Source organism: Alnus glutinosa, chromosome 9 (assembly GCF_958979055.1).
Source record: "Alnus glutinosa chromosome 9, dhAlnGlut1.1, whole genome shotgun sequence".
NCBI classification, from domain to species: domain Eukaryota; kingdom Viridiplantae; phylum Streptophyta; class Magnoliopsida; order Fagales; family Betulaceae; genus Alnus; species Alnus glutinosa.
The window spans coordinates 23,292,661-23,404,364 of NC_084894.1; the positions used below are offsets into that span (position 1 = coordinate 23,292,661).

Consider the following 111,704-nt stretch of genomic DNA (forward strand, 5'->3'; position numbering starts at 1 on the left):
GGTAATAGTGGGGGGTGACTCAGATCAACTCAAACCAAATCAAATCAACAACAATTGTGCTTTCAACGTGTTATTTCTGTGTTGCAACGTCAACAACCATAGTTGTTTGGAAATCAGCCTATCAACTCAGGTACGCAAACTAATCATTATTCAATATATATACATCTGTTCTAACAAATTTCAGGGGTTCTACTCCGGCACATACCATACGGGGAGAAAACCCTTACAACAAACCCCGATCATGTCCCTCGGTAACACGGGGGGTGACTCGGTTCAACTCAAACCAGATCAACTCAAAGTGTTGTCTCCCTTGGTTTGAAACACAACCGGCTCGGAACACACACTCGATCATGTCCCTCGGTAACACGGGGGGTGACTCGGTTCAACTCAAACCAGATTAACTCAAAGTGTTGTCTCCCTCGGTTTGAAACACAACCGGCTCGGAACACACACTCGATCATGTCCCTCGGTAACACCGGGGGTTACTCGATTCAACTCAAACCAGATCAACTCAAAGTGCTGTCTCCCTCGGTTTGAAACACAACCGCCTCGGAACACACACCCGGTCATGTCCCTCGGTAACACGAGGGGTGACTCGGTTCAACTCAAACCAGATCAACTCAAAGTTTTGTCTCCCTCGGTTTGAAACACAACCGGCTCGAAACACACACCCGATCATGTCCCTCGGTAACACCGGGGGTTACTCGATTCAACTCAAACCAGATCAACTCAAAGTGCTGTTTCCCTCAGTTTGAAACACAACCGGCTCGGAACACACACCCGATCATGTCCCTTGGTAACACGTGGGGTGACTCGGTTCAACTCATAGTTCTGTCTCCCTCGATTTGAAATACAACTGGTTCGGGAAGACAACCAAGTCACTTTGATTATTTTCCTCGGTAATGATTCAAATACAACCGGTTTGAAATACAACTTGGTCACATATACGAGCTACCTTATTCGGATTGTACGGTACACAGTCAAATAATCAACACCCTCGGGAATAACTCAGACAACACAGTCAAATGTCGGCCTTGCAATTTTACTCGCTGTTTTCAACTAACCTTGAGCTCCCGATCCCAAGTCTCTCAGTCAAACCGGAACACTCAGTTCTTGGTCCCGAGCCTGGACATCCTTCTTCAGATGCTCTACCTCGGGTGCGAACCTGCATCTCGGCCACTTAAGCCTCCGGCGAAGGATTAACATTTATGAACTTTCAAGATCCCCCACAACACACCCAACTTGACAACGAACAAAAAGACTGAGAAAACAAAGATTTCATCTCGGCATCAAACAAAGATTCTTCTTGGACATGCTTGACACTAAGAGCATCCCTTGTGGATATATGCTCCTCCGGAAATTCATACTCCTGATGGCTGAATACACTCTTTGCTTGGCCTATAAAACCAAGCACAAGCTTCCCCCTGGCGGGCCGAGGACTCTTTGCAGCCTCACTGGTAATGACACTCTCCTTGTCAGCATTCTCGGGCTTTTGTGCGGCAATTTTCACTCGACGAGAAGCAATCGATTGATGAACAACCCATCAACCTCCCGAGGAGAGTTAAAGTTCTCTCCCCCCCCGGACACATGTTCCTCAGCAGTTTCTTCTGCTATACAGAAATTGGGCAAAATCATCATTGGGCTCAAATCTAGCATAGCCTTGGGAGAGCCCTCAGTATGAACTTCAAGAACGGTTTCTCGAGCTATGGCCTCGGTCGGTTGCTTGGCAATCCTCATTTGAAGCACACGCCTCAGAAGAGACGCAACCAAAGGAAGGGGGATAGGAAAAGTTATTCAAAGTTTACCAAAATTCGAAAACAAAAATTACAAAAGGGAACTCCCAGGTGAGTCTCCATCCGCGGACGCATGCTCGGACTCTACTGTACCAGATGCACGCTCGGATTCCGCGGCCGGAAGAACTGCTTTCTTCCCAGTTATGCCCTGTTCCTTTTCCAGATCGGCTTCCTCTCAAGCAGTCTTAACAGCAGCTAGAATACATCAGAGAGAAATATTCACTTTACAAGTTGTCCAATTCTTCTTCACAATTGCTCCCAATACTATCAGTTGGGGGCCTAGAAGTCGGGAACGAATTTACCACGCCAAGAGTTAGGGGCCTGCTCGCCCCAACACTGGAATGTCCAAGAAGAACCCTCGACCCAGTTGGTGAGTTCAGATGCCACCTCATCAGGAATACTGACCAGGAAGGAACTCCTTCGAAATCTTTTATGTTGGTCTTTAACACTTTATAGCAGCTTGATTACATCTTGCTTCCCAGCCACAGTTTGTTCTTTCTCAGCCTTAGCGGCATGCAGTTATGCAGCCAACATTATCTCCTGTGCCTGAGATAGATTAAGCTCCGTAAAAGAAGCTCTTTGCCTTTTTGGAAATTAGTCAGTTCAGTCAACACCCATCAAGTCACCTGTTGTCGGCATGCACCCGAGACTATGCGGGCCCGTGGCCGAATCGGAAGCTTATTCTGGTTGACCGAAACCCGAGATTTTGAATGTGAGAGCAAATTTGAAATTTAGAATTTGAAAAAGTGCGGGATTTTTCCAAAGATGACTTCCAAAAGCCTCTGGACCGACACTCTTCGGGTGAAGTAACGACTGAAAAATTGGAACCTTCCCGGTAACATGCACCGACTTAATTTTGGAATCCGCAGTAAGTTAAGGCCGCTTAATTGTTCATAAATTTCCTTACGCACAAAATTTGCATAAGAGAATTGAGGGGTAACTGTTAGGGAAAATATTAGTTTATCAAAGCCCATCAAAATCATTTGGGCCCAACCGGTTCAACCGACCCGACCACCCCGACTCGGGCAGTCGACTCGGATACCTTGTAACACCCGAGTACGTGAGATACCATCCAGAGCCAAGGGTGCATTCCGAGCTGATGATCCATCCGAGTCGAGGATCTCATCCGAGCCACAGATCACCCCGAGCTGAGGGTCCATCTGAGCCGAGGATCCCACCCGACTCGGGTAGTTGACCCGGATACCTTGTAATACCCGAGTCCGCGAGATTGAAGGGATACGATGCACGATACATAACTAGATTGTGCGCCCGAAATTTCTCCAACAACATGTCACCCATAAAGGATCATGCGCCCGAAATAGGCGGTCATGGAACCCGAAATATCCGTGCGCCCGAGGCCACGTCTTCCTCAACTACTGATCCCCTCACAAACCGGGAACAATCCTAATTGCTCTTCAATCTCTATAAATACCAGAATCTCTTCAGATATAGAGGTACATTCTATACTTCTAAAAATTACTCTGCTCATATTCAAACTATCATCTAACTTAGGCATCAGAGGGGGATCGTCGACACCCAAGACGAATCTTCAGGCGAATCATCATCCGACACATCACCATGCTGGAAACTGTATCAACAGAACTGTTATCTGCGTAGGATGACATTTTATTTTATTTTATGTTTATTCGGTAAAAAAAGTCTGCATATCTAAATCAACAAATGATTAAAATTTTAATTACTTTTTATAAAATAATTCAATTATTTATAATATTACAATCGATATACTCGACCCGAATAAACCCGACTCCATAATGCTCAGAACACGAAATGTCCTTAACAAATAGTGAGTGTGCCTAAAAGTCAAACTAGAGCCTACCCATAGCCTACAGATAATGAAGAAAAGACTTATCAGCTGAGACTCATTATCTTACAAGAAAAAGGCCCGTCAACCGAGCCTAATTCAAGTCAAGCCACGTTTCATAAAACAGCTTCCAATCCAGACGTGGATGCACACGTTTCGGATTAATAGAAAGCATGCGTCCCGCAACATGCAATAATCCACAGTCCATGATTAGAGAGATGTTCTTTCTCATTTTAAAGGATTAACCGTCTCAACCCTTCATTATACATACAGAACAACCTCTAGGTATTCAGAGGTTGAAAATATTGTTATTAAGGTCATACCCTTATTATACTAGAAAATTGACTTAAGCTCGAAGTGAGAGTAGTTGGCATTCTCAGCAAGCATTCTTATTTCTTTTTTGATTTTGAAGGAGATTTTCGTCAATTTCTAAAGCTTATGTCGCAAAATCAGAAACTGTTTTAACATCTATTTTTATTTTAAGTAACTAAGATAAATATATATATATATATATTTTTTTTTAAAAAAAAAGACGTGAAATTAGTGTTTAGAAAGGGAGAAAATGTTTGATTAAGCCATGGGCCTTATTGAGGCCGGATCAAGTTCAGAAGCTCAGCTCACTAGCTGCGACTGCAAACATGCCATGCAGCATCGAGAACAGCACAGCACAGCACAGCACAGCACACAAACGCCGAAACCCCACATGCCCATTTTAAAACATTTCCTGCCGAAACCCGCTCTTTTAAGTAGCGTGTGTTGCATTGAGAGTTGAGAGACTCGAACGCACGGCTAAAACAGCCAGCGAATTCCACCTTCCGTCCTCGCTGTTCTCTGAAATCACAGATCCTATATTTTTAGCTCTTCCTCACCACTCTCTTTCTCTCTTCGTCCGATCCTCTGTAGGCCTTTTCGGATCTTCGAATTAGAGCTTGGATTGGAGAGAGATGGGTAGCCCTAAGAAGAACCAGAGTAAGGGCCTCTTCGCCGCCATGACTTCTGGCTTGTCCATGTTCGGCAACGCCATGCACCGATCCGTCAACGGGTACTTACATTTCTTCGTAATTATGTTCAATTATAATACTATATATATATATATATTTGCATATCTACAACTCATCTCTGTTTCGGTTTGTATGTTGTGAGTGTGCTTCTAAGATTTGTGTCCTATATTGATGAATTATAAAGAAAGAGTCTAAGAGTGTGATTAATAACTTAATATATATATTGGTGGACCTAAGCTCATTAGCTTAGGCTTTTGGCTAGAAGTGTCTCCGTAATTGGTATGAAAGCCATGGTTAGCTTCTGCGGCTGATACGGGTGTCTTGGTTTGACGCATTTGGTTTGACTCCGAAAAAAGAGTTTGGCTCTGCTCTTGGAGTACGTGTGACACTCGTGTAAAGAACTCACACGAGGGGAGAGTTGCGTCAATGTAAAAGAGACTCACAAGTGAGTGGGAGATTTGTTGTGACTGCACTTGTGAGGTTTGTGTTCCGCACTGGTAAAGTATAAAGAAAGAGAGTAGTTAATATACATTAGTGGACTCAGGCCCATTAGCTTAGGCTTTTGAGCTAGAAGTGGTGTCCTAATATGTATATTAACTTACTCTTATTGGTCTCCCTTGGTGATTCTCTCCCTAACAGTATGCTTGTGAGGCAATTGAAGGCCATGATCTTTTACTTGATTTTGGCAAGTAAGCTGAATGTGGGTGTAAAGTTAGAGTTACTTCTGTTGTTCATCAAAAAAATGGTTTGGGGTTTGGCAAATTTAGTGTTGAAACAGACATGAATTTTGAGATGAGTCCCATGAAGCTGAATCTGGGCATTTGTTAAATTTAGGGTTGGAATAGAGAAATGGGTTTGGCATGAGTCCCACTTTGGTTATCATGTTGTTTTCATGTGAGGGCTTGTGGCCTATTGATTATGAGTACTGCTACTTCATTAAGGTGGTATTATGAACGAAAATTATGTGCCGGATCTTTCATTATATGCTTATTTAGGAGTGAGCATTTCAAGAACCTGGCTCATTTGTATTTATCTGCTTTTGCTTTTAGGTTGCTTGGTTATGAAGGGGTGGAAGTGATAAATCCAGACGGAGGCAAAGAAGATGCAGTGGAAGAAGCTCAGAGAGGAAGATGGAAACAGGAGGTGTTCTTTTTCTCTTGTCTACTCCAACTTTCTGTTCTCTCATGTTAAGTGGGTTCCTTTGGTGGATTTGTTTCCCTGCATTTTTTTTTTTTAAAACTTTTTTATGGCTGTCGGTTTCCAGTTACGTTGACATTCAGACTGCTAGTAAGAATAAGAATGTATTTCTTTTGCTGGGTGGTAGCATTTGTTTCTATTACGATCGATTAATATCTTTTGATCAAGCAAATTTGTCTATATTGCGCAATTATTTATCAGAGATATTTAATGTTTGACGTTTTTGGCAAAGGTTTTGCTCACTGATTTTTTCTTATCTTTTGTGTTATTTATACTAAGTTGAGATGTGAAACTATTTTCTTTTGTTGGCATAGTTATTCTGTGTCTCTTATAATGTTGATATTTTGAGTTGGTTGTTTTGCTTCAAAGGAAAGAGACGGTTACTGGAAAATGATGCACAAATATATAGGCTCGGACGTCACATCAATGGTCACACTTCCTGTTCTTATCTTTGAGCCAATGACTATGCTTCAGAAAATGGCAGAGGTTTGTGCTGTTTCCAGAATGCTTCTGTTAGTTTTTATACTTCTTATATTGTGTAATTTTATGGATTGTGCAATGGCTGTGATAGTTAATGGAGTACTCCTACTTGTTGGATTGGGCAGACAAATGCGAGGATCCTTATATGCGGTTGGTCTATGCCAGTGAGTATTCTTTCACACTGAATTTTCACATGGTGTGTGCAAAGTATTGCCTGATGATGGACAGAGTGTATGCCTCTGATTGCAGCATCATGGGCTATATCTGTCTACTATGCCTATCAACGAACCTGGAAGCCTTTTAATCCTATTCTTGGGGAGACTTATGAAATGAGCAATCATGGAGGGATTACATTTATAGCAGAGCAGGTGAGTTGTAAGAAACATTATTGTTCAAGTTTTCTCTCTTTCTTTTTCATCTAGTTTCTTAACACCTCCCCCCACATTGTCTGACATGTCGTCTAATTAATTAAAGGAAAAAAGGACCATGGAGGACCTCCACAGCATGGTGTCCATGGAGGTCCTTGGCCTCTATGGCCACAACTAGCAATGGCCCTCCATGGACCTCAATGGTTGTGGCCTTTCATGACTCTGGCCATGGACCTCCATCGCCACGACCGTGGAAGGTCACAGTCGTGGTCTTCAGGGCCAGACCTCCACGGTCATGCCAATGGGCCTCTGTGGCTGTGGAAGCCATGGACCTCCACTGCCAATTGTGGCCATGGAGGTCTTCCATGGTTTGGTTTTTTTTTTTCTGTAATTAATCAGATGATGCTTCAGACAATGTGGGGTCCACATAAGCAGCCTTCCATCAATAATTTGTCAGAAAATCTAATAGAGGTCTCAATTTATAAATGTACAAAGCACAGGTATCAAATTTATTAAATTGAAAAGTAGGGTCTCAATGACAAAAAGTGATAAAGCACGAGAGGGCCATGAAATAATTTCCCAAAAAAATCTTGTTCTCCAGTTTGCTATGTTATGTTGTCCATATTATGAATGTTTGACCATATATTTTCCATTTCAGGTGAGTCATCATCCCCCAATGAGTGCTGGGCATGCTGAAAACGAGCATTTTACTTATGATGTGACGTCAAAGTTGAAAACTAAATTTTTAGGAAATTCTGTCGATGTTTACCCTGTTGGAAGGTAATACTTGTTTTGATGTTCTCCAGTTATATTTTGTTCTAAATTCTTTATGTCATTTAATTTTGCAGTCACCATTATTGTTTATATCAGCTGGTTACTGCATTTAGTTATTATCACCTGTTGCTTTTTTGTTTGTTTGCTTTTCCCATGCTAGTCCCTTCTTATCTAACACATGGCTTGAATATCTTCCTCTATGGTAGATTGAGGCTATGTACAACACTATTTTTCTCCAACCTAATCTATTATGCCCTGCTCTGAAAAAAAAAAAAAAAAACTGACTGTAGGTTGCTGTAGTCTTTTTTAAAGATTAGACAATCTCTCCAGAGTCTTTATATATTTGGGCCTTCGTATTTCAATGGTTCTATATGGTTGGCTTTCTCCCAAAAATCTGTTTATCATATTTACCCAAAAACAAGAAAAATAGATTCTGTTTACCATTATTTTATTATTCATTTTGCTCAGGATGACAACCCTTTATATGTTAATGCACCTATATTGTTTGCAGAACACGTGTGTCTCTTAAAAGAGATGGTGTGGTCTTAGATTTGGTGCCACCTCCTACAAAGGTTAATAACCTGATTTTTGGCCGTACTTGGGTAGATTCACCAGGGGAGATGATTATGACAAATTTGACTACAGGAGACAAAGCCGTTCTATACTTTCAGCCATGTGGCTGGTTTGGGTACTCCACTGTCTCCACATATCTCTTTTGATTTTTATATTTTTTGAATTGCACATATATTCGTATATTTGATTTTTGAGTGTTCTAATTGATCTATAATTCAGTCAAGTTGGTGGCCAATGGAACCTTTGACTTGGGATTAATTGAGATGAAGATGGTCTTATTGGAAATGTGTTTGGATTTCTCTGGTTCTTGTTTTCTCTTAATTTTGTTACTTGTTACATTCTGTTAAATCTATACAAGGTAGAGTACAGTAGCAGATCCCTACAATAAATTGAATTGTTCCACTCACTCAATTTAACACCCCCCCACCCCACGCGCCTGGCAGGCTGCCGAATTAGTTGTAGCAACCATTACAACAAATGTTTTTAATCATTAGAGTAGGTCTCCTTTTGTTTTGTTCCCCAGGTCCTGGGCTGTATTGGAGTGTATAGTTTTTGGTTGGATTGCTGGGACGTATCCTAAGCTTTTGGCGATGTAGTTTCCGTTAGTCCCGTAGTTTGTGTCTAGGATCTGCTGCTTGCGATTAGTCTTCTAGTCAACTAGATTTTTTTTTTTTTTTTGGGGGGGGGGGGGGGGGGGGGGTGAGGTTATACTCCTTTATTGTTGTTCTGGTTTTCCTTGTTTTTAGTACATATCCAAAAAGAAAATCATCACAGCAATTGTGTTATGTCTAGTTGTACTCCCCTTGCTTCCTTCTAGTCCTGTCCAATTAAAAGTTGTCTATGTTGCAGAGCTGGTCGCTATGAAGTGGATGGATACGTGTATAATGCTGCTGAGGAACCTAAAATATTGATGACTGGGAAATGGAATGAGTCAATAAGTTATCAACCGTGTGACATGGAAGGGGAGCCTCTTCCAGGCACAGAACTGAAAGAGGTTATTTTTCTTGGATTCTGCTTTTATTATGTCTACTTTCAGTTTGTGAAATGCTTTAGATATTGACTTAATGGTGGGATAGACGCACATAAAGTATAAGTAGCTGAACAATGCTAACATTAGGATATTAGAGCATTGAGCAAGAGTGAAAGTGGGAGTGGAAGCAAGAGCTTAAATTTCTGCAGATGTTATGATCCAAAGTTCCCACACGCACACATATATTTATGGTAAGAATAATTTTTAATGTTCTCTGGACATCAATTGGCTCAGTTGCTCACTGTGTGGAACGTGTGCTTTCATGCTAATGCTGCAAAAGGACAGTCTAATTTGTTATGTAGCTTATAAAGACTGAAATGCAAGATTTATTACTTAACTATAAGATAAATCCAACTGAGAAAGAGCTTACGAGTTCTTTCTGACTCATAAACTTATTTAGGAAGTCTTGTTCTTTTAGACTTCTGCCTCTTCCTTTGATACGGACAAATGCTACAAGAGGATGATGATTACTCTACTTTCAATGCCTTGAATATTTTATTCTTGTTTCTTGTTTACTTATCAAATTTTTTTTTTTTTTATTCTGGTAATGTTTTAGCTGGAAATCTTCTAGTCTGAATGATTTGAGTAGTGTTGGGACGAATCCAAGTTATATTAGCTTGGAAAGTTATTGAATAATCATCTTAGGAAAAGTTTTTTTTTGGGTGCACTTTAAACATGCATCCAGCAATCATTTCAGTGAGGGATGGTCTTTGTTACAGGCATCTGCTCGTGGCTCATGACAAAATAAAGATGTTTACGCTCTGTCCTATAATGGGTGTCTAGTTTACAAACACACAACACACACACACACATTTAAGTACGGGGATTTAATGCTTTGAAGTTTCTAAGTTTTGTTATGTTTTTTCAAGTTTGCCCATATATCATTTATGCTTTGCCCTTATATCATTCATGCTTTTGAAGTTTTCCTAGAATTCACAAATTTTAAGGCAGGGATAAAAGAAAACTTAGATTTTTGAATATTTGATTTTTTGTAGTGGGCTCCACCATTAAGGGACAGAAGTCAGTGGCAATTTTGCAACTTATTATTGGGCGAAAGGAGCATTGATTGCTTAATACCTAAAAAGTGTTGAAAGAAGTCAACTGCTGAAAAAAATTGAACTAACTCCACAGAATAGGGGGGAGCCTCTCTCATCTTAAGTCTGAAAAAAATTGTACATTTTGGTAAAATGGGATTTAATCCCAGGTCTCCTTGTAAAACTCCGTGTGACTTTACAAATTGAACTAGCTGGCACCTTTGATGAAGTTGACTTTAGATAATGAGGACTGTGAATTGGTTGCGGGTGCTCATATAAATCTGCATTGGTTATATACGTTCTTCTAAATGACTGGTTAGTTTCTTATTTGGGCTCTGCTGATATTAGAGCTGGTTAAAAACCTTTAGTTCCCAGACTTCTTATCATTGGCAGTTGCCCTGTTGCTTTTCTCTCTGCAGGTTTGGCATCTCGCTGATGTTCCAGAGAAAGACAAATTTCAATGCACATATTTTGCACATAAAATAAACAGCTTTGACACTGCTCCTAGGAAGTTATTGGCATCAGATTCTCGCTTGCGCCCTGATAGATATGCACTTGAGAGGGGCGACCTATCCAAAGCTGGTGCAGAAAAGAGCAGGTCTCTCTCTCTCTCCAAAAAAAAAAAACACAAATCTATTTGTTATTGCTTTAAGTTTCCTGGAGGAAATAAAATCAGTAATAGATATTTTCTAATTGATTCTTACATAAATTCATTTCTTTTGTTAAATTTCATTTTTTTTTTTTTTTTTTTTTTTTTTTTTTTTTTTTTTTAAATTTTAAAATTATGAGTTTTTTGGGTTTTCATTGTGATTCAAGTAATATTGTACCACATCAGAATAAACCTGTCTCCAATTAATGTTGTTATTTACAAGATTATATCCAAGGTCCTTGCGAATAGATTTAAATATGTTTTGGGCAAGATTATCTCCAACTCTCAGAATGCGTTTATTTGCGGTAATTCTGTGCTTATTGCTAATGAGTGTGTGGATAGTGAGATTCGATCGGGGGACCCAGGACTCCAGTGCAAGCTAGATCTGGAGAAGGCATATGATCATGTGAACTGGGATTTCTTGCTTTATTTGTTGCAGAGATGTGGATTGGGGAAAAAATGGAGGGATTGGATACGTTTTTGTATTTCTACGGTGAGATTCTCTATTCTTGTAAATGGAACCCCGTCGGGTTTTTTTAATAGTTCTCGTGGGTTGCAACAAGGAGATCCTCTTTCTCCTTTGTTGTTTGTGGTGGTTATGGAGGCTTTGAGTCAGATGTTGACTGCCGCATTGGATCAAGGCAATTTGACAAGGTTTTCAGTGGGCTCCAGGGATTCCGAGGCCTTAGTTGTGAATCACCTTCTGTTTGCTGATGACACATTGATCTTTTGTGGTGCTCAAGAAGAACAAATTCGACATTTGAGATGTATCTTCTTATGCTTTGAGGCAGCTTCTGGCTTGAGAATTAACTTAGGAAAATCAGAAATTGTTCCTATTGGTGAAATAAAGGATGTCGAGGGGTTGGCTAATCTTCTTGGATGTCGGGTTGCGTCTTTGACTATGACTTACTTGGGTTTGCCTTTGGGTGCCTCTTACAAGTCCACCTCTATTTGGAATGGTGTTATTGAAAAAATGGAAAGGAGGTTGGCGGGATGGAAGCGAATGTATTTGTCGAAGGGGGCCTGGTTGACTCTTATTAATAGTACGCTCTCCAATATTCCTACGTATTACTTATCTTTGTTTCCTATTCCAATGAAGGTGGCTAATCATCTTGGTAAAATTCAAAAGGATTTTCTTTGGGGTGGCATTGGTGATGAGGCCAAATTTCATCTAGTAAATTGGAACAAGATTTGTACTCTTTTGCATGCAGGAGGATTGGGAGCTCACAATTTCATCCAGTTCAATCGAGCACTTCTGGGAAAGTGGTTATGGAGATATGGTAGGGAGAGAGAGGCTTTATGGCGATTGGTGATTGATGCCAAATTTGAGAGCCTAAAGGGTGGGTGGTACTCGAAAGAGGTGTCGGGTTTTTTTGGAGTGGGTGTATGGAAACATATTAAGAGGGGGTGGGAGAAGTTTCGCAATTTTGTTCGTTTTGAAGTGGGGAATAGATCACACATTAGTTTTTGGCATGATTGGTGGTGTGGGGATAGACCATTGAAACAATGGTTTCCAGCTCTTTTTAGTATAGTGAGGAACAAAGATGCGAGGGTGGTGGATAATTTGGCTGTTCATAATGGTGTAATTCAGTGGGATGTTCTTTTTGCGCGTCAAATCCAGGATTGGGAGATGGATATGGTCATTTCTTTCTTCGATCGTCTATACTCCGTTTCGGCTCGACATGGAGAGGGCGACAGGTTAGTGTGGAATCTCTCTAAAAAAGGTTTATTTGAGGTGAGATTCTTCTATAGAGAGCTTATTAGGAAAGATGACCCATCTTTTCCCTCTTTTCCCTGGAAGAATATATGGCGTGTTAAGGCTTCAACAATGGTGGCTTTCTTCGTTTAGTCAGCTGCTTTGGGCAAAATATTGATACATGATAACTTGCGTAAGAGAAATGTTATAGTGATTGAATGGTGTTGTTTGTACAAGAAGAGTGGGGAGTCTATTGATCATTTGTTGCTTTACTGCGAAATCACACGGGATCTTTGGAGCTACATTTTTACTTCATTTGGGGTAGAGTGGGTTATGCCACGATCGGTATTGGAGTTGTTGAATAGTTGGGGGCCGGCGATAGGGTATGGTCGTACTAAAGAAGCTTGGCGGTTAGCTCCTCTGTGCTTATTGTGGTATATTTGGAGGGAGCGAAATGCGCGGCTTTTTGAAGATGTAGAGACATCTATGATGGAGCTATGGAAGCGGTTGCTCAATACGTAATATATTTGGATAGCATCCCATCATAGTTTGAATGTTTTTACTTATGTAGATTTTTTAAAAGTATTATCTGTTCGTCTCTTTTAAGGGTTCTCTTGTATACTTCCCGTGTATAAGGGTTGCGCCCCTCTGCGCTTTTTATAAATCGCAATTACTTATCAAAAAGAAAGAAAGAATGATTACAAGTATACAACAGTTCTTGCAATATACTTAAATAGAAATTTCCGTTACTTCTCACAAAATTTCTATCAGAAAAAGTAGATTTCATGAGGTTGATTCTTCAACTTAAGGTGTTTACATTGTAAGTTTGTCTCTTCTTTCAGTTTGGAGGAGAGGCAGCGAGCTGAAAAGAGAAACCGAGAGGCAAAGGGACATAACTTTGCACCAAGATGGTTTGATTTAACTGGTGAAGTTACACCTACACCTTGGGACGATTTGGAAGTCTATCAATACAATGGTAAATACACAGTACACCGGGCTGCTTTAGATAGCTCAAATAGCGTCGATGAGGTTGATGTTAGATCAATTGAATTCCACCCATGGCACTATGGTAACTTGTCTGCCGAATGAGGTATTCTCATTCTATGTTTGCTTGTTGAGTTCTGCAGTTAATTGATGGAGCGTTTTTTTTGGTGTGATATTGGAATCTCTGTTGTTTGTTGACATGTTTATGTTGTGTCACCATCTCATAATCCTTACCAATTGATAAGTTCAGTTTCTGTCCACCTTTCCAAGGAACCCTTCTTTTCCCAGTGCATGAATTGTTACCATACTATGGGCTCATTTGTCTGAACAGGTGGATTATGTCCGAGATTTGTTTGGATAGGTGGACTCTAGAAATACTTTTTCACACTTATTGTCCGAATTACTAATAATCCGAATTTTGCTCTATTCAATAATGTTATTCATCGAGCAGGAAGATTCAACAAGGGTATAGTCGATGAAGGTGGGATCCTCTATCCCAATAGCACTAGACAAAGCGACTTTATGAGCTGAAGATAGTTGGCACCTTTGCTTGTATAAAATTCTGTCATTCAAAAACTTGAGCATAATTGTTGGGTTACAGTTAAAGCTCAAACGGTTAAAAAAATAAAAATTCCTTGTGCTGCTGTTACGATGGGTAGCTAAGTTTACTGATGCAACTTTGACTTTGTTAGCTCTCCTTAAAATATAATATTCTTATTGCATGTGTGTGCACGGTGAAAATACACTTTAGCCTCCATACTATTACTTGTTTTTCAATTACGCCTCTAAATTTTAAGAAGTGGCATTGAAACCTCGCATACTACTATCGTGTGTTAAATTAGGCATCAGGATCCTTTCCAGTTGATTTTTAACTGGAGAGGAACCGGTCCTTTATACACAGGGGCATCTGCCCCGCCCCGCCCCTCCCGTACCCGCACCCGCAAATTCACGGATATTGTGTGAATTAAAAGTATGCGGATTGAAGGATTACTAATCCGTGCCTTACAGGGTGGATTGCGAAAATGGAGTTTTTCCAATCCGTAAACTCTCCCCCGCCCCGAGGTCAATTTTAAGCAAGGCACAACCACATCCTGCATGGCCCACATCCCGCATATTAGCACCAGATGATTCAGAATCTCATTTTTTTCCCCCAATTCCCAAAAGGCCAAAACCATGATTCATGAAACCCTAACCTAACGCTACGACTCTTTCTTAAAACACCAGATGACGCATCCCCACCTAAGATCAGACTTTCAAATGGCTTTCAAATACAGGTATTTCAGACTTTCAATCTTTATCTCTCTCTCAAATGGTAATATGATGTTACTTTTTTATGGGTCGTTGACTTGATGTTTCTGAAATCCATGTATTGCTAAGATTCTGAGAAGATATATGTGCCCTCTGCCTCTAACGCACTCAAATAATTGATATTTGCTGAGAAGTTATATTTCCAATTGTATGTTGCGAGTTGTGATATATGATTGTATGTGTTAGAATGTAAATCCAACTGCCAAGGGAAGTACCCAACTCAACCCAAAATAAAGGCTTCGAGTCGCACCCGACCTGGTTTTGGGCCAGTTTTTTTTTTTTTTTTTTTTTTTTTTTTTTTTTTTTTAAATTTATTTATATAAAAAAAAGGAATACCCAAACCTGTAGAACCCACCCCCAATATGTGCTACCCGTGGCCCAACGAATTGACCATTCAGACATTCACTACATGGGTTGCGGATCCCCATTTTCAAACCCGTTCAATGCGGGGCGGGTTGTAAAAAACATGTAAATCCAATCTAATCCGGCCCGTGCCCACCTCTACTCTCTGGTTCCTCTCAACTGGAGAGGATCTGGTCCGTTAAATTAGACACTTTTACAATTTTTTTTCAAAATACTTTTGAAGTTATTAAAAAAATAACCAAATGTGTTGCTTCGCATCTCACTCATGTTAGGGATTTCTAGGCCCATACTTTTTGAATATTCGTGATAGACGAGATGAATGAGGGTGAGTCCGACGAAAATCCCTTTCTATTTTCCTCCTATTCTAATAACTGGACTACTCTTAAAAAATTTTTTTTTAAAAAAAAGGAAGAAGAAGAATAACTTCTATGGTGTGTTTGGGTATTGAATTTTGAGAATTAGAATTGAATTTTAATTCTATTTACAAATATCGAGGTAAAAAATTGTGTTTGGATGTTGAATTTTGAGATTGAAAAATATTATATTTTAATGGTAAAAAATGATTGGAAGTTTAAAAAGTTGTGTATAATGATTGGTATTTTGAAAAGTTGTGTAAAATAATAATTTAAATAATAATAATTTATTATATATTGATTATTTAATTAAAAAATAAATAAATAATTTTTTTTTTAAAAAAATTAAAATTAAAAAAAAAAATGATGCAGGGGTGGCTACCGGTTGGCAGCCACCCCCAGAGGTGACCGGGGGTGGCGCGCGGCCACCCCCAGTGGCCGGGGGAGGCCGCGCGGCCACCCCGGTTGGCAGCCACCCCTTGTGTTTTTAATTAATTTCTTTTATTTTTTTTTTATTTAAATTTGTATTATTTTATTATTTATATGTGGGACCCACACGCTTTTTGGGAGACAGCTTGTCCTGCGCGTGGGGCCCAGCCATTACTCAAAATGTCAACTTAAAATTCAAACGAAATTCGGGTCAAATTCGAGTATTCGGGCGGGTGAGCGAGTTTTAGAAAAAATCCGAGTGGAATAATTATTCCACTCGGTTGCCAAACACACCTCTTTTAATCTGTCACCTCTTTAATCTACTCTAATTTTGGAAACCGCACCTCTTTTAATCTGTCACCCGAGTAATGCTAAATGTAAGATTTAAATCCTTTTGAAACTGATGTTGTTTTTAAAATTATTTCTGAATTTGTGATAGATTATTATTGAATTTTGAACAAAATTCAATAATAATTTTAAAAGTCATATCAATTTTTGAGGATACAAAAGAGACATGAGAATGACATTTAGCATTACTCTTTTATCTTAAAAGAACATTTTTATTATTTTCTGTCGTAGAAGAGGAACATTGCAACGAGTAATGCTAGAAGGAAGCCCATGTTTTCCCTGTATCTGTTCAAATTTTATGTGACTTTTAAAATCATAATTTATTTGTGATAAACCACTATTTTAGATTTTGATCCGATGATAATTTTAAAAGTCACATCAATTTTGAAATGGTACAAAAGAGACATAAATCTTCCTTATAGCATTACACATTTACATTCCTAATGAAAGATTTGCGGGGATATTAGGAAGATATTATAAAAGTGTAATAAATATCTTTTATTTCAAGCCAATGGACTAAGCAATCGATGGTAGTGGGTTTCGTTCCTTAAACTTCCACAGACCTCTGTTGTAACGACCCAAGGAAAAGCGCTAGCCACATCTGCGCTATCACCTCAAAAGGACTAGTCGATTTGAAGCTTCCTTAGAATCCATTATAAAGCCCAGTTTCACCTAGTAACTAGGCAATGTAGGACTTAGCACCCATGAGTATCTTTATAAACTACCTACTCTGTGAACTATTCATCTCTTCCCAATATGGGACCGGGGTGTTACAAACTCCCCCCCTTAAACCCCTGACGTCCCCGTCAGGGCCATGTCATGCGGTGCTCCAGTACCACATGACCTGGCGTTACTAGGTGGCTCTGATACCATTTGTAACGACCCAAGGAAAAGCGCTAGCCACATCTGCGCTATCACCTCAAAAGGACTAGTCGATTTGAAGCTTCCTTAGAATCCATTATAAAGCCCAGTTTCACCTAGTAACTAGGCAATGTAGGATTTAGCACCCATGAGTATTTTTATAAACTACCTACTCTGTGAACTATTCATCTCTTCCCAATATGAGACCGAGGTGTTACATCTGTATTGTCGAAGTCGCCGTTGCTCGGCTTCCAACCCCTTAAAAGGGACTTTTCCAGAAGTATATCCCTTGTCCGTAGCTTTGTTTAAAATCAGAAGCCCCCAGAAACAAAACCCAACTGGCTTCTCTTCTGTTCTGTTCTGGTAGGCGTTCTACTTTGAACGTTATCACAAAAAAAGATATTTGTTCAGTAACGTGAGCCGCTTTGATCACGTTAAGTCCTTTTTTTGTTTGTTTTTAGAAAGTCATTTGATTAGCACTGACATGTGAGAAAAATATTTGTGAGATCGATGAAATAAATGCTGAGGAAATGTGTGTGAAGAGTACTGATCAACATTGAAGGGTGGACAACACTGGCACATTATTGAGTCATATTTAGGTAGTTGTTGGACTTTTTAATTCGTTTTGATGCGATATTTGTTGTAACAAAACTAATTTTAAGGATCATAAAAAATGAATAAAAAATAATACAATTATACAAGACATCAAAATTTAAGTGATACATTTGGCTTAATAAATCTACATCTATTAGCGAAAACAACCCAGAGAATATTCACTAACAAAAGGTGGAGTACAAAGAGTAGTCTAGAGAAAAATAACTCAAACCCAAAAACACCAATACACTTAAATCTCATTCTCACTCAAAAGAGAATTATACAAAAGAGATAATAATACATGACAAAAGAGTCTTCTATGTCCTGAATATTGCCTCTTTTGCTCTTCTTTTATAAATAACCGAAAGTGTCAAGTCTTCTAAATAAGTGAGTCGGGCAAAATACTTCACAGTGAAGTAAAATCTCAAAACTTAACTAAGAAACAAACTTCACCCAAAAGTAAAACAAGAAAAAGACAAAATGTGTGGCTAAGAAAGCAATGGGGCCACGCGGAAATCAATTTGCTCAGCAAAACCAAAATCCAACGAAGTCGGTGTGCCGGAAGAAATTGGATACCATGCTGAAATCACCAATTAATCTGAGCCACTAAAATCTTTGAGAAAATCCCAAAGTCTCTATCCACCTCATGTTTCGTGGGGCTTTATGTGACGTCCTACATCGCCTGGGAATGAGGATGTGCTTATATGTATAAATGCACCCTTTATGACATAACGCGTTCTAAAGCCGTGATGGTCATGAACCTATCAGAACTCTGCAGTTAAGCGTGCTTCTGCGAGAGTAATCCCAGAATGGGTGACCTCCTGGGAAGTCTGGTATGGGGAGTCAAAAGCGAACAATATTGTGTCATTGGGGGTGGGTCGTTACACTTTATCCATTCCTCTTTATCCCAAAGTTTTTTTTTTAATAGAAGCAAATATTTGCCGCGCCCTTGTAAATGGCTTTCAAGTTTTATTGTGGTCTGTAAAAAAGAGGCAAGCCAGTCCGTAGAACAGGGCCAACCAGTGAATTAGGATGGCGTCGGTCCAATCAGGGTAGGGGTAGGGGCCAAGTCAAACTTTGTTTCATTTATGGCGTATTATATTGACCAACGGAACCAGTGAATTAGGATGGCGTCGGTCCAATCAGGGTAGGCGTAGGGGCCAAGTCAAACTTTGTTTCATTTATGGCGTATTATATTGACCAACGGACAGGTGGAGGTGGGGTTGTACATTAATCAGGCCTTTTTCCTTATTTAGGGTAGATACAGCCTTCAAAATTTTAACCAAAAATAAAATATTCATTAAATTCCATATAATGTGTGGCTAAGAAAGCAATGGGGCCACGCGGAAATCAATTTGCTCAGCAAAACCAAAATCCAACGAAGTTGGTGTGCCGGAAGAAATTGGATACCATGCTGAAATCACCAATTAATCTGAGCCACTAAAATCTTTGAGAAAATCCCAAAGTCTCTATCCACCTCATGTTTCGTGGGGCTTTATGTGACGTCCTACATCGCCTGGGAATGAGGATGTGCTTATATGTATAAATGCACCCTTTATGACATAACGCGTTCTAAAGCCGTGATGGTTATGAACCTATCAGAACTCTGCAGTTAAGCGTGCTTCTGCGAGAGTAATCCCAGAATGGGTGACCTCCTGGGAAGTCTGGTATGGGGAGTCAAAAGCGAACAATATTGTGTCATTGGGAGTGGGTCGTTACACTTTATCCATTCCTCTTTATCCCAAAGTTTTTTTTTTAATAGAAGCAAATATTTGCCGCGCCCTTGTAAATGGCTTTCAAGTTTTATTGTGGTCTGTAAAAAAGAGGCAAGCCAGTCCGTAGAACAGGGCCAACCAGTGAATTAGGATGGCGTCGGTCCAATCAGGGTAGGGGTAGGGGCCAAGTCAAACTTTGTTTCATTTATGGCGTATTATATTGACCAACGGAACCAGTGAATTAGGATGGCGTCGGTCCAATCAGGGTAGGGATAGGGGCCAAGTCAAACTTTGTTTCATTTATGGCGTATTATATTGACCAACGGACAGGTGGAGGTGGGGTTGTACATTAATCAGGCCTTTTTCCTTATTTAGGGTAGATGCAACCTTCAAAATTTTAACCAAAAATAAAATATTCATTAAATTCCATATAATTGTATGCATATCATATCAATCTTAAGATATATATTAAAATTTCTTGTAGTAATGGGGGCGGTCCTATTGTACATACGAAAGATCAACCATAGCACCGTTCATTTTATTTTCCCTGTTTGAAATTCTTTTTTTCCACTCGTTTCTTTATTTTCACATTTTTAAAAAAGTATCAATTTTAAAATATTTTTAACTTTTTATATCACATCAATACTTATTTTTTATTATTATTTAAGTAAAAAAAATGTACTACAATTAATACAATTTTTTTTTTCTTCTCTTTTTTCATATAAATTGTTTCAACTTTATAATACATCAATCATATTATACAATCATTCAAAAAAATTTCTCCCCAAAATAAGGGGAGGGAAAATTTCAAACATGGCCTTAAATAACCTGTTTAAATTTTGGGTATACTTTATCAATGAAATAAATGCCGAGAAAATGTGTGTGAAGAGTATTGATCAACATTGAAGGGTGGACAACACGGGCACATTGTTGAGTCATATTTAGGTAGTTGTTGGACTTTCTAATTCATTTTGATGCGATATTTGTTGTAACAAAACTAATTTTAGGGATCATCCAAAAGGACAGAAAATAACAGTCACACAAGATATTAAAATTTAAGTAATTCGGCTTAATAAGCCTACATCTACTAGCGAAGATGACCCGGAAAATATTCACTAATAAAAGGTGTAGTATAAAGAGTAGTACAAAAAAAACCACTCAAACCCAAAAGCTTCAATACACCCAAATCTCACTCTCACTCAAAAGAGAATTATACAAAAGAGTCTTTTCTAAATTCTTTAAGTGTTGCGTCGCACCACAAATTTGATTGCGTTCAATGTTTAATGAAATATTTTGTTTTATTTTTTATTTATAAAAAAATAAGAAAAAATACAATTTAGCCCCTCAAACTATCACCCCTTCTCCAGATGGCCCCCTAAATTAATAAGGCTTGGACTTTGGCCCCCCAAACTACCAAAACGTTTGAAAAATGCCAATTTTGGCGAAATAAGCCCATAATGCCCCTTTTTAATTTTTTAAATTTGTTTTTGAAATTTTAATTATTTTTACTTGGAAAAGGACACGTGGCAGGGGCATTACGAACATAATTCGCCAAAATGGACATTTTTCAAACGTTTTGGTAGTTTGGAGTGCCAAAGTCCAAGCTTTTGTAGTTTACTAGTTTAGGGGGCCGTCCGAAGAAATGGTGATAGTTTGAGGAGCTAAATTGTATTTTTTCAAAAAAAATATTTTATTTAGTTTGTTCAGTGTTTTTTTTAAATGTTTAGAATTGCATGAGTTTATTTTTATTTAGATATAATAGGTATCACATTAACAATATTATAGATTCCTGTTAATTTTTTAATAATGCTTTGATAATTAGATTAAACCATGCCCTCTTCTTACTATTTTTTTTTTCTTCTTTGTACTTTTTTTTTTTGTTATAAACTATTCATATGAGCATAAAGATTTTAACATGTTTCAATTTATAATAATTAAACTAAAATTAAGAGTCTTATTTTTTTAATTCATTTGAATGTTTATTGATATATTTTTTTTTCTTTTTTAACATGATACACTCAAATATTTTTTGGTAGTATTTTTTATGCTTTTGAAAATAAAATAAGACAAAAATTTATTCGAGTAATTTTGCACAACGCTGGTTATAAGCTCGTTACCAGTAATTTTGACACCTTTAATGCAGACAATCCCGATCTCTCCCTGCCTCCTCTTTTGACCGATTGATTAAGACAGTACTGTGTCATTGGTCATGACTCATGAGTAGCCTAGTTTTAATGATCCGTGTCAGGCTATATATATCATTGAACTCTTTTCCTCAATGGATTTTATGGCTAAAAAGTAAAAAAAAAAAACCTGTTTTGGGATTCAACCCTTTATCTATTCATATTCTTTTAAAACAATTTTGGGACAAAGAATCCATGGCTCGACCTTTACCCCCAAAAAACCTAATTTATTTCCCCATCAGAAAACAAAAGGAAAATACTCTCTTGGCCGGTAATTTGTTTTATGTGTAGGAATTGTTGTTTTGCAATGAAAATACCACGCCGCACACTAATAATGCCAATTCTAAAAGTGAAATGCTACCCTAACGATCACAGAGGCTGCTTTTCATCTTGATCGGGACACAACGATTACTCCCTGAAGAAACCCAGGAAAAAAAATCACAAACCCCACAACAATCTTCTCTCACCTACACAGTTAAATACAACAACATTTTAATGTAAAATTATTTGTTTATTGAATATGATTTTAAGTGTCTATATGGGAGATATGATTGTATCATGAAACATGAAATTTTTAGACCATATAAAATTTGGTAAACTTTTTTGGGGCATCATGTATATTTAACTATAAAATTAGTCCTTGACTGTCAAACAACCTAAAGAACATGGATGGCCCTGCCAGGCTATAAATATCTCCACCGAGCGCTAGGGATAGCATTCGATTGAGCTATATATTATCATCATATAATTTGGTAGTATTCGTGGTGGTAATTAATTGAAGTGATATGGCTCAGGTAGATAATCGTGGCAAAGATAGTAGATGGTCTCTCGAGGGAACGACAGCTCTTGTCACTTGTGGAACCAAAGGAATCGGGTTCTTTTATTTCTGCTCTCTCTTTTGCTGGCTTTCATTTTCAGATTAGGAAAAGGATAAAAGATGTTTGATAATTGAAGATTTGGTTGAGTGAGATGATCATGAGAAGTGGGTGTATTTACACGATTTCACTGTCGACGTAAATTTCATTAATTGTTCATCTGTCTTTTGTTTGGGCTTTCTATTGGCTCTTGTTGTATCCAGCCTATGGCTAAGAACCCGTTGCTTTATGCTGTGTGGTACAAAATTCTGCTTTTATATTTGCTCTGCTAAGTTTTATATATGTTTGTTGTGATTAGGTATGCTATTGTGGAGGAATTGGTTGGGCTTTTAAAAACTAGGTGGTTAATAGTAGCACTACAATTTTTTTTTTTTTTGCCACTTGCAGCTAGCCACGTGAATGAGGTTATCCCCGTAGCTAACAGCTAGCCACGTGTCAGTGGCGACGTGGGCTTGGCGTGGCAGATCAGGGTGTTGCGCAATGTGGCCACGATGTCCACGTCGCCAATGGGCCACGTGACGTACTGGCCACGTCGCGACACGTGGACGACGTGGATTAACCACGACGCTTACGTGTCAACGACATGGCCAGAAACCACGTGGCCCAGTGACAACGTGGATTCCCTTCCACGTGGCCAACTTCGGCCATGTGGCTCGAGACACGTGGCTGACTTTGGCCACAAAATTGTGGTGCGTCTGACTGACACGCCACTAAATTTCATAGAACTGCGCACACCCGTGCGATTCTCCCTATTTTCTCCTGTAACAGAATTTTCCCTCTCACTCTACTCTCTCTCTCTCTCTCTCAACTACGCCAGCCGCTGCATCAACTCCATCGACCACCACACGGTATGCATCTCCTCTCTCTCTCTGTCTCTGTCTCTGTCTCTCTCCCTCTCAATATCTCTGTTTAGCTCTCTCTCTCTCTCTCTCTCTCTCTCTCTCATCTCTCGCTCTCCCGCCCAGCTCAGACGCCGGCAACCCACGACCGCCGAAGACCACCGACGCCGTCCACCCCCAGCCGCCCAAGACCTCCGAGGCCATCCATCCGTAAGGTGGTTAGTGACTTCGTTTTTTTTTCTCTTTAGCAAAAAAATTAACAAAATATTTAAATTTATTATCACCTCACGTCAGATTAAAAAAAAAAAGTACCAAATTTTGCTAAACCTCTTGGTTCTGCTACATTAACAAGTGCCATAAATTTTTCTAAATTTATTATCACATGATAAATGATAATTATCATGCAATTGAGTAGATATGATGTTCTAATAAAAATTTTGATTCATTCATGCAAGTTTGTCCAAGTCCCATTATTTTTTTTTGAAGGAAACAAATTACAATTAACTAGAGAAACATTGAAGACTCCCTCTACGGGTGCCCTAATCCCTTAGAAAATTCAAATTTGTACAAGTAAATACACTCGCTGTAAAGATAGAAAATTAGTTAATTATATATTTTCCTTTTTTAGGAATTAAAGTATGCCAAGTTACGACTTACAAAAAGTAAAACGGGATGTGTTTCGGGATATGGGCATAAAGCTCAAGAATTAGAGACACAACACAAAAGTTAAACTAGGCATTCAGCGGGGCGATATTGTCACACGAAGAAGTATGTCCACCAATTTATCCCGTACATATAAATGTAAACATTTTATATATATAAACATGTGCTATAATGTTTTATTCTTTTGGCATGCTGTCAATGATGACACTCCTCCTATGCAAGCACAATCGTACATAAAAACTTACACAAGGAAGGATGAAAGCTATCTAAATGATATAGTAAAAGAGAGATGTTGTAACGACCCAAGGAAAAGCACTAGCCACATCTGCGCTATCACCCCAAAAGGACTAGTCAATTTGAAACTTTCCCTAGAATCACTTATAAAGCCCAGTTTCACCTAGTAACTAGGCAATGTGGGACTTAGCACCCATGAGTATCTTTATAAACTACTAACTCTATGTAAACTATTCATCTCTTCCCAATATGGGACCGGGGTGTTACAAACTCCCCCCCTTAAACCCCTGACGTCCCCGTCAGGGTCTTGTCATGCAGTGCTCCAGTATCACATGACCTGGCGTTACAACCTGGCTCTGATACCATTTGTAACGACCCAAGGAAAAGCGCTAGTCACATCTGCGCTATCACCCCAAAAGGACTAGTCAATTTGAAGCTTTCCCTATAATCACTTATAAAGCCCAGTTTCACCTAGTAACTAGGCAATGTGGGACTTAGCACCCATGAGTATCTTTATAAACTACTAACTCTATGTAAACTATTCATCTCTTCCCAATATGGGACCGGGGTGTTACAGATGTGTATGCTACTCACCTTTCATATATTATTTTACTTATATGTGTGATAACTTATTTACGATGCACATTAGTTTGACGCACCAACATTTAATACAACATGCAGGAGAGGATGTTGATACTAATGCCAACCGACTCTGCCAAATCATCAAGCATAATACAGGGAACGGTACGCTGGAGACATGACGACGCGTACGCCCAGGGTCTCGGCAATAAGCTGGAGTATGCCGGCAGAGTTCGGCAGGTTGGGCCAAATATTTGGCTTGTGCGGGTGTCCATACGCTCATACCAAACACCATTACAGCCATGATCACAAAATCAAGGTCACACTGTCTTCCCGCAAGAAATGTTTGCTTTTGAGATGGAGAGAGCACTTGAGGCTAAGCGGGCACGACAAGCTTCTGAAATCGAGAGAGCACTCGAGGTTGAGCGGGCACGATATAAGTTACAAATGGATGAGGTGTTGGCAGCACAATCTCAGATTATGTCCCGTTTTAGCCAAATAGAGCCATTGTGGCGTCAATCAGTATCGGTGCCGGGAGTCTCTAATGATAATGCAGTGCCAGACAAAAATTATGCACATCATATGAATGTATCATCTGTTGATAGCAGATCAGGTAATAATTAATGGCTTTTTTTTTCGTGGTATGATTACGTTTGTTTAAATTCACACGTTGCTCAATGCTTAGGACTTGATATGATTCGATCATATTGTTTGCTAATTGTATTTGTTTTATCATTCGCAGATCTTACAAAAAATGCTCTGCAGTTACCCAATTATGAAAATCTTGCTGACGACTGATATTGGGTAACATTTAAGTTTATTTTAGTTGGCGAATACGTACTTACATTTTTTGTTCCGATTTTGTTATCAATCTATGACAAAGATTGATTGTACATTTTGTCTGTTGAAACCTTTAGGGCTGGCAAAACGGGTACCCGACGCGACTCGTTTACGACCCGCGACCCGTTTAGACTAGACCCAAACACGACCCGTTTATGTTAACGGGTCGGGGCTCCAGACACGACACGACACGGCTATTTCACCGGTCACCAGACACGACCCGTAAAACCCGTTTAGCATATCGGGTCGACACAACCCGTTTATCATAACGGGTCGACACGACCCGTTTATCATAACGGGTCGACACGACCCGTTTAGCTCATCCTGACTCTAAAACTATATGCAGTATGCACGAATTAGTCTAAAGACCTCAAATTCCAACACAAGTTAAGGCTTAAGCATTAGCAAAATCAGTGTAGCACCCATTTTAGTTCAGTCAAATCCATGGTTGGGTGAAAAGTAAGAGCGTTGATACTTCTACAAGAAGCTGAAGGCTTCAGCTTACCACGGCAAAACACAATACTCATAACATTATATTTCTTAAATACTTTCACCTGCTTCTTGTAAAACCCAATCATAACTTTCTCCCCCTAACAAGCAAAGCAACACCCAATTCCACACACAAACACGACCAAACAGAGGAATTCACACTTTCACAGAGAGATTGAGAGTTTTGTGTGTGTATAAAAAGAATGCCTACCTTGCAGAAATTCAAGGTCCTAGTGACGCAGGGCGCCCTGGTGGCCGCAAGTCCGACGGCGAGCCCGGTCATCTAGCTCCGCCTGCCGCAAGACTCTCCGCATGCTCCTCAACCGCATCGACCGCCGAGGCCGGTTCTCCTGCCGGGACGAATCGTCGGAGGTCCGCGGCATGGACACCGATCCCAATCGCACGCCTCCAGAGAAGGCGAAGAGAAGAAGAAAGAAAATGGAAGAAGAAGAAGAAGGGGGGCGGCGTTGAAGACTTGAACGAAAAAGAAAAGAAGAAGTTAGGGTTTTTGTCTTTTGTGTTTTTACTTTTTATTGTTTAGCTAATAATAATAATAAATTAAAAAAAAAAACCATAATCGTGTCTAACGGGTCACCCACAGGTGACCCGTGACACGACCCGCCAAGCCAATATAAACGGGTCATAAACGGGTCGACCCGTTTATGACCAAAACCCGTTTAAGGTAAACCCAAACCCGCTAATTTCATGTCGTGTTCGTGTCAGATTATCGGGTCGTGTCAAAATTGCCAGCCCTAGAAACCTTTGCTTTGATTGTTATGAATCTATGACATTTGTTTATTGAAACTTTTGGAATGATTTTTTGGTATAAATTTATGACAAAGATTGATTGTATATTTTGTTTGTTGTAAGTTCTAGTTTGATTGTTATGAATCTATGTCATATGTTTAGTGAAACTTTTGGAATGATTTTTTTGGTGTTTGTGATTGTTGATTATTGATAAAAATTAAAATTGTTGCAATTGTATTGATTATGGATTGATAGAATTATAGTAAAATTGTTGTTAAGATTGCAGAGTTTTGGATTGCGGATTTTTTTTTTTTTTTTAAAAAAATATGCCTAAATTAGTGGCATGTCCATATTGACACGCCACAATATATGTAGTGGCGTGTCATTCTGGCACACTACTAATTATATATTGTGGCATGTTGTTTTGACACACCACAAATTAGGAGCGTGTCAGAACAACACATCATTACATATAATAGTGGCATGCCGAAAAGACACGCCACTTTTTAATTATTTGCTCTCACATATTATTTATATTCCGTGGTTGATATATTTTCATAGTTCATTATCTAACACAACCTTTGAAAATCAAAACACTAGTTATAATAACAAAAATTATTCAAACACAACCTTAAAATCAAAACACTAGCTACAATAACAAAAAGCAATCAACCTCAAGTTAATAAAAGTTACTTTCTAATAAAGTTATGAAATTATGAATACAACTATTCAAAAGGTGTGGATTTGCTAGGACTATCGATCTATTTCGGTTGTTGTCGTTTGATCCGGATGGGCAGCTCCATGGTCTTGATCAACCGTATCAACCTGAACTGCAACACCTACAAATGATAAAACAAACAAAGTTAGCAAACAAACCACCCCAATTTTGTTTTCTTTTTATAAAATTAGTTTTTTAGTAATTAATAATATATATATTTTTTTAATATATTTTTCCCAATAAAATTCAATTCAATTCACACTCCCAAACATCTATTTCAAATTTTGTTTTAGATTCTCTAAAACATTTAAACATAATTTTAAAAAGCAAATTTTCTCGGTATTCACAATTTTGAATATAGTATAATATAATAATAATAAAAAAATTCGAACACCCAAACGAGCCCAATTTTTTGACCTCAGAGTGCAAGTCTTGGTAGTTTGGTAAGTCATTCAGAGAAAATGTTGTAGTTTGAGGAGCTAAATTGTATTTTTTTTTTTTCCCATACTCTAATTGCAAAAGTGATGAAAGATTAGAGATTATAAGTGAAGTTCTCCCTTAAAAAAACAAAAAAGTTGAGTGGTTGGGTCAGTATTTATTTGGGTGGCCAAACCACCCCATACGATAGTGGCTAGCCGGGGTGGGCTGACCACCTGATCACTCTCTCTCTCTCTCTCTCTTAAAAAAAAGTTTGTTGTAATTTTTTATTTGAAGGACGAATGGGAAATTTTAAATCCTAAAATTGGAATATTTTCGGTATTTCTTCAAACAATAAAAATAAAAAAAGACTTGCAAGCTCACATGCATCGTTTTTCGTTCATTTATTTTAAAAAAAAAAATTGGAGAAAACATGGTGACTCCCCAAGCCACCATGTTGTTTTGCCCCTGCACAAACGGTAGTTTGCAACAAATGTAAATGAGGTGTCAATTCCAGGGGGTTGAGAGTTTTTTTTTTTTTTTTTTTTTTCTTGATTCCTTTAAAAATAAAATAAAATATGGGCTTCTAAAAATGTTGCGCTTATTCCAATTAAAAGTTTTTGATAGACGACAAAGGCGGCTATCGAGATGGACGAAATTGATCAACCTAGAAGTTTCAATCAATCACATGACAAAAATGGGTGCCAAACTGAATATAAGTATCTCCGCAGAGAACTAGGGACAGCATCCGAGCTATTATCATCATAGAACGTACCTGTTTGAAAAGCTAAAACATTAGTGATAATATTGTTTGAGGTGGTCGTTGCAGTGATATGGCTCAGGTTGATAATCGTGGCAAAGATGGTAGATGGTCTCTTGAGGGAACGACAGCTCTTGTCACTGGTGGAACCAAAGGAATCGGGTTCTTTTCTTTCTGCTCTCTCTTTTACTGGCTCTTATTTTCAGATTAGGAAAGGAAAAAGATGTTTGCTAATTGAAGATTTGATTGAGTGATCAGATCATGAGAAATGGGTCTATTTACACGACTTCACTGTCGTAAATTTCATTAATTGTTCATCTATCTTTTGTTTGGGCTTTCTATTGGCTCTTGCTGTATGCAGCCTATATATGGCTTAGAACCCGTTGCTTGATGCTGTGCGATACAAAGTTCTGCTTTAATATTTGCTCTGCCAAGTTTTATATATATGTGTTGTGATTAGGTATGCTATTGTGGAGGAATTGGCTGGGCTTGGGGCTACCGTGCACATATGCTCTCGGAATGAAGCTGATATTAATAAGTGTGTGCGCGAGTGGGAGGGGAAGGGCTTCCGGGTCACTGGTTCAGTCTGTGACATTTCTTCTCGGCCCCAAAGAGAAGAGCTCATAAATACAGTTTCTCATCAATTTCATGGCAAACTCAATATTCTTGTAAGTCTTTGGTGCTCTCCTTTACTCATTAAGAAGAAAGTGTGTTTGATTAAAAAAACACTGAATTAATTAATTATTTCTAACAAGTACTTAACTTTATAGATAAATAGTGTGGGAACAAGTATTTATAAACCAGCCCAAGAGGTGACAGCTCAAGATTTCTCATTCATCATGACTACCAACTTTGAATCTGCTTATCACCTGAGCCAACTTGCACATCCTCTTTTGAAAGGATCGGGAGCAGGAAGTATTGTTTTCCTTTCTTCCATGGCTGGGTTGTTGTCAGTTGGTGGTTTATCCGTTTATGGAGCAAGTAAAGGTAATATATATACTTATGCAATTTTATTTTCTTTCACAGGTCATGGATTGTCAATTTACGAATTATGTGTGTGAATTTTCATGTCTTGTGCAGGAGCAATAAACCAACTTACTAGAAGTTTGGCATGTGAGTGGGCACGAGACAATATCAGGACCAACTGTGTTGTACCTGCGGCCACAATGACTGCTTTACTGGAGAATGTAAGCACATTTTTCTTGTTTTTTAGAATATTAATTAAATTTACTATTTTTTATAAACTTAATGATGATTTCACATTTTATTTAATCGAGTCAAAGATTTCGAATCTTGTCTCTATCAATTCATTTCTCCTTTTGTTTTGGTTCTTTTTATTATTTTGTTCTCTTTTAAATCCTTGCGCTTACTTCCTATGACTATTATAGGCACTCAAAGAGAATCCTAAAGCCATGGAACTTTCAAATTCGCGGACTCCTCTTGGACGACCTGCGCAGCCAGAGGAGGTTTCATCCATGGTAGCGTTTCTCTGCCTACCTTCAGCCTCTTACATAACTGGACAGATAATCTGCGTTGATGGAGGGATGTCTGCATATGGATTGGATCCCTAGAACAATTACAGATATTCAGATATAATAAAACCAAGTTTTGAATAAATTTCCCAACTCCAATTGTTCCTTCAATTCGAATTATATGTCTTTTTTATATTTGTTTTCTTATATCTCATAATATAAGCTTCAACAGAGCTTGTCTTTGGTTTTATCACTTCTAAATTGTTCCACCTATACTACAGGGATAACTTCACTTAAGGATACCGAATTATCGACTTATTTGACTTAAAAATATTGAACTTCAAAACGTATCAAAGTAGGATATTTAATTTTTTAAATGTCTCAATTACAGGTACTCCATTTAAATTTGCTGTTAAATTCTGTCAAAACTTTTCAAATCTAAAGTACAAAATTTGGAGACAAGTTTCTATCATAAAATATGATACAATATCTTCTCAACTGTTTATACCCAATAGATGAAATCTACAGTACTAACGATGGAGATAATATAATCAATTACCTCTCTAGAAATTACATTGCAATTTGCTCAGCAAAACCAAATCCAACGAAGTCGGTGTGCCGGAAGAAGTTGGATACCAAAATCACCAATTAATCTGAGCCACGAAAATCTTAGAGAAAATCCCAAAGTCTCCATCGACCTCATGTTTCGTGGGGCTTTATCCAATCCTCTTGGTTTTTTTTAAACATTGCAATAACACTGTCGGAAAGCCGCCAACCTAAGTGCACAATTCTCTGGCATGGGTGGAGTTGTTCAAACTGAATTGAAACAGCTTTTTTAAACTATTTTGATGCTCTTTTTCAAGCTGAGTGTCTCTCGGGTTTGACTCCAAAAGTTACAGAGGACATGAATGTTTCTCTGTTGAAGCCGTGCACGGTGGAGGAGGTTTGTTCTGCTTTAATGTCTATGGGCCCTCATAAAGCTTGGAGACCCGATGAATTTTCTACAGTTTTTTACCAACAAAACTGGTCTAATGTGGGTGAAGAGGTTTGTACTGCAACTACTAATTTCATGCTGAAGGGTGGTATGGTTGAGAAAATAAATTATACATATATTGTTCTCATTCCAAAAAAACCCAACCCTATTCAATATCGGATTTTAGGCCTATTAGTTTGTGCAATGTTTTATACAAACTAACCTCAAAAGTTTTGGCCAATCGTCTCAAAGCTGTTCTCCCTGTTATAATCTCTCCTAACCAGAGTGCGTTTATACCAGGGAAGTTGATTTCTGATAATATTTTAGCAGCTTATGAGACTTTACATTATATGCATACTCGCCATTGGGGTAAAACAGGTTATGTAGCAGTGAAACTGGATATGAGTGTGACGACCCGTTTTTTTTTTTTTTTTTTTTACAAATGCAAAACGAGTCATCGCAGTGGCACGACTTCGTGTCGCTCAGCCAACATATGGCACATGCCCCATAATATATATCTGATACACAGAGTTATATATACAACGGAATGCATCATGATACCATCAAACATAGCGGAAAATCTTAACCATAAATAAACTTGTTGTCTATACAAAAGTGAGCCATAACACAAGTCTATCTGTTTAAGGCCTAACTACATATAACTATTACAAAAGAATAGCCTATACAAAAGAATACGTGACACATGCGTCACAAGCCATAAACTAAAGTTCACAAAATAAGGACACCATAGTAGTAACCCAAATAGAACGCTACCGGATCATCATCCGCCACATGAGTACCTGCAATCATAGGAATATCATCTACACGGTTGTGGTGGTATCCACATCCGTATAGGTGAAAGAATGAGTTCACCGTCTTTGTATAAAACATACTAAGACCTCAATGATATTAAACTAACTGAGTTTTCACAAAGAACCAATCTTTATTTTATTTTTAGTCATGCGAGCACTATATCAGCCACAACTTACCAATAGTTAATACAGTAAACATTGACTATTCAGAAAACATTTAAAACATACTATATAGCTGCGAACATATATAGAGTTCCAGTCTATCGCTCAGAAGACTCTACATATAAACCCCTCTATAATAATATTTTTCAATGGTGCCTCAAAAATATGCGCACACGATCACTCCATTATAGATATCTCGTCTACACATAAGTCTTAAGCAATAAAATATGGCATCTTACTCTTCCATACTAGGATATCATCCTTCAACATAATACTCGCAACACCATCTCTAATCGTATTTCAGCTTCATGCTTTGTACGTCAGTAGATCATGTGAGCACTAAAGTTAAACTCAATTATGCTAACACATCTTTCCTGAAAAACAATAACAATCAACCTTCTTACTCATAGACATGCCATTACTCGTACTTAGGCAATCATAAATCCATGTACATTCAAGTTCGATGTTTCTTAAACACATGCACCCATCCGATAGAAATATATATATATAAGCGTTTTTCATTTAAGACACTTATGCATACAAACACGTCTGGTAAAAATTACTCATAACATAAAAACATCACTCATAACAATGCTATATATGATATGCTTGAAACTCTGGGTTTACTGGAGTTTAGGTCCCCCATGATGCTGAGAACTGCTGTTTAATTGTGTTTACTGGTGTTTTACTGCGTTCTGTTACTGTTGTACTGCTGTTGTATGTATGCTCTATACTACATGCTCTATGCTCTGTGCATGACCAGTATATGTTTCACTACTGTATCATGCTGTAAAATCGTGTAGTTGCTAAATCATGTTTCTTTCAAACTAAACAAATCCAACATTTTTTCAAATACTTCGAAATCATTCAATTCGTAGTTTTTTCATAAAACATAAACAGTTTCAACATGACATGTTCTCAAACAATTTGTATAATTTAAAACAATTCAACACTCTTCACTCATGCATCAATTCTTAGACATCATTGATATAATTTGAACATAATCGAAACTAATCAAATTGTCCAAAACATATATTTCATCATATGGCTGGTTCGGTTTCATAAACAATATATATATTTTTCTCAATTTATTACATATAAAAAATACATATTTTCTCAGTGAGTAGAATACTCACCTTAGATCGTTTGTACTCCCAATTTCCAAATGACTCTAAGCTCAACCGTAAAGTGCTGCTAAAAATACAATACATTGCATTAATTAGCATTCTAACTAATAATCACACTATGTAGCATTTTGAATCACTCAAAAAGCCACTTTGCTAATTTATCCATTAAACTCTAAAACTTTTAAATATTTATCCAAAATCTCTAATCACTTTAATAAACCCACTATTGCTAACCCATAAGCATTACTTAGGGTTAATCACAATAATATAACATTTTAACAAAATACCCAAAAACTAATGTATATGGAAAACTTACCAAAAATTCGCTAAGCAAAGATCAAATGCTCGGGAAGCTCCTAACAACTCCAAACCACACCAAACCTAGAGAAAACGCCAAGTTAAACTCATTTCTACAAGATTTATTAAAAATCTCCAAAATTGCGAGTTTAACGATTTACCTCAAAACGTTCCGTCAATACATAGAATGGGCTTCGAGAATTACGTTATCGAAGTCGAATTTAAAATTGGATGGCTGGATTTCAAGATATCACGGTTTTTAGGTGGAAAAACCGAGAGAAATTTGGAAGAAAACGGAGCTGCCGAGAAGAAAATGGCGTTTTGCCCTCTTTAACATCAGACCCGTCCGGACGGGCATCATAAGCCGCCCAGATGTGCGCTGTTTAAGAAGGCGTGCGCCATCCGTTATAAGCCGTCCTGACGCATTAAGTCAAGCGTCCAAACGTGCGTGAAATGAGGCGTCTGCCTTGTGTTGATAAGGTACTGTCCGGACGCGCCACATTAATTTCACATATTTAACTCGTTTTTCTCATTTTTTTTTTTTTTTCCATTTCCAATTCATTCTCTCTTATTTTCCTCTCATATAATTTATTTCTTTGGACTATGAAACATTCTCTGCGCGTCCCATTGTATTTTCCAGTTGTCGAATTAATTTTAGTTGTTTATCCCATTAAATTTATTCTTAAAATGACAAATAATATTCGGGACATCACAATGAGTAAGGCATATGACAGGGTGGAGTGGGGGTTTCTTGATGAAGTTATGCGAAGAATGGGTTTTCATTATAAATGGCGTAGATTTATCATGAAGTGTTTTTCTACGTACTGTCAGTTTTTCGGTTACTGTGAATGGCCAACCATCAGGTATTTTTAAGCCTTCTAGAGGAAATTGTTAAGGAGATCGGCTATCACCATATTTATTTATTATTTGTGCTAAAGCATTGAGTTCTCTTATTTTCCAAGCTGAGTTATCCGGATGTCTTACGGGTATTCCTACTTCACCAAGGGGACCTCGGTTAAGTCACTTATTTTTTGCAGATGATAGCTTGTTGTTTTGTAGGGCACTTGCAAGTGACTGGTGGCGGCTATCTCAGCTTCTTGAGTGTTATGAAAGGCTTCTGGGCAGCAACTGAACAAAGAAAAATCCTCCATTTTTTCAGTCATTATACTAGTCCAGAGGCAAGAGATTGTATTATCAGGTTATCTAGAATTCCTAGTACACAAAAGTTTGATAAATACTTGGGCCTACCAGCTTTGGTTGGAAAATCTCGCATCCAGGAGTTTAAAAGTATAAAGGATAGAGTATGGAAGAGATTACATGACTAGAAGACTAAATTTCTTTCACAAGTTGGGAAGGAAATTTTTCTGAAAGCAGTGATTCAGGCCATCCCAACATATAATATGAGTGTATTTTTACTTCCAAAAGGTTTGTGCTGTGATATTAATTCTATGATGCAGAAGTTTTGGTGGGGTTATAAAGAAAATGAATCTAAAATTCATTGGATGATAGAGTTTGGCTTAATGTTATGTAATGAACTTTCTTGATTTTGGATTGTTTTTGTGGAATTGATAGGAAATGAATAGAAATGGTTGATGAAAACGTAGGATAGTATATTGAGGATAGAATAGGCTGATTCGAGCCCAGCTGATTCGAGCTCAGCCAAAGCTCCAAGAATGGATGATTCGAGCTCACCCACCAAGGATCCAAGATTACACAATTCTGGAAACACACTAATGATCTTCGATAACTATCTCTACCCTCTCCTTAGCTTTTATACCTCATATATCTCTTAACTAACTAACAAAAGCTCAACTATTACAGTTATATCCCTCATACTATCATACCCTTACACCATCCACTCCTTCAAAGCACCTTCGGATAAAAAGAAAAAAAAAAATCGACTTACTCCACTAATACAAAACAGCCCAGAATAAAACTCAAGGTCTACAATGTAAAACGCACTCTACTAAACTCAAAATACACATAAAATGCATTAAGAGCAACTCGAAGCCTATAGTGCGTTGAGAGCTATCCTCCAACGTTTGTTCCAGCTGCTTCTCATACCAGCTGTCCAAATGTTTAGTCCCCTCACGCACTGCCCCAGGTACAAGATGTATCACAGTTGTGCCATTGGTATTTCTCATACTGCAAATTGTCTTTCCAATGCCATCTTACTGAACTCAACCTACACGTCACTGTCTCACGCATCGAACCCAACTCTCTTCTTGCAAGGTCTTGTTCCTGATTCACTGGAACTTCTCTTTGCTTTTGGACTATTTTCTCTACATGTCTGAAAATTTCCAACGCCATCGATGCTTAAAAACCACAAAATTCTTCCGAACATCACCACACCAAAAACCTATTGAATCCTTCTCTTCTTCTGAACCCGACCAAAAGAAATTCTGCCGCATCTTCAATGGCTGGGTTGAAGGAGGAGTTGATGTCGGCAAACGATTCCTGATTCCTGGATCAAAACTCCATTTGCCACATCAAAAGAAAAGGATTCCATCAAATTTGACATAAAAGCCTTTCCCATGAATCCCATGAGCGAAATTCTTAACAATCTGAATGCCGGAATCACCAACCAAGAAACTATTGTCCAATGCACCCAATGCCAAGCTCTGTATTCCGCCATTGGCTGCCTCCTCGAACTCCTCGTGCAAGTCTTGGCTCGCTCTCACCGGCGTCTTTGAATAGGCTTTGACCCTAATCATGGAATTAACTTTCCGAAACCACCAAGAATCTCCGTCTGTAATGGGCTTGTCTGCATCTTTCTCTAACATATCTTCATTCTTAATTTCTTGATGTTTCGCGTCGTATGGGTTCAAGGCCTCGTTTGGGTTCAAATCGCCTAAGCTGTTAAACATTAGATCATCGACACCCCCTAACGGCTTACGTATGTTCTTGATCTGCTTATTCTTTTCCAAGAAACTCTGATCTTTGCTTTCTGGAATTTCATCTTCAACTGATTCCACTTGAGGATCGGAAGCCACATATGCGTTCTCTTCAGGTTCTTGAAGATATTTTGGAACACCGGAAACTTCTAACTTTTCAATTGTCTTTCTTTCTTTAGATAATACATTTATGCCCTCTTCCAAAATTTCAGGTTCTTGAAAATCCTTGATTTTTCTTTGTTCCACTGAAATTTCATGTTGATTCTGATAATTCTGCAACTTATGTTCTGCTTCACGATGATGCCCAAATCTACTTTGTATTAGACTATTAGTCTCACAAAATTATTCCAATCGGTATCAATTGTAAAGACTCCCTTACGTTCCATTTCTACCAACCAAGTTAGAGCCTTACCTTCCATACGATACGAGGCAAACATATATCTGTGATAATCGTGTGGAGTACCATAATAGTTGAAACATTGGTGAATTTGGAACATCCAAGCCGAAAGATTCTGACCATCAAACTTGTGAAGACCCATCTGGGGATTGTAAAAAATTTATGAGGGAAAATGGAAGATTGGGAAGCAATGGATGAAGAATCGTCAGCTCTGATACCACTTGTAATAAACTTTCTTGATTTTGGATTGTTTTTGTGGAATTGAATGGAAATATTGATAGGAAATGAATAGAAATGGTTGATGAAAACGTAGGATAGTATATTGAGGATAGAATAGGCTGATTCGAGCTCAGCTAAAGCTCCAAGAATGGATGATTCGAGCTCACCCACCAAGGCTCCAAGATTACACAATTCTGGAAACACACTAATGATCTTCGATAACTATCTCTACCCTCTCCTTAGTTTTTATACCTCATACATCTCCTAACTAACTAACAAAAGCTCAACTATTACAGTTATATCCCTTATACTATTATACCCTTACATGTTATTCCTGATTTTCTTATTTCTGTTTTGAATTCAAAGCTTCATGCTTTGGTTATTTATGGCTTTTTAGGCTCTAGTTTGTAATCTTAATTATGCAATGAAATATCAATGATATTTTCTTAAAAAAAAAAAAGTGTGCAAGTTTTCTAAATCAAAAAAAAAAAAAAAATCATTTTTAGAAACTAAGACAATAAACTAATAATTAAAAAGATTCACAAAATCTCAAATGTAATGAAATCAATCACGTAAAAGAAAAAGCTATTCAGCAAAGATAACATTAATTTTTCCTTCTGTTTTCGTGTGCGTTTGGGACGGCAATTTCGTAAATAAAAAGTGTAATTTTAAACTAAATTACAGAAAATGAATTGTTTGAAAATTACATTTTTAAAAATTTAAAAAATTTGAAAATACAGAAAACTGCGTTTTCAAATCGCAGGCAAATGTGTGCTTTTTTGAAAACGCATAACTTTTAAAAGTGGGTTACGGGTAGATGGAAAAGGTGATTAAAAGTGGGATGAACAACCTAGGCTCACTAATAATCTGTTATCTGAATTACCCGACCGGCTAATTACTGAATTACCCGACTATTTCGGGTAGAAACTCGAAAACCCTATTTTCCGACACAAACCTTACCCGATATCCAGGCCTACCCAGAAAGTGGGACCACCCACTGCCTCCATTATAGAGGGTTTATCTCAAAAAAGAACATATGATTTTGGGGGGCAGTACCTTGTGTGTAGTTCCGCCCCTTACTTCACCTAAATGGAAAATATTCCATCATATAAGAGTCCCAAAGTCCATCAAATGTATGAAAGAGTAAACCTCCAATATTTGCGCAGAGGTTCAGCAAAAAGTGACAGCCAAACTGCACAGCTTCAAGAAGATCAGGACATTTCAGAAACATGGGGCCTCATTATACCATCATTGGTTCCAGATTTTCACCATAGCCCCTTCACTTCAGTTCACTTCACTTCAAATGTAACATTCTCATACATATAACCTACCTCGAGTTTGACTATTCAAATACTGCGTCCATAAAAATACCATGCAGCTTCTTTTTATCACTGTATTTTGCAGCAGTCACCTTCCTCACAGCTTCACAATCTAAAAGCTAAGTTCCAAGTCACTTGCCAAAAGAGGTCCTGTTGACAGCAAAAATTGAACAGAGTCGCAAACCCAATTCGCATTTTACGCAAATTTTAACCCAATTCACTAAATAAATAGCTAAATCTGCATCCTTGCTGTCCAATATGTAAATTATAATTCGCCTAGAAAGTCCCTCTAAAACCTTTCTGTTTTACGCAATATGAAGGAAAGAAAGTAGATTGGCAGAAAGTGAACTTCTTACCAAAAATGGTCTAGCACCCTCCAAGATCTCTCACACAGATGTTGCATTGATCAAAGCTCATGGAGGCAAACCAACAATGAAGAGGGAAAACCACCCACTCCACAACCAACACAGGCAACCCAGATACTATCAATCCTAGCCCCAAACAGCCAATCTAGGACATTATTAATTCAATTTCAAGAATGCTCAAATCCTTCACCTTCAAGTTTATCTCAAGATATCTTTATGCATACCAGGTTCACATGAATCCCATGCATCTGCTAACACACTTCACTTATTGCTAATGCCAACTTTATAAATCTACCCACTGAAAAGCACAGTTTTGTTAGATCATAAATACCTCTAATTAATTTTGCTTGTAATGTATCCATTATGATCTCTGAGAAACCCTATTGAATTTTAAGTGTCCATGCAACACTTTCAACAAGAAAAATATCAGAACTTAGAAAATCAAGAAGTTTCTCTTCACACATGACCTAACAAAAGCACTGAGCTTAAATTTGATGAACCAAATTCTGTAGATTTGAAAACATAATTCCTGTAACTACTTCTTAAACAGCAGAACTCCTGCCTATAAACATGAACAAGGGTTCTCAGCAGTTGACCCCCCCCAGCGACCCGAGCAGTGCCCAAAGAGTGAAATGTGGCTCAATATTCATCTTAGTCAACTTTTCTATGTGCAGCTTCTCCACCACAGGATGCCAGAACTCTATCCTGCGTTCTTAAAAATTGGACTCATCCACTGCATGACAACTGAGCATTAAATACCAAAGATGCAACCAAGACTGGTGACAAAAATTATACCAACAATATATCTCCAAAACCAAGATGATACTTTCAGGCCTCCCGCATAATGAACCAGGCTGGTATAAAATCCTCCTATCTCTCATCAAGGTTCAATGTGATAACATATAGTTACAAACTCTACAATAATATTCAGTATATGTCATTCACAAAAAACTTACTCTTCACAACCAACAAACTATATATTCAAGTAAAATCCTAACACCAAAACTCTGCCATTGGGTCTTTTTACTCTTTTAAAATTGATAGCTATGTTACTTATCAAAAAAAAATTGATAGCTATAACAAAAGCATGAAACGTAATTTCCATTTACACAAATGCATGATATCAAAGCTTCATCTACATGTACTAATTAGCTAAAACGAAAAACCAAGAGAGAGAACTGCGATAGACACAAATTAAGAGGCAACTGAATATATCCACTTTGTCCAATAAATAAAACAGCTTAAGAAAGTGCAGGAGCATCAACTTACAGGACCAGCCATATACCCCCAACCAAAGGTATAGCACCCCATAGCAACCCACATACAAGGGCCACCATTTGTCGAATCCAGTGCAACACATCTCCCAATTGATCCTGTGACAAATGAAGTGTAAAAAGCTAAATCATCGAATTATAAAATTCAAAGCAATTAGATGCTTATGACCAGCGCAACCATAAATCCATTAGCAAATAGTAATATATGTTTGAATCTGAAAGTGGATTAGTTAGATGGGTATCCCCTTAAGCAAGCTGAAGATACATATAAAGCTTTGCTAGCAGTTTCTGCTCAATCCATTCAGTAACTTCCACTATAAGAAATCCCGTTGACCGTTTCACACTTCCATTTCCATAATTCCAGCACCCCCACACGTGCTTTTACATAGAATCAAATTAAATTGAAAACCCAAATTCAAAAACCAAAAACGAAAGAATCATACAACTCGGAATCTCACACCAAAAACGCAAGATTCAAACTTTCCTTCCATTTCCAGCATTTTGTAATGGTTATGATTAGGGAAGGAGAAAAGAGCAATCAAAACAGAGAAAATTGGAGAAGATGAGGATAGTTCACTAGCTGAGGGCACTTTGAGAGGCCCAATCTCTCTGGAAAATCAACAAGCTTCAGTATTTTCTTTTCTTCCCCCTCTCTAGCCGTTGCTATTCCTCTTAAATAAGCAATTCTGTTAGAAAATATTCTAACAGAATTGGGACAGCTCATACGATACCCTACAGCTCACTAGATACCAAAAGCTTCTAGAATGCAAATTACAAGAGCAAATTTAACATGGACGCATGCTATACAGGATATCAAAACGCCCAAGTATAAAGCATAAAACGCAGGAACTTAAAAGAAAACCCAATTGCTGCTATTCTTCTGGAACATTCACTGCAAAAGGTGGGCTGGGCTGCTACTCCTCTGCTGGGCCCATAACAGGTCCTCCCCCTTTAGAGCACCTTGCCCACAAGGTGGGGAAACTGCTGTTGAAGCATCCATAGAGACTCCCACGAATCTTCTTCTGCTGATGTGCCAGCCCAGTGAATGAGGACTTCAGTAATGGCACGACCCCTCTGTTTGGTTGAACGACGATCCTTTATAAGTTCAGGTTCAGGCAGAATTTCGCCCTTGTCATCAACAGGAGGGAGAGTGGCTAAGGGAGTGATTTTGTGGCCAAGCTTCTTTTTCAAGCATGAAACATGGAAAATAGGATGCACCCGAGCAGAAGAAGGGAGGTCGAGTTTATAGGCAACCTGGCCGATGCGTTGGACCACCTGGAAAGGGCCAAAAAATCGTGGTGATAACTTCAAATTCTTCCGAACAGCCATGGTCTTTTGTCGATACGGCTGTAAACGGAGGTACACCCAATCTCCAACTTCAAATTCCCTCTCCGAACGATTCTTATCCGCATAAACCTTCATGCGATTTTGGGCTAGCTGCAAATTCTCCTTAAGTGTGTTGATAACAGCATTGCGATCCTGAAGCTGAGTGTCCACAGCCAGGTTAGCTGAGGTTCCAAGTACATAGGAGAGCAAAGAAGGAGGAGAGTAGCCATAAATAGCTTGGAAAGAAGTTAGGCCTGTAGAAGAGTGATGGTTAGTGTTATACCACCACTCAGCCATTGGTAACTAGATGCTCCAGGATTTGGGTTTGGTGCCCGCATAACAGCGGAGGTAAGTTTCAATGCACTTGTTGAGGGATTCGGTCTGGCCATCAGATTGAGGGTGATATGCTGAACTGAATGCAAGAGAAATACCCTGTAGATGAAATAATTCCCGCCAAAAAGTACTTGTAAAAACTGGATCACGGTCTAATACAATGGTATTGGGCATACCATGAAGTTTGAAAATGTTGGCAAGGAAGGTGTGGGCAACTGAGGAGGCTGTATAGGGGTGGGATAAGGGAATGAAATGGGCATATTTGGAGAATCGATCTATGACAGCTAGAATGATTGAAAATCCATGGGAAAGGGGCAAACCTTCAATGAAATCCATAGAAATATCGGACCATATGCGAGTGGGAATTGGGAGGGGTTGTAGAAGCCCTGGAGGATGGATTGTTTCAGGTTTGTTGGCCTGGCAGATTTCACATTCACGAACATAACGCTTGATGTCGCGACGCATACCACTCCAATAGAAGTCTTTTTTCGCCTGATGGACGGTCTTGTGATAGCCGGAGTGGCCAGCACTGGGGTTGGCATGGATAAACTCCAATAATTGTTGCTGAAAGGGTGAACCTTTGACAACCCAGATACGACCTTTCATAAGGATGAGACCTTGCTGCAGCGTGAAACCTTTCGGTGTGGGAAGGCATTGTTGAAGAGAGAGCAATAGGTGATGTGCGGCGGGATCATGGAGGTAAGAGGCCTTTAGGTCAATAATCCAATCTGGAGTAGAGAAGGAAATCAAAGAAATGGAATAACTGGCCCTGAAATTCAGATCAATATCCAACTGAAAAATAGTGGCTGCAACAGCTTGAAAATCTTGGGGTTCATTCAACCGGGATAGAGCATCTGCAACCATGTTTTCCTTACCCTTTTTGTACTCAATAACAAAGTTGTAGCCTAACAACTTGGAAATCCACCGCTGCTGGAAAACCGTAGCTGTGCGTTGCTCCAACAGAAACTTGAGCGCTTGCTGGTCGGTTTTGACAGTAAAAGAACTACTCAGCAAATAGGGGCACCATTTTTGAACGGCAGTCACCAAGGAAAGGAGTTCCTTTTCGTATGTAGAGAGGTTCAAAGCTTGCCCTTTGAGAGCTTGGCTGAGGAAGGCAATTGGATGTCCCTCTTGCATTAACACCGCCCCAATCCCTTTACCACATGCATCACATTCGATGGTGAAGGGTAGAGAAAAATCTGGAAGCCGTAAAACAGGTGGAGAAGTAATGGCTTGTTTGAGCTTGAGAAAGGCATTTGTGGCTATAGGAGACCAAAGAAATGAATTCTTTTTTAGGAGAGCTGTTAATGGAGCAGCCAGCAAACCATATCCTTGGATAAATTTACGATAATATCCGGTAAGACCCAAAAATCCGCGGAGAGATTCGATTGTAGTAGGGACCGGCCACTGTAGCATAGCTTGGAGTTTAGAAGGATCAGCCCGAACTCCCTGGCTAGAAATAAGATGCCCAAGATATTCAATCTCAGAGACTCCAAACCTGCATTTAGAAGCCTTCGCAAAAAGACTGTTAGAGTGCAAAACTGTCAAAACAGTGTGTAAATGATGCAAATGAGCATCCAAGGAACGACTATACACCAGGATGTCGTAAAAAAAAACCAAAACAAATTTGCAAAGGAATGGCCGAAAAATGTCATTCATCAAGCCTTGGAAGGTGGACGGCGCATTTGTCAAACCGAAGGGCATTACGAGAAATTCGTAATGACCTTCATGGGTTCGGAAAGCCGTTTTATGAACATCATCAGGGTGCACGGGAATTTGATGATAGCCTGAGCGGAGGTCCAGCTTTGAAAAAATGATGGCGCCATGGAGTTCATCCAAAAGTTCATCGATCACCGGAATGGGAAACTTATCCTTGACGGTATCGTGATTAAGAGCACGATAGTCAACACACATACGCCAACTCCCATCGGCTTTGCGAACCAACAGCACTGGGGAGGAAAATGGACTTTGACTAGGTTGAATGACCCCAGAGGTGAGCAATTCCTGAACAATATGCTCGATTTCAGCCTTCTGAAAATATGGGTAACGATACGGTCGTACTGATACCGGCTTGTCTTCTTTTAGTAAAATCTTATGATCACGACTTCTTGGTGGAGGAAGCCCCTGAGGTTCAGCAAAAACTTGCTGAAATTGGTGCAACAACTGCTGAATAGAGTCAGGAACAGAAGAAAAATCTAAATCGGGCCCCAGAGAAGTAATATGTAAGAAGAATCCCTTGATAAAAGACAATGAGCATTTAGCAAATTGAGCACTATCCGCTAAAGAGAATTCTGTAGGGCTAAGACCTTGTAAGCAGACCTTGTGACCAGCCAGTGTATATTGTAAGGTAAGTTTGGAAAAATCCCAAAGGACTGGCCCTAATGTGCGCAACCATTCAATACCAAGCACCACATCACACCCGCCCAATGACAGAAGATAAAAATCAGTAGTGATAGCAGTGCCTTGAACATGTAATGTGACTGCGTTGCATTTCCCCGAACTAGAAACCATGTCTCCATTAGCAACACGAACCCTAAGATGCAAGGGTATGATGTCACCCAATGGAAGTTTTGTAAAACCAGAGGGGTCGATGAAGTTATGGGTGCTACCCGAGTCTATTAAAATGACTACACGTTTATGACGAATAAACCCAACCAAACGCATAGTCTTAGGGGCAATAGAGCCAGAGAGAGCATGAAGGGATATTTCAGGTTCAACAACCTCCTGAATAATAGGCTCTAATGGATCACATTTATCAAAAGGCTCAACAAACTCCTCAACCACAGTATCATCAATGATAGGTTCAGTAGCATGTAACAAATAAAGAGTCGGGGACTTACACTTATGGGAAGGAATCCACTTCTCATCGCAGTTGTAACAGAGTCCCTTTTCCCAACGTTCGCGCATCTGAGCCGATGAAATGCGCTGGATCGGAACAGTCGGAGATGTTTGAGGAGAGAATTGTGAAGAAGAACCACTGGACGGAGAAGAGACTCCGATGGATTGTCCCCAAGATGATTGGCGTGAAGAATAAGAGCCCCGAAAAGGTTTCCTGGAGGTAGTAAGGAATTCTTCTTGCAGCTTGGCCAACCCAAAAGCCGACACCAAATCTCAGGGAGCAAGCATTTGAAGAGGCAGCCGAATATCATCCTTAAGGCCACTAAGGAAACAACTGAGTTTGTTTTTGTCTGAGAGGCCACGGAGCCGGTTAGAGAGAGACTCAAACTGAGAAGTGTATTCGGCGACTGTAGAAGTGTGACGCAACTTCATCAACGATTCCATGGGATCATCATAGGCTGGATCGAAACGAACCAGCAGAGCTTGAATAAAAGAATCCCAAGTGGGAAATTGTCCAGCTTCATTAGCGTCCTGGAACCAGACCAAAGCTTCCCCTTCCATGTGAAACGATGCCATGCGAATCCTTTGATACAAAGGTGTTTGATAGTAGTCGAAGAATTGATTTACCTTATATGTCCAACCCGATGGATTTTCACCATCAAAGCGGGGAAAATCAAGACGCAGGGACCGAGTACGGATGTGGCGTTCCTCGCGGAAGTTGTCATTGAAGTCATCGTCATCCCGACCGTCATACCGGTGGTCCCGACCTGGACGACGGTCCTGGTCATAGTGGTCCTGGCGGGGACGTGGAGGAAGAAAGTCGTCCCTGTCCTCCCGATCATCATGGCATTCAAACCCAGGTGGATGACGGTCATGTCGACCCTGGTAGTAAGGAGGAGGAGGACCACGACCGTCTACTGGGCGGTCCTCTAGAGGTGGGCGAGTCTGATTCTGGAGGACCGTACGGATAAGGTCACTGAGATCATTGAGTTTCTGGTCGACAATGGCGTTGAAGGTCTGCTGCTGTGTATTCACTGTTTGTTGTTGAACCAAACCGTCATGACAATCTCGGAGAGATTCCTGAAGCTGAGCAAGGCGGGTACCGTCAGCCATAATAACAGAGTAAAAAAAAATTTGTGGGTCAAAAGAAGCGAAAACAGGGGAAGAATCGCCGGCTCTGATACCAAATGTAATGGTTATGATTAGGGAAGGAGAAAAGAGCAATCAAAACAGAGAAAATTGGAGAAGATGAGGATAGTTCACTAGCTGAGGGCACTTTGAGAGGCCCAATCTCTCTGGAAAATCAACAAGCTTCAGTATTTTCTTTTCTTCCCCCTCTCTAGCCGTTGCTATTCCTCTTAAATAAGCAATTCTGTTAGAAAATATTCTAACAGAATTGGGACAGCTCATACGATACCCTACAGCTCACTAGATACCAAAAGCTTCTAGAATGCAAATTACAAGAGCAAATTTAACATGGACGCATGCTATACAGGATATCAAAACGCCCAAGTATAAAGCATAAAACGCAGGAACTTAAAAGAAAACCCAATTGCTGCTATTCTTCTGGAACATTCACTGCAAAAGGTGGGCTGGGCTGCTACTCCTCTGCTGGGCCCATAACACATTTTCTCAGCTACCAAACGGAGTCAAATACCTTGTCCCAGGAGGCCTCCGGATCCAACAACTTGGTTAATTTGAATGGAGACAAGTGACCGTTCTGGTGTTGCTGCTGAAGATTGAACTTCACCGATTTCGCTTCTTTCATTCCGACAAATCAATTGGAACAATATTCAAAGAAAAGAAGAAAAAAAGACAGAAAAAGTACTAAAATCTCAAAACTCAAAAGGCTTCGACACGGATTATGAGGAAAATCGCTCCTTTTGTAGCTCTTGTTGCTGAGTACGTCGATAGCGAGGATCAGACCACTTTAGGGTTTTGGATTTGGCGGAGAAAGAGAGAGAACACTGTGGGAATCGAATAATTAATTGAAAAACAAAAAACAAAAAAGAATTGAGAAATGCTTTGGCTGTAGCCTGGAGATCTGAACTGATTGGTTGTGAGGGTGGAGATTACTCTTTTGTATAATGTTCCTGCTCCACTGGACGGCACGTCAGCACGTGATCGTGATCTGAGTGCTGTTCCATATACTGGCAACTCTCGTTGCGCCCATTATTAAATTTTCAGAAAAGAATTATTAAACAAGGATTAATTACGAGTTTTGGTCAGGACGGAACCTGTTAGGAAAAATATTAGTTTATCAAAACCCATCAAAATCATTTGGGCCCAACCGGTTCAACCGACCCGACCACCCCGACCACCTAACTCGGGCAGTCGACCCGGATACCTTGTAACACCCGAGTACGCGAGATACCATCCCAAGCCAAGGGTGCATTCCGAGCCGAGGGTCCATCCGAGCCGAGGATCCCATCCGAGCCGAGGGTGCATTCCGAACCGATGATCCATCCGAGTCGAGGATCTCATCCGAGTTGATGATCTCATCCGAGCCACAGATCACTCCGAGCTGAGAGTCCATCCGAGCCGAGGATCCCACACGACTCGGGTAGTTGACCCAGATACCTTGTAATACTCGAGTCCGCGAGATTTAAGGGACACGATGCATGATACATAACTAGATCGTGCGCCCGAAGTTTCTCCAACAACATGTCACCCATAAAGGATCGTGCGCCCGAGATAGGCGGTCATGGAACCCGAAATGTCCGTGCGCCCGAGGCCACGTCTTCCTCAACTACCGATCCCCTCACAAACCGGGAACAATCCTAACTGCTCTTCAATCTCTATAAATACCAGAATCTCTTCAGATATAGAGGTACATTCTATGCTTCTAAAAATTACTCTGCTCATATTGAACCTATCATCTAACTTAGGCATTGGAGGGGGATCGTCGGCACCCCTCGACGCAGTGTTTATTATTTTGCAGATCATAAAGAATAAGGTGAATCATCATCCGACACGTCACCATACTAGAAACTGTGTCAATAGTTTGGCGCCGTCTGTGGGAACGACAAATCGTTTCTTGCGAAAAAGAAATCCGCAATGGTGACTACGTCTATGGAACGACAACTCTCATCTGGTTTGAATTACGGCTAAATAATGGTTGATGGGTCTGCTTCTCTAACTCTTAGATAGTTAGATCATACATATCCTATTTGTCAGATCTGGATCCGAACAGATCTACATCATATGTGACGGATTTATATAGATCTACACTCTTATGTGATGGATTTATATAGATCTACGCTGATAAATCTTAAATCTGCGTTCAATTCTCCTCATATATGTTAGTGATGGCTTTCAGTGAAGGCTCTGCTTGTGTTTTCTAGTTTTGATGCATCTCTATCTTAGAATTGCCAAGAGCCAATAGAAGATCCCTTCCTATCATCAATTCTCCTCAAATATGATTGGTTTTCGGCGCTAGAAGAAAGGCCCAAGAGCATGGACCTTCTCCGTTCCGCGGTCGCCGGTGATCGGTTGCTGAAGATGGGCGCCAGCAGTTCAGGTATCAGGTCAAGCGATCTTGGGCTCAGGCAGGTCGGCCTCAACACCTAGGGCTGTCTCTTTGGGAACGAACAGACCACCGACCTGACCCAAGAAGGAAACTGTCGATGGGAAACCAAGCTTGTCACAGCCCTGGCTCTCTCGCCTGCCGAGCCATACCTCCGGACTCCCGAGGCAACAGAGACATGGACACGAGTTCATCGACCAACTCAACATAGTGGGCGATCCCGCTACGCTCATCGATGCCATAATCACTAGATCCACCTTGCCGTCGAGAGGCCATGTCAGAGGTACCGGGTTCAATCTCAAGCACCACGTCAACGCTCTTGATCCCGGCTTTTTCAACGATGGAGTCGACAGGCAATGGGTTCAAAACTGACGCCCGAGACGATATTCATGAATGATCACATTGTTTTGGGCGTCAGTTACAGTAAATAATTTGGCTGGGGAATATATTGAAGAGCCTCTTGTTGGTAACTTGATCAATCAACTGATTACTCATATTATCCTTTACCCCAATAACGAAATTTTGAAAAAAAAAAAAAAAAAAAATTGTTCAAGCAAAAAGTTTGAGTGTCCCCTTCCGAGAAGCACACTTCGAGCACCAGCCACCATATTTTGGGCAAGCGAGAATGACAAAATCCTCAGGCTCCTCTTTTTTAGAGGCCTGTTAAATTGGACCGGTTGGCCATTGTTGCAACTTCCAGGGATGCTGGGTTCGGTCTTGAATCTTCAGCCCAAACCAGAAGCCCGAGATGGATCCATCCAACAAGGTGTGCAACTACCGGGCACATCAAACCAGTATTGGACCTCATCGTATATACCAGGAAATCTGAAGATTGATGCTGCTGGAGATGTTGGTAGAAAGGAAGCATTCTAAGCAATACTGTCTTCATTCTACAAACCATTTCCATGGAGAATTCACTATCATGCCCAAGACTTTGGGACAACCGAGGATCCCATTTAAGCTGTGGATCATCTCGAGCCGATGGTTCATTCCGACCCGAGGGTGAATTTTGAGCTAAAGATTCCATCCGAGTTGAGGATCCCATCTGAGCTATGGATCACCCCGAGCCGAGGGTGCATTTCGACCCGATGGTGCATTCTGACCCGAGGGTGCATTCCGAGCTGATGGTGCATTCCGACCCGAGGGTGCATTCCGAGTTGAAGATTTCATCCGAGTCGAGGATCCCATCCGAGTCGAGGATCTCATCCGAGTCCCAGATCATCCGGAGCGGAGGGTGCATTCCAAGCCGAAGACTCTTTCCAAGTCGAGGATCTCATCTGAGCTGCCGATCATCCCGAGCCGAGGATCCAATCCGGAGCTGAAAATCATTCCAAGCTGTGGAAACATCCCGAGCCTAAGGTCCAATTTGACCGAGGGTCTAATCGAGGCTCCAATCTAAGCTGAGGATAAAAACTGAGTCTAAGATAAATTCCAAGATGTGGAAACATCCCGAGCCAAGGGAGCAATCTGATCGAGGCTTAAATCCAACCAAAGGTCCAATTTTCCCGAAGGGTCCAATTTGTTCGAGGGTCTAATTTTCCGAAGGCTCAAATTCGACATCTGATGGCATATTTCAAAGGTCTCTTCCGTGAAGCGCCAATGCACAACTTCATCAGAATATTGAGATAAGTTCACTCTTTGCATTTTCGTTTATGATAGCCTACTCCTAAATTTTTAGACAGTCAAATATATATCTCATGCATTGATCAATGAAATTTAAAATTAACTTCTCACCGCAAAAATGATTACACATAAAGTCTAAAAATTGGGGGGTACTCATAAACTTTTCCTCCGGTAGTACAAAACAGATATCCTAAACTTTCATACTTAGCTAAAAATCAACAAAGTATAAAAGTTGGGGATACCTACCCGGTGAAATAGAAAAGTGAAACAGAAAACTATATCGAGTCACATGATTGAATCTTAGTGCAATTTTCCATACTTTGCGTTAATAAATTGTTAGTTGCTAGACTCTGCTACATATATGCATACATATGTGCCGCTTAGACACAGGCGAGGCTAATATTTCAGGCCAAGGGACTCTATCAAGTGAGATCAAAAAATTCTAGAAAAAAAAAAAATATATTCGCTCGTGAGCAAAACATGGCCAGGCCAAAAAAAAAAAAAACCTTTTGAATTCTATGTCGCAACGATGAGGGGTACATTACAGCATCGAAAAGCCACATTACCCTGAGCTTGCGCAACATGCAAATGAGCTTTAACACCGTCTCTCTCGGTGACAGATAGAAGCCTCACAAGAATCGATCAACACTCAAAGCATCTCTTCCAAACTCATGTTTTTTATCTATTCGTCTCCTTGTGATGTGTTAATACAGGGACCCCACTGAAAAGCTCAAGAGGAGAAAAAGACAAAAGTCTCGGCATGCCTCGAGTTGACTCGGCATGACTCGAGCACCAAAGCCTCAGCAATCCCGAGCAAAACCTCATCATGGCCACGAGTAGACTCGGCATGATTCGAGCACCAAAGCCTCAGGCTGCCATAAGCCCTGAGCCGCCGTATGCCTCGAACCAGATCAACTCAAAGTGTTGTTTCCCTTAGTTTGAAACACAGCCGGCTCGGAACACACACCTCGATCATGTCCCTCGGTAACAGTGGGGGTGACTCGGTTCAACTCAAATCAGATCAAATCAACTCAAACCAAATCAACTCAAAGTGTTGTCTCCCTCGGTTTGAAACACAGCCAACTCGGAACACACACCCCGGTTATGTCTCTCGGTAACACAGGGGGTGACTCGGTTCAACTCAAAGTGTTGTCTCCCTCAGCTTGAAACATAACCGGCTCGAAACACACACCCGATCATGTCCCTCGGTAATAGTGGGGGGTGACTCAGATCAACTCAAACCAGATCAAATCAACAACAATTGTGCTTTCAACGTGCTATTTCTGTGTTGCAACGCCAACAACCATAGTTGTTTGGAAATCAGCCTATCAACTCAGGTACGCAAACTAATCATTATTCAATATATATACATCTGTTCTAACAAATTTCAGGGGTCCTACTCCGGCACATACCATACGGGGAGAAAACCCCTACAACAAACCCGATCATGTCCCTCGGTAACACGGGGGGTGACTCGGTTCAACTCAAACCAGATCAACTCAAAGTGTTGTCTCCCTCAGTTTGAAACACAACCGGCTCGGAACACACACCCGATCATGTCCCTCGGTAACACGAGGGGTGACTCGGTTCAACTCAAACCAGATTAACTCAAAAGGTAACACAGGGAGTGACTCGGTTCAACTCAAACCAGATCAACTCAAAGTGCTGTCTCCCTCGGTTTGAAACACAACCGGCTCGGAACACACACCCGGTCATGTCCCTCGGTAACACGAAGGGTGACTCGGTTCAACTCAAACTAGATCAACTCAAAGTGTTGTCTCCCTCGGTTTGAAACACAACCGGCTCGGAACACACACCCGATCATGTCCCTCGGTAACACCGGGGGTTACTCGGTTCAACTCAAACCAGATCAACTCAAAGTGCTGTCTCCCTCGGTTTGAAATACAACCGGCTTGGAACACACACCCGATCATGTCCCTTGGTAACACGGGGGGTGACTCGGTTCAACTCATAGTTCTGTCTCCCTCGATTTGAAATACAACTGGTTCGGGAAGACAACCAAGTCACTCCGATTATTTTCCTCGGTAATGATTCAAATACAACCAGTTTGAAAGACAACTTGGTCACATATACGAGCTACCTTCTTCGGATTGTACGGTACACGGTCAAATAATCAACACCCTCTGGAATAACTCAGACAACACAGTCAAATGTCGGCCTTGCAATTTTACTCGCTGTTTTCAACTAACCTTGAGCTCCCGATCCCAAGTCTCTCAATCAAACCGGAACACTTAGTTCTTGGTCCCGAGCCTGGACATCCTTCTTCAGCTGCTCTACCTCGGGTGCGAACCTGCATCTCAGCCACTCAAGCCTCCGGCGAAGGATTAACATTTATGAACTTTCAAGATCCCCCACAACAAAACCAACTTGACAACGAACGAAAAGACTGAGAAAACAAAGATTTCATCTCGGCATCAAACAAAGATTCTTTTGGGACATGCTTGACACTAAGAGCATCTCTTGTGGATATATGCTACTTCGGAAATTCATACTCCTGATGGCTGAATACACTCTTTGCTTGGCCTATAAAACCAAGCACAAGCTTCCCCCTGGCGGACCGAGGACTCTTTGCAGCCTCACCGGTAACAACACTCTCCTTGTCAGCATTCTCGCGCTTCTGTGCGGCAATTTTCACTCGACGAGAAGCAATCGATTGATGAACAACCCATCAACCTCCCGAGGAGAGTTAAAGTTCTCTCTCCCCCCCCCCCCCCCCCCCCGCGGACACATGTTCCTCTGCAGTTTCTTCTGCTATGCAGAAATTGGGCAAAATCATCATTGGGCTCAAATCTAGCATAGCCTTGGGAGAGCCCTCAGTATGAACTTCAAGAACGGTTTCTCGAGCTATGGCCTCGGTCAGTTGCTTGACAATCCTCATTTGAAGCACATGCCTCAGAAGAGATGCAACCAAAGGAAGGGGGATAGGAAAAGTTATTCAAAGTTTACCAAAATTCGAAAACAAAAATTACAAAAGGGAACTCCCAGGTGAGTCTCCATCCGCGGACGCATGCTCAGACTCTACTGTACCAGATGCACGCTCGGATTCCGCGGTTGGAAGAACTGGTTTCTTCCCAGTTATGCCCTGTTCCTTTTCCCGATCGGTTTCCTCTCAAGCAGTCTTAACAGTAGCTAGAATACATCAAAGAGAAATATTCACTTTACAAGTTGTCCAATTCTTCTTCACAATTGCTCCCAATACTATCAGTTGGGGGCCTAGAAGTCGGGAACGAATTTACCACGCCAAGAGTTAGGGGCCCGCTCGCCCCAACACTGGAATGTCTAAGAAGAACCCTCGACCCAGTTGGTGAGTTCAGATGCCACCTCATCAGGTATACTGACCAGGAAGGAACTCCTTCAAAATCTTTTATGTTGGTCTTCAACACTTTATAGCAGCTTGATTACATCTTGCTTCCCGCCCACAGTTTGGTCCTTCTCATCCTTAGCGGCATGCAGTTATGCAGCCAACACTATCTCCTGTGCCTGAGATAGATTAAGCTCCGTAAAAGATGCTCTTTGCCTTTTTGGGAATCAGTCAGTTCAGTTAACACCCATCAAGTCACCTGTTGTCGGCATGCACCCGAGACTATGCGGGCCCGTGGCCGAACCGAAAGCTTATTTGGTTGACCGAAACCCGAGATTTTGAATGTGAGATCAAATTTGAAATTTAGAATTTGAAAAAGTGCGGGATTTTTCCAAAGATGACTTCCAAAAGCCTCCGGACCGACACTCTTCGGGTGAAGTAACGATTGAAAAATTGGAACCTTCCCGCTAACATGCACCGACTTAATTTTGGAATCCGCAGTAAGTTAAGGCCGCTTAATTGTTCATAAATTTCCTTACGCACAAAATTTGCATAAGAGAATTGAAGGGTAACTGTTAGGGAAAATATTAGTTTATCAAAGACCATCAAAATCATTTGGGCCCAACCAGTTCAACCGACCCGACCACCCCGACTCAGGCAGTCGGCCCGGATACCTTGTAACACCTGAGTACCTGAGATACCATCTAGAGCCAAGGGTGCATTCCGAGCCAAGGGTCCATCTGAGCCGAGGATCCTATCCAAGCCAAGGGTGCATTCCGAGCTGATGATCCATCCGAGTCGAGGATCTCATCCGAGCCACAGATCACCCCGAGCTGAGGGTCCATCCGAGCCGAGGATCCCACCCGACTCGGGTAGTTGACCCGGATACCTTGTAACACCCAAGTCCGTGAGATTGAAGGGACACGATGCACGATACATAACTAGATTGTGCGCCCGAAATTTCTCCAACAACATGTCACCCATAAAGGATCGTGCGCCCGAAATAGGCGGTTATGGAACCCGAAATGTCGGTGCGCCCGAGGCCACGTCTTCCTCAACTACCAATCCCCTCACAAACCGTGAACAATCCTAATTGCTCTTCAATCTCTATAAATACCAGAATCTCTTCAGATATAGAGGTACATTCTATGCTTCTAAAAATTACTCTGCTTATATTCAAACTATCATCTGACTTAGGCATTGGAGGGGGATCGTCGACACCCAAGACGAATCTTCAGGCGAATCATCATCCGACACATCACCATGTTGGAAACTGTATCAACAGAATCGTTATCTGCGTAGGATGACATTTTATTTTATTTTATGTTTATTCACTAAAAAAAGTCTGCATATCTAAATCAACAAATGATTAAAATTTTATTTACTTTTTATAAAATAATTCAATTATTTATAATATTACAATAAGCTCATAACAAATAATAACAATTTAAAATTATTGTTTTAAATGAATAATACAAAATGTATACTAAAAATTTTAGAGACCTTTTTACATGTATATTCCTTTTAACATTTGTGGTCTATTTCTTTTTAACTATTAAATTTGTAAGATTCACTCTTGTATATTTGCAGTTCATTTCTTTTTTTAATTAACTATTAAATTTATAAAACACCAAAAAAAAGATATCAAATGTAAAAAAAAAAAAAAAAAAAAAAAAAAAAAAAAAAAAAAAGAAGAAGAAAAAAAAGCATTTTTCAAAATTTTATAATAATGAAAGTATAGAAAATAGATATCACTTGACTGCAACACGGATAAAAAAAATAAAAAACGGATATTTTGTTCTATTTAAGATATTCTATGCCCAAAAAAAATAATATTTTAAAAATATATTTCAACGATCCTGAGAGCAAATAAATACTCTTCTTTATTATTATTGCAAAAAATATAATGTTACTTTTCATGTTTATTGGGAAAATTATCATCCCAAGGCCTAAATGGACTCATCAAAGAGTTTTGGACTCAAGTGGACTATCCGACCTGAGTAAACCTATAGTAATCGATATACTCGACCCGAATAAACCCGACTCCATAATGCTCAGAATACGAAATGTCCTTAACAAATAGCGAGTGTGCCTAAAAGTCAAACTAGAGCCTACCCATAGTCTACAGATAATGAAGAAAAGACTTATCAGCTGAGACTCATTATCTTACAAGAAAAAGGCCCGTCAACCGAGCCTAATTCAAGTCAAGTCACGTTTCATAAAACTGCTTCCAATCCAGACATGGATGCACACGTTTCGGATTATTAGAAAGCATGCGTCCCGCAACATGCAATAACCCACAGTCCATGATCAGAGAGATGTTCTTTTTCATTTTAAAGGATTAATCGTCTTAACCCTTCATTATACATACAGAACAAGCTCTAGGTATTCAGAGGTTGAAAATATTGTTATTAAGGTCATACCCTTATTATACTAGAAAACTGACTTAAGCTCGAAGTGAGAGTAGTTAGCATTCCCAGCAAGCACTCTTATTTCTTTTCTGATTTTGAAGAAGGAGATTTTCGTCAATTTTTAGAGCTTATGTCGCAAAATCAGAAACTGTTTTAACATCTATTTTTATTTCAAGTAACTAACATATATATATATATTTAAAAAAAAAGACGTGAAATTAGTGTTTAGAAAGGGAGAAAATGTTTGATTAAGCCATGGGCCTCATTGAGGCCGGATCAAGTTCAGAAGCTCAGCTCACTAGCTGCGACTGCAAACATGCCATGCAGCATCGAGAACAGCACAGCATAGCACAGCACACAAACGCCGAAACCCCACATGCCCATTTTAAAACATTTCCTGCCGAAACCCTCTCTTTTAAGTAACGTGTGTTGCATTGAGAGTTGAGAGACTCGAACGCACGGCTAAAACCGCCAGCGAATTCCACCTCCCGTCCTCGCTGTTCTCTGAAATCACAAATCCTATATTTTTAGCTCTTCCTCACCACTCTCTTTCTCTCTTCGTTCGATCCTCTGTAGGCCTTTTCGGATCTTCGAATTAGAGCTTGGATTGGAGAGAGATGGGTAGCCCTAAGAAGAACCAGAGTAAGGGCCTCTTCGCCGCCATGACTTCTGGCTTGTCCATGTTCGGCAACGCCATGCACCGATCCGTCAACGGGTACTTACTGTTGATGCTGATTCCGGCCGGTGACGTAAGCTCTGCTATAGGTGAGTGTGTCTGACTGGCCTGCAAATATAAAGAACACACTGTGGGTTTCCCCAGTGGTCCTCCTCCGATGCCCAAGTTAGAGGAGGAAATTTTTTAGAGAGAAAGAGATTGAATTTAGAACTTGTATCCAAAAAAACTTAATACCTGGATTTTTCTATTTATAGGCGGTTGCCCTTGAGGTTAGGTGGGAATATCCCGGCTTTTAGGGAACAGTGACTCCCTGTGCGCAAACAGGTCCTAAGTACACTCTTGACAGTGATGGGCAGGTGGGCTCTTTAATGACAGAGCATGGGGAACTAGGAAATCCCGGATCTTTGGGGGTTCAGCCACCTAACCGATCTCCTTTATCTGTACCGTCATTATTACCCCTTGTCGGTTATCGGAGTACCCGACAACTCCCACTCGGATTCGGTCGGTCGGGCACCTATCTCAGGAAGGAGGCTTCATCGGTAGTGATGCATCCGACACCTCCCGTTCGGTAAGAACCTTCCCCTCTCAGGAAGGTTATTTTATCAACAGTTACCCCCCAAGTCTTTCGTCTCGTACCCTGAGACGAGAGAGTTTTAAGCCTCCCCCTCTTTGTTTATATGGCAACACCGACTACCGACACCGAGAGGCTGGACGCCTCAGCCTCGTGGGATCACGCTTACCGAGGAGGAAGGCGCGTCATAATTATTTTTGAATTTTGAATTTTTGGGCGTTTGCCGCCCCGCCGCCAGCATTTAAAGCTCCTGACGCGTCGACTGCCACATCCGGAATGGTAATTATTGTTGTTGCCTCGAAATCCAAACTGAATCTAATAACCGAGTCGATTGGATTTTCGGTTGTGGGAACTGTTTTTCCCACTATGGTCCGCTTGGGCTTCCAGGTTGCGGGTACCGGCAATCCCCGATCACAGTGAGCCCTATAAAAGCCTCTTCCTTTCTTCTACTTTCCATTTCACTTGTTGTCTCCGTTCTTTCTGCCTTTCTCCTCTTTGCTTCTCTCGTTCTCTCATCGGTGCACTAGACACCTCTCCAGTATGCCTCGTAAGAGCAAAGCCAGCCCCTCTTCGGTGCCTGTCCGGGCGGTTGCCGGGAACGCGGCCGGGCAACACGATGAGGTCGCTCCCGGGGCCCCCCCCCCGTGGTGCTCATCCCTCTTGAGGACCGTCATATCTCAATCTTCTCCGTACAGAGCGAATGGATTTTACGCAGGAACTACGACATCGGCAACTCGGTTCGTCTGCATTTCCAGAACCAATCGGCGTTGCGTTTCTCGGGCGGCGACGTTACCCTCTATGAGAGGATGTTCATGGCGGGTTTGAGACTCCCGTTTCCCGATATTGCTCGAGAATTTCTGCTCTACCTGAAAGTTGCCCCGAGTCAGATTTTTCCGAACTCGTGGAGGTATCTCTTCGCGTCATTCATACTCTGGAGGACCGTGATCGGGTCTCGGATGTCGATTCCGCAGTTTATGAATGTGTACCGGCCGGGCATGGATGCCGATGGGATCGTCAAGCTGCGGACCCGACAAGGTCCTTCATTTATTTTCCTGAAACCCGTCTATTCAAATAACAAAGACTGGGAGAAGCAAGTTTTCCGGGTGTCCGGTGAGTGGGAATGCCCCCGATCAATGCAAATTGCTGACTCTCAAAGGATTAGCTGGGAATGGATGGCCCTGGACGGTAATCTGGCGAACCCACCCGAGATCTCCGATGCTGAACAGGAGGAGGTTGCCCGGATGATCGACTTTTGTAACCGGCACCACAAAGTGGAAAATGATTTCGACGTGATCGTCACCGCTAAGTCGTTGAACGATCACCTGGGCTACAAGATCCCCGAGAATAAGGTCCCTCTAGATCGAGCCGGGAGGCCTAAGTCCACGAAGAGCAAGGCTCCAACGGCATCCATCCCGCCTGTCACTCAAGGAGGGACTTCGCGGACTCGGGAACCACCTTCGCGGGCCGCCTGCGCCGAGGGCTCCCGAGCGGCAGCATATACCGCTTCCCCTCCTCGGGAAGAGAGGACGCAGGAAGCTTCTCAGGCTCGGGGGCCCGATACCTCGATTGTCGCCGACACCGAGGCTCCCTTATTCCGAGAGGCCGGGGGAGTAGTGATAGAAATGGGCCCCTTCAGCGACAGGGGCCGATTCGTCCGAGGAAGCAAATGAGGGCTGCCGAGAGGAGACACCGGATGCTGAGGTCCAAAGGGAGGCTGACCCGCCTGAGGTCCCCGACAGGAGTCCCAGCCCCGAGGCCCATCCAGCCACCCTCATCGGCACCGCGCGCCCCCGCAAGGGTGTCGGGACAAAGCGCAGGGCCGACAATCTTCAAGAAGGCGGGCCCCTAAGAGACCTAACGTGGAAGAGGGAGACAACTTCTTACTCAATGAGATCTCCCTCACAGCTCAAGACTTTGGACTTCCGGAGTTCACCTGGTGGGGTGAGCCCCTTTCTCCCCTAAGCCCGATCGGTGAGACCCGAGTGGGGAGTGGGGCCTCCCGGGAATCTCCGCCTACACCCAATGCCCCCGCGTACGGGGAGGGAACTGCCGAGGTGCTCGAGGTCCTTTCCCATGGCGCCCGAGCGGAGAACATTACCTCGGATGCCGAGGTTGATCCCCAAGGAGAAGGGTCTGAGCGATGCACGCCCCCTGACCCGAGTGCAAATGCTGCTGCGGACGGGAATTCGGAAGAAACTCCTGTCCCGAGTACTTCGGGGGCAGGGTTTGACTTCTTAGGCATCCGTCTGCTCGGCGATCCTCTGGAAGCGCTGGCCTCCGTTCTTCCCGATGGTCTTTTCCAAGACGTCGGTAGGACCACACCTTTCAAGTTTGCTCAGGACATCGTTGAGTCCCAGATAGCGGTACCCTCTTCTTGTGTCTTTTCTTCTCTTTTCTTTTCTTTTTCTTAGTCGTTTCTAACCTTTTTCTTCGATCCAGGATTCTCTCCGATCCGTTGCAGCCTGGTCTAACTTCCTGGAACACATGAGAGCCAATCCCGACATAGAAACCGTTCTCCGTTCCCAGATCAGACGACTCGAGCACACCGTGGTATCTCAAGACGAAACCATTGCCGGCTTGACCCAAGAACTGGCCGACTTGAAGGAAAGATACGCGGTTCTTCAGGCCAGGGCGAGAGTTCCCGAGGCGAGCACGGCCCGTGTTCCCGACTCTACCCCCGCGGCCGGGGGGGGAAGCGAGGTAGATCCCAGCGTCGGTTTGGCGCCATCACCCAGCGAGCCGGTCAGCGCCCATTCCGAAGTGGAGCGCCTTTCCAGGGAGCTGAATTCTATGAGGGACGAGAAGTTGATCTTTGTCGCGGACCTTAACTCGGCGGTCCTCGCTAAGGAAGCCTTGGTCGTTGAGAAGGATGCAGCCTTGGCTGAGAGGGAGGCGGCTCTGGTCGCTAAAAGCGCCGCTCTTGCCGAGAGAGACGCAGCCCTAGCTCAAAGGGATGCAGCTCTTGTAGTGAAAAATGCGGCTTTTGCGGAAAGGGACGCAGCCTTAGCCGACAAGGACCAAGCCCTGAGCGATAACGGCCATATATCAACTGAGAAAGCGAAAGTGTCAGAGGCCCTGGGGAAAGCCGTTTCTGAGAGAGAGCTTGCCGAGGCTGACAGGGATCAAGCCATTGCCGAGAGAGAATCTGTAACGACCCGCTTTTTACAAAAGAGCGTAAGTGATTATATCTGGATAATCACGTATCGTTAACCTTTCAGAGTTGATAAATCTGGCAGCGGAAAAATACGAATATCTTTTTTTTTTTTAACATTACCGATAGGGACAATTCCCTTACGATATATTCAGAGCTTTAACTGACATCTTCTAGAAAATACATTAAAAGTCTTTACACTAATTACAAAGAAACATATGTCACATGTGACACTAAAGCATGCATGGAACTTATTAATTACAAGTAAATGTCTAAACATATTACAAGCAAATAGTACAAACATCTATGAGTACAAGTACTAAAATCCTAACTACACAGCTTTAAATCTCTTAAGCTAGCAGTTAATCCATTCCATAATCTTCAGTACCTGCGCAAACATCTATGAGAAGGTGGTTACCGCCACAATCCCATAGTTCCATAAGTGAGCTAACTGTCATTCAACAACATCATGATTTATGCGTTATTTAAGGAACAGATATGACATAATGATGTAGTGATAGTTTTCATGCAAAGTTTAACAGTTTATATAGTGATTACACTCCTCTCTTGTAAGGGCCGTCCCCTCTACATTACATTTTAATTAACTGATTTTCGCACTATTGGAGACCTCCATCCTCTAGTACTTTGAAAGCCGTCCCAATCAATATGATTATTATGGTTTCCGGTTTCAGGCATACTTACCATCCTGAACCTTTGGGAGACGTCGCGCCCAATATTAATAGGTTGATTATTAACAGTATGCAATAATCAGTCACACGCATCCAATTAAAATAAAACATAAACACAACATTATTGAAATCCAGTGCTACCCTCAGTAAGTAATTTATACTTACAGTCCTTTTGTGCTGTCTCAATTCATCATCTGCATCAAATACATATACATGTGCATACAAGGTCAATATCGTTACTTCTAGGAACTCATGCCTAAACATGAACTCCAAAGTCACATGTATACATAAATGGAAGCAATCATCATGTCTAGAATCCAACGTGTTAATTTTCAAACATTAATACCATAATCCATATTTCCATAAAAATACTAAAACTCCAAACAAGACCTAATCATTTCTAGGGAGCATCAATCCAAGCATTAAACCAATTAACAAAACATTTGATTTAAAACATATTTAACTCTAACAATTATTGCAACCAACATATATTGGAAACCATAGTGAAACATCACACTCAATTTCCATAATTAATTTCATATCAAAGTAAACTAATATATTTAAACCTTACATATTAATCCTTAGCCACAGTTATACGTATTTATATAAATCATTTAAAAGCCTAACTTCACTGTTAGGACAGACAAAACTTTTCATACTATTTTCATCAGCTGACCTAAACCTACACTATATATAAAAACTATTAATTAATAACCACTCTTATTTATAAATGGAACTATGGAAACTCCAATTTATTAATAAATCCTAATTCTATTTATATCATTACTATACATAATATTATTTCAGCAATAATATCTAAACATATCTTTTATACAAACAATATCAATATACTTTTCATATATAAATTATTTTCAATAGGTAATTATATATATACATATATATATATATATATATAGCTAACATTAAAATATACACACAAATACTAAAATATCACTCACATGTCTTTCACTCACGTTCACTCACATCTGTATCATACACTCATCTCACTCATGCGCACACTTACATAGAAGGTTGAGGGGGAAACTTACGGGAGAGTATCGGTGGCCTTAGTGAAGATTCGCGGGGGAAAGCGGTTCGGCCATAGATGGGTGATCTTGCCCACGAAGACGGAGTCCTCGTGGACCTGATCAGAGAGAGCGTTGCACTGCGCGTTATTTTTCTTCTATATGCTTCTCGTCACCTTCCGAGGGAACGAGCCGTCGAAGTCAGTGCTGCCCACGACCATCAAAACCACCGACCGGGTCCTGTTAGTAGAAGTCAACTCTTCTTCGATCGTGAAGTCGAAGTTCGGCAAGAGGTCTCCATCGTCGGACCCTTCTCCTTCCCGTATTGCCTTGCGTACACTACTGGCTTCTCAACGGTTCATGCTATTGGTTCGGGTCTCCATGGTTTCACGGGCTATGGGTCTAACGGGGTCACGAGTTACTGCCTGAGTTGCATGGGCTAGCATCGTCGAGCTGGGCTGGCTGGGTTATTGTTTTTGGACTGCTCAAGTCTGCGATGGTTCCTCCACAATCGGTCATGTGGGTTGCATGCCTCGGAAGTCATGGTCACGGGTTCATGCACAGGTTTCGGTGAAATAAAAGGAAGGTTGACAATTGTATATTACTTGTATTTCCGAGATAGATGAACGGTGGTGAACAATGCACAGATTTATACTGTGTTTACATGAATAAAATAACTAGGCAAATGTTAGTGTTTGAGGTGTTCAGCACTACAGAATTAAACAAATGTTAGTGGTCTACACTACAGAATAAACAAATGTTAGTGGTCTATTATGCAGCAGACATGGGGAAGATATGGGTTCGGAAGGTATGGGTTCCAACAGTTTGTGTGTCCTCTTGTGTATCTGCTGTGAGCGTAGGACTGAGAAGAGCTGCATCTTCTAGAGGCTTAACACTCGGTAGATCGGGCTCTTGCTGAACGGACACGGCCACTTATAAATATAATATCATTAAACATAATGTGCTGGAAGGAAGAGTTAAAATAAAAGAAAGAAACCTAACCTTATGATGCAAGTTGGCCACTATGATAAATATATAATAATAAGAAAAGGAGAAGGAAGGTGCTCGATGGAAGATGCTGGAAATAGAATAGATAAAATAAGGAAAAGGAATAATATAATGATGTCTAACAAGTTGGCTACTACATATGAATTTTTATAATAAAAAGGAATATAAACGTAGACTAATTGTCATTATATATATATATATATATATATATATATGTGTGTGTGTGTGTGTGTGTGTGTGTTATTGAAGAAGATGCGGTATTTTGAAGACACTGAGTCATTTTAAAACTGTGAAGATGATGAGTGGAAGAGAATGAGTTAATATTAAAAATGGAATGGTGATGAGTGGAGGGAAGCTGCGTGTGATTTGCAGAGGAATAATGTTCTGATTTATAAGTGCGAGAGTGATGAGTAGAAGCTAGCTGGAGAACACTGTTTTGGTTTATAATAAAACTCAGTGGGATGCAACGTATGGTATGACGCAGAGGGAGAATGTAATAATAATTATAATTAATAGCTTCTTAGGGTATTTTTTTTACGTAGTCTTTTTACTACAGTCTGCCTTATTAAAATTATTAATCGGGTTCGTTTCATAAATAATATTATTATCTTAATAATATTTTAACATCATAAATTATAAACCAAATATATATTGCACAGTAATATTACACGCAGTGAATATTACACATTAATATTATTATGCTAATTAGTCTACTGAATAATTCCGTCAGTCTACTTCATTCAGTCTTAAATTCTAATTTAAGACATTTATTTAATTACTTAAAATCTGGGGCTCTACAGAATCCGCTCTCGAGAAACTAGAGGGGACGGAAAGTTGGTACCAACGAATCCGGAGGAAGTACCGTCATTACAAGGCCAGAGTTAGGAGACTCACCGAGCAGTTGTCTTTCGTCCCTTGGCTTCGGACTAAAGCCTGGGCATTCGGCTTTCACATCGGGTTTGAGAACTTTCGAGCTCTGATCCTCCGCTCGGATCGGCTGCAAGTGCCTTACGAGAGCGTGAGTTCCGACTTCTTGTCGCTTCCGAGTTCCTGTTATTCCAAGCTAATGGATCTCGGCATCGAGTACTTTCCCGACGTTGCCGACTGGAGCAAAGACGCTCCGAATCCAGAGGATGCCCCGGCTGGAGAACCCAGCTGGGATGATGACTCGGGGAACGACCATCCCAGCGGCGTGTAGGCGTGTGTTTTGTTTTGTATTATTTTCTTTTGAGCACATTAAATTCATGGATTTTGAGATTGCTGAGAACAAAGAAGTTTCTTTCCTTTATCTCTCTTTTGAGATTGCTGAGAACAAGGAAGTGTCTTAGTGCCGACTTCATTGCATACCAGGGGTTGTTTGCATTCCATCCCCCCTAAATAACTAAGGTAATAGTTGTTGCATTACTTTAGTTATTTTCCATTAAACTATGCCGAGTTACCCCCCTATCCGAGTGAGGGTAACCGAAAAGTTTTTAACTTACCCCCTATCCGAGGGAGGATAAGAAAAAATTTTATGCCAAGTTACCCCCCTATCCGAGTGAGGGTAACCGAAAAGTTTTTAACTTACCCCCTATCCGAGGGAGGATAAGAAAAAATTTTATGCCAAGTTACCCCCCTATCCGAGTGAGGGTAACCGAAAAATTTTTAACTTACCCCCCTATCCGAGGGAGGATAAGAAAAAATTTTATGCCAAGTTACCCCCCTATCCGAATGAGGGTAACCGAAAAGTTTTTAACTTACCCCCCTATCCGAGGGAGGATAAGAAAAAATTTTATGCCAAGTTACCCCCCTATCCGAGTGAGGGTAACCGAAAAGTTTTTAACTTACCCCCTATCCGAGGGAGGATAAGAAAAATTTTATGCCAAGTTACCCCCCTATCCGAGTGAGGGTAACCGAAAAGTTTTTAACTTACCCCCCTATCCAAGGGAGGATAAGAAAAAATTTTATGCCAAGTTACCCCCCTATCCGAGTGAGGGTAACCGAAAAGTTTTTAACTTACCCACCTATCCGAGGGAGGATAAGAAAAAATTTTATGCCAAGTTACCCCCCTATCCAAGTGAGGGTAACCGAAAAGTTTTTAACTTACCCCTCTATCCGTGGGAGGATAAGAAAAAATTTTATGCCAAGTTACCCCCCTATCTGAGTGAGGGTAACCGAAAAGTTTTTAACTTACCCCTCTATCCGAGGGAGGATAAGAAAAAATTTTATGCCAAGTTACCCCTTATCTGAGTGAGGGTAACCGAAAAGTTTTTAACTTACCCCCCTATCCAAGGGAGGATAAGAAAAAAAAAATTTATACTTATTCGCACGTAATTCTCTGCATCTCCAGACATTCTATTTAAAACATTCGTGCTCACAAAAGGAAAACAAAAGGGAATTCATCTGGAATTACATGTAGTATTTCTTCAAGTGTTCTGCATTCCACGCCCTTGGGACAGGCTTGCCCTCCCTGGTCTCCAAGTGATAGGCTCCTCTGCTGTGACATTTGACTACTCGGTACGGTCCCTCCCACTTGGCGTTGAACTTTCCTTCGACCGGATCCCTCGTCATTATGTTCAGCTTCCTCAGTACCCAATCCCCGACTCTGAACTTCCTGGGATCAACCGTCTTGTTGTAGTATCTGGCCACCCGAGCTCTATAAGCTTCGTGCACCGCCTGCGCGTTGTCCCTCCGCTCCTGCAACAAGTCCAGGCATGCGCTAATCCCCTCCTCGTTCTGGGTCGGATCGTAGTGTTGGACTCTGTGGCTCGGGGACCCAATCTCCACCGGTATCACTGCTTCGGTTCCGTATGCTAGTGAGAATGGGGTTTCTCCGGTCGGGGTTCTAGCCGTGGTGCGATATGAACATAGAACTTCAGGGACATACTCAACCCATAGTCCCTTCCGCCTATCCAACTTCTTCTTCAATGTGGCTAACAAGGTCTTGTTGGTAGCCTCCACCTGGCCATTCGACTTGGGGTACATAGGTGTTGAGTAATGGTTCCGGATGCCGAGTTCGGTGCACCAGCTACGGAACGGTTTTCCGTCGAACTGGGCTCCATTATCCGACACGATAGAGTAAGGAATTCCGAACCGACAGATGACCGACCTCCAGAGGAAGTTTATAACATTGTTAGCGGTGACGGTTGCTAGGGCCTCAGCTTCCGCCCACTTTGTGAAGTAGTCGACAGCCACCACCAAAAACCTCTTTTTCCCCTTCCCGCATGGCATCGGACCGACCAAGTCCACTCCCCACTTAGAGAACGGCCAAGGTGACAAGACCGACGTGAGCTTCTCAGGCGGGTTCTTCATCACCCGGGCAAACCGCTGGCATTAATCACAACTCCGGACGAATTCTATAGAGTCCCGCGTCATCGTGGGCCAGTAATAGCCGGCTCTCACCGCCTTGATGGCCAACATTCTTCCCCCCGAGTGGTTCCCGCAAACTCCTTCATGAATTTCCCTTAGCACATAATTGGCCTCCGGAGCCAAGAGGCACTTCAGTAGAAGGTGTGAGTATCCCTCCTATACAGCATGTCATCCACCATCGTGTAGTGCGCAGCCCGCAGTTTCACTTTATGGGCCTGTTCTCTATGACTGGGTAGTTCCCCACTTCTTAAGTATCTAATTACATCCGAGGCCCATTCGGGTTTCGGTTCCCTTTCTCGGGCCACCTGCATCATACGTAGACTCTCGTCAATCGATGGGTTGGGTTGAACCAGTACTTACCGTTTCATTTTTGCGATCTCTTGATCGGTTGCGGAACCAGCCCTAGCTAGCGCATCCGCTTGAACATTTCTTTCGCGAGGGATCTTCGTGACCGTCATAGTTCTGAAACTAGATTGTAGGTCATGTACTTTTTCCAAGTATTTAGCCAGTCGGCCTCCTTGTGTGGCGAATTCTCCCGAGATCTGACCAACGACCACTTGTGAATCGCTCCGGATTTCGACATCGAGGGCCCCTACTTCCCGGGCGATTGCCAGGCCCGCCAGTACCGCTTCGTACTCCACCTCGTTATTGGTCGTGGCGAAGTCCAATTTGATGGCATACTGGAACTTCTGCTTCTGCGGGCTCTCCAGTATCACTCCCACACCGCTGCGTTGGCACTGAGAGGAGCCATCCACGTGAACTATCCATGGTGGATGCTGCACTGGGTCCTCGGGGCTCTGGAGTATTGCAAAATTCAAGGAAGAAATCGGCGAGTGCTTGGCCCTTGATCGCCGCTCGCAGATGGAACTCAATGTCGAATTGCCCGAGTTCCACTGCCCAATTGACCAGCCTACCCGACAGGTCCGATTTCTGGAGGACCTTCTTCAAGGGGTACTCAGTTAGTACTCGGATGGCGTGCGCCTGGAAGTAAGGCCTCAGTTTTCGAGCGGACACGATCGGGGCAAATGCCAACTTTTCTATCCTTGGGTATCTCTCTTCCGCTCCGCGGAGTGCTCTGCTCGTGAAGTACACCGGCCTCTGCACACCCTTCTCCTCCCGGACGAGAGCTGAGGAGACCGCCGAGGGTGATACAGCCAAGTACATATAGAGGACCTCTCCTTCCACCAATCGACTCAAGAGAGGGGGGTTCATCCAGTACTCTTTCAGATTCCTAAAGGCCTCTTCGCACTTCGAATCCCACACAAATGCCTTCTTCAAGATTTTAAAGAAAGGTAGGCACTTGTCGGTAGACCTTGAAATGAATCGGTTCAAGGCCGCTATCCGTCCGGTCAGTTGTTGTAATTGTTTCATGGTTCTCGGGGGTTGCATTTCCAGCACCGCTCGGACTTTTTTGGGGTTCGCCTCTATGCCCCTCTGGGACACCAAATATCCGAGGAATTTACCGGAGGAGACCCCGAAGGCGCACTTAGCCGGGTTCAACTTCATTCGGTAACGCCTTATCGTATCGAACGTCTCCTTCAGATCGGAGACGTGATCCCGAGCCTCCACACTTTTCACGAGCATGTCATCAACGTACACTTCCACGTTCCGGCCCATTTGCTTCTCAAACATCCTGCTCACCAACCTCTGATATGTAGCGCCCGCGTTCTTTAGCCCAAACGGCATCACCTTGTAACAATACAGGCCCCGGTCGGTAATGAAAGAGGTCTTCTCCTGATCTTCTTCCGCCATCTGTATTTGGTTGTATCCCGAGAACGCATTCATGAAACTCAGGAGTTGGTGCCCAGAGGTTGAATCGACAAGGAGGTTCTGGAAGGCAATAGAAAGCTATCCTTCGGGCAGGCCTTGTTCAAGTCGGTGAAGTCCACGCACATTCTCCACTTGTTATTGGACTTCTTTACTAACACGACATTGGCGAGCCACTCGGGATAGTCAACCTCTTGGACGAACCCTGCCGCCAACAACTTCGATACTTCATCAGCTACCGCCTGGTTTCTCTCGGGGGCGAAGGTCCTTCTCTTCTGCCTCACGGGTCTGAAGCTGGGATCCGCGTTCAGCCTGTGCACGATGATCGAGGGATCGATGCCGGGCATGTCTTCATGATTCCATGCGAAAACGTCTCTGTTTCCTTTGAGGAACGAGACTATCTCCTCCTTTAGTCTCTCGAGAAGTTGGGAGCCAATCTTCACTCTCTCTCCCGGACCTCCGACTTCGAACTCTTCCAAGTCCTCTGTCGGTTCCAGGGACTGTAATTGCTATTTCTCCTCTGCCGCGGCATCTTCTGCATGGCCGGCCTTCAAGGTGGTGATATAGCACATGCGGGCAGCCCTCTGGTCTCCTCTGACCACACCGACTCCCGAGCTAGTCGGGAACTTCATGCACAGATGGGGAGTTGAGGTTACGGCCCCCAAATCATTCAAGGCTGGCCTCCCCAGGATAACGTTGTAAGCCGACCGCCCTTCCACAACTAAGAATTTTACCATAACCGTTTTCTCCTGGGGGCTAGTTCCCGCCATAACCGGTAGGTCAATAGACCCGATCGGGAGGACCTGTTCCCCGGAAAAACCGACCAAGGGACCCTTCACCGGGACCAACTTCCCTTGTCCTATGCTCATCAACTCGAAGGTTGACTTATATATTATGTCGGAAGAACTTCCGGTGTCGACAAGGACCCTGTGTATCTTATGATTGGCGATGGCTAAAGTCACCACCAGAGCGTCCGAGTGGGGGAGCGAGACCCCAACAAAGTCCTCATTTGAGAAACCAATGAGTAAGTCCTCATACTTCCTCATTTTCGGCGGTTTCTGGACCGAGTATATTTCGAACTCCTTCAGGTGCCTCGCATAAGCCTTACGCGCGGCACTTGAGTCTCCTCCACCTCCAAAACCACCGGATATTGTATGAATCTCGCGGAGGTTTTGTCGACCAGGCAGTCGCGCTTGGCTCCTGCTTCTCTCTCGCTTGTCTCGGTCGGCCGGTCGGTTGTTAGGCTCTCTATCACGGTCCCGGGGGCGCTCTATCCTTTCCCTGGGCTCTTCCCGATATCTCTACGGCTGGTTCCTCCGTTCCTCGAGCTGGGGGTTCCGATCAAACCCTGGCGGACCCCGTTGACCCGCCAAGAAACGGACTAGCTTCCCGTTCTGGATAAACTTCTCGATTAAGGCCCGCAAGGACCTACAATTCTCTGTGCTATGCCCCTTTGACTCATGGAAAGCGCAATAGTGGTCAGCGGTCCTCGGGTGGGGGGTTCCCACTATCTCCGCGGGTTTCTCGTACATGGGATCCACTTTAATCGCCGCTAGGACCTCTTTGATGGGCGCGTTGAGGGGAGTCCAGTTGTAATCCTGGAATTTCTTCTTAACCCCAGGTTCCAATACCTCCTGCTTCTTGTGGAATTCCTTCTTCTTCTTCGGCTTGTCCCCCTGATTAGAGGTTTGGCCTGTTCCTTTCCCGAGCAACGCTCGAAGAGTCTCTTCTTGGTTAATAAACTCGTCTGCCCTCTCCATGAACTCGTGCAAATAACGAGTCGGCTTCCGGGCGAGGTTAGCCATCAGCGGCCCATCTTTCCTGATCCCCTGATAGAGTGCCGAATGCACAAACTCTTCGGTGAGGCTCTCGGTGGTGAGCCTTGCTTGGTTGAAGCGCTGGAGGAACTCCTTAAGGGACTCATCTCGCCCTTGTTGTATCGACATCAAGGTGCCTGCCGGCTTCCTTCTTACAACTCCCGCCATAAATTGAGTTACGAACATTTTTCCGAATTCGTCAAAGCTATGTATGGACTTCGGGGGAAGCCTTCTATACCAATCTCTGGCATTTCCCGACAAGGTCAGCGGGAAGGCGCGGCACGCCACCTCATCAGGGGTCCCCTGCAGTTCGAGGTGAGCGCGGTAGTTGTCCAAATGCTCCACCGGGTCCTCCTGCCCGGTGTAGGTCTTGATGTCGGGGACTTTAAACTTCTCGGGGAGGCGGAACGAGGCCACCCGGTCAGCAAAAGGGGAAGCCGACTTCTGGAGCAGATCTCCAGCTCTAGATGTGCTCCTGCTATGCTGGTGCTGCGCCGCTTCCGTCAGCAGGTCACACCTCTGCTCCAGCTTCTCAATGATCTCCTTGAGCTTTTTGTCCATCCTTTTCGACGTCCTGTTCTTCCAGGGTTTTTGATCCACGGCATTATGGTTCTTCTTTCTTTCCCTCCGTTCTCCCTGACTGCTCGGTCGCATTTCCTCACCCTGCTCTTCTCCCCCGACAGGCTGCGGGGTTGCCGAGTTTGAATCTTCCCCGTGGTGTTGCTGTAATTCGGCATTCTTCTTTTCCAACTCGTACATCTCCTTCTCCATCTGAGCTATTCTCTCATTGAGGATCTCCAGTGTGGGAGACGGCCTTGAGGAAGACTCTCCCCCCTCCTGGCGCTCTCTCATCCGGTCCCCCCACGGGCCCCTCAGTGCTTCCGACCTTATGGTCACCATTCCGGATTCGCAAGCAAGCTTCGCAAGAGCGACGAGCGAGTTTCCCACAGACGGCGCCAAACTGTTGATGCTGATTCCGGCCAGTGACGTAAGCTCTGCTATAGGTGAGTGTGTCTGATTGGCCTGCAAATATAAAGAACACACTGTGGGTTTCCCCAGTGGTCCTCCTCCGACGCCCAAGTTAGATGAGGAAATTTTTTAGAGAGAAAGAGATTGAATTTAGAACTTGTATCCAAAAAAACTTAATACCTGGATTTTTCTATTTATAGGCGGCTGCCCTTGAGGTTAGGTGGGAATATCCCGGCTTTTAGGGAACAGTGACTCCCTGTGCGCAAACAGAGCATGGGGAACCAGGAAATCCCGGATCTTTGGGGGTTCAGCCACCTAACCGATCTCCTTTATCTGTACCGTCATTATTACCCCTTGTCGGTTATCGGAGTACCCGACAACTCCCACTCGGATTCGGCCGGTCGGGCACCCATCTCAGGAAGGAAGCTTCGTCGGTAGTGATGCATCCGACACCTCCCGCTCGGTAAGAACCTTCCCCTCTCGGGAAGGTTATTTTATCAACACTTACATTTCTTCGTAATTATGTTCAATTATAATACTATATATATATATATATATATATATATTTGCATATCTACAACTCATCTCTGTTTCGGTTTGTATGTTGTGAGTGTGCTTCTAAGATTTGTGTCCTATATTGATAAATTATAAAGAAAGAGTCTAAGAGTGTGATTAATAACTTAACATATATATTGGTGGACCTAAGCTCATTAGCTTAGGCTTTTGGCTAGAAGTGTCTCCCTAATTGGTATGAAAGCCATGGTTAGCTTCTGCGGCTGATACGGGTGTCTTGGTTTGACGCATTTGGTTTGACTCCGATAAAAGAGTTTGGCTCTGCTCTTGGAGGACGTGTGACACTCGTGTAAAGAACTCACACGAGGGGAGAGTTGGGTCAATGTAAAAGAGACTCACAAGTGAGTGGGAGATTTGTTGTGACTGCACTATTGAGGTTTGTGTTCCGCACTGATAAAGTATAAAGAAAGAGAGTAGTTAATATACATTAGTGGACTTAGGCCCATTAGCTTAGGCTTTTGAGCTAGAAGTGGTGTCCTAATATGTATATTAACTTACTCTTATTGGTCTCCCTTGGTGATTCTCTCCCTAACAGTATGCTTGTGAGGCAATTGAAGGCCATGATCTTTTACTTGATTTTGGCAAGTAAGCTGAATGTGGGTGTAAAGTTAGAGTTACTTCTGTTGCTCACCAAAAAAATGGTTTGGGGTTTGGCAAATTTAGTGTTGAAACAGACATGAATTTTGAGATGAGTCCCATGAAGCTGAATCTGGGCATTTGTTAAATTTAGGGTTGGAATAGAGAAATGGGTTTGGCATGAGTCCCACTTTGGTTATCATGTCGTTTTCATGTGAGGGCTTGTGGCCTATTGATTATGAGTACTGCTACTTCATTAAGGTGGTATTATGAACGAAAATTATGTGCCGGATCTTTCATTATATGCTTATTTAGGAGTGAGCATTTCAAGAACCTGGCTCATTTGTATTTATCTGCTTTTGCTTTTAGGTTGCTTGGTTATGAAGGGGTGGAAGTGATAAATCCAGACGGAGGCAAAGAAGATGCAGTGGAAGAAGCTCAGAGAGGAAGATGGAAACAGGAGGTGTTCTTTTTCTCTTGTCTACTCCAACTTTCTGTTCTCTCATGTTAAGTGGGTTCCTTAACCTTTGGTGGATTTGTTTCCCTGCATTTTTTTTTTTTAAACTTTTTTATGGCTGTCGGTTTCCAGTTACGTTGACATTCAGACTGCTAGTAAGAATAAGAATGTATTTCTTTTGCTGGGTGGTAGCATTTGTTTCTATTACGATCGATTAATATCTTTTGATCAAGCAAATTTGTCTATATTGCGCAATTATTTATCAGAGATATTTAATGTTTGACGTTTTTGGCAAAGGTTTTGCTCACTGATTTTTTCTTATCTTTTGTGTTATTTATACTAAGTTGAGATGTGAAACTATTTTCTTTTGTTGGCATAGTTATTCTGTGTCTCTTATAATGTTGATATTTTGAGTTGGTTGTTTTGCTCCAGTTATATTTTGTTCTAAATTCTTTATGTCATTTAATTTTGCAGTCACCATTATTGTTTATATCAGCTGGTTACTGCATTTAGTTATTATCACCTGTTGCTTTTTTGTTTGTTTGCTTTTCCCATGCTAGTCCCTTCTTATCTAACACATGGCTTGAATATCTTCCTCTATGGTAGATTGAGGCTATGTACAACACTATTTTTCTCCAACCTAATCTATTATGCCCTGCTCTGGAAAAAAAAAAAAAAAAAACTGACTGTAGGTTGCTGTAGTCCTTTTTAAAGATTAGACAATCTCTCCAGAGTCTTTATATATTTGGGCCTTCGTATTTCAATGGTTCTATATGGTTGGCTTTCTCCCAAAAATCTGTTTATCATATTTACCCAAAAACAAGAAAAAGAGATTCTGTTTACCATTATTTTATTATTCATTTTGCTCAGGATGACAACCCTTTATATGTTAATGCACCTATATTGTTTGCAGAACACGTGTGTCTCTTAAAAGAGATGGTGTGGTCTTAGATTTGGTGCCACCTCCTACAAAGGTTAATAACCTGATTTTTGGCCGTACTTGGGTAGATTCACCAGGGGAGATGATTATGACAAATTTGACTACAGGAGACAAAGCCGTTCTATACTTTCAGCCATGTGGCTGGTTTGGGTACTCCACTGTCTCCACATATCTCTTTTGATTTTTATATTTTTTGAATTGCACATATATTCGTATATTTGATTTTTGAGTGTTCTAATTGATCTATAATTCAGTCAAGTTGGTGGCATTCTTACCAATGGAACCTTTGACTTGGGATTAATTGAGATGAAGATGGTCTTATTGGAAATGTGTTTGGATTTCTCTGGTTCTTGTTTTCTCTTAATTTTGTTACTTGTTACATTCTGTTAAATCTATACAAGGTAGAGTACAGTAGCAGATCCCTACAATAAATTGAATTGTTCCACTCACTCAATTTAACACCCCCCCTCCCCACGCTCCTGGCAGGCTGCCGAATTAGTTGTAGCAACCATCACAACAAATGTTTTTAATCATTAGAGTAGGTCTCCTTTTGTTTTGTTCCCCAGGTCCTGAGCTGTATTGGAGTGTATAGTTTTTGGTTGGATTGCTGGGACGTATCCTAAGCTTTTGGCGATGTAGTTTCCGTTAGTCCCATAGTTCGTGTCTAGGATCTGCTGCTTGCGATTAGTCTTCTAGTCAACTAGATTTTTTTTTTTTTTTGGGGGAGGGGGGGTGGGGGGGGGGGGTGAGGTTATACTCCTTTATTGTCGTTCTGGTTTTCCTTGTTTTTAGTACATATCCAAAAAGAAAATCATCACAGCAATTGTGTTATGTCTAGTTGTACTCCCCTTGCTTCCTTCTAGTCGTGTCCAATTTAAAGTTGTCTATGTTGCAGAGCTGGTCGCTATGAAGTGGATGGATACGTGTATAATGCTGCTGAGGAACCTAAAATATTGATGACTGGGAAATGGAATGAGTCAATAAGTTATCAACCATGTGACATGGAAGGGGAGCCTCTTCCAGGCACAGAACTGAAAGAGGCTATTTTTCTTGGATTCTGCTTTTATTATGTCCACTTTCAGTTTGTGAAATGCTTTAGATATTGATTTAATGGTGGGATAGACGCACATAAAGTATAAGTAGCTGAACAATGCTAACATTAGGATATTAGAGCATTGAGCAAGAGTGAAAGTGGGAGTGGAAGCAAGAGCTTAAATTTCTGCAGATGTTATGATCTAAAGTTCCCGCATGCACACATATATTTATGGTAAGAATAATATTTAATGTTCTCTGGACATCAATTGGCTCAGTTGCTCACTGTGTGGAACGTGTGCTTTCATGCTAATGCTGCAAAAGGACAGTCTAATTTGTTATGTAGCTTATAAAGACTGAAATGCAAGATTTATTACTTAACTATAAGATAAATCCAACTGAGAAAGAGCTCACGAGTTCTTTCTGATTCATAAACTTATTTAGGAAGTCTTGTTCTTTTAGACTTCTGCCTCTTCCTTTGATACGGACAAATGCTACAAGAGGATGATGATTACTCTACTTTCAATACCTTGAATATTTTATTCTGGTAATGTTTTAGCTGGAAATCTTCTAGTCTGAATGATTTGAGTAGTGTTGGGACGAATCCAAGTTATATTAGCTTGGAAAGTTATTGAATAATCATCTTAGGAAAAGTTTTTTTTTGGGTGCACTTTAAACATGCATCCAGCAATCATTTCAGTGAGGGATGGTCTTTGTTACAGGCATCTGCTCGTGGCCCATGACAAAATAAAGATGTTTACGCTCTGTCCTATAATGGGTGTCTAGTTTACAAACACACAACACACACACACACATTTAAGTACGGGGATTTAATGCTTTGAAGTTTCTAAGTTTTGATATGTTTTTTCAAGTTTTGCCCATATATCATTTGCGCTTTGGCCTTATATCATTCATGCTTTTGAAGTTTTCCTAGAATTCACAAATTTTAAGGCAGGGATAAAAGAAAACTTAGATTTTTGAATATTTGATTTTTTGTAGTGGGCTCCACCATTATGGGACAGAAGTCAGTGGCAATTTTGCAACTTATTATTGGGCGAAAGGAGTATTGATTGCTTAATACCTAAAAAGTGTTGTCAACAGCTGAAAAAAATTGAACTAACTCCACAGAATAGGAGGGAGCCTCTCTCATCTTAAGTCTGAAAAAAATTGTACATTTTGGTAAAATGGGATTTAATCCCAGGTGTCCTTGTAAAACTTCGTGTGACTTTACAAATTGAACTAGCTGGCACCTTTGATGAAGTTGACTTTAGATAATGAGGACTGTGAATTGGTTGCGGGTGCTCATATAAATCTGCATTGGTTATATACGTTCTTCTAAATGACTGGTTAGTTTCTTATTTGGGCTCTGCTGATATTAGAGCTGGTTAAAAACCTTTAGTTCCCAGACTTCTTATCATTGGCAGTTGCCCTGTTGCTTTTTTCTCTGCAGGTTTGGCATCTCGCTGATGTTCCAGAGAAAGACAAATTTCAATGCACATATTTTGCACATAAAATAAAGGGATAATTTCACAAAAGGGTACCCAACTATACCGCTTTTTCACTTAAGGGTACCAATGTAGCAAAACGTTCAATCGAGTGTATGAAGTTATCAAAACCGTTCAATGTAGGGTATTCCGTCACCCTCCGTTCTAAATCGATGACGGAGGCCAAAACACGTGCGTTTCACTTGATATTTTAACCTCGAACTACCACTTTTGCCCCTCATCTAAACGTTCGGATTTTTTAAACTTAAGAATAATCGGCCGAAAAAATTTCACAACTCGAAGCAACTACTCCCTCGAACACAACTCACCCACTTCCTTCTTGCGACTCAGAACCCTAATCTGGTGCATTTCGTTCTAAATCGATTCGGCTTTCGGCTGTATACAGAAGTGAAATACACAAAGGGTTGAGAAAGGTAACCCTAAACCCTAACTTATATTTTAGTTTATTTATGTAACCGTAATCTGTCAAAGTTTACTATTTTGTTAATGGGTTAGTGAAATCCGGTTCAGTTATGTGATTTTTGTATGTTAATAACATCATGTTTGTAGTTGAGGGGGTTTTCACATCTGGTTGATTTTGTTTGGGTACCATGTTTGGCGCTACTGTCAACATCTGGTTGTGTTTTTATGTTAGTGAAAAAGGTATATTTTTTACGTTTTGTGGTCCCTCATGTTGTGAGTATCTTGTTTGGGGTGTGATGTGATTGGTGCTGGGTCGGTAAGACTGTGCAATGTGCTGCTCTGAATTTTGTATACTCTTGTGGTCCCGTGGGTCTTTTTGATGACTGTGCAATGTGCTGGTTTGTTTTTGTCTGTGATGAAGTGGTCCCAATGACTTTATCTAGTGACTGCAATATTGTAGTGTCTTATTCGTTTCTTTTTGTCTGCTCATTGAATTTTCAAACTTGTTCATTTTTAGTTTTTTTTTGGTCAATTTGTAGGACACATAATGTTTAATGAATGTCTTATGTTTGAGGTGCACCACGGAGGTTGGTTTAATAGGGAAAATGGGGTAGCCTATGTTGGTGGGGATGTAACAAATTACCCTAACCTGTATGACAAAGATGAGCTGTCTTTTTTTGAAGTGGAGACTGTAGTTAAGTGCTATGGGTATAGTCCCGGTGATCTAATTTATTACAGAATACCTAACAAGAGTCTAGATGAAGGGCTACGGCTTCTGTCTTCTGACCATGATGTCATTGAAATGGTGGGGCACCACAATGGTCATGGAGTAGCAGAATTATATGTGGTTGGGTTTATTTTGTATGATGTACCTGTAGATTTACCTGGAGGAGAGGAAAGTGTTGATGAGGAATATGAAGAAGAATATGAGAGAAATACTGTATATATGAGAGATCCATTTTGGAATGAGGTTCTAAGTGATGACTCGGACGCCTTAGAAGTAAATGCTGATACGGGGTATGGAAAGGCAGGAGCTTCTGTCGAAGGAGAAGATGTAGGAGTAGATCAAGAGTTTGTAGGAGAACCATCACACGTAGTAGAAGAAGATTTGGAAGCAGAAGTAGCAGTAGCTTTAGCTGCAGCTGAAGATGAGTTTGCACAAGGTGTGGGTAAGGGTAAAGGTGTAGTTGAGGGTGAGGATGAGCCTGTTTCCGATGTGTCTCGGAGTGGTATACTGATCACTCCCGATAATACTAGTGGAGATGATGAGCCGAATTCTTCAAAAAGGCCGTGTGTCACCAAGAGGGTGCCATTTTCAAAATCTGATTTTGAGAAGCCGACTCTGCAGAAAGGTAATACTTTTGATAGTGTGTATGATTTCAGAAAAGCTATTAAACAGGCCAATATATTGAAGGGGAAGGACTTAGTTTACCAAAAGAATTCTAAATCAAAAGTAATTGCAGTGTGTAGAAAGAAGAATTGTAAATATAGGGTTTATGGAAGACAGTTGAAGGGTGAGGCCACATTCATATTGATTTCACTTAGGCCCAAACATACATGTGCTCGGAAATACAAGAATCATTTGATTACTTCCAAGTGGATTGCTGAGTGGTGCTTGGACAGTTTTAGAGATCAACCGAACATGCCTGTAGAAGTCCTGAAGAAGAAGGTGAAGAAGAAATGGAATGTTGAAATCCATCCTAGTACCCTATATAGGGCTAGGAAGAGGGCACAAGAGGTGATTTATGGGAAGTTGGGTGAGCAGTACCATCGTCTATGGGACTATTGCGCGACAATCAGAAGCACAAATGTGGGGAGTTGTGTTATTTTGATGGTTGAGAGACCTATGCCCGAAATGCCATGTAGATTCCAAAGGATGTACATATCCTTGGCAGCAATGAAAAATGGCTTCAAGGATGGGTGTAGGCCTGTGATAGGCCTTGATGCGTGTTTCTTGAAGGGGGTTTACAAGGGGCAGTTAATGGCAGCTATTGGAAGGGATGCCAATAATAACATATATCCAATATCCATGGCAGTTGTAGAGGCAGAGACCAAGGATAGCTGGTCATGGTTTCTTGAGGCACTATTGGCTAATCTTCGCCCCAGTGGTGTACGTAGATGGACTTTTATTTCAGATAGACAAAAGGTATCTTTCCACTTATGCTTTTTATGCTGGACATTTCATTCCAGATTATGTGGTATTTTTCTATGTGTTTGACTTGCTTTTCATGTGTGTAGGGTCTTGTACCAAGTCTTATGGAGGTGTGCCCTAACGCTGAGCATCGGATATGTGTGCGGCACTTGTACGCCAATTTTCGGAACGACGGTCACCGGGGGGTGTTACTAAAGGACTTGCTGTGGAGAGCTGCTGCATCTTACACACAGAATGAGTTCTATGCTGAAATGGAAGAGCTTAAGGGCCTTAATCTGCCAGCCTATGAGTACCTTTCGAAGGTTGACCCTGCAACTTGGTGTAGGGGATGGTTCAACACATATGCAAAGTGTGACCTCTTACACAATAATTTGGCCGAGTGCTTCAATTCTTGGATCCCTAAGTTCAGAGATAAGATCATACTGGTAATGTTGGAAGGCATTAGGACAAGTTTGATGAGAAGGTACCAGCGGAAAAGAGAAATTATAGCTGCGATGGAAGGCAATTTTGGGCCAAAAATTAAGGAGAAGTTGGAGATAGAAGAAGATGAGGCCGGACATTGTACACCAACATTTGCTGGTGATGGTTTATTTGAGGTCGAGTGCAGGGGTAGAAGGTATGCTGTGAATTTACCTGCCAAGACATGTGGGTGCAGAAAGTGGGATGTTTCTGGTATCCCATGTGCTCATGCCATCTCATCAATATGGCATGGTGGAGGCAACCCTAAGGATTATCTGAGCCCATACTTTGGCAAAGAGATGTACCTAAAGGCATACACACCCATCATCTACCCTGTACCCAGTGAGGAGCAGTGGGCTAGGACAAATCAACCCATCATTTGCAAGGGCATCTTCGAGAAGACCTAAAAAACTGAGGAACAGAGGGGCTGATGAGACCTTAAATCCCTATACAGTTAGAAAGGGTGGTACGAAGAACCAATGTAGGATGTGCAAAAAATATGGTCACAATACTAGAACATGCACTGCGAGGATGCGACATGATGAAAGACAAGAACGTAGGCGGAATTTCTATAGAAAACATGCAGCAAATCTTGACTGCAATCTTGACAGGGTAAGTGTTTCCTGTGTTATATTTATGATTGCAAACTTGTATGTTATTCAATGTTGTTTACTAACTAGTTTATTTGATTTTGTTTGTAGTTGGATGGTTCATCCAGTGCCCCATCTGTGGCCCAATCTACTGCATCAATGCCAAGTGCCCCATCCAGTGCCACATCCAGCGCCCCATGTGTTGGTAATCCTACTCACCCAACAGGAAGTAGGGGGCAAAAGAGGAGAAGAGAAGATGGTTCAAGCAGTGCGTCTGGACAAGGTCAGGGAAGGGGTGCAAGCAGTGCATCTACACAAAGTCGAGGTCAAAGGAGCACAAGAGGAAGGGGTGCAAGCAGTGAAGGGGAAGGACAAGGTCAGGGTGAAGGCATTGCAACTGCACAAGGTAGAGGGCAAAATACGACAAGAGGAAGGGGTGAAAGCAGTACAACTACTGCACAAGGTCGAGGTCAAAGGAGCACAAGAGGAAGGGGTGCAAGCAGTCAGGGTGAAGGCATTGCTACTGCACAAGGTAGGGGGCAAAAGAGCAATCTCGGGTTGGCCACCAGGACAAGAATATCTGGCAGGTTGAGAACTTCTGTTTTACAAACAGGAATGCACAAGAGCAAAGGAAAACTCCTTGTCGATCTCACTGGAAACCCTGTTGAACCACCGAAAGTTCCAGGGGGTGGACCAGCATGCTCATGGGGTCCTCCCAGAAGTGCAACTGGTATCACTTCTAGAGTTGCTCCCCCTGATTTCGACATGCACAATTTGGTTGCTGCATCCACTGTCATTCCTCAACCAGAAGTACAAGGAGTTGCAAAGAAGAATGACAAAGGGATGAAAAAGATGTGGAGAGTCTGAACATGGTTTATCATTATGTTGACATATGTTAAAGTGTGATGATAGTTATGTTATGTTATGTTATGTTAAAGTTTGATGAACAAGTTTGCTAGTTATGTTATGTTAAAGTGTGATGAACATGGTTTATTATCAATAATGAAGTTAAAGTGTGATGATTTATGTTAAAGTAATTGGTTATGCAGATTATGGTATGGAAGTATTTGGTTGTGCAGGATTGTGGTAAAATTTGGAACAAAATTTGGTACCAAGTATTTACTGCATAACTTGGTACCAAATTTGGTTATGTTGCCCACTTGCAACCATTGTTGTAAATTGATTAGGCAGGTTATGGTATCAAGTGGATTTGTGCAGGGTATCATTGTGGTGGATTTACTGTCTATTTTGTAAATTTGGTACCAAATTTGCAACAAAGTTTGGTACCTATTTACTGCCCCTTTGCAGATTTGGTACCAAAATTTGGTACAAAAGGAAAAGAGAAGTGCATAATGTTAATGCTCAAGCATATGAGGATTGTGGTCAAATTTGGTACCAAAGTTGTGGCCAAAGATGCTACAAAATTTGGTACCATATTTGCTTATACCCATTTGCTGCCCACTTGCAACCATTGCTCATAATTGAATTGTGCATAATGAATTACCATACCAAGTACCATACAATGTCAACAACATCAATATTAACAATAACATTACAGAATCTTGCAATACAAAATGTTCAGAGCATTACAAAATACTACAACTACAACATTAGCATCTGATCAACAACAAAATTGATCAATTGATCATCGTACAATTGATCAATTGTTTCACTGCAACATCATTCTTAATGGAAGAAACTCTCTGCTGTACGAAGGATATACCAGCAACCACATCAACATCACCCATGAACAGACCAATGCAATTTGGTACTTCCTCTCTACTGACCGAGACTTATCCTTTTGTCTCTGTAGTTTGAACTTGTATTTCTCAACTTCAGCCTTGCATTTCTCAACTTCAGCTCTGCATTTCTCAACTTCATTCTTGTATTTTCCAACTTCATCCAACCTATTTATTCGACTCAGTTCATGTTCGGCCTTCAGTGCCTTCAGATTCTCGTGCCAATCTCTCAATCTCGACACAACTCTCTGACCGTAGACACAGATTTCAGGATCACGCCATTTAAAATAATCACATCTCACCTCTGGTTTCTGAATAATCGGAAATAAAATCAAATCAACCCATTTCACGGTAACTCAAAGATAGAACCCTAAAGGAAAAAATTTGGAGAAAATCAAAAGGAAAAACTTTGGGGAAAACCAAAAGGAAAAACTTTGGGGAAAATCTCTTACCTTGTAATCTACACATGAAAAAAACCTCCTACCAAAATTACTTAGGGTGAACGACGTCCAAGATGATGATGTCTTTCCACATTTGCATACTGGACCGTTTGATCTGGACTCTGTCGACTCACTGTCGGACACAGGCTCCATTTCACCCCGGCGCCGTAACTGCACAAATGGCCAAGAATAAAAACCCGTCTCCTTCATGAACGAAAATTGGAGTGAAGTTTAGGAGGATAATGGCCAATAATAAAAACCCACCTTTTCACGATGTTGTTGGATGAAAATGTTTGAGAGCCCGATCTCTCCAGTTCAGCTGCTGTGTTGCGTTGGGAGGGAAGAAGAGTGTGTTTTGAGTTCGAGTATAACGGGTCTTTTTGATCGTTTAGATGAGGGGCAAAAGTGGTAGTTCGAGGCTAAAATATCACGTGAAACGCACGTGTTTTGGCCTCCGTCATCGATTTAGAACGGAGGGTGATGGAATACCCTACATTGAACGGTTTTGATAACTTCATACACTCGATTGAACGTTTTGCTACATTGGTACCCTTAAGTGAAAAAGCGGTATAGTTGGGTACCCTTTTGTGAAGTTATCCCTAAAATAAACGGCTTTGACACTGCTCCTAGGAAGTTATTGGCATCAGATTCTCGCTTGCACCCTGATAGATATGCACTTGAGAGGGGCGATCTATCCAAAGCTGGTGCAGAAAAGAGCAGGTCTCTATCTCTCTCCAAAAAAAACACAAATCTACATGTTATTGCTTTAAGTTTCCTGGAGGAAATAAGATCAGTAATAGATATTTTCTAATTGATTCTTACCTAAATTCATTTCTTTTATTAAATTTCAGTTTTTTTTTTTTTTTAACGATGAGTTTTCTGGGTTTTCATTGTGATTCAAGTAATCTTGTACCTCATCAGAATAAACCAGTCTCCAGCTAATGTTGTTATAGAATGATTACAAGTGTACAACAGTTCATTCAATTTACTTAAATGGAAATTTCCGTCACTTCTCACAAAATTTCTATCAGAAAAAGTAGATTTCATGAGGTTGATTCTTCCTTCAACTTAAGGTGTTTACATTGTAAGTTTGTCTCCTCTTTCAGCTTGGAGGAGAGGCAGCGAGCTGCAAAGAGAAACCGAGAGGCAAAGGGACATAACTTTGCACCAAGATGGTTTGATTTAACTGGTGAAGTTTCACCTACACCTTGGGGCGATTTGGAAGTCTATCAATACAATGGTAAATACACAGAACATCGGGCTGCTTTAGATAGCTCAAATAGCGACGATGAGGTTGATGTTAGATCAATTGAATTCCACCCATGGCAGTATGGTAACTTGTCAGCCGAATGAGGTATTCTCATTCCATGTTTGCTTGTTGAGTTCTGCAGTTAATTGATGGAGCGTTCTTTTGGTGTGATATTGTCATATTGGAATCTCTGTTGTTTGTTGACATGTTTATGTTGTATCACCATCTCATAATCCTTACCAATTGATAAGTTCAGTTTCTGTCCACCTTTCCAAGGAACCCATCTTTTCCCAGTGAATTAATTGTTACCATACTATGGGCTCGTTTGTCCGAACAGGTGGATCGATTCACATTTATTGTCCGAATTACTAATAATCCGAATAGCAAAATTTTTTGGGATCTCTATTCAATGTTATTCATCAAGTAGGAAGATTCAACAAGGGGTATAGTCGATGAAGGTGGGATCCTCTATCCCAATAGCACAAGATCAAGCGACTTTATGAGCTTAAGATAGTTGGCACCTTTGCTTGTATAAAATTCTGTCATTCAAAAACTTGAGCATAATTGTTGGGTTACTGTTATAACTCAACGGTAAAAAAAAAATAAAAATTCCTTGTGCTGCTGTTACGAAGGGGAGCTAAGTTTACTGATGCAACTTTGATTTCGTTAGCTCTCTTTAAAATATAATATTCTTTCAAGTGTGTGCACGGGAAAAATACACTTTAGCCTTCAAACTATTACTTGTTTTGCAATTACGACTCTAAATTTTTAAAAAAGTGACTTTGGAACCCCGCATACTATCGTCGTGTGTTAAATTAAACACTTTTATATTTTTTTTTTTCAATATACTCTTGAAGTAATTAAAAAAATAACTAAATGTGTTGCTTCGCATCTCATTCATGTTAGAGATTTCTAGGCCAATACTTTGTGAATATTCGTGATAGACGAGATGAAAGAGGGTCTGACGAAAATCCCTTTCTATTTTCCTCCTATTCTAAATTTCTAATAACTAATCTACTCTTACAACAACAACAACAACAAAAAAAAAAAAAAAAAAAAAAAAAAACTAATCTACTCTAATTTCGGATTTCCGATTTCAACAATGCCAACATTACCAACCTTGTAACCAAACCATTGCAGCAATGAATCATTCATTTTCATCAGTTTCAGAGGGGGAGGGGGTAGTAGGCAGCTGCGTCGACTTCGAATGTGAGGTTTAGGGTTTGTTGATTCGACAGAAATGCGGAAAGAGAAGGAGAAATGCGAAATGGAAAATGTGTTCTAGGGTTAGCCGAAAGAGATGAATATATAGTCTTTCAAAACTACGTCATTTTGATTTATTCTTTTTTTTTTAAAAAAAAAAAAAAAAAAAAAAAAAAAAAAAAAAACTATCAAATGAAATGACATGTTTCTGTCCTGCGAAAACGATGTCGTTTCGGTTAATTTGTCGATTAAAGGATGGTTCGGTTCGGTACCAAACTGACTTTCAGAACAAAATTTTATATCGACTACCAAATCAAAATTAGTCGGCAAGCGGTCGATGGCGGTTGGTAAGCAATCGGTAAGCGGTAGTCAGATATTTTGCCCATCCCTACCAAAATTGAAGTGACTTTTAAAATCACCGTTAAATTTGTGATAGATCACTATTAGATTTTGATCCAATAGTAATTTTAAAAGCCATATCAGTTTTTGAGGGACACAAAGGGGAAATGAGAGTGACATTTAGCATTACTCTTTTATCTTAAAAAAGCATTTTTATCATTTTGTGTCGTAGAAGAGGAACATTACAACGAGTAATGCTAGAAGGAAGACCATGTATTTCTTGTGTCTGTTTAAATTTTACGTGGCTTTTAAAATCATAATTAATTTGTGATAAACCACTATTCTAGATTTTGATCCGATGATAATTTTAAAATTCACATTAATTTTAAAACGGCACAAAAGAGACATAGATCTTTCTTCTAGCATTACTTATTTACAACCCTAATGAAAGATTGGCGGGGAGATTACAAAAAAATAAAAAGATTAGGAAGATATTATAAATAGGGTGGATAAATTGAAGGGGGCAAGTGTAATAAATATCTTTTATTTCAAGCCAATGGGCTAAAGCAATCGATTAGTGGTTTTCATTCCTTAAACTTCCACAAACCTCTCTCTATTGTCGAAGTCTCCTTTCTCGGCTTCCAACCCCCTAAAAGGACCTTTCCAGATGTATATCCCTTGTCCCTTGAAGTAGCGTTGCTTAAAATCAGAAGCCCCCAGAAACAAAACCCAACTGGCTTCTGTTCTGTTCTATTCTGGTAGGCGTTGTACTTTGAATATTATCACGAAAGATATTTGTTCAGTAACGTGAGCCGCTTTGATCACGCTAAGTCCATTTGCTTTAACAGTGACATGTAATTTCCGTGGGTCTTTTATTTTGTTTTCCCAATCAACACAAATATCCACGTGAAATGAATTACAATAATGTGTCTTGTTGTGCAAATGTTATACGCCATTATATTGTGCAAATAACACATCTTAATACAAATATATATATAGACACACACAAACACACTTAAGAAAGAAGACAAGAATCAAATGGATGGTCTTGTCTAACAAAAGTACATGGTCTTCAATTACATTCTTTTAGCTAGATAATTCTACTACTATTTAAAGAGAACTTTAAATAAAAATAAATACTATTTTCTCTCACTAGAAGAGATAAGATTCTTATTCAACTACTACTCTTATTAAATATATCTGTAACTTAGATATAGATGTAGTCCTTACATATTAAAATGGGTTAAATATATTTTAGCCTCCAAAACTACCACCCTTTCTCCGGATGACCCCACAAACGACCAATGCTTAGATTTTGGCCTCCCAAACTACCGCTTTCTGATTTTTTGGCCTCATCCGTCTATTTATACTGTCAATTCTAACAGAAATTGGCCAAAAACTCGAAAATACCCCTCCCTTAACCGTGGGAATTTCAAAGTGTAGAAAGGATATTTTCGGATTTCTATTTAAAATTGACGGCATAAATGGATGGATGGAGCCAAAAAATCAGAAAGTGGTAGTTTGGGGGGCCAAAATCTAAGCATTGGTCGTTTGGGGGCCATCCGAAGAAAGGATAGTAGTATGAAGGGCTAAAATATATTTATCCCTATTAAAATCCCATCAACCATATATATATATATATATATATATATATAGACGCTTAAGAAAGCAGACAAGAATGAAATGGGTGGTCTTGCCAAACAAAAGTGCATGGGCAGGCGGTTGGGCCAGGATGAGGAATTGAGGATGATGCATTTATGCACTTTTTCATGCATTAATTCTTTTGACAATTATTTCTATACCAGGAATTGATAGATGGTGGCACTGTAATTTGTAGGCACCATTGGAAATCACATCTTCGATCACCTCCTTGTTCCTTATTCTCGTCACTTTTTTGAAAATTGAAAGGGTGTTTTTATTTGCTTTTCAACGGCTAGGTTATAAATTAATTAGAGTTATTTTAACGAAAAATATAAAATCAGTTATTGTGATTGTCCTAAATTATAAATTATTTCTTATCGTATCAAAGTAAATTCAGAGATTTCTGAGGTATACTAACAAAATAATTTAGTTCTTAAAGTCAAATTCTGTTAAAAAAATTTAATAGATTATATTAGGTGCCACGTTAGCGCTAATAAAATGATGAATTGAATTTTTAAAAAAATTATATTACTTGCTATTTTATTTGAGGGAACTATACTTACCTTCTCAAATTTACACTCAAATTATAAAGTCTCTTAAAGTTTAAAAAATTGTAATTGACCCTTCAAACTATTAGTCAATTTTACTTACCCCACGCCGTTAGGATTTTATGTTGACTTGGACGGCAAATGCTCCACTTGATGTGAAATGTCCATTATACCCCTAATAAGATATGTGAAAATACCAATATGTCCTTACATTAAAAAAAATATATATATTTGGCTGCGATCCATGGATTTCCATTTTCATGGCTGGAAACGACAACGTGATTTTCTTTTAAAAATAAATAAATCTAACCCAGTGGTATTTTGTTATTTTGGGTCACATTTATTGCATGTGATATGTTTTGTAATTTAACAAAAAAAAAAAAAAAAAAAAAAAACTTAAAAAAAACTCTCAGAAAACAAATCTGAGAGGAGGAGAGTATAGATATGCTCCCTCCTCCTCCTTTTCATTTCTATTCTCGACTCCGCTCCTACCCTTCCCTTCTTATTCTAGTTTTTTCTTTTGTTTGCAGGTGTTCTTCAATCATATCAGCAATTTTGGCCTCTCTGCTGTGCATCTGTCAATCTTCCTCCGTGTTGTGACGTTCATCTCCTCCATGGCGACTGCTGCTATTTGCTGGTTGTGTTTTTGCTTTGAATAAGAGTTTTCTTCTCCATAGATCTGCCATCATGAACAATCTATGAGATGAATGTTAGTTAGGTGTGATGGGTTATCATTCATGGCCTGTATAGTTTGGTGTGATGAGTTATATCACACGGCTGATTTAAATAATTTTTTCTTGAATATTTGACTACCCTTGTCTTAGATCTATTATTCTCGGAGTAGACTGCTCTTTAATTATTTTTATACATGAGTTAGTAGAAGATGAAAGTCATAAATAACACTCTATTATAATAATTTTGTTTGTATCTATGACTTTATAACCTCATAGTATTTGGTTATGATTCTGCAAAACTGTATGCGTTGTGATGTAAGAGCTTTATGCTCGTAATATTTGATCAATAAAATATTCAAATATTTTGTTAAAAAAAAAAAAACTTTAATGGAAATCACTAAATGAAAAGAACTGGTAATTTGAAATTTTGAATGATGAATTACAACTTTTTAAAATTTGAAATGAGATATTGCAATTTAAGTGTAGTTTCTCCGTCTATTATTTTGGCAGAGGAAGCAATTAAAAAAAAAAAAAGACACATTAATAAGTAACCCCAAATATAAATAGTCAAAATTGTTTTCAACTTTATGATTTATCTCTCAAGTCAAAACATTTTTTCAACGAACAACCGCCTCAAAACAAATCAACAAACGCTCCGTTTAATTTATAACGTTCCGCTTATTACTGTTGGCTTTTAATTGTTGGGACTTGGAAAGTGATTCCTGAATATACACAATTAATTAGACACTGAAGCAAAGTAAGAGGTGCTGCTGTATCAAGTGCGCCGTCGTTTCTGCCTGTCGTGTCCTATAAAGCTACTTTCTTTTTCATTTTTTTTTTTTTTTAGGAAGAAATAAAGCTACTTTCATGCTTTGTTATTTAAACCCAAATTTTGTGAATTGGAATTGCGGATGTCAATTATCTGGGCCCTTTTGTTCCTTTTGTCATGCCAACATTTAAGCTCCCTTAAAAAATATTTATATATATATTGGAAATTTTACTTTACCTAAACTTATGTTAAACTTTAAAAGTTTTCAATTTTGTGTACTTATTTTTCAATTTCACCAATTTATTAATATTTTTGGTTAAATCTAACAGCAGAGTATCAAAATTATTAAAATACTCTTTTTTTTTTAAAAAAAAAAAAAAAAAGAAAAAAATTGCAAGAATTTAAGCATTGATCAGAATTTAACAGAATTTACAAAAGTACCCATGACATAATTTTATTTTATTTTTTAAAAAAAAAAACAAGAGTATTTTGATAAATTTTGATATGATTTAACAGAAAATCTTAACATTTGGTTGAAACTGAAAAAAATAAATAAATAAATAATCGTAACAGACGGTTAAAATTGAAAAAAAATATTAAATGATTAATACACTAAATTGAGAGTTTTTTAAATTTAGCAGATAATTGTAAAAACGGCAACCATTCAAGAAAATTAAGTAAAGTTTTCATTTTTTTTATTCATTTTTTTTTTGGTCTGGTGCAATTGAAAATTGTTAAGCAAATAAAATATGTACCCAAAAATTTAATTTTTTCGAAAAGAAAAAGGGTTACGCTTTATTGAAATGGAAGTCTATTTCCCCTCTCCCTCACTCCTTTGCTCGTGCCGTCAGCATCAGCTCCATTATCTCTCACACTCATTCGCGATGCTACATTGCTACTACCACCTCCCAGGCTCCTACCATTCACCATCACCTCCTCCCTTCTCTGCCCCTTTGCATTCACTTTCCTTAACCACCACCGCCATGTGTACAGGTGAGCATTGAACCGGTCTCCCCGCTTCTACATTACTGTCTCCTTTTCTCGTCCCACGACATTCATTCTACCGTACCAACCACTACCAGTCTACCACCGAAGGGTAAGCTCAAACTAATCAATATTCACAAATCAAACTGATTACGCTTAACGATCCAGTGTCTCTCCGGTGTTAAGTGAGAGAGTACGTTCGATGGCCCAGTACTAAATGGGAGAGTACGCATAACAAAACTCAAAATTAAATTATTAAGTAAAGTAAAGAACATGTATTTATCAAGAGCATGTTTTGATTTACATGTTATTTCACATTAATATCAACTAGCAAGTGAATTGAAATTAATGTATATTATGGTATGATATTGAAAATGAAAATGCTAAGGATTTCTAGCTATATTGTTTTAGTATCTACTATGAAAGAAAAACATCTCTCATTTTTCATTAAGAAAATAGTTTTACACCGACATTTCCGAGAGGCGCATTGTCGCGATAGTTTTCAAAAACCTTGAATCTGTGTGAATTATTATTATTATTTTTTATTTTTTGCTTTGATTTTGATGTATTTTAAATGACTTAGACAAACAAAATGGAGAGAAGTTTTAAAGTAAATAGCGGCACACCTCACACACAACGTTTTGATCGGAGGCATTTGCTTACCAAGTAGCTAGTGGACTCACATTTTCCACTTATAAAATTGTCTAATTTTACAAGCATAGTTGTAATGGGCAAGGAGAAACCCAACAATCATCTAGATTTAGGAGTGTAAACCCAGAGCGGGTTCCCGAGTATTGGGTAAAAATCGGGTACCGACTCCGGGTCCCCGGTTTTTTTGTTTTTAACACCTGGCCCTGGGCCCGGGTACCCCGGTTATCTGGTTTTATTTGGGTACCCGGGTAAAAACTGGTTATCCGGTCCGGGTGGTATTTTAAAAAAAAATATATATATATATATATATATATATATATATAAATTTTGGACTTATTTTAGTATTAGACCTAATTTTTTCAACTTCATTTTCACCTTTTTATACCAGTAATGCCTAGAATTGGAAGCAACACTAGAGAAACAGGAAGAAGAAAAAAAAAAGTTAAATATTTTTGGTTTTTGTTAATGAAATGACTATAAGTTACATGTTTTTGTTAGTGAAATAACTAGAATATGCAGCTTTAGAAGAAATATTTCCCAGCCATAATTTTGATGCACCGTGGTTCAGAAGAGAGATTTAGGAGCCACTCTTCTACTCTTCATGAGTGATATCTGTGCCACTTAGGGCAGAGACAATTACCAACACAAATGAAATATCAACTAATCTTGATCTGAAAAAAACCTGATCTAAAAATCTCCTTCAAATATTTGCTCGTTCTGCTTCAAAAATACCAAATCTGTAGAGAAATAAAGTGAGCGACGAGTCAGAAGAACTAAGAAGAAGAAGAAGGCTGGACCGACTGGTTACCTAGAAGGCCGCGAGTCGGGGAGGAGTCGGCGACGAGCGGCGAGGAGTTGGTGACGAGTGGTGAGCGGCTGAACAAGTGAAGGGTAGACTTTTTCAGTTTCAACGTGATGCGGTGATCGGTGATGGAGAGTGAAATGGAGAATGAGATGATTCAGAGAAGTTGAGCGGCGGCAAAGTTTTGATTTTTGAATGGATTTTTGTTTGAAGACTGAAGGTGAACTTGAGCAGCGGCAGTGAGCAAAATTGAAGGGTCTTTCATCTTTGACTCTTTTGAGTTTTGATACTTGATAGGGCAACAAAGTTTTTAAGAAAATGACAAAATGCTCCTCCCCCTTCCTAAGCCGTGTAGTATTAAGATAAAAGGGCAGGGGGTAATTCTTCTTTTTTAAATTAATTAACCTACTCGGAGCCGAGTACCCGGGTATATCCGGGGTTTTTTGAAATAAATATCCGGCTCCGGGTACCCGGGTATCCGGGTACCAACAGGGTTTCCCGGTTTCTCGGATACGGTTTCCGGGCCAGTTATATCCGGTCCGGATTTACACCCCTATCTAGATTGCTACCTCTAGAGTTTGGGAAATGTTTAGCTTTAAAGGCAAGTTGGATTTGTTAGAAGATTAGCAAGGTCTGAGGTTTAGTCGTTAGTGGCGCCCTTTCTAAGTTGTGCACATTAATAGTTGTTTAATGATCAATGTGATATACTCAACGATTGTATATAGAACGAGTGTTTAAGTTATAAATGAATGAAGTTATGTTTATATTAGAGCTCTAATGCTCTATTTATCATTTAAAAAATGATTTTGTAGTTAAAAAAATAAAAAAAACAAATGGTACATTAGCCATTTGCACCACCCCCTGAGCCATCAGGGGTGGTGTGATCACCACCCGGAGGGATGGTTGGGGGTATGACCACCCTAGCCATTCACACCACCCCCAATGGCTTTGGGGGTGCTCGGGCATTGGACACACCACCCCCTCACCTCCAAGGGGGTGGTCGGCTACTCTCTTGGCTGGGGAGGTCAAACCACCCCAACCATACCAATAGGGCGGTTGATTACCCCTCAGAGGGTGAGGGGGTGATCAGACCACGCCAACCACTCCATTAGAGTGGTCGGCCACTCATCAATGGCTGACCACCCCTTCACTCTTTTTTTTTTTTTTTTTTCTTTTTCTTTTTTCTTTACAAGATTATGTGATAAGATTTAGACCATTCATTTTGCAAGGGACCTCAGTCCGAGAAAGAATAGGTGATATGTACTCGAAACTGCTAATCATCTTTCATATTTTAGGGCATCTTTGATCTTTAAAATTATATTCTTTAAATCATGCAAAGTATAGTGTAATCATATAAAGGCATATATAAAATACTTTAATAGTGGGATTGTAATCACAAGTAAAATTATGCATGTACATAGTAAAAAGCAGTATATGATAAAACTAGTTATGTTGTGGTAGGAAGTTTTACCCACTACTTTTGCTTAATCGTTTGTGTACTCGTTCGTTCGTATTACGTGTCCTCCTGCATCAAAATAAGTTTACTTGTTAGGATTTACTTTCGTTTGAAAACCCTAAAAATTATCTCAAACCTTAAATAGTCTTTTTCTCTTGAAAATATGAAACTAAACTTATAAAATTTGGACAGTCTCGTACGAAAGTACTATGCACGCGGTTGCAAAAGGGGCTCTCTAGAACTAGCTCGTTTGAACGCAAGTTCGACTAGGGCTTTCTGCTACTACCTCGTTCGAACACCACTTGTGCCATTTAAACGAGAATGAGCAGAAACTGCACCTTAATGCGAAAAACCAACTCAAACCGATTTCTAATACTTCCAAATCCTTCTTTCACTCCACATAATCCTTTACAAGCAAGCACGCATCTCAAAGCACCAACTTTTATGTTACAATCCTTCCATTTTTTGAAAACCCTAGTTTTCATACTTTTCTTACTTTCTTCAAATCATAACTCAAATACCCTAACCACAACCTCAATACTTCCATTTGATCAACACAACATCAAACAAACCTTAAAGATCAAATATTTTCAAAGTACACATCTTTAACTTCAAAGTTTTGAATTTTAAAACACCAAAACTCTTAATGAAAACTTATCAAGCTTTCTCAACTTCATTAACCGACAAATACAGAGTCTATGAATCCAAACGAGAAATGAGAGGAAATGGATTCTAAGAAAACTATACCTTCAAGATCTTCTCCAAGCTTCTCCTTCCTTCTCCCACCACTTTCTCTCTCTAAAACTTTCTTCTTTATTGTTAAAACTCTCTTCTATGGCTTGATTTTGAGAACTATCTTCTATTTTAAATGTCCTTGATAAACAAAGAGATATAATTTTTAAAGAAAATGGGAGCTCATGTCACACACAGAATTTGTTGGATTGTTTTGCTTACTGAGCTGTAGACTTACAATTTTCACATATAAAATTACTTAAATTTATTTTAAAATCTTGTTGCAGCAGGCAAGGGGAAGTCCTATGGTCATATACTCTACTACTCCTAGGGTTTTGGGAGGATCCCAACTTTTGAGGTAGGTTGACCTTTTGTAGTGGCTCAGCCAGGTTTAGGGTTTGGCCTTTAATGGCACCCTTTTTGAGTATGCACAAAGTAGTAATAGTGTAATAAATAATGTAAGTAACTTATGATTGTACATAGAACATGCATATAATTTTCAAATGAATGAAGTTATGTTTATGATGGTGCTTGTGTTTATAATATGAATTTGTATTTAAAAAAAAAAAAAAAAAAAGATACAATGCAATTTGTGTTGCCTTATTTAAAGGTATTAATAGTAATGCCATGTGGATTATGCAAATTATCTCATTTATATTTGGCGAGGCATTATAACCACCACCTCACTCCTAAGAGCATTCTTAGTAGCCTCACCAAATTTTACTCACCAAAATAACTAAAAATCACTTTTTTCTATTCTGGTTAGCCACTTTATTAAAATTCCCCCAGCAGCCTCTCCATCTTAACTAGTCAATATTCATTATTCCATTTAAATAATAATTTTTTCATATTTATTTATTTTTTCTCTATATAATCTTTTTACAAAAAATCATTCATATCCATGAAATAAGGACATTATCGTGTGAGAGATGGGAGATGAGAGAAGAAAATGAGAGAAAAAAAAGGAAAAAAGTGTGCTAATCATGTGAGAGATAAATGTGAAATAAAATTTGGTAAGTGGGTTGTTGAGTGAAAATGTCTCATCTAATTTGGTTAGTAATTTCAGTCATCAAATTTTTTTGGTTAAAATGGTGAGGCTGCTGGGAGTGGTTTTTCAAGATTTTCATCAAATTGGCTCATCAAAATAGCTAAAAAACTATTTTGGTGAGGCTCTTAGAAATGCTCTAAGGAAAGTGATTGGACCACCCAAACCACTTCTTTGGGGTGGCTAACCACCCCCTCAAAAGCTAAAATGGTGGTCAACCACTCCTCAAAGAGGTAGCTGGCCACCTTGAGGGGTATTCCGCCCACCCCTTTACTTAATTTGTTTTTAATTTTTTGCTTTCGTAAAAAATCTAAATAACAAAAAATTGAGATAACGATGTAGTAAATGCACGGTAATTCCAAAAAATTGCTGGGCTCAATTTATGTCTTTCTCATGTCTAATTTTTAGACTTGATAATTTTTGACACGACCTGCAAATCCGATATAAACTTAACACAGAATTAACGAGTTAGAGTTGAAGGGTCTGACTCGTTTAAATAAATGGGTAAGATCAAAATTGACCGATACAATCTAACACCCATGTCTCAATACAATTCGAATCTAACACACGAATATGAATTGTCACCCTTGTCAATTTCTATCTTTCTCATGTCCAATTTCGCACATAAGAATCTAAGTAAAATTTGGCGTAATTTCTCATAATATTTGGTGCATGAAATTTGATTTTTTAATTAATTAAAAGGACCACTTCACATATGCTTTGAGATGATGGAATTTGAGAGGTGATAAATGAAATTACTCTAGAAACCCACGTGGCTTATCAAGAGAGAGAAGGTGGGGGAGGGGGCCGGGAAGCGCCGGCCACATGATTCCCATCCGGAAATGGAATCGTTTTCATTAGTCGATAAAACCGGAAATAAAAGGGTTTAGAAGGCAGAATCCAGAATCAAACGGCTACAATCGTTTAGCCAGAGGAGCATGACAGCCATTTCTGCCCCCAATTTACAGAAAGGATGAAGAATCTGCCGCCACCTTTTTTTTTTTTTTTTTAACATTTTTCTAATCATTGCATGCATCGGGATGAATAATTGATTTAAAGTTAATCAGAGCCGTAATGATCATGGATTAAAAATAAGTAACAATAATTAATTTTTATTTTTTTTTGTTCCTGCTGCAACGTCTGTGTCGAAAGGCTCAACGGAACAAAAACCAGCAAAAGAGTTTCTCAACCGACTCATTGACATAGCAATCTAACTTGGCATTGAAGACTCAGATCTGATCCTCGCTTTCACGTCAAGAAATCTCCAATTGGTTACGTGAACTTCAAACTCCCTCCCTCCAAACTTTTTTGGCTTTTTTACTTCTTTAATTTCTACTTAACCAAACTGCATTATATTGCTTTTATCTTCAATTGAATTGCCTTGACTAAAAGTTGAGCTTTCTTCGTTCCAAATAGGTACCCAATTAGCTAGGATTTCTTGTTAGGAGAGGCCCAAGTCTAATATATATACCTAATTATGTATAAATATTTTTTAAAATTTTATTTTAGCTATATATAAATATTTAGCCGTAAATATATAATATTTTAACTATATATTTATATTAAATACGAGAGATATTGATCATAATCCTCTCAAATTACTTGTCTGAATTAAAGAAAATTCGAACATGTGATCGTGAAAAATCATTTATTAAACCTACCTGATCAAATAAAAATTAAGTTATCTAACCATTTATCCGGTCAAATAATTTTCACTAATAATCACTTATAATCACATGCGCAAATTCACTCATATTCGACCACATAATTTGAAATGATCTTAATATAGATTTCCATATCCAATGAGGTTCAGCCGGCTATAAAACAATGTTGAGAACAAGGTGCTGTGAGCTGGGGTGTACGGTAGGCTTCCAACAGTTTTCGTATCACACACATACACGTGTATTTGCGGTGGCAAGATCAATTAAGTTAAACTGAAAAACGACAACATGCTGAACCTTTTTCCAGCCTTCTTGGGGATGAAACCTCCTCCTCTCTGTCTAGCGTGGGCCAGCTAGCTTTCACAGGCAAACCATACACTCCAGCTAGTCATGTGCCATAAGTGTCATCAACGCTTTTTCAGGCATTTACGTCATAAATAACGTGATGTATGAAGCCACGACAATCAGAAAAAGTTTTCATATTATGTTTGACAGACACACGGATATTTCTTTGTAGTAAAAATAGGTGTGACAATACATCAAATTATAATTTTGTAGTAAAAATGTCACTTTGTTAGCGTTGAGGGTTTAGAAGGGATGAAAAAACTAAATTTAACCAAAATCTTCTGAAAATAGCCTCACTTTGATCATTGAAAAACAAAATTTACTCTTTATAATTGTTAATCAGTTAAAAACAAATACTATTTTTTTAAAAATAAATAAATAAAACGTCTAAGGTGGTCAAGGCTAACAGGGTGGCTTATTTACCGCAAAATTGTAGTTTGATGTATCCAAGCATCACATCTATTAGTTGGTGGGGCATTTGTTGAAAATGTCTAGTAATTCAGAGGCTTAAGTGTTTTTAGTCCTAACTTTAAAATAAAAAATAAAAAAATAAAAAAAATTGAAAACATTGTCCGGCATGGAATTCTCTTTTATTTAGTAGTTGACGTTAGAAGTGTAACTTGGAATGTTACGTCAGCTTATAGTAAATTTGCGGTAAAAGTTGTAGTATTTCCAGCTGTGCTTAATTTTAAGCTATCAATGATTCTTTTATTGATTCATAATTAAGAAAATTATAAATTTAACTAAATACTCCATTAATTGAGGGATTATACACATTCCGTAATTAGTTATGTGTACATAGAGTTTTGAACATTTTCCTTAATAGGACAAAAAAACAAAAACTTATTATTGATTACTAAAATCTAATTTTATTATAATTTTTTTTTGCTCGGGAAACAATATCAAACAAACGACGTTTTTCTTTTAAATTAGGTTGAATAAAATATTTTCAATCTAGGCTATTAAATTAACATTCATATGCATATTTTTACATTCTTTAAGGATAAATAATGTCAGTTTAATATACTGAATCGAATGAATTTCTTCCAACTTAATTTGAGAAGGTCCTAATCCAATATTCATAGGGGTTGTTTTAGCATGAGCTTAAACGTGTAACTACTGCATTTGGTTGAACAAACACGTACCAGAATTGTTAAGGTTAGTTCATTGGCTGTTGATGCATCCAACCATTCCTTCATGGGTTTGGTGGAACAATGAATGTTCGTTCTCAGCTCTATAATATTTTAATCAAAGCGGCAAATCCATGAGACATGCCCTTTGCACTGTTGATGCGCAATGGGCGGGCGGCCGATCCTTATTAACCAAAGTTATCCATTTTAATATTCGAACTAACTTTTTTTTTTTTTTTAAATTATATATATTTTTTGTCCTTAAAACTTAGGACAAATTCAAGTTTTCGTTTATTCAAATTTAAAAAGTTTTAATTTAATCCAAAATAATTTAACACCGAAGAATATCTATATTTGTTAAAATCATTTGTATTTTTTTTTTTTTTCTTATTAAAACAAAAACATTGACAAAACAACTTAAAATACAAAACATTATTTAAAACACAAAAACAATTTTCATATTTACATTTCGTCAAAACAACTTTTTTTTAATATATGAAATTAACGAACCGGGAGTGTGGCACAAACGGATAATTACTCCCACAAACGGGAGTGTGGCACAAACCACTAATGAGTGTGAAATTTGGCTCAACCACGACTTATCAGTAAGCCGTAATTCAATGCCACCTTTGTTAAAGCTGTAATTTAGCACCACCTCTAATCAAAGTTGTACCCTTTAGCGGATGAAATATAATCGAGATCGTACCCTATCAGCGGACACTCCACTCCACGTAGGAAGAAGATAAGCTATCATTTCAAGTACACATAATCATTTTTTATTTATTGATAAGTACACACATAACTATTATCTGTACGATTATCCTAGTTCTCTCTTTAGAGCAATTTTCCCCATTCATCCTTACTAAATTTTGAATCAAAATTTTTTCTTACCGGTACCTCTTACTAAACTCGTATGTTCTTACTTATTCATTCTTGTTGGCCTCTATATGCTAAAACTGATTGTACGATTAACTGCTCATCAAAGTTTAACTCCAAATTTGTACAATATTTTAATTCATAAGAAGACCAACTCATTGTACTAACTTAAACTTGTGTCAAATTCAAGGATAAAAAATACAATTTGACTGAAATTTTATGTAATATTTTAATTCATAAAAAGACCATAGCCTTATCCAAAGAATCCTACACCAAACACCGAACAAATTCACACATGATATTACTTTATGGACAAGTGATTATCTCCATCTTGATCGCACAGTACGTGGACGACTCAGATTTGAATTTCAATCACCAATAAAAAGAAACCCAGACCATAGTCTTACCTACTCTCTCCACCTAGTTTATGTAACAACCACTTGCTAAACCAACGGCGACAGAATAGAAGCTGTGTCGTGGAGAGCCACTCCCCATCTGCCACGTGCAGTGAAACCCCACCACGTCCCTTGTAACTTGTAATAAGAGAAGCCCAGGTTCGGTTTTTAAAGCTAAAAAACCATAATCTCGTTAAGAAATGATATTTTATCACTCATAGATAACTATTAACACAATTATTGACTTCTTTTTTTCATTTTTTTTTAAATAAAAACACAAAATTAGGCCCCAAGGCCCCCAACCCATTTACATAACTTTGTAAGTTTTTATTTAGTAAAAAAAAAAAAATTTTGTCAATAATTATATCCTGAAATGGTAAGATATAATATCTCATCTCATTTCATATCTCATCCGATAAACCACAACCTTAACACGCATCTTCCGCACTGTCCATGTTTCTCTCATTACCGAGCCACTCTCTTCGTACGACACGTGTCAGTCTCCACCTCTACGCTTTTAACCGTCAAACTCGTACTTCTTTGACACCTTCTCTCTCTCTGTTCTTTTTTAATATGCAATATCAATTATTCTAATATAGGGCCCACCACGCGTCTCGGTCCCACCACGAGCCCCACGCGCCTTATCCCCGATCCTAACGCCGTTTATGATCTTGGCCCTCCGCCAGCCACGTACCTCTCGCCGTCAACGTTCTCTCTCACGGAGATGCCCTGCGGCCTGCGGGCCGTCACGTCCGATAGCGCCCTCTCGGTCAGTTAAAAACATTTCGAAAACTCTGAGATAATACTGAGAAAAAAAGCCACCAATAGGAACCTCTCCCTTTTCCACGTCGGATTTGCCAAACCTCGATCCTACGTGGCTGAGGTTTCATACCAGCAACTGAAAAAGGTCCGCAACATGCTTTTCGGGATAACTGCTTAGTGCTTACTGCTTGAATACATTACATCTACATTTGGGTAAATGACGAATGTGTCCTTGTCGTTTTAAATGTTTATATTTTTTTAATTTTTGGATCTGAGAGTATCTTTGCCATCCGATTCGAAGCAAACGTATAATATTGGTCCTAGATCTGTTTGCCACGTGATAGTAACTGCTTCTTACTCCGTCGGTTGTGTACCGGGTAACTTCCCCATATGTTCCTAAATTAAACGTGGCAGCAATTTTTGAATTTACTGGTATTATTTACTTGCTAAATCTGGACATTTTGGTGGGAATAAAACATCTTCTCAAGATTAAACGTAACAGATTTTTATGTCATTTAAAAATTTTAAATGTATACTATTAAACTTGACAAATTAATGCAATATTAATTATGAGGGCCGAGCATGATATATGTTGTCATATGATAAATATGTTATCACGCCCCTTAACATAACACCATATGCAGGGACGGAACTAAAAAATTGATTTTAAGGAGATTAGGTTATAGTAAAATTTTCTTGAGAGGCAGAGTTAAAAGATAATTCTTAAAATGTTTTTTTTTTTTTTAACAAATTTTAAAGTTAAAAAAAATGCATATTTGAAAATTTTTGTTGCTAGAAAAAGTCTCCTCTAGTTTCATTCTGACCATATTCACTATTAAATATAACAAAATAAAATTTAGATCATAAAATAGTTATTCTATTCCGATCCTAAGTGAGTACATTATGAAATCTTGATACTTGCATTTTCTAAATAGATGTTTACTGTTATTGTTATATAATCTTGTTTGGTTCTCTTAATATGAGAATAAATTATAGCTTGACCAATTCTGTCAATTGCCAAGTTTGATCTTGTTTATTCAATCAATGCGTTTTATAATCCATGGTACATTTGTTAATAGTTTAATACTTGATAATGAATATTTTGGTTATTTATAGTTTACCAAACCAATGTAATCCTTATTGGACACTGATGTACATTTGTTAACAGGTTTTTTATTACTAAAGGTTCGTTTGGGTTTGTGGTTTTAAAAAATGAGATTTAAAAAAATGATTTTTAAAAATACAGTTAAACCTTTGGTAAAATAGTAGGTTAGTCTTTAAAATTTTGCGTTTTCAAAAAAGAACTCATTGCCTACAATTTGAAAAAGTAGTTTTCTGTATTCTCAAATTATAATTCTCGAACAGTTTATTTTTTACGATTTGATTTAAAATCACACTTTTTATCTATGAAACCGTAATACTAAACACACCCTAAGAAAAATTCAATTTCAAACTGCGTGTCTTAGCTTAAAAAATTGGATTCTCAACCAATTTTCTTACATTGTGACAGATTCCATTTCTATTTATGTTTAATTAATGTTGACGGCATAAGCTAAGTTGGACTTATATTTATCAAAGACATTATAAAAATATTAAATTTTGATGGTTCTTATTATATTTTAAAAATGTTATTTCAATATAAAAAAGTGTTATGTTGGCATCTCTTCCCATCATATGATAAAATCAACTTGGCCCGAAATTGTACCGACACCGTTAAAATTAAGACACGTGTTTATAACAAGACACAAAAAAATATCTGTTTATATTTTAACACTCAAATTCGACCGAGCCGAATTGAATAAAATCCATGATACCAGAAAGGAGATACATAAGCAACAATTTTTATTTTTTTTTTAATTTTTTTTAATAGATAAAATTAACATTTGCCTCATACTTTGCTTAGTATATAATATTATCATCATGTTTTATTTTACAATGACGTCAAAGTCCCTTCTGGTCTATATGGGTTTACACTCTCACTTGGTGAGTGATTAGCTAGACAATGCAAGTTTAGTACAATCCATCTTAAATCCTTTTTTATATTACCAGAAAGTATTGGAAATCAATCTTTTTCTTGGTAACCAAACACCACCCATCCATGTTTATTGTCAGCGTGACCAGAAATGCCCCTATTATGGAAACCAAATTTTAACTTATTGTAACAAAATAGAGTAATTCTCACTAAAATTCCCATCTCCTTGTGACCCAACGTTTTTCTCGATCGTGTGGAGCGCACGCTACCATAGGATCCAAAGCCTGGACAGGTGTCAACATCTACACGGGCTTAAAGACACTGGTGGGTCACCCAATCGCGGAGAACCGGTCTTTAAGGTGGTTTCAGTCACCTGCTATAGCCGGTAACCCATGTGGAGCGACCGATACGTCCGGTGATGGGGGGGGGTCAATGGTATAAGACCTGGGGTTTAAGCAAAAACTAAGGTGTTTTCAGAGGGTTTTGGCGATCGGAGAGCGAGAGAGAAAGAGAGATAGAGAGAGAAAATGGGTAGCGTTTGAAAGAGTTTTCCTGGAAAATATGGGATAGTAAAGGGGGGAAAGTCTTGTGTGATTGGAAAGAAAATTCTCATTTGCTTAATTAATTCTCCGACAATTCGCCGATCTTACATTCGCCTGAAAATTCTTACAGTTTCGCCGGAATTCGTTTATTCGAGAAAAAGTTTTGTGCTTTGAAGGAAAATGGTTGTCTAGAGGTGAGCATGTCGAATTTTCATGGCTTTTGTTTCGCGGATTTGTTGAAAGTTTGGATTTTTATCGTGGGTTTTATCGTAAAGACGAGGTTTTTTTTCTTGAACAGTGAGTTTGGTCGCAGAGAAATCTTGGGAAAATGAAAAAGAAACTTCAAAATTTTCGTGCAATTGAACGGCAAAAATTTTATACGTCTTCCATTATTTTCTTTCTTAGAATTTTTGAGCAGTCAAATGGGTCCTTTTCTGGTTCCTTTTCTTTGATTTTTGTATTGAATTTCCTGGAGTTTTTGCCATTTCGTGTTTAAGCTGTTTTTGTCCAAAGTTCAGATTTTTTCGGTTTTGATCTGAGATTTTGGGTTATTATCATTTCGAACAGGTTTCAAAAATTCAGAATTTTTCCTCAAAAATATTCCGATTCTTCTTTTCTAACTTGTTTTTGGCTAAATTGTCTTACTTTTCTTCAAGATCGATCGGTTTCGAGGGTTTTAGATCTATTAAAACTCTATTTGGTTTAAACTGTATCCGATTTATTTCTTACATCCCTGAAATTATTCGTTTGAATTATTCTGCTTGGGCCTTTTTATATCAGGGTTTTGTTGTGGTTTATGATATATTTTTTTTTTCCTTTTGAAAATTTATTCCCCCTTTTCCCCTTGCCTTGAAAAGGTAAATTCTTCATATTTTTGTTTGGAATTAACAAAAACCTTAGAAGGGATTTATGGGGTTTGATTGTCATTTGTTTTGAAGCTGAAGCCTGTTATATGATATTTACGTCTTAACAGGTGTTATTGTCCTTTCGATACCTGAAGATCCTGTCATTGGTTTCCTGTATTGTAAAATTTTAATTTTTTTTAGCTGAATTATCCTCTTTTTTACTTTTCTTGCTATGTGTATGTTGTTGGTAGCTCGATCATGTGGATCTGTTAGGAGTTACAGAATTATATCTTTGTTTCTAGTTCTTTCTTTCTTTCTTTCTTTCTTTTTTTTACTTTTTATTGCAATTATAACGTAGTTTTTTTTTTTTTACTCAATATTGAAGGATTTATGTTTTGGATCAGTATAGGGATTTTTTTGGATGAATAAATTGTGTACGAGTTTCATTTTACATCTCTATTTCTTTGTTCTCTAGTTGCGAAACCTGTATCGATTATCCCCGTGTTATCGGTTTTGCATTCGATCTAGACAACAAATCATTCAACTCATCCCTTTTGATCATTCTTCATCAGGTTTTATTTTTGGGTGCTGCGAGCTTGAACAACTGGTGAAATGCATATTTGTTGAGAATGGATCCAAGAATGCTGGTTTTTTGTGTTTGATACATCCTTCTTTGGTATGATTTCTGAGATATGGTGTTGCAGAAGAGGTTAGACTTTGGATTCAATGGCTATCAGGTGCCTCCCATGCCTCGAGCTACGAGATCAGCTAGGGTAAATATATTCTTCTATTCTCATGCTGGCAATTGTTGCAATTTATCTATTTACTGTTTGTGCCTTTCGTCCTGACCATTTGTCCATATGATTGAATTTTTTTTCCTTGTTTTTTTAGAGGAGGCGTACGTTTAGAAAGAGAGCCGAAGACAATCAAATGTGTGCATTTGACTTATTGGCCACCGTAGCTGGCAAGATATTGCTTGAGAGAGAGAGTTCGCCCTCTTCTACAAATGCATCAAATGAAAAAGATCGGTCTATATGTGTTAAACAAGTATTGAAGAACGATGACAAACCAGTAAAAATTGAATCTTGTTATCAAGGAAGTATTGATACGAGAGTATTAGTTTCTGAGCTTGTCCAGCAAGCTGATTCCAAGGAATCCCCACTCCCTCAGAATGACGGCCATTCAGGATTTGCTTCTGTAATAACTACTGATTGCTCAGAGATTTTTGTTGATGAGAAGTTGGTGAACGGAGAAAACAAGAATGAAATGGGAAGTTTTGCTAGCAAAGTAGATTTAGGCTTCTCTGGTTACAGGGAGTCTGGTGATTGTAAATTAGATTGTGAAACTAAAATAATCATTAAAGATGAGCTGCAAAAGACTGGAAAGGTACCTGATGGCACTGGGACTGGTATGTGCAGTTTGGAGGATCCGGGGGTTTGGGATGGGAAACCTTCTGCTCTAGTCAGTTCAGATAGTAGTGTTAAGGTGCATTTGTGTGGGGATCGCATTCCCCTTAGCTCCTTTCCCGCCAGTCGGGATGATGTAAAAATAGTTAGTAGAGATGATGACGAAAACTCCTCTGGGTGCACTCACCCTAGCATTGTAAGAAAGTCCAGTAGGTCAGTATCACGCATTGGTGACCGAAGAATAAGGAAGATTTTGGCTTCTAGGTATTGGAAAGTATCTCCGAAATTGAAGGATGAGACGCACTCTAATGCTGGTAAGTTGCTGCTTTAATTGAAGTGGTGGGCTTTTTCACTCTTCTAAGTTTCTTGTCAAGTGCCATTCATGAGGCTCTTGATTTCTGTGATCTGTTCTTTTAAATTGACAATGTTTAAATGTTTCTAGATGGGGATTTCAAGTCCATTTGGCGCAATAGGAAGGGATGTTACAGACGCCAAAGATCCCAAATGAATATTCCTTTTAAAAAGAGGAAAATTTTTGGGCGTAGCTCATTTTCAAATTCTGATCGATGGGTTAGTTGTGAGGGCAAATCTGATTTACCTGAGAAGGGCATCAATGGAGATTCTTCTGGTTCATGCATGAAGACGCGCGGTGGTACTTTTTGAACCACTTGCTTTTCGGTTTGAATTAATCTTCTTATTAGTGTGGGGTATTTATTGCTCTCTGCATTTCTTTCCGGAAATATCCAAAATCATTATGCAGCCTCAGGGACATCATCCTCAGTAGTAGGTCAACACACATCAATTCAGTCTAGGGATTCTTACGGTATGAGAGCACTCAACAGAATGATTTATACATGCCCTTTTGACTTGATTGGTTTCTGACATTAATGGAGTTTTACACCATGGTGCGCTTTCTTTTTACTCAGTGAAGCTTAGGATCAATTCTTTCAGGGTTCCAGAGCTTTTAATTGAGATGCCAGAAACTGCAACTGTTGGTTCTTTGAAGGTATAATGAACTATATTCCTAGTATTTTCTTTTTGACAAAATTATTCATATCCCGAGTATCTAGGCGTATATACCATGCTGTGATTTTAGGATATTGTTTTTTAAGAAGTCAAATGCCACTTATTCCGAAACACATGTATCTGCATTTTCTGCATACATATTGCATGGGGCAATTAAGGTGTGGAACTCCTTTACTGTGTATTTCCTTAAATTGAGCAATTAAGAATCATAATTATCGGTGTAGGTGTACATTAATTACCATTTGAATAATAGGTCTGAGTCATTGGCCACTTGGTTTCTTGTGTGTATTCTGATGTTGTCTAAATGTTCTTTAGAGGACTGTTATGGAGGCAATGACTACCATACTTGGAGGTGGATTACGTGTTGGTGTAGTTCTTCAGGGAAAGAAGGTTAGAGATGACAATAAAACTCTGTCGCAGACAGGAATTTCTCATGATTACCCTCTGGATGCTTTGGGCTTTAGCCTGGAGCCTAATCCTTCAAAAAAGCCGCCACCTTTATGCCCCAGAGATTCTCCGTCTATGCTTCCTTGTGACACGCCGCTGCCTTTAACAAGGTAATGAGAATTCACTCGGACCTTTTTTAGAGCTAGCTGTCATTTAGGCTCCTTTCATTCAATCTAACTTAATTGGTTTTTGGTTCAACTAAATTTTGAGTCATTTGCTGATTTTTAATGTTGATTATGCTAAAATTTGTTAAATAAAAGCATATGTGCTGTGCTGGAGTTCTTTTAGTGAGAGAGAGATAAAAATGAATGGAAACCTTTCTTTTGTTAATAAGATTCTCATTCAGAATCGAGATTCGTTGTTTAATTAGGCACAAGAGATCAAGATTTGTGCTATTTTTATGTTGTTTGCAACAAGTTGGACTACTTGTTTGTTTTCGTTAAAAACTATCTGATGTTGTATTGACTTGTTTATTTTTGTTAAAAACTATCTGATGCTGTATTGACTCGAAACTTGAATTTCTTCTGTTTTCCACAATCAACCTATATGCAACAGTGAGACTGAAGTGTTACATATTGGATTGGTTAGTATATTAGTCTTGGGGTTTCTTCTGGACCCAAACTAGATAAATCAGTTGTGCTTAGCTTTTGTCGCACTTATCTTTTGTCAGCTATCCACCAGATTCGACTGTAGTTCATCAGGGCACTTGCCATACCTCTCCTGAGCCTCACATGGCCAATTTAGGCAACTTCATTGAAAGTGATCATGATTCAGCACCTTCTCCTGCCGACACTTCGGTTGACAAAAGCACAACAGAGTGCAAAGCTCTGGTTGCTGTACCTGAATTGAATGTCGAGGCATTAGCTGTGGTTCCAGTTCACCGGAAATTGAAGCGGTCTGAGATGGCACAGCGTCGAATCCGTAGACCCTTCTCTGTAACTGAAGTGGAAGCACTGGTTCAAGCAGTTGAGAAACTTGGAACTGGAAGGTATGTTTAATGATAACACAACCAAGGAACCATAAGGCAATAAGCAGCGGTTTGACTGCCTATTGACCACCTCTTGGACAATGCATGTTTAGTTTCTTAGGTTGCTGCTTCTATTTTTTTTTTCCCTGGCATTCTTTTTAAATGCTTGGGACTGATGGGAGCTGATACATGGGGGAGGTTTTTCCGTCCCCCATCACCCTCTTTTTTATTTTTTAATAAAAAAAAATCAAAATTTGTCCTTTGATGGTCACATCAAAGGACAAATTTTGGTTTTTTTGAATTAAGAAACCAAAAAGAGGGTGATATCGTCCCCCACAAATCATTTTCGGGGACTGATAGATATGATTTTGAGCCGGCTGATTTGATTGTCTTATTTTTCCGTAAACTAGCCTTTTGCAATGGCATTGAGTTTTTAAAATGGTTATGTTAATTTGCAGGTGGCGTGATGTTAAAATGCGAGCTTTTGATAATGCAAAACATCGAACTTATGTGGATTTGAAGGTAATGAGTCTGTTGGCTACCTTTATAAAATATCTTCATTACAATACTATTTTGATGAGGTTTACTTGTACTGCCGTCTAAAATTCATGGCTGTTTGATTTTTTTAATGACTGTTGTATTGTACTTGTTTTTAATTGCAAGAAAAGGTTCACTTTATGGCTTGGGCCCCCCACAGAGCACATAATTTAGTCTGTTTCAGGCAAAATGGCTACTTTGTATAACATGTGCATTTATAACAGGTTAAGGTTAGCGATTGGGATACTCCATAGCTTTATTGGTTTCTGTAGCTTTCTTCATCTTCTAATAGAAAACTCTTTCTCGAGGAATCCCTTCAGATCTAATCTTACACGTCTTCTCTTTTTGTACCTTTTCTAACATGCATTCCTATCCGTTTGTGACCATTCCTACTTTTGGTTTATTTAGGGAAAAGGAGAAATGAATATGATGAGTTGTTTTCTATATCTTCTTCTTGGTAGAGATAGCTTTGCGCGTTGGCATGCGATGTGGGTTTTGGTTGTGATGGTGGTTTTTGGGGTTGTTGTGCAGGATAAGTGGAAAACCCTGGTGCACACGGCAAGAATATCCCCCCAGCAAAGGAGGGGAGAGCCTGTTCCCCAGGAGCTCTTGGACAGAGTCTTAGCTGCCCACGCTTACTGGTCCAAGCAGCAAGCCAAACAACAGCTTAAACAGCAACCAGAGACTTGCCTTCTCTCCTCTGAAAAGTATTGAAAGAGAGCTGCAAGCACATACGTGGAAGAAACATAGAACATGATGGGTTTTAGAGGAATGTGTAGGTGTCTAATTGTTCTTTTTTTTTTTTTTTCTTTTTTTCCCATTTTGTTATGATTATGTAAAAAAGTAATGACAAGAAAATAGAAAGTCCGAAGAAGAAATGTATGTAATATTTGTCGCTCTCGCCATGGTTCTTTTCCTACTTGGAGGCTCTGGCTCTTGTAAATGGTTTAAGGAAATAAGAGCTTGCTAACCGAATTCATTTGACGCCAACATGTTGGTATTTTTTTTTTTTTTTAATTTAATTGGGTTGTTGAAGAAGGATAAAGAGAATTTAAGAATGTAAGTAGTAGTTAGAGCTTGTTCATGGTAATGTTTCTTTGTTATATAATTAAGGATTTGGTAGTTGTTTATTACTCTTAAGCATAGCAATATGACTAACAATCTTATGACAGACAGAATGCGTCCAACATCAAAGAATATCTTAAATTAACCTGGCTGGCTTCTTGGGACTTAAGCTAAATAGAAGGAAACAATAGGGTGGGAAATTCAGTTAAAAAAAAAAAAGAAAAAAAATAAATAGAGGGCGGGAAATTCAAGTAGGTTAGGTTAGGAAGGCACGTGCATGGATGTGTTGGAAAAAGAGGGTAAGTTTACTTGGTGAGGCACGTGACCACTGGCTTTCCTATGAAATAGGTCTCAAATTGGAATCTATATGCTATCCAGCTGCCTATCCAAAGTAATGATAGTGTTCACTATTGATGCTTCAATTGTTAGCTGCTCAAAATTGCAGCTTCCTGTGGTACAACTCCCTTATCTTAGAAGGAGATTCTCCTACTCTTACTCTTGCTATCAATACTTTAAACTTGTTTTACTAATTTGAATTTTGCTAGCATAGTTTGTAATACCCGCTTTCATTTGCCTTCTTCTCAAAGCTCGAAAGCTTTGATTTTTTTGTACTGCCAACTTTATGACACGTTGTTTAGTTAAGTGGGCTGTTTCTTATATTGTGTTTGGAAGCATTTTCAATTGGTCTCACATTTTTTCTTAAGAGTAGGAAAGACCCCCGCCAAACCCTTTTCTTCCTTACTGAATAGAGAATATATATACATCTTTAGAATATGTAATTATCGTATACATTTTAAATATGCTTTAAGGATAAATGTTAGTTTAATAAACTGAATGAAAATAATTTTTTCCATTCTCTAAATAATAAAATAACAAACAAATCAACCATGTTGGGCCACTAAGCATGGCAATGATCGTTTTCTTTTTATTGGAATATTATTTTCTGGTGGTATCCTTCACCTTCTTTTATTTTATTTTTTATTTTTGGGATTTGTCCTTTATCCTATATCCTATTTACAAATAGTTTGAACAAAAGCTAGAACAGGAAAATGTCATTCTCTCATTCACAGAGTGCTTGTGGAAGAAAATGGGGAAATGCTGGCGATAACTTTATAGACCAAACTTATTCTAGTGCATTCTTCATTATTAATGTTTGTTAGTTAATTGATTATATCATAGATGTTTATGGCATCTCCTAATCTTTGAAGCAGTGTAATTTTTGTGTCTTTTAAGAGTAATATTATTCTTTATACTCATAGATGGAATCAAGATTTTCTATCTGGAGGGACCGAGGTATAAATGAGGGATCAAATCTACTTTTGGTAAAGACCAATCTTTGAAAACCAAAGGAGCCACGGCTCCCGTTGGTCTATACACGGGGTCCTTCCGTCTCTGTTTATTCCAATTTCATTTTGGTTAACGTGCCGTGTTTTAAGTGATTGACATAAAAAATTAATTAAAATAAATTATTTTAGCCAATGGAGAATGAATATGATAAATAATCGTAAAGATAGCCTTTCTTTTGTTGATTATATCAAAGAAATCAACTACACAAATATTGAATTTGATGGAAGTGGCAAATTCATGTAGGAAGTCCTGTCAGAACAGAACTTATTTGTTTTTTTTTTTATTTTTAATTTTTAATTTTTTAAGTAGAATAGAACTTTTATTAGATTCTTTAGGATAGATGGGAGGTGGAAGAATATGCTGTTTATTGGCATTTGAATAATTGAGCTGAATCAAGTCATTTTCGTATTGGGAAACACAATGCTCTTTTTACGTCATTATCATCAAAAAGTATTTCTTCATATTAATAATTAAGATTGAAAATACATGGATAAATAAATGCACAGAACTTTTGCTCATGTGGCTACAAATTGATGGGCTGTCTCTTCTTAGGTTTGGGCTATTCTGGTATAAAGGGCTAGAGAAATATGAGGATTATTCTTATTCTTTTGGAGCTAAAAAGAGGATTAAAATGAGGTGCAGATTCTTTCAAACTTTATTTATTTTTTATTTTTATTTATTTTTTGTAGTGAAGGAGGCATGTTTGGATCATCCATAACTTCTAAAATATTCATAACTACTAATTCTTTTTACTTGTGGTTGAAATTTCATTTCATATGCCATAGATTTTATAGGTATGTGTTAGGGATGGGGCATGGGGTTAAATTAAAATATTTTTATCATGTTATTTTGTTCCCGTCCAATATGCAATGGACAACATTATTTTTTACACCCATTTATCACATTCATTTTACACATGATGTGTCGTGTTATAAGTGACTAACATGAAAAGTTACTTAAAACACGACATATTAACCGATATGAAATGTATATGAAGAGTAGCATTACTTATATGCTATATTGTGTTTCACGAGAGATGGAATATTAAGTTTAATTCCAAATAGTGTTAAAATAAATAAAAATAACATTCTTGGATGGGCTTCTTGATATGGGCTTTGAGGCTTGGATGTCTATGACCAAGCTCTTAAGAGGGATTTGGAGTTGTTGACTTGGGTTTACCATAAGATGTATGTTCGTTAAATAAAATGGGCTCACAGACCTTCAATCCAAACTGAGCCAGTTTTGTTGCCAGCCCAAATGACTTTATCGGGCCAGCTCTTTATTAGTGGCGACAATTTTTATTTCGGGTGCTATTAAAATAGGGCCGACTCCAACTATTATGTCACCACCGTTGTGACACTTTTAGCGTCGACCTTTTAAACTTGAAAGTTTGAATTGTAAGCTTATCTTTATCCTGTAAATCTTATCTTATATATACTTCTAGAAATGTTACATACCACATAAACATCGATCCTTTATATAAATATTTCATAAAATTGATGTGACAAGATTTAGTAATCATTAGATCAATCTTTATTAAAAGAAAAATATATTAATTAATTACTACTAAACCTTATGATCATGTCAACTTTTTGGGATATCTTTTACTTTCTATACAGAACATGAATTGGTTAACTTGACCAATTCCTTTCATTCAACATAATTTTTCAATATTTTGTTTTCAATACAGATCAAATCGAAGTTTGTCTTTGTTTGAATTTTATAATTTAATATTAAGGTTGTTTTCATTTCAATTTTTTCAACCCACAGCACCAACCTTAATAAATTATTCTTTGACAGATACCTTTCATAATTTTTGATGATTCAACCTAAACTCTAGACTACCCTTCTTTCGTCTTCTTTCTTCTTTCTTCTTGTTTTTGGTTTGTTTTAAACCTTAATTGTCCCGTCATCACATGATTTTAATAAGGGGCGGAGGCACTTAGTGGGTAGAGTCCAATGTCCATGCCTCCAAAAAATTATAAAATCCTTGAAAAAAAAAATATTTTTTTAAAGATTAATATATGATGGTCCGACAAAAATAAAATTCAACTCCCAAAAAATTTATTCTATTAGTAAAAATTAGATTACATAGTAGAATAGAAGATGAGTTTCTAGCAGATCGATCATTTGCTAATTTATGTTAAGAAAGAAATATTTAAGAATTTCACTTCAAAAATGATAATAGATGAATTTTATTCTATGAAAAATCGTCGTTGAGCACAATTTGAAGGAGATATAAAATTCTTTTTTGGATTTTTTTTTCCTTGTACATGTCTATAGCAAACTAGAACACTTTTGTATTCTATAACTTATTACTTATAATAAAAATTATAATAAAATGAATTTTGTTACTTATAAATTAAATTTAAAACTTGTCTGTTTTTATTTTACATGCATGCACACATTTAGAAGGACTATATATATATATATATATATTCGGACCGATCAAAAAAATTTCTGACTCTGCCCTGATTTTAATTATTAGCCACTGATCGAAACTTCAAGAAACCCTTTGGCTTTTCCGTCGGCGGCAACAAACCAGTGATTCTTTTTCTCTGTTTTTTCTTGGTCACAAAGCAAGAACACCAACCACAAATAAAGAGCATGCACGATTATTGAAACCAGACATGCATATAATATCGCCCATTAATAATTAATTGACGGGCAGATTTCTTCAGCTGCCTGCCACCGCGTTACCATGGGCTTAAATTCTTTGAAACACTTTGTACGTCCAACATAAGTACCTTGTCGAACCATGAACAGCAAGCCGCCTCGTGCTAACATCGACAGAAAGAGACAGTTTAGATAGGCCACTCAAGCAGCTGAAATTAATTTAGTCTTCAATATGCATGTTCTAAATATTAGAATTCAAATCAAGTTAACGAGCACAATATAACTCTAAAAGCTATTCAGAATAGTAGACATAGGTGTGTGTTTAACACCGTACAACCGGCCTGTAATTTACTTGTGTTATTTTCTCTCATGTTTCCTTC

The 111,704-nt window shown here is 39.5% G+C and overlaps 7 protein-coding genes and 1 long non-coding RNA gene across 14 annotated transcripts; 6 read left to right on the top strand and 2 right to left on the bottom strand.

The window, feature by feature from the left end:
* The first annotated feature begins 4,278 nt into the window (after nt 1-4,278).
* Nucleotides 4,279-14,087, top strand: LOC133877807 (oxysterol-binding protein-related protein 3C). 3 transcript variants are annotated; one of them, XM_062316226.1, is made up of 11 exons: nt 4,283-4,657; nt 5,666-5,759; nt 6,183-6,299; nt 6,385-6,457; nt 6,543-6,661; nt 7,320-7,441; nt 7,947-8,123; nt 8,858-9,002; nt 10,492-10,670; nt 13,260-13,507; nt 13,853-14,087. In XM_062316226.1, the coding sequence occupies exons 1-10, from the start codon at nt 4,560-4,562 to the stop codon at nt 13,504-13,506; spliced, it is 1,371 nt and encodes a 456-aa protein (XP_062172210.1). In that variant the 5' UTR covers nt 4,283-4,559; the 3' UTR covers nt 13,507; nt 13,853-14,087. The 3 variants fall into 3 exon arrangements, 2 of the variants coding, with proteins under 2 accessions (XP_062172210.1, XP_062172209.1); XR_009901779.1 differs by lacking the exons at nt 13,260-13,507; nt 13,853-14,087 and adding an exon at nt 10,034-10,387 and having other exon boundaries at nt 4,279-4,657; nt 10,492-10,629; XM_062316225.1 differs by having other exon boundaries at nt 13,260-14,087.
* A 14,589-nt stretch (nt 14,088-28,676) lies between these two features.
* Nucleotides 28,677-30,441, top strand: LOC133878079 (tropinone reductase homolog At5g06060-like). The gene is made up of 5 exons (XM_062316571.1): nt 28,677-28,878; nt 29,177-29,384; nt 29,487-29,703; nt 29,797-29,903; nt 30,105-30,441. The coding sequence occupies exons 1-5, from the start codon at nt 28,790-28,792 to the stop codon at nt 30,285-30,287; spliced, it is 804 nt and encodes a 267-aa protein (XP_062172555.1). The 5' UTR covers nt 28,677-28,789; the 3' UTR covers nt 30,288-30,441.
* A 1,290-nt stretch (nt 30,442-31,731) lies between these two features.
* LOC133878080 (uncharacterized) lies at nt 31,732-46,565 on the bottom strand. Of its 2 annotated transcripts, none has more exons than XM_062316572.1 (3): nt 46,182-46,565; nt 40,023-40,126; nt 31,732-31,961 (listed from the first exon to the last, which is right to left on the bottom strand). In XM_062316572.1, the coding sequence occupies exons 1-3, from the start codon at nt 46,290-46,292 to the stop codon at nt 31,943-31,945; spliced, it is 234 nt and encodes a 77-aa protein (XP_062172556.1). In that variant the 5' UTR covers nt 46,293-46,565; the 3' UTR covers nt 31,732-31,942. The 2 variants fall into 2 exon arrangements, with proteins under 2 accessions (XP_062172556.1, XP_062172557.1); XM_062316573.1 differs by lacking the exon at nt 31,732-31,961 and adding an exon at nt 32,329-32,509.
* A 9,211-nt stretch (nt 46,566-55,776) lies between these two features.
* On the top strand, nt 55,777-75,629 carry LOC133878018 (oxysterol-binding protein-related protein 3C-like). 2 transcript variants are annotated; one of them, XR_009901823.1, is made up of 6 exons: nt 55,777-56,121; nt 71,946-72,039; nt 72,947-73,123; nt 73,869-74,013; nt 75,005-75,351; nt 75,456-75,587. XR_009901823.1 is itself a non-coding variant. In XM_062316497.1 (5 exons), exons 2-5 carry the CDS (start codon nt 71,999-72,001, stop codon nt 75,528-75,530), a joined length of 438 nt encoding a protein of 145 aa, XP_062172481.1. In that variant the 5' UTR covers nt 55,786-56,121; nt 71,946-71,998; the 3' UTR covers nt 75,531-75,629. The 2 variants fall into 2 exon arrangements, 1 of the variants encoding a protein (XP_062172481.1); XM_062316497.1 differs by lacking the exon at nt 75,005-75,351 and having other exon boundaries at nt 55,786-56,121; nt 75,456-75,629.
* Nucleotides 59,889-62,453, bottom strand: LOC133878020 (uncharacterized). Its single transcript, XR_009901824.1, has 3 exons — nt 61,543-62,453; nt 60,659-60,687; nt 59,889-60,204 (listed from the first exon to the last, which is right to left on the bottom strand). It is a non-coding gene; the product is annotated as an uncharacterized LOC133878020 (long non-coding RNA).
* A 200-nt stretch (nt 75,630-75,829) lies between the features above and the next one.
* Nucleotides 75,830-78,930, top strand: LOC133876858 (uncharacterized). Its single transcript, XM_062315099.1, has 3 exons — nt 75,830-75,923; nt 76,452-78,058; nt 78,151-78,930. The coding sequence occupies exons 2-3, from the start codon at nt 76,460-76,462 to the stop codon at nt 78,928-78,930; spliced, it is 2,379 nt and encodes a 792-aa protein (XP_062171083.1). The 5' UTR covers nt 75,830-75,923; nt 76,452-76,459.
* Nucleotides 78,931-78,945: 15 nt separating this feature from the next.
* On the top strand, nt 78,946-80,096 carry LOC133878640 (uncharacterized). 2 transcript variants are annotated; one of them, XM_062317215.1, is made up of 3 exons: nt 78,946-79,135; nt 79,225-79,432; nt 79,577-80,096. In XM_062317215.1, the coding sequence occupies exons 1-3, from the start codon at nt 79,010-79,012 to the stop codon at nt 79,978-79,980; spliced, it is 738 nt and encodes a 245-aa protein (XP_062173199.1). In that variant the 5' UTR covers nt 78,946-79,009; the 3' UTR covers nt 79,981-80,096. The 2 variants fall into 2 exon arrangements, with proteins under 2 accessions (XP_062173199.1, XP_062173198.1); XM_062317214.1 differs by having other exon boundaries at nt 79,225-80,096.
* A 20,886-nt stretch (nt 80,097-100,982) lies between these two features.
* On the top strand, nt 100,983-107,286 carry LOC133877414 (telomere repeat-binding protein 5-like). 2 transcript variants are annotated; one of them, XM_062315697.1, is made up of 10 exons: nt 100,983-101,262; nt 102,486-102,686; nt 102,805-103,633; nt 103,762-103,971; nt 104,080-104,142; nt 104,246-104,325; nt 104,661-104,902; nt 105,463-105,780; nt 106,218-106,281; nt 106,828-107,286. In XM_062315697.1, exons 2-10 carry the CDS (start codon nt 102,606-102,608, stop codon nt 107,008-107,010), a joined length of 2,070 nt encoding a protein of 689 aa, XP_062171681.1. In that variant the 5' UTR covers nt 100,983-101,262; nt 102,486-102,605; the 3' UTR covers nt 107,011-107,286. The 2 variants fall into 2 exon arrangements, with proteins under 2 accessions (XP_062171681.1, XP_062171682.1); XM_062315698.1 differs by having other exon boundaries at nt 103,762-103,968.
* The last annotated feature ends 4,418 nt before the right edge of the window (nt 107,287-111,704 follow it).

Bases quoted from the DNA above. Each gene is read 5' to 3' on its own strand.
- LOC133877807 (XM_062316225.1), top strand. From the start codon at position 4,560: ATGGGTAGCCCTAAGAAGAACCAGAGTAAGGGCCTCTTCGCCGCCATG. The intron at 6,300-6,384 runs GTTTGTGCTGTT...TGGCTGTGATAG, and splicing joins TGCTTCAGAAAATGGCAGAG to TTAATGGAGTACTCCTACTT. The intron at 7,442-7,946 runs GTAATACTTGTT...TATTGTTTGCAG, and splicing joins GATGTTTACCCTGTTGGAAG to AACACGTGTGTCTCTTAAAA.
- LOC133878079 (XM_062316571.1), top strand. From the start codon at position 28,790: ATGGCTCAGGTTGATAATCGTGGCAAAGATGGTAGATGGTCTCTTGAG. The intron at 28,879-29,176 runs GTTCTTTTCTTT...TGTTGTGATTAG, and splicing joins GGTGGAACCAAAGGAATCGG to GTATGCTATTGTGGAGGAAT. The intron at 29,704-29,796 runs GTAATATATATA...TGTCTTGTGCAG, and splicing joins CGTTTATGGAGCAAGTAAAG to GAGCAATAAACCAACTTACT.
- LOC133878080 (XM_062316572.1), bottom strand. From the start codon at position 46,292: ATGAAAGAAGCGAAATCGGTGAAGTTCAATCTTCAGCAGCAACACCAG. The intron at 40,127-46,181 runs GTATTTGACTCC...CATTTGTCACAG, and splicing joins CGGAGGCCTCCTGGGACAAG to GATCAATTGGGAGATGTGTT.
- LOC133878018 (XM_062316497.1), top strand. From the start codon at position 71,999: ATGCAGTGGAAGAAGCTCAGAGAGGAAGATGGAAACAGGAG. The intron at 73,124-73,868 runs GTACTCCACTGT...TCTATGTTGCAG, and splicing joins CAGCCATGTGGCTGGTTTGG to AGCTGGTCGCTATGAAGTGG. The intron at 74,014-75,455 runs GCTATTTTTCTT...TTTTCTCTGCAG, and splicing joins CAGGCACAGAACTGAAAGAG to GTTTGGCATCTCGCTGATGT.
- LOC133876858 (XM_062315099.1), top strand. From the start codon at position 76,460: ATGTTTAATGAATGTCTTATGTTTGAGGTGCACCACGGAGGTTGGTTT. The intron at 78,059-78,150 runs GTATCTTTCCAC...TCATGTGTGTAG, and splicing joins TTATTTCAGATAGACAAAAG to GGTCTTGTACCAAGTCTTAT.
- LOC133878640 (XM_062317214.1), top strand. From the start codon at position 79,010: ATGTGCAAAAAATATGGTCACAATACTAGAACATGCACTGCGAGGATG. The intron at 79,136-79,224 runs GTAAGTGTTTCC...TTTTGTTTGTAG, and splicing joins TTGACTGCAATCTTGACAGG to TTGGATGGTTCATCCAGTGC.
- LOC133877414 (XM_062315697.1), top strand. From the start codon at position 102,606: ATGGTGTTGCAGAAGAGGTTAGACTTTGGATTCAATGGCTATCAGGTG. The intron at 103,972-104,079 runs GTACTTTTTGAA...ATCATTATGCAG, and splicing joins ATGCATGAAGACGCGCGGTG to CCTCAGGGACATCATCCTCA. The intron at 104,143-104,245 runs GTATGAGAGCAC...CTTTTTACTCAG, and splicing joins TCAGTCTAGGGATTCTTACG to TGAAGCTTAGGATCAATTCT.